General features: G+C 37.8%; 4 protein-coding genes and 1 long non-coding RNA gene across 17 annotated transcripts; 2 read left to right on the plus strand and 3 right to left on the minus strand.

The window, feature by feature from the left end:
* The first annotated feature begins 1,426 nt into the window (after positions 1 to 1,426).
* Positions 1,427 to 8,906, plus strand: LOC103715389 (putative uridine nucleosidase 1). 6 transcript variants are annotated; one of them, XM_026807799.4, is made up of 10 exons: positions 1,470 to 1,705; positions 3,734 to 3,830; positions 3,947 to 4,062; positions 4,232 to 4,291; positions 6,086 to 6,268; positions 6,461 to 6,565; positions 7,949 to 8,045; positions 8,141 to 8,248; positions 8,337 to 8,472; positions 8,543 to 8,906. In XM_026807799.4, the coding sequence occupies exons 1-10, from the start codon at positions 1,619 to 1,621 to the stop codon at positions 8,649 to 8,651; spliced, it is 1,098 nt and encodes a 365-aa protein (XP_026663600.4). In that variant the 5' UTR covers positions 1,470 to 1,618; the 3' UTR covers positions 8,652 to 8,906. The 6 variants fall into 6 exon arrangements, with proteins under 6 accessions (XP_008801222.4, XP_088564341.2, XP_026663600.4 ...); XM_008803003.6 differs by having other exon boundaries at positions 1,472 to 1,705; positions 3,734 to 3,825; XM_008803000.5 differs by lacking the exon at positions 3,734 to 3,830 and having other exon boundaries at positions 1,427 to 1,705.
* A 2,639-nt stretch (positions 8,907 to 11,545) lies between these two features.
* On the minus strand, positions 11,546 to 22,642 carry HIRA (histone chaperone HIRA-like protein). 5 transcript variants are annotated; one of them, XR_015971831.2, is made up of 10 exons: positions 22,166 to 22,633; positions 21,066 to 21,341; positions 20,667 to 20,918; positions 20,192 to 20,589; positions 19,037 to 20,090; positions 14,317 to 14,527; positions 13,925 to 14,165; positions 13,639 to 13,761; positions 12,418 to 12,679; positions 11,546 to 12,003 (listed from the first exon to the last, which is right to left on the minus strand). XR_015971831.2 is itself a non-coding variant. In XM_008803004.6 (10 exons), exons 1-10 carry the CDS (start codon positions 22,271 to 22,273, stop codon positions 11,833 to 11,835), a joined length of 2,952 nt encoding a protein of 983 aa, XP_008801226.4. In that variant the 5' UTR covers positions 22,274 to 22,642; the 3' UTR covers positions 11,546 to 11,832. The 5 variants fall into 5 exon arrangements, 3 of the variants coding, with proteins under 3 accessions (XP_008801226.4, XP_088564340.1, XP_088564339.1); XR_015971830.2 differs by having other exon boundaries at positions 12,418 to 12,685; XM_008803004.6 differs by having other exon boundaries at positions 12,418 to 12,535; positions 22,166 to 22,642.
* Positions 22,643 to 44,112: 21,470 nt separating this feature from the next.
* On the minus strand, positions 44,113 to 50,061 carry FAR4 (fatty acid reductase 4). 3 transcript variants are annotated; one of them, XR_015971846.2, is made up of 10 exons: positions 49,561 to 49,821; positions 49,343 to 49,446; positions 48,184 to 48,386; positions 47,946 to 48,046; positions 47,420 to 47,612; positions 46,836 to 46,997; positions 46,615 to 46,696; positions 45,232 to 45,555; positions 44,968 to 45,095; positions 44,113 to 44,555 (listed from the first exon to the last, which is right to left on the minus strand). XR_015971846.2 is itself a non-coding variant. In XM_008803005.6 (10 exons), exons 1-10 carry the CDS (start codon positions 49,637 to 49,639, stop codon positions 44,402 to 44,404), a joined length of 1,473 nt encoding a protein of 490 aa, XP_008801227.2. In that variant the 5' UTR covers positions 49,640 to 50,061; the 3' UTR covers positions 44,113 to 44,401. The 3 variants fall into 3 exon arrangements, 2 of the variants coding, with proteins under 2 accessions (XP_008801227.2, XP_088564362.2); XM_008803005.6 differs by having other exon boundaries at positions 45,289 to 45,555; positions 49,561 to 50,061; XM_088708236.2 differs by lacking the exon at positions 45,232 to 45,555.
* A 17,283-nt stretch (positions 50,062 to 67,344) lies between these two features.
* On the minus strand, positions 67,345 to 82,421 carry LOC103715393 (uncharacterized). Of its 2 annotated transcripts, XR_016398067.1 has the most exons (3): positions 82,092 to 82,421; positions 67,693 to 67,793; positions 67,345 to 67,597 (listed from the first exon to the last, which is right to left on the minus strand). It is a non-coding gene; the product is annotated as an uncharacterized LOC103715393 (long non-coding RNA). The 2 variants fall into 2 exon arrangements; XR_605377.6 differs by lacking the exon at positions 82,092 to 82,421 and having other exon boundaries at positions 67,693 to 68,909.
* Positions 82,422 to 83,496: 1,075 nt separating this feature from the next.
* CYP94C1 (cytochrome P450, family 94, subfamily C, polypeptide 1) lies at positions 83,497 to 85,228 on the plus strand. The gene has a single exon (XM_008803007.4). It carries the CDS (start codon positions 83,552 to 83,554, stop codon positions 85,112 to 85,114), a length of 1,563 nt encoding a protein of 520 aa, XP_008801229.4. The 5' UTR covers positions 83,497 to 83,551; the 3' UTR covers positions 85,115 to 85,228.
* Positions 85,229 to 103,998: the final 18,770 nt, after the last annotated feature.

A 103,998-nucleotide genomic window follows, 5' to 3' on the forward strand; every position in this document is an offset into this window, starting at 1 on the left:
TATGACATGAAAGATGCAAACCAGACACAAAATAATGAAATTATTATCTATACTTTTATAATTAAAACTCTCAAGGGTAGGACCCCTATATTTGACTATATATATGATATCAATTGAGTATGGATCCTATCAAGTTCGGGAAGAAGCTTTCACTCCACATGCAAATTTTTATTCTCTGCTTGATGTTATTGTTCATAATCTCAATTTTTCTCTCTGTAATAGAAATACTCTTTGTATGTATTTTTGAGAATTCACTAAATTAGTCCTACTTACTAAAATACCCTTCGAAGAAGTTTAATCCACAAGAATAGAAAAGATGGGGTGCTTGATATAGACAGAATGGTTAGGAGAAATTTCTAAAAGTTACAATAAGATTCTTAATCATGCTTTTAGGAGTCGCAACAAGACAAATTGACCAAGTAGAGCAGCTGTTAGCAACCTTGAGCATAATCTTTCGAAATTAAAAACAAAAACTTCAAAAAAATTTCACAAAGGCATAATTATCCATGTTTCATTTTACATACATAGAATATACCATGAGTTCTAAATCTTTTGCAATATGCATTTTGCACTGTAGAGTATAGTACAAGCTTAAAAAGCTATCATGTCATCCATTTCGGAGATTGATGGGTCTCTTTTTATCTCAAGAAACTTTTTGGTGCTATCCAAGGTACACATGAGATGAAGAATTTGTACACATGAGATGAAGAATCAAGAGAAACTTTTTATCTCGAGATTTATACTAGCCCCAAAAGCACACGATGCAGAGGATCCTGTTCCATATGCTAAATCTTTCTATCTAGTCACTTGTATTTGAGTATTTTCAACGATAGAGGCAATGCCAATCTCAATTTTGAAACCACTTGGTTTAATGTCTAAGAGCAAAACAGACAGCTAGAGGAGTTCCATTCTTGGTAAGCTTTGCATAACTAATATCAAATTAGACCCGGATCGGATATTAATATATGCATATCCATATTCATTTTGCTTGACGAATTTAAATACGGATACGGATATTAGGTGGTTACAAAAATTTATATTCATATTTATTTCAAATGGATACAAATATAAATTAATACCAATATAGATGTAAATCGAATAATTAAACTTTATGATCATAAAATCAAAAATATTATTATGTATATGATAAATCAAATTAATGGCATGTTAATATGGTCATCTATTTTCTTAAAATATTTATTAGTACTATATAAAATTAAATAGGATTATAAATAAAATTAAATATTTGTAATCGAATAGATGTTTAAATTTTTATCTATATTTATGGAAACGAAATTAACGAGTCTACACGTATATCATTCAATCCACTCTGACCCTTTATGCAAAATATGGGCGCATACAATCACGTGCACATGTTCCACGTGAATCCAGGGGAAAAAAAAATAGCTGTCTTTGGTAAAAAAGAGGGGAGGAAACATATTATATTACGTAAAGAAGGAAGAGGGACGGAGGGAGCGAGGTAGCGAGTGGAGAAGAACAGAAACGTGTTTCCTCGGCTCCTCCTTCCTCCTTTCTTTCCTCCTCCCGTAAACCCAAATTTTTTAACCTCCACCAGGGATAAAGAGAGGGAGAAAGAGAGGGATGGAATCGAACGCCAATGCCGGAAAATCGTTGGAGAACAGCAGGAATCACGCGCCCTTTGTTGGACCGGAGAAGGTCATCATCGACACGGATCCAGGGATCGGTATCACTTGTTTTTCTCCCTCTCATTCTGCATTGTTTTGCTTGAAAGCGATTCCTTTGCCTCTTTGATTTGCTGTTTGATGTTCACTTCGGGCATGGTGGTGGAAGTTTTGCATAATTCCAAATGTTTATTTATGTGTTTCTCTTTTCGGAGATTTTATATTTCTGAAATAAAACAAATAGAGAAAAAGCTTATGTTTGATGGATTTTGAGAACAACTTTCTGTCGATAATTTTGATGGGTATGGAAGAGAGAATGTACCAAGATAGAACATTGCTTCCTTCCTTGCGACATTTTTTTTTGGTTGCTTCATACTTGCCTAATTATCGAGTCAGCCAGGTTTATTGGCCTGATTTGGTTGATGTTAGTATTAAATTATAAGAAACACTTGGTTTTCTGGGGTTGTTTTCATAACCTTTTCTGCTCTTTTCTTGATTGATCACCGAAAACAAGGAAGGAACAGGAACTTGACATTGGATTGGATAAGATGGGAAAGGATTAGAGAGGCTGGCATCAACAGTAGGTTTATCCCTTGACTAGGATTTTCTATCAGTTTGCCTCCTGTTCTTTGATGTATTCACATTTAAGTTACCCTTCCTAGTCAGCATAGTCAAATGAGTCCTCTTCGATGTCTAAGTGGGAGCATGTAATTAGCTCAATTGTCACCTAGAGTTTTACAAACCTGAAATTTAATTAATTTTGTCTCAAAAATTATAACTGCTTGACTCGCAATAAATCTACTAATTCCTAAATGACACAATTATATTTGGTTAAAGGAATATAAGTTAGCATGTATTAAACGTTTTTAGTTCCATGTCCATTTCTTTGTCACATTATGGTCGACGGAATCCAAACATTCCAATGCAAGAGTAATACATATTTTACAACTTTCATGTTTGCAATAGATATTATTATATTAGCAATTTTAATAACCTGTTTTATGTATGCACACATCCTACCGTATCTTTATTATATTATTACCTTAATAATTCTATTACTTTGGTGAGACCTCTTGAGAAAGTGCACTTCTTCCTATGCTTCCAATTTGTTAATATCTTACAATAAATGGCCAATTTTCTTCCTAGAATAGTCACAATAACAGAGGGTCCGAATTGGAAAGTGAAAGCAATGGTTGAGGATCTTCATTATCTCAGTAAGAGTACCCTTTATAATAATATAGTGCTGGATTAAATTATATATGATGTGTATCTAGGTGGGCTCTTGAATACCAGACATTCTCTGGATAATCAGTCAGCTACCTAAGCACTCTAGATCACCAATTGCCAAAATATACATTGAGTGCCACTCAGGTGGCAGACCCTTCGTGGACACCTGGGAGGACCTGCCTAGGTGTTTCCTAAGCAGTAGTCATTATAATAGTACTTCTAAATCCATATTCCCCTCAACATTCTCATCTTCATCTTCATCTATTCGCATATGTGGCCTCCAATCTATCCGACTGCATGGTACCTGGCAAAACCGATCATTTCTGGTCTGCTAAATTTTCTCTGCAAATCTCAAAAATCTAGGACAATTCGTAACATATTTTTCGATCATACTATTGCTGTGCTATTATTGGGTTTAAAGAAACAATGAAAGAATTAGTTGTGGCAAAAGTCTCCTAATATTTGAAGACCGAACTACTATTTTGGAGGACAGGTGCAACCTCTGCTCTACATCTACATTTTCAAGACAATGCAGAATACTCCTAACAATATCTCCTAAGCTTCCACCCCGTTGATTTTCTTTGATCCTTCACTTCTCACAATTAATCGATTTATTTCTCAAGTTTTAAGTTCTGACGTTGCCATACTTTAAAAAGTTTTGTGATATGTGATGTGTTGAAGTGACTGTGTTTACCCTTTGCAGAACTTGTAACATATAATATCTATTTGAATCAAGGTTTGCAATCTCAATATCAAGTACTGTATTGGTACCTTATTGATTTGGTGCGATATATCTAGTATGGTACAATACGCACCCTATATTAAAATAGTCCTCTAACTATTTTTCTCACCTTTTATCTCAGTATGCCTCAGTATGGGTCGGTAGACACCTCGGTATGCCTCGATACGGGGCCTATGCTGACTTAAACTTGAGTTTCATATTCGTTCCCATCTGGTACGGTACGGTAGGCTCCGTACTGGGTAGTATGGGGTGGTATGGCAGTCTATTATTTGAATCAATGTAAAAAATGTATCTCTATTAATAACCATTCAGTTTTTCTCCCCCTTGATTACAGATGATAGCATGACTATTATGATGGCATTTCAAACACCAGAAATTGAAGTTTTAGGTTTAACTACAATATTTGGCAATGTTAGTACAGAAGATGCTACTCGCAATGCTTTACTATTGGTACGTATTTTTCCTTGATTCCTATACTGCATGCTAGAGTATGGTTTTTTTGTGTGTCCAGTTTAATCTCACTTGCCTGCTTTTCTTGAATTATTTCTTTGGAGTATTGTTCTGATGTTTTAGAAACACATTCATGATGACATATAACATATAATGTGTAAAAGGATAGTGTGAGATCGCAGGGCATCCAAATGTTCTGGTAGCAGAGGGCAGCGATGAGCCTTTAAAGGTATGACTTCTTGTCATTGATATATGTGTCATCTAAGAATTCCAGTTTATCAGCAAAATTTTCTATTCCTTATTCTATATTGATGACTTTCTTTTTCAGTGCTGAGCATTGGTTTTCATTACTCTGGTTAAGTTTTTCTATGTTGTGAAATCTTTCCCAGCTTTGATTTTTCCTAATGGAGATTGTCATTGGGCTAAATGGGAATGTCTTTACAAACCCCAAGTGTTATTTGACTTATTTTGTATGCTTTTTCTAATAGTCTGAGTCTTTGGGTAACCTGGATGATTAAATATGATGATTGCACACACTTTTATGTAAATTTAGTAAATTTTCCATACTTTTCATACACAACCACAAAAAAAAGTGTTTACACATTTATGAAGTCTCTTATGATTTTGCCAAGCATTCTTGTACTGACAATGCACGAGCATTATATGCTACATGGTAATTATATATAAAATTAGAAAGGCTCATTATATTCATTTGAGTTCAGCTTTATATATCATACTTCATAAATCATTTATGTTGAAGGCCTTAAAAAATTGGTCTTCAGTCCCTTTTTGTTTCCGGGTTTCTTTTTCTTCCTACGTGCCCATTGGAAGGAGCTCTCAGATGATGATGCATCCCTGTCTATGCTTGAGATGTGTTATTGAGGCATTTGATGTGTACTGCACATGGTCAGACCATTTAAAGTTTTTATATATAATGATAGTGAGTGCATACTTATTAATGACTATGAACAATTAGCCACCGAATAGCAAGGTAGTTTCCATTATAAAAGTTTTTATATATAATGATAGTGAGTGCATACTTATTAATGAGTATGAACAATTAGCCACCAAATAGCAAGGTAGTTTCCATTATAAAAGCCATCTAATAATCATTCAACCCCCTAGAGATTCCTTGAACAAACTCTCCTTGACATAATTTCATGTCTATGTGGTGCTATTGCACTTAACAAATCTAATTTTTGTTCACTTCATGTTACTTATGGATATGAATATATTCATTATCTTGTTACACTCTGCTTTGACGATTTTGTGGAATGGTTGGCATCATGAATTTTAGTTCATTTCATCTAAATCAAAAGCTTTAATGGTCCCAAAAAAATCAATTATCATAAAACTTTTGATCCTTCAATTCAGTAAGTATGAAGCGAAGAATTCCCAGCACCACCACTTGTAACGCTGAAATTTATTTCCAAATTTGAGAAAGGTATCTGTTATCTAAATTAAGAAAACTGTCACATAAATGAAACCAAGAAAATGTTTTTCGAGCCATGATAAGAATTGCATGATCAACTATTTGTTGATCTTCTGTTCTACATTTTGTTCTTTTTGTTGCCTTTTTAGTGCATATTGGATGTACCGCACTAGCAAATTAGAAGTTCAAGATTTTGTATTACTTTAAAAACTCTTCATTAGGCAGGAAAACAATACACTTAGAACCCCTGATTAAAAAAAAAATCACTTGTAATGTCATATATTATTATTATGATATGGATGTATATTAGAGAGTTGTCTAGATTACCTCATTTTTGAGATTCTTGTTTGAGTCCAACCTCTCTTATCTAAATGTTAATGAAATGAACAAATTGCATGGTTCATTTTTACTTTTCTGCTAGTGGTAATCATAACAGCAGCTTGTAAACCTTTAAGCTGCAATGTCCTTTTGCCTGGGTGCTTTTGTTGCAGTATCCTGTCACATATTCTATTCAAGAGAACATAAGTTCTGTGTTAACTTGCAATGACTTTCTATGGTTATTGAACAGAGAAAGTTACCTCATTTTTGTAGGGAGGAAAGCCACGTGTTGCTGACTTTGTACATGGATCTGATGGCCTTGGGAATATATTTCATCCACCACCTGCAGGGAAAAAATCTGAGAAAAGTGCATCTGAGTTTTTGGTTGAGAAGGTTTCTCAGTATCCTGGTGATGTATCAATACTTGCATTGGGACCATTAACAAATTTAGCATTGGTAAGACGATTGTTCCATCTTCTATTTGATTTTTCTGCAACAGATGCTTATGTCTCCTACTGAAATTTATGATAGAACCTTAAACTGGGAAAGTTCACTTTAATTAGTTGGACGATGGTTTGTGTCTTTTACGTTAGTTTCTTTGCCATCATTATGATTTTGATTTTCTTGACCTGAATGTTACTTGCTTAGGCCATCAAAAGGGACTCATCCTTTGCAAGAAAGGTGAAGAGGGTGGTTATACTTGGCGGGGCTTTCTTTGCATCTGGAAATGTTAATCCTGCTGCTGAAGCAAATGTAAAAGAATGGGCCCATCATTCTTTCCATGATATTTTATGGTTTTCTTATCTTCTTTTACATATTTATGGAAAAGCATGCATTTGACTAGGATTTTAGCCATCTTTTTACTAAAACAATTCGATATGTTCTCTATCACTTTATTTGTTTATCTTTCTCTAGTTATTGGTCTTCAAAAGTTGTCTTGTACCATGTAAAAGCTTCTTACTGCAGCATAAATACTTTTGCTATTATAATCAGTACAATTTATTGAAAGAAAGGAATTGCCTTAATTGATCCATGAGGGGTCAATCGAAGTAGCACTTTAGCACAAAAAAAAAGTACTCGTTTTCTAACACCAGGAACAGAATATGCTAACCTAGTGGCCTCTCATAGAGCATGTTATGGAATAGTTTCTTCTATGTGCTACTTGAGCAATGAAATTATTTGAATTATTACGAAATCCTCCAATTATTCCCAACTTAATTTATGATTCTTATCTTTCCATGCGAACCTAAGTATTCTTGGTTACATTAGCAGAGAACACATGACTACATGAATTTCTTCACATATTGTTCTTAACTTTGTTATAAAGTACACTAACTACTGGTCTATCTTAATTCTTCTGAGCTTCTAACAAATTTGCAAATCGCCCCTGATTACTTGAGCATGGATTTTGTCTACGCTGATTTTTTGTTGATTCTTAACATTGTGATGGGTGCTTCCTCGATCGAAACTGGCAAACTTATAACTGTGACAATATTATAAATATCTTTTGAGATGTAATATACTTTCCCTGGCCCATGAAATTGTTTAGCTTGCATCACCTTGTATGATAATTTTATTATCAGAATTAAAGCTTGCTTCTCATGTGGTATCAACAAGGCAGGGCCCTTTGTTATATTTAAAGTATTCATTTCAGTAGGCCTTGATGCCACCAAAAGTATTGCACCCATATCATCCTTCACAATACAAGGTCTCAAGAATCAGTATATGAGTACCAAGGCGAGGAGTTTGCTACTTTGGTTTCAGGCCCATATCCATGTCTATTGTCTCACAATATCACTTCTCCATTGATGTGTTCCCTATACTTTGGCTTCAGACCTGTATTAGGATTTTGCATGTCAAACCAAGTTTCAGTTTCTTGTTTTCCTAACCAAAAGGTCTCCCCCCTGGATGGTGAATGTGGCGGGTAACAGTATATTAGACACCATTTAAGATCTAACTCTTGGCTCCCTCTCTTGAACAATCTCTTTGAACCTTCTTTCTAACTTTTCAGTACTTCCTTTGGGTTTGTTTCATTGGTTCATGAGAAGTGCTGATTTAAATATTTTCAAGCCATCATTGTAGTGTTAAGTAATAGAGTTGAGAAAATTCTAAAGATTTTCACTCCTCACTTTGCAGATCTATGGGGATCCAGAAGCTGCTGACATTGTGTTTACTTGTGGAGCAGATATTGTTGTTGTTGGCATAAACATCACCACTCAAGTCAGATTTACAGGTTCTAGTCCCGGGATTTAAGTTCTCAAGTTGGTTTTCGTAGTTGCTTTGTTATTTTCGACTCTCACTCATTATGTGTGCAATCTGTGATTGCAGATGAAGACCTCTCAGAACTAAGAAATTCAAAAGGAAGGCACACACAATTCATATGTAACATGTGCAAGTTCTACAGAGACTGGCGTGTAAAATCTGATGGTGTCTATGGTATATTTACATTTCTTCCCCATCTTTCCTCATTCTTACTTGCAACCACCTTTGTAATGGTTTGACTTAGACAAGTTTTATAATTCAGGGATTTTCCTCCATGACCCAGTCAGCTTTGCAGCACTAGTCCGATCAGATCTCTTTACATTCAGAAAAGGGGTTGTGAGGGTGGAGACACAGGGCATCTGTGTAGGACATACATTAATGGACCAAGGATTAAAAAAGTAGGACTGTAAGTGGGTTTCCTATTGCTTATTCTTGGTACCTATTGATTTTACCAAACTTTTGGTGCAGGTGGAACACAATGAACCCTTGGTCAGGCTATTCACCAATTTCAGTTGCATGGACAGTTGATGTGCCTGGAGTTCTTGCATTTATCAAAGAACTGCTTATGAAACCATGAAAACAGAAATCAGTCTCAGCTACCAACATGATTTGTGCTATGGATCTGATATGGAGGTGTTAGCTATCTGTTTATTTGGAACCTGCTTCTCTCTTCTTCTTTACGACTGTAAATGTTGGATTTGAAAGCTTAACTTGTCACATTGAGTCACCAAATATTTTGGTGAAAAGCATCCTTTCGTGAAATTTCTACATGACGGATGTTATATATTTTATTAAGTGAATATACAATTTCTATTCCATGGTTGAAACATCATCATCTGTCTATCTATTCATATGAGAACTGCTCGAACTATCATGTTTTGCTGTCTTGATTGCCTTGTGGTTGGGATCCTACAAAGAGACTGGTTTAATAGCATGTGGCCTGAAACCTTGATCTGTGTTCAATGAAGCACAACTTTGCTTTCAGTTTACTGTCCATGAAAGATACCATAGGGCTGTGTCTTTGAGGGCATATAAATTTTACTCCTATACAAATAGAGGTGAAATTGGAAGGAAAAATAAAAAGGCAAACTGCTCGTAGCATGCTGGTTAAAAGAACCTAGAGGACCCTAATGAATTTTTATATCATTAAAGAAGCTGGGAGAAAAAAAATTCCAGCTTCATGATAATGTTCCTGCTTATCTCTGTTCACTCCAGAAAGCAAGCTTCTCTAATAATATGATATGGCTATCCTTGTCAACCATCCAGCTGCTGCCTTAATTATAACCAGCCATTGTTCATCATGCCGCAGAGATTTCTTTAAGCATTGAATTTTCATTGTCATTCAAAGAACAACTCCTTGAAGAACTTGCCCATCCCCTCTCTCTCTCTCTCTCATTATTTTATTTTAGGGTTTTTGGTGTATTAGTCATCCTTTATCATCCCTTATCATCCCAATTTCAACATAAAGACATTTACGACCTAACTCACGTATAACTTAACCAAAATAGTCCCTATTGTCCAATCGATAATCAACTTTCTTAATTCTTTTTATTTGAATGGTAATTATAATCTTAATCTATTCTACTAGTATAATCCGAGAGTGGAGATGCAAATCATTAGAGTTTATATTCCTACAACAAAAAAATCATCATTGGTCAGTCGCAGTTGTCTTTATGATGGACCTGTTGGAATTGGGTTGAATAAAAGAGACTGGTCTAAAAATCCTTTCAAGTAAAGGTGAAACCCATCAAAAGTATAAAGGAAATGAATGACCACAAAGTAAAAACAGACCCAACAGCAGGGTCAACAAATGAATAAAACTAAAATTAGACAAAGTGGGGATTTGGGGTGGTGTTCACAAGGATTCCAGGAAACTCTTCATTCCTCAACAAGAATAAAACAGCATAGCACTGCAAGAGATGTTTTGATTGTGGAGTTTTTATTGATCAACATAAAATCTCTCTAAATAATCCCATAATACCTATGCTAGTTAATTATCTCTTCCTATCAAGAGTAGAGTGATGACATGAGGCTTTTACCTCATCAATGAAGTTGGTGGTCAACAATTCTCTTCTATCTTGTCGTCTGGATTTAACTTTTTCCACTTACTGCTTCATCAATTTGTCTTGGCCAGATGTTACATGAAAGCCCTCGTAAGAATTGGCTATAGAAAAATATACTCTTTTAGTATTTCAAATTGTATTTATACTATATCAAAAATAACATTGTGGGTCTTTGGATCTGTAAATTAGCCAATGAATGGAATATTATTTGACTCACATACAAAACTTTATTTCATAACAATCATTAGCATTGGTAATTTTGGAAACAAAAATGTGATAGCTCACATGCATCCTCTTTCCTACATCCAAACCCACTGGCCCTAAATTCCTCACTATTTATCCTAACAAACTTTTCCAACAACCTTATCCATCTTAAATCTCTCTCTCCCACTTTTCTTTTTAATTTTTTGTATTTATCTAATATTTTTGATCATCTATTTTCTGATTAACTTTCCTTATTAAACGTACAGTGCATGTACATGTATGCTAGTCTATATAGAATCTCATAACCTATAAACTTTACATATGATTTATAATTTCATAGTTCAGCAAAAAAAAGTCGTTTGGTATCAAGTAAAGTATGATTCTTAAAAAAATGAAAAAGAAAAAAAAGTCGGTCAAGGCACATTCACTTTCCACCTTTTTTCAGTTCCTACATCTTAATCATAAATATTCCAGAAAATGCTTTCACATACATGTTCAAAAATTTTCCCCTCTTTCTTCCTTTCATTTTCAAGACTCAAAAACTATGATTTTTTTTTAATTGAACTCTTTGATTTCAGCATCCAAAAATTAGTACTGCAAAGGGTTTTTGATATGATTCGCTATTATAACTAAATCTCTTTTCATGCCTAAGAGTTGCTCCCCGGGATTGGTGCTGTGTCCACCTATGTTTCCATACGTTCTCCGTACATGTTGATCTCTCCAAAATTCTGAGCTCAGATCCTCAATGTCTAAACCTGTATCAGTTTTCTACTTTACACCATCTGTCTAAAAGAGTGCTTTTATGAACTTCAACAATTTTGCGTAATGGAATAAATACCAGCTCCGGCAATTATTCATCAGCAATCCCCACAAGGAACTTGAGTGAAAGAAACATATGCATAGAGAGACAGCAGTAACATTGCCAATTCAACCAGTTGACACGCTGATAACCAATTCGGAGTTTTTTTCATGGTCTCAAGCCACCCTGAAACTTTGGACTTTGGGAGGAAAAGAAGCTATACAAGAACTAGATAAGATAACTATAAATTTCAAACATATGAGAGACATAAATTCGATAAAAGAACCTTTGTTAGAGGGGCCTGTTGCAGCTGCTAGATAACACAGTCAATAAGTGGAAAAACTCAAATAAAACTGCCAACAACCAATAACCATATAGCACCAATTCTATAACGAAGTTGAGGAATATAGGAAAGTATGAGATTGGACTGGTAGTATTTCCCTAGATTTCATGTTGCATACATTATCCCCTTGTTGCACAGTCAACTGTTACATCATGGCATTAGAGAGACAACACTGGTAAAAAGTGAAGTCGTGAGGCTATTCCATGGCATAAGCTAGATGTTGACAGACAGAGATGATGGCAAAATGTACCATCTCATTCTCTCTTTCAGTGCGTTCCTTACATCAACACAAACAGGTGACTAATACTCATGTGTCAAGGCAAAGGCACCACTGACATAAGCCAAACTACTAGCTGGCATCAATTGTAGGTGGGGCCACATCCATTTGATCTGCATTTGTTTCAGCAGCTTCATATTCAGAAAGGAGATCCATGAACTCGTTTAACAACCGCTGGACTTTCCGATTTGATGCCATGGCTGGAAGGATGTCTTCCCTGAGGAGTTTGTGCTTTTTCATTCCCTGCAATAACACAAAGATTTTATAACTTGGGAGGGAAATTAAATGGCCATTACAAAGTAACATGAAAAAAAAAGGGGAAGGCAACTGAAGCATAGGAATTATAGAAAGCTTACTAATATTCAATTGTCTTAGAAGGTTTGAGTAACCCAAGAAAAAAAAAAAGCAATGATGTTAGCAGAAATAATTACTGGACAATTCTAACCAGCAATGCAAGACATCTTAATTGGCATGCAGAACAGCATGCATTACTTATATTCAGTTTACTTTCCCCAGATAGGATCAATCTACTTAAGAGTCAGCTCGTGGATTGTGATGGCAAAGACATTGATCAAATTGAAAGAACAACAGAAAATATATTTAGTGATAAAGATGAATATAAAAACATATGACAAGCACAGGTTGAGAGAGCCTCACAAGCACGTAAGGATCCCATGCTCGGTTCTTTGCATCAGCAGATGCAGCCTCGGCCATTCCAGTGGGAGGGCCAAGAAAGCTCTCGCAGACTTCACGTAGGCGGGATTCATCAGCTTCTCTGTAACATAACAAAAGAAATTTTGCTCTACTCCCTTCAAACTGAATTTAGATGCAGGTAATTGGGGCTTGCTTACAACCACTGTGCCTACACCTTGAGAGTGCAGATGAAGCACATTTTATGGTTGTTTGCAGCCACAAAAACCTGCAGCTAGATTCAGTTATGGGAGAGTAGAACAGACCCAAATAAATGGATTATCAGCATAACATCTAGAATTACAACTTTTCAATGTCAAACATTAATTACAAAATAAATTGGATGGCTCGGCATATTTACATATGACCAATTCCTATGCACCCGTAATAGGCTGCATCCCAACAAAGCTGTACACAATTTTTATAAGCCCTTTAGTAGGAATGTAAGTTCAGCTGGCACATGGGATCAGAAATTCTAGTCAATCTATAAGCGAGGTCTAATGTAATGAATGTAAGCAAGCTATAAAACAGAATTCAGAAATTTTCTGGTAGCCCAAAAGGGCTTAACTGCTCCAATAATGAAGTTGTTACATCAAGTATGATAAGTAACTCCCATGAGAGAGTAGATTTTGAAACGCGCACACACACACTGGACAAGCTCAGATCAAATGGTTATAGTAGAAATACAAAGTTAACTATGTTTTCAACTTTAAGTTTCAAAATTTACAAGTCTGTATACTGCTTTCAGGAAATTTTTATCATTTGGTCTTATCAAATGTCTATTATCAATAATTCATTGTTCTGAATCATTAAAGGAAAAAAAATTTTTTGACAAGTTTGTATCTTGCTTTCTGCGAATTTAACTTCATCAAATATCCTGTTACCCAGCAGTATTACAATAAGTCAGGAATGTTGCCTAAATTGATAAATATTCTATGAAGAATCCAATCTTCTAGTTTACCTGTTTTCTTTTTTTCTTTTTTTTTTTTAAGTAAACAAAATGCAGCGAAACAAGATACCGTTATATGAGTTCATCACACAACATGCATCCTTGAAAGTTGGCTGAAAATTAATTCTCGCTCAATTTTAAAGATGAAAAGTTAAAAACATAAGCAGCAAATTAAAATAATTCTAACAATTTGAAGAATTATTAAAGCATCTATAATAGATAAATGTAAACACACTAACCTGGCCAAAAACCGTATATAGGAGAGTAAGCACTGGCGATATTCATTAGGTGACCTCAAAGCAAGTGTCGATGCCAGCTGTGTCTCCAGATGAGCACGTGTCTGCACCCCATCATCTGTTACCCTGCAGCATAAGGCCACAGTAGAATTCCTGATGAATTGGTGCTTATATGAAGATTTAGAAAATGCTAGCATCTGACACTAAAGGAACAGCAAGATGATGGAATGACTTTTTATGGCTGCTCTGTAGTTCTTAAAATCGCCAACAATGTAAAAGATGCACAAACCTGCTCCAGCTTGGCCTTCTTGCAATGAATTTGCCCACATCAACTTGCAATTTGCCTAATTCGCCACTCTGAATAGAACTCAAGTTAAAAGAGCTTGCATAATTGGAAGCTGGAAAGCAATCATCAGCTATCCTTAGCCAGCACATCAGGTTCATGTCAAAAAGAAATGCATGACGAGTTGCAAGAACGACCAAGGGTGAGCCAGACCTCGAGAACCTTGCAGATATAACTCTAATTGTGCCTGCCATGGAACCAAATGCAGATTACATAAATATAATATACCTAGAATGACCATTTTCAGCAATCAAGGTGCAGTATAAGCATTATTAGCCTAAAATCTGAAATGTTTAGACTTTTTTATACCAAAAGCATAAATTTTTGAAAATTCATACCGGCATCTTTTGCTGATGGATCCTCTCTTGAAGTGACCAAAGAAGCTAAAGAGTCATGCAGAACACATGTCCTGTTAAAAAGATCCCACACATATAACAATCCCCTCTTTGTGACAAGTAGTAACTTCCAGCACTCATCACAATCTATAAAAACTGCTGCAGATCCCATCATCATGGCTGGCATTGCTCGTCTTCCACACTTCGTGTATATCTTATCAAATGGAAGGAAAAGATCTTTTCATTATGCTATATAACTATGAACTGCTATGGCAAAATACAAAGTAATGAGGAATTTGCATGTGAGTCAGAACAGTTCACACTGATCCAACACAAAACCAGATAGTTTAGTACCATAATGCTAGATAGTATTGGCACACAAATTCTAATAGATGCCTAAAACATTTTTCATAATAACCATAGTCATATTGTACTTGAATGTTCCATAAGAGGTATCAGATGCTGTTTCCTTACATCGATAATCAGATTGGACATGTTTGTACTACGACGGCATCAAGCTATGGGCAATTGCTGACTTGAGTTATTGATGTAGTTGGAACTAATAGACAAAAGATTATCCAAATAAGTCTTTCACAAATCCAAAACAGGCTGAGTGATGGGGAAATTTACCCTTAGAAAATTTTGCAAGTCCAAGACACCAAACAATTGATGCACAATATAAGACTATAAATGACTTCCCCATGTATATATGTACTCAAGAAATCCTTAAAAAATACAAAAGCAGCTTATGTTTTCCCAATTTTCGAAGCCAAATATAACAACAATTAGATTTCTCTTTAAAAAGCTTAAAACAAGGTAGACTTCTATAGAAGAAGCAAGATACGCCATCTCGGTACTAGGTCCCATACCGGTGTTATCCTATCATTGTGTCGGTAAGGTACGGGGCCGCCTCGTCATACCGAATTTTCGCACACTACTGGTACCAAACCGTATGGTACGGTACGCCCCGTATCGTTCAATTCGGTATGATGCAGCAAACCCTGAGAAGAAGACTCTAAAAACTTCTAAAAAAGATATCTTTTATATAGATTCTAAGACCTTTCAAGAAAGAATTTCAATGTTTTCAGAATTTAAATTTTAGTTAAAATATCTCAAGTCTACAATCTTTTGCAAGTGCATGCATCAGCACATATGTTAAAACAAGTGTGTATGCATGCACGAATATATGTAAGTATACACATACATCTATGTATGAAAACTAATTGCATAGCACATGCAGAAATTCCCATGGACCTACTCATTCTAATTAAAGAAAATTGTAAATATAGACTGATAACAATATCTTAATTTAGATCAACACGTGACATCTAGAACGAATTAAAAAATGCTAAATTGATGCTTCTTTTGCTACTAATTCCATGCAAATAATGTGAATGCAAAAAAAACACAGCTTCCTATAAGATCATGAGACTTAACAGTTAAGGTGAAAATGAAGTAATAATTAATTCATTATGAGGAGAGTGACAAGATGTTGAGTGTTAAATTAGTTTTCCTTTCTAAACTAAGAGATACATTTAGCCAAGTTAGACTAACAAGAATATCACAAGAAACTAAAACAAGGGCCACAAATTGCTAGAAGCAAAAAAAATGTATTTAATTTTATTTCAGATACCATTTCATTGCATCAATGTATGTTAAGTTCTTAAAGCTTGTTCAAGTCTATAGAGTAAAGGTCATATCTATAGCTTAAATGGTTGAACATGATAGACTTTTGACCAAGGCCTTGAGGTCTGGAATCATATTGTAGGCTTAGCACTGTGCGATTTCATTCACTATGCTGGCCTTCATGTACACCACCAACATCACCAGATTGGCTCATTCCAATGTGTTCTCATGTCATCCATGGAAATAGATAGTGGGATGCCAAGATAGATTAGCGGTCAAGTTCATCATGAGATAAATTTTATTACCGAGTGAAGGGGGAGTTGTTTCGGCACCTTATGAACATCATTTTAGCATGGGTTACCAAAAGGGAATATGACATAGTAAGGAGACAGAGAGATTGACCAGTTTGATCACTTGATATTTAGCATATCATCTCGAGACTGTAAGGCTGTGTATTTCCAATATCTAAGCCATTAGATCAAATAAGCAGGAATTAAGCATGGGATTTGATGGCCATTGGCTTGTAATACAGGGTTCATGCATGGATTGGATCCAATATGGAGATAATATCCATATTTGATGTGAATAATCCAAATAAATGTGAAAGAGAGTAAATATTTGGTATCTGTCAAGAGAGTGGAGAGGAGTTATCTCGCGATATAAGTATAAAGTCTGGAAAGTTTGGGTCCCAATGGAGAAGAGAAAAACCTTTAACGAGGCTCAAACAAATCAAATAGGAAGGCAATAGGGTAACAAATTGGGAAGTAGAAAAGCAACTGACTCTGACTGCATGTAGAGAAATCTACAAGAAATTCCTACAAGAATTCGAATCCACTGGAGGTATTGCTTTTGGGTAATTTACATAAATTATGAATTTCCTTAATATTCCTAGTGGAGTAAATTTGCAAACTTTCAAGGAAACCAAAAGAGATTAACTAGGAACTCTGAACATATTATGTGCAAGCAAATATGAGGACGATGAGCAGAATGTGTGACAAAAACATATCAAAGGTACCATAAGAATTACAATAATAGAAAAAAGAAGGTGTCCAGTTCAGACAAGACAATCTCAGCAAATAGGTTATTTGACATTCAGGTCAAAGGGAGCAAAAAAAAGGAACTGAAAGCACAAAATTAACTTGGATGCCATTAATGAAAAAAGGCATGAAAAAACTTTTCACTTAGAGGTAAGCATCAAGAATAACAATCAATATAGTGCAAGTCACAATACATGGTATGACTTGTCATTATTGAAGCACATTTTTGTAGAAGAACATCATGGTAACCATTATTACACTATTGGTCTACAAGAGATCAATGTAGGTTATTGCTACTTTTATCTAACGATTTTAAGCATGGTAAATATGCCAAGCAATTGGGCTTTAAGAGAATGTCAACTAATTGGCAAACATGAAATGAGATTTGTTAGTGTAGGTAGCTTAGTGAAATCTAACTACAAAATTGATGGAATAAATCTCCATATAGCAATTTTTGAAATTCAAAGAGCAAGGTAAGCAGATAATCAATTATGAGCTTTAGTTAAGTTTATAGGAAGTCTACTAAAACTTTATAATGAGCATGAGTTATAAATGTCAACTATATTAACTCATCAAGAAATTAGATATGATTGCATGAGTGCCTAGATGTCATTAAAAAACTATAATTGCACTTTGGATCATAGTTTTACCCCTTCATGAAGTCGGTAATTTAATCATACCTCTCTGGTTCATTGGTTCATTTGTTCAGTTACAAATTTTAATCAAATCTGCTTGGATATCATGCAGATAATCTTTTTTGTTCATCTGAAATACTAGTCCACAGGCACATGCAAAAAACATAATGAAACAAAAGATATGAAATTATGAATAATCCTGAATAGAAGTCCACATGTCATGGATATTATCAAAACATCCAAGCAACTCCAGTAAGAGAGGGCTTGAAAAGAGATATGATCCGTAAAAGATAAAAACGGAAAAAGTAATTAAGCAACAATATATAGCTTTTCTCATATTTACACTAAGGCACAGCAGTCTCCTTTATCTGTAGAAGAAAGAGAATGCATTTATCTGCAAATGTTGCACATGGGCATATTCCTGTTACTAGCTTAAAATCTTACAGTATATAGCATGAAAACTTCTGATCCTGACAATGTGCAGTCAGTATGGGTTTCATCATGTCACATGCTTGGCACATGAGTGGAGCCGGACATGGAGACTTTTACATCGTTTACTAACATGATGCAAATTCTATGGCCCTACCAGTTTTCCACTCTCCCCACCTCTAACAGTCACTCTCAGGTTTAAGAAATTATCTCACTTATTTCAGTTTTCACTAAGGCAGAAAACAAGATTGTTTTAAAAATATGCCGTTATGACTGCTAATAGTGGTCACTATAGTGGGTGTAGCCTTAAACACTATGCTAAGCATCATAGTGGTGCTATATCACGCTTGAGTATGAAGTAGCCGAAAAATCGGGCAAAAGCCTACTACAGCAGCCACTATGCTAAAGGTTCTAAGCAGGGAACTATTTCATTGCAGGATGGACCATTTTCCAGTTGAGCTGATCCACAAATCAGCCGGTTCAATAGACTCAGTAAAGCAAGGGCCAGTTTAATTATTTCATTCCCTAATAGAATGGGACACTTCATATCTCTAATCTTATTGTTCATTCGCTAAATCAAAACATCGGATGGAATTGCATATTTCCACTGCTAATAGTTTCCATATACAAACTTATATTGGACACATACTTCTTGGTAATACCTAAGTTTCACCACCTACAACCACTTGGGCAATTTGACTGCCTTTGGTATCAAAACTGTTTCAAGAGGATATTTGTCCCATTAAACTTGACCAAGAAGAATATAATCATATTATATGCCTATAAGTCCAAATTGTCTTAATGCACTTCATGTGAAAGTATTCTCATGCCATCAAGAAACATCCATCCTGCACTTTTCCTGTTATTCGGTAAATTATAGTTAAAATAATCATTGCCAAATAAGTGCTACTTAAAGCATAAACCATATATTGAGAGTTTAAGAGGCTGTATAACTTCAATAACATTCCATTCACAGCATAAGGATTCCTAAAGTACCTGCAGGCAGCCATCTTCGCAACCAACAGCCCAAAAATTGGCATTCCCAGCCAAGACAGTTACTTTTCCGGATACACGATCAGACCAAAGAATTTGAGTTCCAATTGTGCAGGTTATTTCAGTTTCCTTCGTAAAAAAGGCATTTCCAACACCAATTATGTCATGCACAGATCTTTCTATGGGCTTAGCTTCCAAGCAAAGCGGTAAGCTGTCATCATTATCTCTCTTATTAAATACCCGAATAGAAAGAGCATTGCAAGAAGCTAGAGCACTTGGCATACATATTGACCCTGAATATTCTATATTCATCCCTCCATCATTGCTAGCAGAGGCTGGTGCCTTCTCAATAACAAGACTTTCATTAATGTTAGCCCTTGCAGTAACACCAGAACGCTCCTTTGACCCGCAAGTGTTGCACTTGCCAGGATCAGAGCTTCCACTTAAAAGTCTCTTAAAGGAAGCTTCCTTTATTCCTCCATCAGCAAGAGGCACTCCACAATCATCCTTCTGCTGACCCAAGGCTAAGGAAGAGAAATCCACCTGCTGAGCCTGGGCCACACCAGAGATATTTTCCTGATGGGCAGGAACTCCAAGTGCTTCTGGAATTATTCGTTTTCGTCCATCAGGACGCCGGTATTCTCTCTGTTTCACAGGACTAGTAACCCTAGCAGATGCAATTTTATTTAAACCATCACCACTGGCTATTCCATTTTTCTTTCCATCTTCCAGTTGGGTTTCGGGAGCCTTTGGAATAGACTGACTGATGATTGGGTTCGCAATATCGGCAGAGGACTTACCAGGAATCTGATTTTGTTGAATATTGGAGGCACCTTTCTTGTTAGCTGATTTCTTTGCAGACACTGCCTCTAGCAATAGCTGTGCTGGGCTTTCAGCTAAGTTTGCTTGCCTTCCTCTGACATCACCATATCGACTTCTCTTCAACTCATCCAGTTCAGCATCGGTTAACCTATGTCCCAGCTCCTTCACTTCAAATTGGAAAGTAGCCACTGTTCCATCCAAGGAGCAGGCAAAAAGTGCATACCCATCTGGACTCCTGTTTCAGAAAAGGTAAATTTTAGGATTAAGGGCAATAATTGGATACATAAGAAGTCAAAAATGCAGTATCACAATTTTTAACTAGATAGAGACATGTACCATGATAAATCAACAACACTCTGTGTAAAAAAATGTTTGGCAACAAATAGAGGACGGGCACTTGCTGTTGTCCATACAGTTATAGTGCGATCCTGACTTCCAATAGCAATGACATTGTATGGTTGTAGCTCTTTTGCTGTAGTCTTAGAGGCTCCATTGGTCCATCCAGTAGGTGCAGCCTTGGACTCCTGACTGCTGGAGAAATGCTTCCGAAACATAGAATGGTTGAATTTTACTACAATAACAGGTGCATTATGGCCTAGAAAGTCGAAGGTAGCAGACCATTCACCTCTTTCTAGCACAGGTGCTGAGTGTCTAGGTTTTTGAAACCCATGGGTGGTAGTGATAAAATGGCCACAAGGTGACCACCCAAGTCGCCTGAAAAATGTCGAACCAAGCTGAAAAGTGCCAATTTTATGTAAGTATCTGATTATATCAGAAAAAGTAATAAACAAGTATATATTTCAACACGTACAGATTTTGCCCAGTGCCCTTCTGTCCTGTGAGCAAGACTCCAGTCGCTAGTGCGCCATATGATGACAGTCTTGTCATCTGACTGACTCGCTATAAACGAACCAATAGGATCCCAAGCAACCCCTTTAACCAAGCTAGAGTGCCCTCTCAAGACAGCAGTGCACATGCCATTGGTCATGTTCCAGATGTGAACAGTGTTATCCAAACTGCCGCTAGCTAATGTCAAGTCATCTGGAGACCAATTAAGATCCACCTACTTCAGGCATTGAGCAAAATAAAAACTCCTCTGTTAGACATATTCAATCCAAGATTAAAGAAAGAAAAATTTAGAAGTCAATAAGCTTCCTTGGCTGCAGCAAAAACAAAGCTAATATCAAGATAAGTGCAAGCAGGTACTTACCACGTCTGCAGAATGACCTCTTAATGTCATGATGACTTTCCAATTCTCTACATCTGGAGGCTCTCCACTGCCAAATTCAGTCGTTCCTGACCCAGGTTTTCTCTCATGAATAAGAATAACCTGATCATCAGACCCAGAAGCAAGATGACGGCCATGCTTAGCCCACCTAACACAATTTACTGATCCGAAGTGATCACGAAGAGTTGCCAATAATCTTTGGGTGGAATGATCATTGTCTGAATCCTTCCCCACTGATTTCATGTTCCATATTCGAACCTACATCAAGAATATGCCATCAGATGAACAACATATAAATGTTCTAACATATGATGCAAAAAAAAGTACGATATGTAACATCAGTCCAGCAGCTATTCACTCAATAGGCTATTCAAGATAACCATAAACATGGCCACAAAATCGTTGTTTGTTTACAGACAATATTCCTCAAATATAACTTATTTCAGGTACCAACTAGTGGACAGAAGTGATATACTAACATGGAACGCATGTCGGAAAATGGAAACAGATTTTAGCTAAAAGAGTTAAAAAAATGGTCACTGGCAACTAATATGAAGATATCCATCACATCTTTTGATCTGTCATAATCAAATTACATATTGTTTATGTATGTCATCAAAATGTTAAGAATTCAAATCACAGTCAACTACAAATGCATAGAGGACATACAATTGTCCAAAAGATAATTTTTTTTATATATAACTAGCTGACCTATAAAGTTAACCAAAAATAGAATTTAAAGGCATGTACTAAAGGCAATTGAGTGCAAACTTCCTGAAAACAAGTGCCTACCAAGAATTATATCAAGACTGAAATTTGAACACAATCCGTCAAATTTCATAGATAAATCATCATCTCCTCAGTTTACCAAACTTAATGGAAGACAAAATAGATAGTATTATTACTCTGAAAATCAGCAAATTATTTAAAACAAGAAGACGAATAGCACTCTAGTGCACTCCTGTCAAATCCCTTAACGAGATACTAAAGGGAACTGGAAGAACAACTGAAAGATGACTATAATCGACGATATTACTTCAAGTTGTGAATAATCAAAAATGGATTCGACATAAAAATCTCACCTTGTGATCTCCCCCACCGGTTGCGAACCTGAGACCGCCCGCTTGGACGTCAATGGAGAAGATCTGCACCCCCTCATGACGAATCCAGCTGGGTTTCTCCGTAATCATCTTCTCTTTCTCTTGTTCCCACCGCTTCAATTGGACCTCCAATGCCTCTATCTACCTTCCCCCTCTCAATTCAAGGAAGAAATCGGCAAACCCATCGCCAGAGACCCAAAACCCTAGGCGGACTCCAGAGCAAACCCTAATAAAAGCTCAGAGAAGAGCAGAGACCGAGAAGGTAGCAAAGGGGGCGGTGTGAAGAATCAAAATCCTCGAGGGAAAGGGAAAAGTTCTTGGGTAGGATTGAGAGCGAAATTTGTCTCCGATTTCGTAGCAAGAAAGAAAGAATTCGGTGATCATCTTGGAGAGATTATTGATTTAAAAAATTCGGGTAGAAAATCTTGACTCAAAGCGCCAAACTAAGTTACTAAAGGGGGTTTCTCTCTCCATGCACATAGTTTTATATAAGCTGGACCACGTTAGCCGTCCGATCTGGTAGACAAGTCCAACATTGGCCGTCCGACCACAATAACATTTTTATGATAAATAAATATGTTTCGCAAGCGCTGTTCCTTGTGGGATGGATGCGCAGGGCTGCCGTCTATTGCTCTTCCTCTACTCATTTTTCATTCAAAATAAAAGCCTCAAAGGATTCCATTTTTGACAAGAGAGTATTAGAGTGTAAATAGGTCAAATCAGCTCGGATCTTGAGTGATTCCGATCCGATTCGGATTTTTTTTCGAATCATAATTTTAGACCCAGATCCAATCCATTTGAAAATCGAGTCGGATCCACGGCTACGATTTTTGATCGGATCTTGAGTGATTCCGATCCAATTCGGTTTTTTTTTTCGAATCCTAATTTTAGACCCAGATCCAATCCATTTGAAAATCGAATGGAATCTACGGCTACAATTTTTGACCCAACAAGTCATTCGGTTGAGTCCATATATAATCCAAATCAGACCTAAAAAATTCGGATCTACAGCTTGAAAATGCACACATGCTCTGAACTGGATATCACAAACAGCAAATGTAGTCGCTTCTGTTCACATACAAATGTGGCACCCATTTCTTGGCCTCTATATGCAGTCTCTTCTGTCCAGGTTTAGAATCCTTTGCCTCCTCCCTATCAAGCACAGCCTCACCACTCTGAGGCATTGCAGCCCTGATTCTCTTCCAAACAGAACCAACTTTCTCCCCAATACTCCTTAGACTCATGGCAAGAGAAACAGAGGGTGGGTTAAACAGATGGCATTCGACAAGCACCCCTTGCTTTGCCTATTTGGAGAGCAATGCCAGCACCCAAGGAATGCCCGCCTATGCACACATTGCTATTGCCAAACCTGTCGACCACCGATTTGAGTGCTTCCAATGCTCCTAGTCGGGTTGAGATTCAGTAAATCCAGATCCGATCCGAAAAATGGAATGGATCTAATTTTAGAATCCGACCTGCCCCTACGGATCCTCTAAAATGGATCGGATCAAGACTAATGGATCGGGTCGGATCGAGTCGGTCATGGGTCAACCCGACCCATTTGCAGCCTTAGGGAGTATGTTAAATCCCTATAATTGATATAGCATTAGTTAGGTGTATCTATTGGCTATGCTTTTTTTTAACTATTTCTATTTACATTTCATTATTTTTAACTAGAATTTAAATTAAATATTAAAATATATATAGTATTTTTGAATTTATATATATTATTGGAAAATGATAGTATGACTAGTTTTCTACTCGTCAAATACTTTATACATTCCGCTGCTCCATCATTGTTTCAAACGTTATTCACTAGGATATTATATGATTTATGTTTAAGTAAAATTTTTCTACAAAACTTGCTAATACATATTTATAGAAAAAAAAATTTCTTGATGCATCATCATTACTTAGCATGTACAATGCAGTTTTTGTGGTAGAGCAAAATTAGAGTGTTAGGGCATATAGTGAAGTATCATAGGTTTAAAATAAAAAGATCAATTCTAGATGATTTCTCGCTTGCAAAATGGTTAAAAAAATCAAAGAAACGGAGCCAAAAGAAAATATGGGACAAGAAATGAAACGGAGTCCCTTTTAGAAAAGAAATAAAAGGGAGAGAGAAGTTACAGACTTTCGAGGCACTTGAAAAAGCAAAAAGCATGAAAAAGAGAGAATCAAAATAGAGCCTTGAGAGTGTTGGTGCCTAAACAATACGTTTGAAGAAAAAAATGAAAGACTTCAAAAGATTTTTCACTTGCGACGTGTTTGAGAAAAAAAAAAAAAGAAGAAATAGAGCCAAAAGAAAATGTGGGACCTAAACAAAGCTTGGGGGTGTACCAAACACATCCGAAAGTTCTATTATAGTATTATATAATAATATAGATATGCATATGTATTCTCCTTTTATTTTTTAAAATTATCATTAAATAAGTGCTTCCCACTTTTATTCCTATTATCTTCTTATAATTTATTTTTATGCTGGTCATAATTACTAAAGCTATGTAATATGATAAAACTTTCCCATCTTTTAAAAGATAGTAGTAGTAACATAGTTTTTAAAATATTTTAGTTTACAAGGAAAAATACGCCAATGTGGTCATTCAGCTGACAACAGTTTTCTAGATGGATGGGATAAGGTATTAATATATCTGACACATAATTATATATGATAATAATTTGTCCTCTAGAAAGAAAAATATTGAATGAATAGATGTAAACCAAATTATGAGATTTTAGTAATTTTTCACAATACTAATCATAACAAGAATGAAATTTTCACAATGACCGCAAAACTTTCCAATATCATCTGAAACAAATTCTAAAATAGATTTGGTAAAAATCAATTGTTGTTTTGCCTAATAAGTTCTAGATGAATTGACAATTCTAATTTGATTTGAATACTTCAATATATTCTGCATATATTTATATTCCACAATAATACATTTATATTTCTACTTCATGAATATTTCATTTTCTAGGCATTTCTAATAATATCAAGTTTATTCCTATCTTGACATTTGTAAGGTCAAGAGTTTTAGCTCCAGTTACTGTAGGACCAATGAAGTTTTTGAGTTCAAGCAAAGAAAACTTTAGTAATTTTTACTAAACTAACCGTAACAAGAATGAAATTTCCACAATGACCGCAAAACTCTCCAATATCATCTAAAACAAACTCTAAAATAGATTTGGTAAAAATCAATTGTTGTTTTGCCTAATAAGTTCTAGATGAATTGACAATTCTAATTTGATTTGAATACTTCAATATATTCCGCATATATTTATATTCCACAATAATACATTTATGTTTCTACTTCATGAATATTTCATTTTCTAGGCATTTCTTATAATATCAAGTTTATTCCTATCTTGACATTTGTAATGTCGAGAGTTTTAGCCATTAAAGTCATTATTTTGCATACAACTTAGATAACATAGAATTGAATATATTAGATGAGACTACGTAATGAGAGGCATGTGTTGGATGCATATTTGACATATGTGTTGAATTTTAAATTAAAATAATAAATTAATATATATTATGTCAATTTATTAATTTATTTTATGTCTTGTTCTAATGAAAACAATTTTATGCAATTGAGTTTGCTTATTGGAAGTCTTGCAAATTTCTATTAAATAAATAAAAGTAATAAAATTATCACATTTAATTATATTAAAAAGTCTGATCAATTGGACTAGTGGTGGAGCTAGGTTTTGTTTGAGTTGGGCAATTATGACAACCATCAACCAACTGCCACATCATGTTTCTATCAAAATAAAGTTTTATATCTAATAATTTTTCAATAAATTATTTATTATACATTTATTATTATAAACTATGTGTAGGAGAATGATTGAAGCTAATTCTCGAAAATTGAAATTTCTAATGATATCAAATGGATAGGCTAAGTGTGGGTTGGATCATTAATCTGATTAGAGAGAAGCAAAATTTTGCTCAACCTGCTCAACTTAAACCTCCCAAAAGAAAATTAAAAAAAATAAAAAAGGGACAAAAGTAGGGTTTATGTTTTTTTTCTTTCATTGATGACCATAAACTAAGATATATTTTCATATTTACAAAAGTGAGGTTCATCATTGCACGAGTCGAATCAGATTCTTCTTCTAGTTCTAATAAAACTACTTTTCTAAAATAGATTTTACTAGTAGAAATAAACTTGAAAAGTTAAAATTCTATAGAAGATTGATCTCGATTTCTATATCAATTTTACCTTTTGTTATCCTACTTAATTCTTCTCAAATTAGGAGATATGCCCAATCAAAATCTTTTCAAAAAAAAATCTTTCAATTGAGCAACTTGCTTCCAAGTCCAAATTATGTAATTCAAATTTGATTGCTAGCAATGTAGTCCCCTTTAGAAGGCATGCAACATCATAAATATCGAAAATTTATCCGATTTCAAAAAAATAGATCATCTTAATCGAGCATCATATAACTAAGTTATGAACTTCAAAAGTTTGCCATGTGTTTCGGCTTTTTGACATGGTGGATCTTATTTCTAGACCCTATCAAGTCCTACCCATAGTGGCCAAAGTAATCCATATCATATCTAATGATCCTTCTGGATCAATTGTGAACATTCATCAATTACTCAAAATGCAAGTTTTATTGAATAGATTAGATGAAAAATATTTTTGAAGTCTGAAATAAAATATAGAGAAAAGAAGATTGGACCATAAAAAAAATAACAGAGTTACATATCTATCACTTAGGCCCTGTTTGGCAAAGCTTTTGGTAGGCCATAAAGTATTTTCTGATTCTTCAATAGTACTTTTGAATGGAATAGAGGTGTTTGGTAAAAAAATTAAAAAGTTGTTTTAACTTTACCAGAAAGTTGAAAATATCTACTTGGAAGAAGCTCCAAAATGGGGCTTCTTCGAAAAAGTACTTTTAGCACGCGTCAGAAAACTATTTTAGATGTATAATTTTTTTTAGAGTAAATATTTATGATAAAATCATTTAATTATAGAAAGTGTCTCTTTACATCATAATGTATGAAGAAAGAAATTTATAGGAGCCCCAACAAACAAAAAATTCTAATTAGCCTTGGCTTTCTCCCTTGTCATGTGATCGAGGTATTATTTCTTTTCTTCATTTATTTATCAATCGTTTTGAACAAGAAAAGCATTTAAAAGAAAAAAAATCATAAGATCTCACTTTTGCAAGTATGATTGTGTGCCTCTATATTTTTTTTTCTAAAAATTAGTTTCTAAAAATATTATATTTAATAAAATATTAATATATAATGATAATAATTATAGTAAATATATCAAAATACATTAATATGTTACGTTATACAATATCAAATTATGTTATAGTATATAATATTATATTAACTATATTAGAATAATATTATATTACATTACAATAATATTATACTATATCATATATTTATGCATTAATATATATTATATTTTATTATGCTCTATTGTATAATACTATGCAATATTTTTTATGATCATTTTGTAATACTAAAAATACTTTTTTAGTTTGTTTGCCAAACACATATTAAAGTTCTACAATACTTTAGAAATATAGTTACCAAATAACAAATAGTTTTGTATAAAAGTTCTACTTCAAAATACTCTACTTCAAAAAGTTCTACTTCTAAAAGCTCTACTGCCAACAGCTCTGCCAAACAGAGCCTTAGATTGTAAGAAAGATTGAAACTTCTTGATCCTATTATTTGCTAATCTAAACTTCTTCATGTCTTGTTACAAAATGAATTAGTTAACCACAAACATCCAAATGACTATGGATGGTTATTGAATTATAATGCCATTATATATAAGAGATACCTTGTATGTACTCAATGAAAAATGAAGTGTATATCACCAAGGTTATAAAATGCCAAATTAGTGAATACCTATGATAGCCCTCCTTCTGGAGACAAACTCCTTGATTATGGGCAAACACCTTTTTTTACTAACAAACTACTAGATTAGAGGGGGTAAACTTGCCAAATCACAAAATACTAGGCTATATTTGGAAGATAAACCTAAAATTGGGTTTGGGGGGTGAAGGAAATTCCTCCCTCTCACTTGGCTCCACCATTGTTGATAACAAATGTTGATTATTGATAAGTCATCCAAACCACGAAAGAATTTAAACTATTTTGTTTATCATATACAGATATCATATGAAAGGTAACTCCATCATATTTAGATTGATATTATTAAAAAAATTCTTATATCTTCTTCAATACTTTCTTTATATGTAATGAAGATATTTTTTTTAAGAAAACAACATATTTATAAAAAAAAGAAGCAACTTTTCAAAGAAATGCTTGCTTGGACATGCTTCTTTATGCATGGATTACACATTGATGTCACCATTTGCAAGATGAAAGTTTCATATAGCCATATCAATGAGTAAAGAAGCTTCATAGGCTAAAAAGTGCATATTTATAGAAATAGTTTATTCATAAGAGTATGAATTCAATATATAAACTTTCCATCTTAGGATATGCACAACTTAAAGGGGCAAGTTTACTATTTTATAATTATCTATATTTTTTATTATACATATATTTTGCACTCTAAATTAATCAAATTTTACATTAAAAATAAAAAGGAACATCTATAGTCAACCATGTATTATAGCCAAAGAGAGAATGATGGCATCAACTGAGGTGGTTGCCTCCCATCCCTCACGATGAAAGTAGGCTATGTCATACAGTAATATAATTGTTGCCAACTATTTGTTTCTACTATGAAATGACAAACTCTAATGGTCAGGACTGATGTCGACATAATTCCTAATAGCTATCTATCAGGACAACTGAAGCCTAATATGGGCTAGAGTATCGACCTGATGTTGACTGAAGCATCATCAATTGCATGTTTGGTTAGATCCTATGGTCTTGCATTTACTTGTAGAGTGGTCTCTCCTTCATCTCGGTCTTTAGATCTTGAGGACTCACTAGTGCGATATTCAGCTTTGCCCTTCTCATAAGTTATGAGTTTTTGAAGGTCAGGCTTCTCAAGAAGATTGATGCTTTCATACTGAAGAGATTGAGTGGTAGATTTATCCATCATAGGTGTATGATTGGCTAGGTTTATCATAGGAGACATTGGAGTATGTTGTGGCACTTTATACTTACCCAAAGTTACAGATATAAGCCTTTGAACTTGCTATGCAGACTGAGGATGCCTTGTTCTGCTCCATAAATGGCCGCAATATAATGGCCATCTAGTAACTGCTTCTAGAAAGTCTCACCGACTCTTGTCTATATAGAATTTGAACTACGAGACCATGACTTGCTAAGGATTGACTAACAAATGAATCATTTTCGCTCGAGAAACATGGCTTTCAAAGTTCGGATCTTGAGGAGGAGTAGAATCAGGTAATTACTAAGAGCTTCAATTCTTTATTGAGCCTAAGAACCTTGTGTAAGAACCCATATTTTTTTAAAAGAGTAGGGCTTGGGCCAGCTACTAGGCCGCATCATGTGCTTGGCATGTGTGGTAGGTGGGAAGACTCTCGATAGGAGTCTTCCTGTTCCCCATTTCTAATGGACACTAGAAACCCTAGGGCCACCGGATTTGAGCGAAGCCCTAAGGCTCATCTATAAAAGAATGTCATCCTTTTCTTCTGAGGCATCCCACCTTCAATGCCATCCTCCATCGTGGCTAATTTTGAGAGATTTTTTTAGGTTTTTCGTAGAGGAACTCTTGGGGATCTCACTATCGATCTACCTGTTAGAGCTCGCGGAAGGTGAGATATAGTTATCAAGCCTTCTTTCCTATCTTTTCTGATCTTTGGGCCACCATTTCCATCTTGAATCTGATCGGTGAGTCGCTGAATTGATGATAAATAGGGTTTCCCTTATTTTATGCTGTTATCTTTATTTTGATCAGTTGCCGCCAGGTGCGGCTCGCCGCTGTAGGCTTGCCACCAGGTGCAGCTCATCATCGTAGGCTTGCCGCCGGACGCAACTAAGGGACGTTGTCCACCGGCAACTGCCGCCGCATAAGGCGGCCTTCCTTTGTGTGCGAAGAAGAGAGAGAGAGAGAGCCCAGAGTTCTTCTCTCCGTCACAGGTTAAAAATGTGATACTTATTGATTGCTTTGTCATGAAAGAAAACATGATCTTGGTTAGTCTAATGCGAGAAATAAAAAAAAAATTAATGTATGGATGTGAACTTGATTGAATGAATAAGAACTCTGGGTTGATCTCTTTATTATTGATTATATCATCATAGGCTAAAAATGTGGCGCTATTGATTGTTTGTCACAGGTGAAAAACGTGATACCTATTGATTTCTCCATCATGGGCGGAAAATGTAACCGAAATTTAACTCAAAGTCAAAAAGATAATTAATCTTGGATTCAGATCGAGTTAAAATGAAATAGAATGAAAAGCTGCATTAAAATACTATTGAAGATTTATGAAATACCATATGATTTATCACTCTTTAATGATCAAATTTCTATTGATATTTGATGTACATATGTATACTATTTATTTTGAGCATTATTGATAGCCGGTTTATGATTTTATGATGTGTGTAATGATTTTTTGTTATTTTCAAACTTATATTATTATGTTGGTGTGGATGTATGGCGATTCTTATTGGATAGTAAAGCTCACACCATCTTTTTTCTTTTTCTTTAGTGTGGCATCTAGAGATTCTCATGTACGTTTGAGCTTGTGGGTGATATTGGAGCTACTTTCCTACCTAACCCTGAGCTTAAGAGTATTTGCCTACACATGTACATGTAACTATTGCTCAGTGCAAAATATGGCAAACTTAAGGGTCAACAGCAAACTTTTGATGTTTTTTCCTAGGCTTTTCTATTAGATATAGCTATTTTTCAGATGCTTGCATATAAATTTATGTTTGGTGGTATAGATAAACCATTTGAATTGCCCTTCAAGCCATGTATGACTATTGTTGTTGATCATCAATTTTCTCCGATGAGAAGCTCGATCAATGAAGATCGCAGTTTTAGAGCCAAGTTAGAAATTCATGTTTGCTTAGCTTAAAGATATTCTTGTGAATTCCTATGCCTCAGAACCCCCCTCTTTTTGTTGACAATTTACTATTACTGTTGCCTCCTTAAAAAAGAAGAAGAAAGAAATGAAGAGCTTGAGGAGCTATACCTCTATATAGATGTGCGGCAGGAGGGTACAGTTTGTGGCAAGAGGGTAGAGTTTTCTTAATCATTTAGAACAAAGATTAACATAAATTAAAACTAATGTTGGATGTAAAGCATTATGTAAGTCTTTTCTATATATATGCAATGTATGATCTATTATGTATATTTGTGAATAAATTTTTGGTTATTATATATTTCATTTCTTGCAATTTGAATGCAGTTGTCGTACATCATGTCTTCTAGTGGGACTATTGAAGATGCAAATAGTAAATAAGTTGAGCCTAAAAATCAAATAGATGGGCAAGAAAAAAGAAAAAAAGCTAGTATCTAAAATTTGGAATGATTTTGCAAAGTATGAAGTCGAAAATGAAGTATGCGGGAAAATTATAAAAAGAGAAGAAGCAAGATGTAATCATTGCAAAAGAACATTTAATGGAACCAGCAGTTTAGGGACAACACATTTGAAAAATCATCTCGCTAGTTGTCATCGATTTTTGAAGAATATTGATGCTAAAGGCCAACAAATATTGCAAACATTTTTTACACGAGAGGATGGTACTCGTTCTTTGGACACATATAAATATGATAAAGACGTTAGCCAAAGAAGCTTATACGGATGTTTGTTATGTATGAATATCCGTCTTCTATGGTTGAACATGAAAAATTTATAGATTTTATTAAATCTTTGTGGCCATCTTTTGAATTAAAGAGTCGCATAACTCTTAGAAAGAGGATTATGGAGACATGTTTAGAGGAGAAAAAAGGTCCGATATGTTTGGTCTACTTTCTTCCTAGATAAGTACAACTATGGATTTATGGACTTATAGACAAAATAAGTCTTATTTGTGTGACAGCACATTTTATTGACAATGATTGGATTTTGAAAAAGAAAATAATTAATTTTATGCATATAGGAGGAAGACTCATGGGACTCAATTTGTGCAATACATTTATCAAAAATATGATTGATTGGAACATTGATTGTAAGTTATTTGTATTAGCCTTGGACACAATGATCGTGCCAATGATGCTTGTGTTAGAGAAATTGTGGAAAGACTTCAAAAAACACTTGTATGCAATAGCCAATTCTTTCATGTGAGATGTGTTACACACATTATTAATTTAGTTGTGCAAGATGGACTAAAAAAAATTAATGTGCCAATTAAAAATATCTAAAAAATGGTGAAGATCATTCGAAGCTCTCCACTATAGTTTGAGGAGTTTGAGGAATATAATTTGGAGATATGCAGAGGTTTATCCCTTGATGTCCCTATATGGTGCAACTCTATATATATAATGCTTAGAGATGCTTGTCACTACAAGAAGGCCTTTAAGAGATTACAGTGCTTTGATCCTTATAAATTCGATATGTGTCCAACAAATGATCAATAGAAAGAGGCAAAAATATTTTGTCAATCTTTGAAAAATTTCTATAACATCATCGAGCTCCTTTCAGGCACAACATACCCAACTACAATTCTCTTTTTTCAAGAATTTTGTGAAATCCAGTTGCAAATTGTTGAATGGTGCACAAATCCCAAGGATCAACTTTTTCATTCTATGACATTATCTATGAAGAAGTTTAATAAATATTGGCAGTAATCTAATCTTGTGCTAGCAGTGGTTCATTCTTAGATCCTCGCTATAAAATAAAGATGGTGGAATTTTATTATCATAGATCTATCCTTTGAATGGTGAAAAATGTTGGAAAAATTAATGCGCATGTCTTGGGCGCGCGCGCGCCTGCTAGGCCATTCGCAAATTAAACGCGGGCTGGCCACGTTCGCATTCCGCGGACGCGTGCTAGCACCTGCTGGCCGTGAAATGACTGCGAGTGCATTCGCGGAAGGCGCGGATGCGTCCACAAAAAGATCAAAATGCCCCTGCCCAAGAATCCTATAAATACCTCCTATTTTCTCATATTCGAAACATGAAAAGTAGAGAAAAATACTGAAAAAATTCTGGAGAAATTTTTTTTCTTCTTTTAGCCACTTCTGATTTTTATTTTTGCATTTTTATTCAGCATATTTTATTTTATTCTTTTAATTTCGTTCTTTGCTGGATCTGCAAGTTCGATCGAATTTGTTTTTGTTTCTTCCGAGGCGTACCAAAGAAGAACTTTTGGGGTCGACGTATCTCTGAGGAGGATTGTCGAGAGACCCGTATGTGGAGGCAAACATTTCTTTGGAACAGCATCTACGTGCTTCGACCTACCTTCAATCAGGCTGTTTCTTCTTACTTTTATTTCAAACTTAATATTAGTAGATCCGTAGTATTTGCAATTTTATAATTTAAATTTATTAAATGAATAGATTTATTTTGTGCTAGAATAGATTTCTTTTGTGCTAAAATAGATTTATTTTGATGCCGAATAATATATATATTATTCCTTTTAAGATTTTTTATTAATTGTAATTATAGATATTTGCTTATTTAGGTGATATATTGTTAACAATCCAAAGAAGTCTTTGTTTATTTTTTTTTTGTTAGTAATATATAATTTATTAAATCCTTTATTACAATTGTGACATATTAGATTTTAATTACAATAATTGTTTAGCTAGCACAAAATTAGTAATAAATTATTCTAAAAAAAGTAATAATTTGCTTAACCTTCAAGAGGTTTATTATACCTCCATTTGGACTTCTCAAGAAGTAATTTTCAGATCCCATTCAAATAGAAAATTTGAAAATTGGTAAATACATAATAACTAATTCATTGAATTGATAAACTAGATCTCAATTACAATAATTGTTTTGCTAGCATAAAATTAGTAATCAATTATTCTAATAGGACAATAAATTATTCTAATATATAATTCATTTAATTGACATATTAGATCTCAATTACAATAATTATTTTGCTAGCACAAAATTAGTAATCAATTATTCTAATAAGGTAATAAATTATTCTAATATATAATTCATTGAATTGACATATTAGATCTCAATTATAATAATTATTTTGCTAGCACTAAATTAGTAATAAATAATTACTAATTCGAAAAATTCAAACGAAAAATTCGAAAATTGGTTAATCCGTAATAACAAATTTAAGTTTGCACTTAGGCTTTTGTAAAAATTGAATTTGTATGATTTCTAATGATTATATCTACTAGCTAATAGTGTCAAAGAAAAGCTTGTCAAAAAGACATACGTGCCTAAGAAAGGCTGGTACTCAAGTGAGCCTAGTGCTCCACCACCGATCTGAAGCTGATCTGGCTATTATTTTTTTGGATATATCAACTAGACATTCAAAATTCAATGCAAATTTTAGTGCGATCTTTTGGCATAAACTTTTTGCCTTCATTCAGATTTCCGTCTCTTTTCTATAACCTTGAACCTATGGCCTTTAACACTAGTGACTAGCTTAGTGCCAAACTTGAAAAATTTGATGGCCATAACTTTAGGAGGTGGCAGAACTAAATGCGGTTCTGGCTCACCACATTAGGATTGATCTCAGCCATAGGTATTGAAGTTGATAATGGGTCCAACCCAACTACTTCACAACCTGCTACTCACCAAACTTCAAACCGAAGTTCATCTTCCTTCCATACTGAACCTTCTGTCTCCACCAGCACATCCTCTAGGACACCTGATGAGATAGACTATCATTGCACCCATAGAATCCTAAGTATCCTTTCTGAGAGATTGTATAATATTTATTACACAACCAAGAGTGCCAAAAAATTCTGGAACACCCTAGATAGTAAATATGGTCTTGATAATGCTGGGATAAAGAGGTTCAAGGCCTCCGACTTCAATAACTTTAAGATGGTGGACTCAAAGCCTATGAATAACCAAATCCATAATTTTGAAATTCTGATCCACCAGCTTAGGGCTAATGGAACCAATTTGGATGAATCATTTCACGTAGCCTGTCGATGAATAAACTATCTAATTCCTGGTCTGATTTTGCTAAAACTCTGAGCTATACCCAAGAAGGTCTCATCCTAACCCAAGTTTTGAACTCCATTAGAATTGAAGAGCAGCATAGGCTCAGGAGTAAAATCTCTACTGGATACAAAGATAATGTTTATAATGTAGAGGCCCCACCTAGAAAAAATCAGAATCGACCCTTCAAAAATAAGCATTACAAAAAGAAACCCTACAACCTTAGAAACCCTAACCACCATAATGGAAAACTTATCCAATCCCAGGAGCAGAAGAAGAAGAAAGATGAAGGTGGTGTTCATTTCTATTATGTGTGTGGTCGGACCAACCATTTGTTTCCCCAGTGCTTCTATAAGAAGACTGCACCTTTTCAATCCAAGAAGAAAGGTCCACACACAACCAGTGCTCAAGTTAACATGGTGACTTCCGGCGCTGGCTCCTCTGAGATTGCTTTCAGGTCTGTTTCTTTCACTCCTAAAGTTAACATGACTTTATAAGCACTTGATTGGTGCATTGATACCGAAGCTGATATTCATATTTGTTCGGATCGCTCCTGGTTTTCTTCTTACCAGGTCTCAAGTGAAGGAGCTGTAATTATGGCAAACAGCTTGGAGGCGCATGTGCTAGGAGTGGGACGTGTGGACTTAAAGCTTACCTCTGAAAAAATTCTGTCCTTGCATGGCGTCCAACATGTTCTGGTCGTTAGGAGAAACCTAATTAGTAGTTCCTTGCTTGTCCAACAAGGCTTTTGTCTTATTTTTGATTCCAATAAAGTTGTAATTTCTCATCGTGTAATGTTTATTGTAAAAGAATTTCTAAGTGAAGGAATGTTTGAGTTGAATCTAATAATTCCTTCAATAAATAAAAATCCTTTGATCATGAATATAGAACCTCCTTCTATTTGGCATGGTAGATTAGGTCATGTAAATTATAATACAATTAAGCAACTTATGAACCTAAACTTAATACCAAAAAGTGATCTTAAGAACCATAAGAAATGTGAAATTTGTGTAGAAGCCAAACTTCCTAGAAAGCCTTTTAAATCTGTTAATAGGGATCAGATCTATTAGAGTTGATTCATAGTGATGTTTGTAACTCTGGTAGAACTTCTGAGAAAGGTAACAGATACTTTGTGACCTTCATAGATGATCTATCCAAGTTCTGTTACATCTACCTAATTAAAACAAAGAATGAGGTGCTCAGCAAATTTAAGATTTTTAAGATTGAAGTTGAGAACCAACAGGAGAAAAAAATTAAAATTCTTAGATCAGATCAGGGAGGTGAATATACATCTAATGACATAACTCAATTTTGTGAAGATCATGGAATCATTCATGAAGTAACTGCTCCCTATTCTTCCCAATCAAATAGAGTAGCAGAAAGGAAGAATAGAATTTTAATGGATATGGTTAACTCCATGCTTATAAGCTCAAGAGTACCAAAAAATTTGTGAGGGGAAGCTCTAGTTTCAGCCTGTTATATCCTCAATAGGATTTCCTATAAAAATAATGATCTAATCCTATACGAAGTTTGAAAACATAGAAAACCTAATCTTAGCTATTTGAAAGTATGGGGGTGCTTGGTAAAGTAAAAATACCTGATTTTAAAAGAAAAAAATAGGACCTAAAACAATGGATGCCATTTTCATAGGAGATGCAGCCAATAGTATGCTAATAGATTTCTAGTAATTAATTCAGAAAAAAAATAATATTAGTAACAACACCATCATAGAAGCAGAGATACAACATATTTTGAAGACACCTTTTCACTTAGGACTAGAGTAGATAGCGGTATAGTTAATAGCTCTAATAGAATAAGGACAAGAGAAATAGAAGTAGAAGTAGAACCTAGGAGAAGTAAGAGATCTAGAGTAAAGAAAATATTTGGAGATGACTTCTATACCTTTCTTATAGAAGACTCTTCAACTACCTTTGAGGATGCAATGAAATCCTTGGATTCACCTTTTTGGAGAGAAGCTATGGAGATGCAGTCAATTATCCAAAATCAAACTTGAAAATTGACTGATCTTCCTTTTGGCTGTAAAACTATAGGGTGCAAATGGATCTTTAAGAAGAAACTTAGGCCTGATGGCTCTATAGATAAATATAAAGCTAGATTAGTTGCCAAGGATTTTACTCAAAGATCTGTAATAGATTTCTTTGATGTCTATGCACCTATAGCTAGGATTACAACTATTAGGGTCCTTATAGCATTAGCTTCCATCCATAGATTAGTAATTCATCAGATGAATGTCAAAACAGCTTTTCTAAATGGAGACTTAAATGAAAAAATCTATATGAACCAACCAGAGGGATTTATAATCTCAAGCCAAAAAAATAAAGTTTGCAGACTAGTCAAATATCTCTATAGTCTTAAACAAGCACCTAAGCAATTGCACTTAAAATTTGATGAAACCATACTGACATTTGGATTTGAAATCAATAGTACAGATGAATGTGTATACCAAAAAAGTTGGAAATAAATATGTGATCTTGTGCTTTTATGTAGATGGCATACTGATCTTTAGGACAGATCTTCAGATAGTTGATGAGTAAGGTAAATCTTAAGTTATAAGTTTGATATGAAAGACTTGAGACAAGCTGACTTAATTTTAAATACCAAGATAATTAGAAATGCAAATAGAATTGAGTTATCTCAAAGTCATTATGTAGACAAGATTCTCAATAAATTTAATTATATCAATTGTCAGCATGTTTCTACTCCATTTGATCTCTCTACACACCTTAAGAAGAATCTAGAAATTCCTACCCTTCAAAGCTTATATGCTTAAATCATAGGCTTACTAGGATTCCTAGTAAACTACACCAGACCAGATATAGCATATGCTATAAATAGACTTAGTAGATACACTACTAATCCAAATAGAGATCACTGGATAGCATTAGAAAGGCTCCTTAGGTATCTTAAGGGTACCAAATCCTATAGTTTGCACTTTAGTGGATTTTCTGTTGTCCAAAAAAGTTATAGTGATGCCAACTGGATCAACGATACCTTAGATGTTAAATCCACCATAGAATATGTCTTTCTCCTAGGAGGTATTGTCGTGTCTTGAAAATCCACCAAACAAACCTTGATATCTAGAAGTACCATGGAGTCTGAACTGATAGCTTTAGACACCACTAGCACTGAGGCTGAGTGGCTCAAAGATCTACTTATAGACCTTCTTGTAGATGAGTCGCCTTTACCACCTATCTCATTATATTGTGACTATAAATCTATAATAGATAAGTGCAACCAAGAAAATGCCAATATAAAAATAAACAGGCACTTAAAAATGCATCATAAATCATTAAGATATAAATTAAAAAATAACATTATAGTTTTGAATTTTATAAAATCATAAAATTATTTGGCTGATAAGCTTATAAAAAGTTTATCTAGAACAGTAGTTCTAGAGTCGTCGAAGGGGATGTGATTAACCCATAAAGATAGATCACCATAGTAGAAATCCAACCATAAAAGGTTCAATGGGTAAAAACAAACCGGAGTGTAACTAAGAGGAGCACTAATTCATGTTTTCTTTATCCCTATGGCGCTAGTGCTTATAAAAGCAAGCGGTAGGATGAGTTCGTTTGTATAACTCTTAATGAGTCCGAGATCCGAGAGGCAAAAGCTTCCTTGCTAGCTTCCTTATTAGGACTTACCTATATGTGTAGTCGTAAGGCCGCAATTATGGAAAATGGGTGATTTCCTAAAAAGCACATGAAAGATACCTGCGCATGACCATATTAGCGCAACCCGTTTAGAACCCAGATCGGGCTATATTATGTGTGCTGTTGATTTAATCTGAGCTATTGACCGCAGTTCAAGGTTAAGACTACCTTGGCTCCACAGATATAATCAATTGTCACTAAGTGAAGGTTTAAATCAAAAGGTACCTACACCTATTACATAATATAAGATATCCAATATTTTGTTTTGACTTTAAAATTATTTAAAAAATTAATTTTTATGGGGGATTGTTCAAAATTAATGCGCACGCGGCTCGAAATGTGTGTCTCAGGCGCGCGCGCGCCTGCTAGCCCTCAATGGGGTGTTACACGTCTCGGGGGCGCGCACGCCTGCTGGCGCCCACTGGGGCATTTGCGAATTGCCCGCTGGGGCGTTCGCGAAATAAACGCGGGCTAGCTGCATCCGCATTTCGCAGATGCGTACCAGCGCCCGCTGGCCATGGAATGACCGCGGGCGCATCCGCAAAAAGACCAAAATGCCCCTGTCCAATAATCCTATAAATACCTCCTATTTTTTTCTATTCGGAACACCAAAAAATAGAGAAAAATGCCGAAATTTTTTGAAGAAAAGTTCTTCCTCCTTTTAGCCACTTCTGATTTTTATTTTTGTATTTTTATTCAGCATATTTTATTTTATTTTTTTTATTTCGTTCTTTGCTGGATCTGCAAGTCCGATCGGATTCGTTTTGGTTTCTTTCGAGACGTACTGAAGAAGAACCTTTTGGGTCATTGTATCTCTGAGGAAGATTGCCGAAAGACCCATACGTGGGGGTAAATATTTTTTTGGGACAATATCTACGCGCTTCGATCTGTCTTCAATCAGGCTTTTTCTTCTTACTTTTATTTCAAACTTAATATTAGTAGATCCGTAATATTTGCAATTTTATGATTTAAATTTATTAAATGAATATATTTATTTTGTGCTAGAATAGATTTCTTTTGTGCTAAAATAGATTTATTTTGATGCCGATTAATATATATATATATATTATTCCTTTTAAGATTTTCTTTTAATTATATATATATATATATATATATATATATATATATATATATTTATATATATATGGCCATATATTGGAGGTAACATCTTTGATATTTTAGCCTAGTAGAAATCTAATGGCCCAAAGTACCCTATCTAAGCTCGAATTGCAATAGATATTTTGGCAATTCCAATATCAACAGTAGCATCGGAATTAGCATTTAGCACAGGTGGACAAGTGATAGATGCATTCCAAGGTTCATTAGATCCTGATATTATTGAAGTTGTGATTTGTCTTCAAGATTGGCTAAGATCGAAAAAAAATTAATTTGTTGTATTTTACATAATATTTGTGTAAAAGTTAACTTATCTATAGTACTTTACCAGTAAAATTTTTATTTTGTTTTAGGTACTATTGCTTCTATTATTCATGTTCTTAATTCTCCTGTTGTGTCGGATAGCTATTTTATTTTCGTTGAAGACTCAAATAAATGAACATCAATTCATATACTATGATAAGGTAAATGAATATGATATATAGTTTTAAAAAAATAGTTATTATTTTTGCTTATATATGTTGAAACTTTTATACTAAAATCATCATTTTTATTGTAGGGTGATTGGAGCATTGAAGATTGTTGCATGATGTAATTCCATTAAATAGAACTATTCTACTTATTAGTTTATGAATCTTTGCTAAGGATATTTTTGTTGGGATGTATTTGAAGTTTATCTTTGAATAAGATTAAACTTTTTCCTTAAACCTTGTTAAACTTTTGGTGATGAGTATGTTGTAAGTTATCAAGTGATGATATGAAACTTGTTTACGATGACATTGAGTTTTTTTTTTTTGCTTGATAGTCTCATTTAGCAAGATTTTGCAAATTATCGTGCTTAGATTGATATCTACCTGGTGTTATGTTACTATCTTAAATATGTTATTATTTTCCAGACATATGGGTTTTTGCCTTGCATTCTTCCTTCTAACTTGCACTTGTTGTATATTTGTGGGTTGAAGTTCTATACATGTACTGAGGCTCCGTTTCATAATGATTGAACGGTTGCCTTATCTTAATGTGCAAGAGCAATATGTAGATCCACTTTAAAATGAACTCATTCTTTCTACATACCTCAAGTTATTATTTTTCCCCCCTAACATTTTTCAAGGCTGAATACTAACTTTCAAAGAATGTGCTTGAAACTACAGGACAAAGCTTTGTCATTTTAGTAGTGCTAAGATATACCTTAGAAAGGGCATCATATTTGTTCAATCTAACTCCCAGGTAAGAATATTTAGATTTTGTAAGATAAAAGAGCTGTGATATCAAAACACAATTATATATAATTTTGTGTTGACACCAATGGATATGTTTACTTTTAGGTCTTTCTTTTGGCCAACTCAAAATGCAAGCGCTACTTCTACAACTGTCTGAAGCCTGCGAAGGTTACCTGGATAGCTATGTACAGCAATACAGGAAGCAACACAAGAAGGTACTTTTATCACTTGGATCTTTGTACTTTGATTATAGGCATGGGTTAACAAAGATATCATAGGTATGGGTTTACTAAAATTGCAATTTTTAAATCAAATTTATCTTTTCTGAATATATCATTATATTTTTTATTTTTGAATTCTTGCTTTCATTAAAATTTTGCTTCTTGCTTTTGATGAATGATTGCTGAAATTATTATTTTTTATTAAATATATCCTTTATGATTATATCATTATTATTAGTTTTTATTATTGATGAATGCTTGTTAAAACTAAATTTTCTTAATTAAATCTTTTCTTTATGATCAAATCTTTGTTGCTAGTTTTCTTCATTGAATTTTGCTCAAAATTTGATTAATATTCAAAAAAATATCTAATTTATATCCGTATTTAGATAAAAAAATATGAATATGTTTATCCAATTCGTATCCGTATCCGTTTATAACAAATATGGATATGCTTAATATCCTATTCGTATCCGTATCCGTTTAGAATAAACATGGATATCAATTTTGATATCCGTTTAATATCTATATTTGTATCCATATTTTTCAAATATTGATACAAATATAGAAATATTAATATCCGATCCGTATCCATTGCATTTTCAGCTCTATTTTCTACCATATCCAAGCACTAGCTATTACTTTCTAGGCTCATCTATGGTTGATTGTTTTGGTTCAAAGCTTCAAGCTACCTCAAGGCTTACCTATTCCAAGGAACGTTCACGAGATCGACCCCATGGGCCTGTAATTTGAGCTCAAGTCTCGCCTACATGTTGACCATATTTTGTTGCTGCTGCTACTACTGCTGCTATTCTTATTAGATAATTATTACTATTATTATTTATTATTATTATTATTATTATTATTATTATAATATTAGTTTTTATTATTTAGTATCCGAGCCCATCAAGAAAATCTCTAGGATTACTTGGGGTTAAAATCTTGAGGGATAACATCACTTAAGATTTGAATTCCTGATCTTTGCTTCCAAGAGAGTGGGTGGAAAATTTATGATGGATTAAATGTTAGGGTTTATCAGGTTTGCACATGAACATCTTGGTGGTTGAGGTTTGCATCTCTTCTACACTGTTGTTGTCACTAAGATAGTGACTAAGAAATTATATCCTAAACGGCGTGTATTACTTGGCTTTGCATGCTGCAAATTACAATCACTCATTTTGTAGGTCTCATTCATCAAATGCTCATCTCGGTGCACCACCACTTATTCTTGATTAGTCAATAGTAGGACAGCCATGTAGTGCACGCCGAGTCGGAATTTTTTTCTCTCTATCAACATCCTGATAAATATTTTCTCCATTACATCTAGCTTTACAGTTATTTTTTAAACTTCATCGACCCGATATCTTCCCTCTTAATAGTCTTCACTCATGTTCTTGATATCATCGACAATAGACATACCATCACTATATGGTGTTAATGGTCGATGGGTATGTGAAGGCTGGTCACACAGCCATGTCATTTCCTCTGTGACTTGCATTGTCTTAATAATGGTGATGAAGACCCCGAGGAGTCTCTCTCTCTCTCTCTCTCTCTCTCTCTCTCTCTCTCTCTCTCTCTCTCTCTCTCCTTTAATTTTAATTTTAATTTTTGGTACAAGCTGAGTCGCTGTTCAATCGTGGCTGCAAGCGGACCATAATGAGCCGGTAGAGACTTGCAAAAAGAGAAAAAGTCCTCAAATATCTTTCCGCTTACCCAATTTAATCAACTACCGCACCGAGGTGGTCATTGGAACCCCCGCCACAATTTTTTTTTTGTTATTTTTTTTAGGCCAAAAAGCAGGAGCACCAACGTAGCAGCTCTCACTGTTCAATACGAATTGCAAGTTTTCGCGTGCCCTTTCCGACCCGTGAGCTTCTTCCACTGAGATCAACACTCACGTGTGAATATATCACTCCACCACTGAGGCTATCAGCAGGCCAATAAGCCCTCTCATTTTATATGTCCGAACAAAAAGCATCCGGTCACCTCAATTTAACCCTTGCCTGCGCAGTCCAGCTCCACTGAGTTACCAGTGGCCCACAACTTTTACATGCACCCACTCCCAACAACTCAAGACTAAAACATCTTCCACCCTCCCATCAACTCCTCTCCCAACCACCAAAGCAAGCTTCAAACCCACCCCGAACTCCCATGCATCAACTCCTCCCATCAACTACTTAAATAACCATTCTCACCAACTAAGCAAGCAATGTGCATTGTTCTTCTTCCCATGAGTCATGGCTGGTTCTCTCTCGGCAACATGGGTGGCAGGCGAGAAGGTCTCTTGGTACTGCACTCTGTTCTTGGCGCTCCTGCTACTTATGGGCTGCTGTGATCCAGGTGAAGAAGACCCACCAGTATGGAGATATCAGAAGATACATGACCGGCCTTGCGATGAGATTTACGTGGTTAGCGAAGGAGAGACCCTGCACACTATTAGCGACAAATGTGGCGATCCTTTTATATTGGAAGAGAATCCCCACATCGAAGACCCCGATGATGTTTTTCCCGGTCTCATCATCAAAATCACTGCAATGTCAAGTGAATAATTCCGGAGTCCTTAAAGCCATTTTACAAGCTTCTTTGCTCTTTATGTTCCATGCCAGTTACCTCAAATCTTAGACTTTAAGCTGCCAACCAACACTGTCAATTCCATGGAAGCTAGTACATATGTATGCATGTATATGTCAAACTTTATGAATCCTTCTTCATTTATTCACTTCATATTTCTGCCCATGGCGAATTATCAGTTAACACATTGTCTACAAATATCGTGCACACCTTCAAATGGCTTGGCATGTACCACAAAACAACAATATAACAGCATCTTCTTCTCTGGTCGGAGTGGAGAAGATGATTTACAAACATTTCTACGACATCAACGTTTACTGTTACAATTGATAACAAGGGAGAAAAGGAAAGATCGAAGACATAGAGCTTCACGTTCCATGTAATTTTGTATTTTCATGGTAGTTTACTTGCACACATACTTTAGCACCCCGGGGATGTGAACCCTATAGAAGTAGTCCTTCCAGTCGATGCTCTTGGGATCGAAATTGAACAAAGTAGCGTCGACGTTGTCCTTCATCATGGTCATCCTCAGCCTTTCCAAGTTAATGTCATCGAAGCTTCACCAACAAACAAAGTGCAGATATATCAGTTCAAGCTATCGGTTACATAAATAATCATGAGACTATATAAGTATTGATGTTGGAGAATAGCACGGTCATGTTGATTAATACTGTGATGGTCGGAGATTTAACGTTTTCGCGAAACCATTTCTCGATTTGCACTTGCAGTTTCTCACTCTCTCTTGAAAAGATAATTACTATTCATTAGGGGGTCCAATGATTCTCTCTTCTGTCTTCTCTCTCCATAAAAAAAAAAGAGAAAAAAATGGAAGTATTGCAGACATTGCAAAACGAAACACATTATACCCAGAAAAAGATTAACTGTGTAAATATTCTGATTGAAGCATTATACGCAATTAAAAGAAAGTGTATAAAAAGAAGAAGAAAAGTTGGGAGCCACCGAGCATACCATCCCTTGAAGAAGGCATATGGAGAATAAAGATAAACAAGATGCATCATAAACTTAAACTTCCGGCTTAGCTCCTTGTAACGACGGTCGAACAACCGGCAAAATATCAGATTAACCAGGTGCAGTACCTAATCAGGAGAAGCCAAAAGTACATGAGGATATTGACATTAGAGTTTACTATGAATCAAGTACTAAGAGATTATGATGCCACTTCAAATTGAATCTAAAGAATAGGTTGAATAGCAATAATTCAAAAACCACAACCTGCGAACAGAATGCAAAACAAATTGATGCAAAATCCTAAAGATATCATGTACTGACTTCCAATGGCAGCCTGTATCGTAGGGTCACGTATGCATGGAAGGCGGACATTGTTCTGAAGACAGACATCCTGTTTGTCTTAATGGTTTTTCCATCTTTTCCTACCCGAGGGTTCTCGAGGAAGTAACGGAACCCACATTGCTCTAGAATGGCGTATGTGACTGGATTTCTCACCCCGGAGCTCATATGGTAGATGAATTTCGATCGCTGATTTAGGTGAGATGCCATGGTCACAATCATAGCGTTCACCACCATGTCTCCAGGGACCTGCATTACAATCCAGTGCTCTACATTTAGTATTGCATCCTTGCTTACAGTTGATTGGCATGCAGAATACAAACTGCAGTGCTAGGCTTTTTTATTCTTGGTGTGTGTGTGTGTGTTAGAGAGAGAGAGAGAGAGAGAGGAAATAGGCTTAAGTCCAAATTCAATGAGAAATGTTACATCCTCTTGGAGGGGGGAAGGGACAGAAGCAAGGAGGAAGAAGAAAATGGAAGGACACACTAAGGTGTCAAGAACCAAATATTACAGCTGAGTGACCTTGAAGAAAACCCATAACAGCTTATCTCGAGCTCTCCGTGAAACAAGGGACGTCGAGTCCTTCAAAAGATGGTCTTCGTGTGAAGTCCTTCCAAACTCTTAGCCTTGTCTTTGAAGAACCAGCCATTTTATTCCGAGCAGTGTTAGTATTTTATTCTCTTGTAATTATAATTTGCCCTGGAAGCTTAGAGAATACAAGCCCTATCCCATATTTCCTTCCTTTCTTCTTGTCACGGAGCAAGCAGTTTCCCATCTAGATGGATGGGATTCCAATCTCAATTGATGTTAATCCTTTGAAAGAGGAATATGTGGGAAAAAAATATTGGAAAGAATTTTTTCTACCTACCTCAGGAGGTAGTTATCATGTATATTTATAGTTGAGAATGTGTAAGAGATTACAACTAGGATGATACAAAGATAGAACGAAATAACAAATGGATTCCTAAGATCAATCCTAAATTTATATTTAAAATTTAAAATTTAAAATTCAAAATTCAGAATTTAAAATTTAAAATTTAAAATTTAAAATTTAAAATTTAAAATTAAAAATTTAAAATTTAAAATTTTTAGAATGAATTATTAATATGTGGCCTGATATGGGGCTGAGATGAAGATATTGCGAATACTTTGTAAATTGGTGTCCAATAATAGGCAAAGATGGTTTAGGGTGAGAGATTAAGTTTGGCAGAAAGAAAAGATTACAAGGTTTAAATGAAATTAGATTCCTCTTTAGGCCAAGAACTAGAAGCTAGATAAGCATAAGGAGAAACATAATTTGGAACCTACCACATCCATTACCAATTCAGGTTCTCCAAAAAAGCATGAGAGCTTTCCCTTTGCGTAACCAATGATCAGGCTATCAATGGTCCTGCATCAAAATTTAAAATGTTATATAGATCAATCCTATTCTATTGTTGCACTCTGTGGTCAGATTATAATTATGAGGATACGATAATCTCAATGCACGGTCCAATCATGTCCTCTCCATGTATATAAAATATGTCTACCTTGTTCCTTCTATCCAGCCAGGCAGGGGTTCCTTGTAAATGCTTGTTATCATAGTTGGGCGCAGTATAACAAGTGGCAAGTCTCCTCTCAAGTGCCCAAGCAACATCTCCCCCATTGCCTTTGTGTAGACATAGGTGTTTGGCCATCCAAAAAACTCTGCCCTGTAAGATAAGAATGAAGAAATGAGAAAAGATTAGAACCTTTTCCAATAAAGTACAACAGGAGAATAAAGAGGAGGATTTCTTTACTCTTCTCGATCCAAAAGATTTTTCTTTTTTCGGTTTTTTGAGAAAGATGGGAATACCTAAACAATTTGTTTTACAAAAGTAAAGTATGGATTTAAGATATCTTAGAGTGAGGGCTTTTGTGCAATCTGATGGGAAGATTACTCCATTATGGCTTGGATGTTATAAATTCTATACATGGAAATAGTCTCTTCGCATGCGGTGGTAAGATTGTATACGTTTTACCCTCCCTAGATCTTAAAGTGCCGGAAGTCTCATACACTGTAGTGCCTTTTTTTTTTTTATGGATTTAAGGTATCTAAGAAAGTATTAGCTGGATTGAGGATGAGTTACAGAACCTCTTCATGCCCATTTCCTTAAGGGCTGTATCTTCGGCATCCTCCATTGATTTGTTGGCATGGAGTTTCCTCTTTTTTTCTTCTACTAATTGTAGCTCTGCTTCGATATCCAAGTAGGAGTTCTCTTTGAGTGTTTGACCCATATGGAATGGCTTCTCTAATATTAGTCCTTCTTTCATACCAGATACAAAAGCTGAAAGCAAACAAGACAGTGGTGAGGCTGACAACATTTGAGCTGGTTCTTAGAAATTGACATCATAGTGATTTTGTGGTATATGTTATGTAATGCACACACATATATGCCACAAATGTGTAGTATTCTGTTAAGTATCCTTTTATTTTGGTTAGGATTTTTATTTGTACATTTTGTTTGTGCATAGATGCATTCTTGGCACGATATCATATCATTTGATGTAAATATATCCAATCTTTTTATATTGGTTATCCATAATAAATTATCAAGCTAAAATTTATTCAACCTTCAATACCAACTATGCTTTGCTTCTAATTTGTTGGTAAGACATACCGGAGGAAACATGGAGGAGCATTTCAAGTTTTACACATTTCTTTGCAAATTCCAAAACATGCTTAGCTCCAAAGACGTTGACATCCAAAGCCACATCATATCTGCGAGAGATTCAGGTTAACATAATTATACACTCGCAAGTAATCTTTGGTGCTCCAACCATAAATAAAGTCAAATTCATGAGATCTAATGTGTGCTGTCTTTCGTTAGTTTAAGTAAACAAAATGAATTTTTTAACCTCTCGTCAAAGTTGGTGGTTGCAGCAACGTTTACGACAATGTCAATTTTCTTCCAGAGTTCTTCCATGAGATCAGAGTCCCTTATCCCTAGGTTCTCATGAATGATGTCTCCTGCTATTGGAAACAGCTTCTCTGCAATAAACGAATGAAAACCATTTCCATGGCTTTCTTTCAAAATCTTAAATAACTCCTTCCCTATCACCTGGAGAATGAAGCAGATGAGATTAATGACCTTTAGGACAATAATGCATGAGCAATACTTAATTATTTGGTGCATTCCTTTTGATTATTTTGCATCATGACATAAAAACAGATATCTGATTCTCACATGTTCTTTTGAAAATAATATATTTCTGTGTTAGAAGAGGAAGGTCCATAGACCCTGGATTTATTAAGAAGATGAAATCAAGTGAGAAGAGTTCATTCTTAAAATGGAAGCAAGATTTAAAAAAGACATATAACCTAATCCAAATTGAGCAACATCATGCCAATAGTTTTTCTGTTGAACTTCTAGAGCATCATATAAACTTCTCCTAGGATACCCTGACCACTATATAAACCTTTAGAAGCACATACAAACACAAAATCCCCACTTATGGTTCCTTTTATTTTACTCCAACTACAAATTTGAACATGCAGCAGGAGTTTTGAAACTTATCTAATATTAAAGTTGCAGCCTACTCTCCAGCAATAACTGCGTTTCTATCTCTGTTAGTACGTTCCTTCTTGTTTTGCTCCCATTTTATCTATATCTTTACCTGTATGACTGTGATTGAACAATAAAACTAGATACATACCTTTAAGTTATTATTTTTCTCTAGGCAATTGTTAATGTTGAACAGAAAGGATTTCTAAGTGATTACCATACACAACTCATCCCTACCGACAGACACCTGAGTAGATGAGATGTCACAGTCTAGGGCCCGCTATGTCACAAATGAATATATTAACTTCTGCTGGAGTTTATGCTATAACCGGATCATATAAATAAATTCACCTGCGTTGAAGTGTACTAGTAAAACTTAATCACACAGACTGTGACAGTTGCTTGCAAGACCAAAAATTATATGACGAGACAGTGAAAAACTAGCGAAACCTAAAGCAACTTCTATGAGTAGAGCTGGAGGAGGAGGAGGAGGAGGAGGAGGAGGGGTTCACCTCAGTCTGCACACGACGCATGGCTGACGTGTTATCCACGGCTCTCACTAATAGGAAGAGCTTCTTAACATTGGGTTGAACCCTAAGCACCTTCTCCACAAAAACTTCAATCATAGAACAAGAGAAAAGAAATATTATAGAGCTCCATAAAAGTCATGACCATGCAAGGAACTTACTCAAAATCGCCATGAGAGGAATAACAAAGTTTAAATCCTTACTCTTTGCTAAGAAACCAGTAGACCCAGTAACCAGGATGTTCTTATCCTTCAAACACTCTGGAATTCCCCCAGCTTCCATATTAGAGAGTGTTGAGCTAGGTTTTGTGTTGTGCGTATGCGTCTGTGTTGAGAGAGAGAGAGAGAGGGAGAGAGAGAGCAAGGATTCTGATACTAGAGGAATGCTTCGTGTGAGTATATATGGAGCTGATAAGGCGCGCGAAAGAAGAGAGCTGGCGTGCACGAAAGAAGGTAGTCATATTCAAAGGGAGGGGTCAAGGGTGGCTATAAATATAGAGAAGCTGGTAGGTTTATTGAATTGGTTGCCACGTGTTCCTTTCTACGGTGAATGCTGGCCTGCTCTCAGCCGTTTGCAAGCTCGCTCTTCTACTAGTGTCGGTGCAACTTTGCCATTCTTCTGCTCGCTTTGCTTCTCCTACCTATTTTATCTTCTCTATGATTTTATTAGCTCTACTGCAAAGCAGTAAAATTTTTCTTTACGTTGATTGCAGTAAAGTTCAACCTAAATTTATAATAACGCCAGCCTGACTGGAATCATTTATGATGGGTGGTTGTCTTGTCTATATGTTCATCAAATGCCGCCTATATGTTCATCAAATGCCGAAGCCACCAAGGTGGTAGCCTAGTGGTACTGGGCGGGGATTCTAACCTCATGGTCCCAAGTTCGAGTCGCTGCGGCGACGATTAAAATGTGGCTTCGGGCTCTTGGGCCGCTAGTAGCCGGGGTGGTGCCAGATGTGACGTACTCACACTTGGGACTTGAGCCAGAGCCCAGAAAGGTAGTTGAGCCTAGCCCATGGGTGGAGAAGGCATGAGTAAAACCGGTCGGGGTACTCAACACACGGTCATTTCTGCCCGCATCGAACTTTCTCCTGGTGGGGCGGGGACCCAGTGGGGGCTGCTACGCGGGGGTGGGCTTGTCCCTTCCTCCCCCTACCCCTTTTTATTACCAAAAAAAAAAAAAGTATATCATTGCATCATATATATCAGAATCACAACACTTGGTTGTATCATGTTATATTCTTTGGAGTCTAAATAAATTATAAACATTAAAACATTGGATTGCGTGACTTGCTATTGACTAGTTTTAATCAAATATAGCTGTTATCTCTTTATTTATCATGATCCACCTGTACAAGTCACTATCCCCTCAACATCATTATAAAGATTTTCTCGATTAAATTAACTTAGCTTCACAATTTCTTTCTGAACTTCATCGACACCGATACACAATGATGAAGATTTTCGCCGATGCCCATCTGGTAACAATCCTACAAACATGAACCGAAAGTAATTAAAATTCTTGTTTATTTTGAGTGCATAATTGGGTAGGTCACTTAGAGCCGGAGGTGATAGAGGTGATCATTGGTTAAACTCATGATCTAGAAAATTTAGCCCATTTTGCTCTAGTAATTGTTTGGGTTGACTGAAACCAGTGTCAGACCCTAACCATTTCAAGATGGTTGCGGTTATCTTTGTCGATGCAGCGGACAAAAAAAGAGATGAAGGTCTTTTTCTGCTGAATCTTTTTCTTACGTTTTGCAAAATGCTTTTAGATTTTGTAGGTATGCGGATCTTGCAAAGATCAGACAAGGTTTGGATTGGCTAATATTAACTTTTAGGTATTAGTTGATGATTGTGACAAATAGCTGTGGCTATGTACATATAATGGAAGTGGATTAGCTGTGACCATGTAAGTATGTAAATTACGGTAAGGAAAAATTTACGGCCGTGGATTCGGCAGCATAAAAGAAAATTTCATGGCATAACTCTAGGACATGTAATGCTTTGTGAATTTAGTTTGGCTATAAAAGGTTTATGCCACTTTGACGAAATCATTTTCTTCTTATGTGTATTAGGTCCTCGATAATTTAGTTTCTTCGTTTTATTTAGTACATCTGAACTAAGTGCAGCTGGGCACAATTCTTGAAGGGAATTATCATGGTATAGTAATAGAATTTAATTGTGTTTAAATAATTATAATACTTTGGTTTATTTATATAATATTTTCTTGTAATTCAACATCTAAACATGCAATTTTGGTTTTCTCCTACAGAGTTTGGGTAGGAGTGGCACTTATAGCTTGGGTCCTTGTGCCAGATTTATTTGAGATAAGCTTTAGTACATTTCAAAAACAAAAGATAAAAAAAATTAAAAAGAAAAACCCGACCTATACAATAATTAAAAAGTTCACGGCTAGATGTGTCTTGACTATTTATTGGTATCAACAAATTAGCTGCAAGTTAACGATTAGCTGTGGGTCTGGCTTGAGTAAACAATCCATGACTTGCCGCAATTTAAAGCAGGATCGAGTTAAGAGCATGCTCACAAGATGAGCTTTGTTTGGTCCTCATAACTTCAAGGAACTGGATGGTGGTACCCAAGAAATAAACACAGCACTGTTCCTAGTGTCGGCACTCTGGTCCATGTTAAATACTTTATGGAATGCGTTTTTGATACTTTGATAATTTCTATTTGTATGGGATTCGTAGATTTGGGTAAAATGCTTACTGAGTAAATGGTTTGCAATGTAGATAGATATCTTATCATTTTCTTCCTCAATTAATCCCTACTAGTATCTTGCACCAGCTTGGGAGAGATTGAGTGAGAGATTCAGTTGGTTGGGATTTTTTTTTAAGTAGCTGGAGATTACTTAAAGAGAGAAGATATCATATGTAAGAAGAGGTACCATGGGAATTCTTTAAGAAAAGGAAAAAAAAATGATGTATTTGTTGGACCAAGGAAATAGATTTGTGCACAAAATCTATCTTCTAGTGGATTTCTAGCATTGAGACTCCAAAAATTTTGACCACCACGAGATGCTCCAGTAGTAATTGAAGAAAAGTTAATTTTAAAGTTCAACTACTCAGAAAAGGTCCAGTTACAACTTTGAATCCGGCTATAAAACCTCCCGAACTAAAATAGTAGATATTAGGTCAAAGCCTTATCTTTGTGCTACTCTAATTAATTTCAATGGCAATGGAAAACAAGGGAGTTAGAAAGAGGCTAAGATAAGGATGATAAAATCTCATTTCTTTATACTTTTATTATACTTTCAAATATATCAGTTGGTTGGGACTCTTTCTTAGTAGCTGGAGATTACTTTAAAAGAGAAGATATCATATGTAAGAGAGAGGTACCGTGGGAATTCTTTAAGAAAAAGGAAAAAAAAATGTATTTGTTGGACCAAGGAAATAGATTTGTGCACAAAGTTTATCTTCTAGTGGTTTTCTAGTATTGAGACTCCAAAAATTTTGACTACCACAAGACGCTCCAGTAATAATTGAAGAAAAGTTAATTTTAAAGTTCAACTACTCAGAAAAGCTCCAGTTACAACTTTGAATCCGGCTACAAAACCTCCTGTCACTAAAATAGTAGATATTAGGTCATGCCTTATCTTTGTGCTACTCTAATTAATTTCAATTGCAATGGAAAACAAGGGAGTTAGAAAGAGGCTAATATAAGGATGATAATATCTCATTTCTTTATACTTTTATTATACTTTCAAATATATCAGTTGGTTGGGACTCTTTCTTAGTAGCTGGAGATTACTTTAAAAGAGAAGATATCATATGTAAGAGAGAGGTACCGTGGGAATTCTTTAAGAAAAAGGAAAAAAAAATGTATTTGTTGGACCAAGGAAATAGATTTGTGCACAAAGTTTATCTTCTAGTGGTTTTCTAGTATTGAGACTCCAAAAATTTTGACTACCACAAGACGCTCCAGTAATAATTGAAGAAAAGTTAATTTTAAAGTTCAACTACTCAGAAAAGGTCCAGTTACAACTTTGAATCCGGCTACAAAACCTCCTATCACTAAAATAGTAGATATTAGGTCATGCCTTATCTTTGTGCTGCTCTAATTAATTTCAATTGCAATGGAAAACAAGGGAGTTAGAAAGAGGCTAACATAAGGATGATAAAATCTCATTTCTTTATACTTTTATTATACTTTCAAATATATCAGTTGGTTGGGACTCTTTCTTAGTAGCCGGAGATTACTTTAAAAGAGAAGATATCATATGTAAGATAGAGGTACCGTGGGAATTCTTTAAGAAAAAGGAAAAAAAAATTTGTATTTGTTGGACCAAGGAAATAGATTTGTGCACAAAGTTTATCTTCTAGTAGTTTTCTAGTATTGAGACTCCAAAAATTTTGACTACCACAAGACGCTCCAGTAATAATTGAAGAAAAGTTAATTTTAAAGTTCAACTACTCAGAAAAGGTTCAGTTACAACTTTGAATCCGGTTACAAAACCTCCTATCACTAAAATAGTAGATATTAGGTCATGCCTTATCTTTGTGCTACTCTAAATAATTTCAATTGCAATGGAAAACAAGGGAGTTAGAAAGAGGCTAACATAAAGATGATAAAATCTCATTTCTTTATACTTTTATTATACTTTCAAATATATCAGTTGGTTGGGACTTTTTTTTAGTAGCTGGAGATTACTTTAAAAGAGAAGATATCATATGTAAGAGAGAGGTACCATGGAAATTCTTTAAGAAAAAGAGAAAAAATGATGTATTTGTTGGACCAAGGAAATAGATTTGTACACAAAGTCCACTCTGAAAATTTTGACTACCAACATATGCTCTAGTAGTAGTTGAAGAAAAATTAATTTTAAAGTTCAACTACTCAAAAAAGGACTAGCTACAACTTTGAATCAGGCCACAAAACCTCCTGTCACTAAAATAGTAGATATTAGGTCAAGCCTTATCTTTGTGCTACTCTAATTTATTTCAATTGCAATGGAAAAGAAAGGAGTTAGAAAGAGAATAAATATATCTAGTGTATTGTACACTCCGCCATTTAATGGGAGGAGGCTAATAGAGAACCAAAGACAAGTGACACATACATGTCTATCGTAAGGATTATAAAATCTTATTTCTTTATACATTTATTATATTTTCAAATATCGTAATCCATCTCTTGGATGACAATAGACAAAACATTCAGTGTGATGGCACTTGCAACCTCCACAAATCTTACAGCTAGCGCCATTATTTAAGATATTCTTGCTTCTCTTAATTTCAGGGTTAGATTTTTTTTATATATATAAAAGAGAGAGACCCAGCCATACTATAACTCTCAGAAGTCCGGATTCACGAGGCTGCACCATTGAATCCAAATCCTCTATTGCTAAGTAGAAAGGCTTTACCACTAAGGCAAGCCCCAGTTCACAGACTACCAAGCCATGGTTTAGATTTAGCCTTTGTGATCTGATATCGTATATAGGTATCTATGACTGTTGATACGTCATCTAGTTTTTGGTGGACTATTCAGCAATATACTTGTTTGGTTGAGTCATTTAATTATTGTTGTTGTTGGAGTTATAGCTACATAATTGAATGGTGCCATTGGATAAATATTATCATTTCATATTTACTTGGATACTTATACGAAAGTGTTTGAATTTGTTTATTTGTATGGTTGATCAGGTTTTGCACGTTTATAATTTAGCTTTCTTTAATTGATATGGTTGAGCTATGATTTAGAATTTGCCACCATAAAATATGTTTGACGAGGTTGTCAGCAATTGCCTTGTGCAGAGAAACTTCGTGCATACAATAGTTTGACATCATGCATATTAGCAAGTATAAGTTTATAGATCTTTATTTGTATGTAGTTGTATTTAAGGCTTTAATCAATTGTATTTGATTTTGAATCTGCTAGGCTTGGGATCGCCGTCGCCTGTGCGATGAGATCTAGCAAGCATGTTGGCATCACAAATTTTTACAAGGGAGGGGAAGAGACTTGGGGGAGGTATGACATAGGGGAGACAGGGCTGCGGATTGAGTGGCCTCGTATGTGGCCAATCACTTCAGAGGAAGGCTGTGGGTTGGAAAGAAGGAGTTGCTAGAGTGCTTCGAGACATGCTGTTTTTTGACTTTTTTGGATATATCCGTACTAGAATTGTAGGAACCATCCATTTAGCGAAAAAAAAAACAGAAAATGTAGAATGGCTCTGGTTGATCACCAAATTTTGGCGAGGAGAAAGGGGGGAACAGACAATTGTCTAGAGGGAGGATAGAAGTGGGTGGAAGATTGGTGGTTGGCTGCTGATGGAGGAAAATCAAAGGAAAATTGAGAAATAAATAAAGAGAAGGGGGTGAGTGTTCCAGCCATTTCGTTATCGTGTGCTGGCAAGTTCACGGACTGTGGCTAACCTGGGATCTTCCTGGAGATAATTTGAAGGCGTTACACCCATTTTGGTGGGGGCTTTGGCCTCTCAAGCTGGTCGTGAAATCCTTATGTTCGGCCTACTTCCGAATGACTCCATGCTGGCGAGTCCTATGAGTTAACTCACCTGACTCAATCAAGTCGAAGTCGAGTCAAGGGCTGAGGGGACACACACCAAACATTCCATGCACTAGATCATATTAGTTGTAGACCAACAAAATGAATGGTCGCTTTGTTCAAGCCCAAAACATCTCATTGATGTTCATTCAAGTGATGCATCTCTCTTGCAACTTTTGGCAATTGCTCTGATGTGGCTTATCCAAATGGAACAAATGCTTCAAACCTAAAATAGCTTTCCAAGGTGTTTCACCCTATTTGGAGTTTTAAGCATGAATGGAGCAAATCTTTTTCGAAAAAGGAAACAAAAATAGTGTATGGAGTTAGGCTTCAGTTGGAATTGGTGTTAAGCTAGAAACCTACTGTGAGGATCTGTGCGGGCATGTGTTTAGTCCCACATCAGTTATTCGCTGGGTAGATCTTGGATAGTTATACAGGATCAAGGAACCCAAATAATACCTTTCGGCTAGCCATTTTGGGTGAGGTCCTGGGTTGTTACAACTGGTATCAGAGCGGACTTAGCCCATAATCTATGTGAACTAGGAGATACTGCAACACGAATCTTTAGGGCTGACCACGGGCCGATCATGATGTTTGTGGTTAGATTTGAATGGATTTGAATGCTTAGCCTAACGAGGACGTCAGGGCTTGAACGTGGAGAGTATGTGAGGATCTGTGCGGGCATGTATTTAGTCCTACATTGGTTATTTGCTGGGTAGATCTTGGGTACTTATACAGGATCAAGAAATCTAAATAATATCTTCTAGTTAGCCATTTTGGGTGAGGTACTAGGCTATGACAAATGGTATCAGAGCGGACCCAGTACATAACCTATGTAGACAAGGGGATACTGCAACACATTTCATATGGCCATTAGAAGAGGATTAGACTCCCAACCAAATCAACCCACGCCCCATCTCAGTTGGATGAATTGGGGCATGCATAAGGCAAAGAAAAGGAGGGGCTACACCTCTCCTAATCTTGATAAGGCTGATGGCGTGGCCCTTCCTAGTTTTTAGGAAGAGCCACGCCTAGGGTTTTTAAAAGGGTGGGCATGTGGCATGAAAGGGGTGGCTGCACCATATAAAAGGAAAAGCATAAGGTGCCAGCCCCCTATGGGTTCTTTTCTTAGTGTTGGCGGCCTCCATCCTTCTCTTGTCCTTCTTCCATCCGCAAGGGAAAAGAAAGGAGCAGCAAGATTGGATCTTCACCCTCCCCTTCTAATCCTTCTTCTTCCATGAAAAGGAAGGAAAGAAAATGTTTCTTTCTTCTCCTCTTCCTCCTCTTGGAAGCAATCAAGAGTTGATTGCTTAGAGGAGTTCCAACTATCAAAAGGATCTCTATAAGGGAGCTAGCACTCCAGTGAGATCATGACCTTAATCGATCTAGATCTTCATGTGGATATCCGTAGAGGCTGGACACTTGTGCGGCTTCAAGCAAACCTGATTTTCACGATCATCAGATAGCGGTGAAGATCTACCCGCTTAAAGGTAAAGATTTGATATTTACAATTTATAATTGTAGATATGAAATTAATCAAGTAATTAATTTTAATCTTTTCTTAGATTTCATAATTTTCTGAGTTAGAGAACTCAGAATTTTTTTGAAATCTACATTCCCTAGGACATTCATATGATGAACAACCCCGCGTGTGTATTTCCGACAGGTGTATTTGCATATCCTGCGTCCATAAGATAATATTTGCCTCTTGGTGCATAAAAATTATTTTCCAAAGCTGATTCTAGGACCCTTGCATCTAAAGCCAAACCTTCCAAATGGATGGTCAAGATCACATGCTAACATGATATTTTGGGATAAAGTTGTTTTCCAATTTCAATATGGAGGTGCATCTTTCTCTGATATGGGAACAAGTACATGGCACCAATGCAATCCTATAGTAAAAATAATAAGAAAAAAATAATATAATAATTAAAAATATAAAAGAGTTATAATTTTATTATAATATTATTATGAAAGTTGGTGGAAGAGTGACATAATCATATATGAGTTCTACAATTGTATTAAGAACTGCTTGAAAGTGTCGATGAATTGTCTTATCAGTATGTTGAAAATGTTCTTGCAACTTTGGATTACTCATATTTCTTGAAAGTGTATAAATGAAGATTGCAAGTTGCTCTTCCACTATCACACTTCTAGTATCCCTTAAAAGATTCCTTTGTCATAAAAGGTTTACAAGTGTTTAGAAAATAAATGGATCCATACGAAATTCAAATTCGCAACGATCTTCATTCCTTTCAACAATTTCTTTGATCCACAAAGCACCAGTAAGAATAAAAAAATGGCATGGCTTTTTTTCATAATGTTGCCAAGAGAGCAACCCAAGAGGAGAGAGGACGATGAATTGAGTTGCTAAAAATTTTCGGCAAATTAAACTTATCTAAGTGAGTGCAGTTTGTTTCAGTGAATCAGAAAAGTAAGAGCAGTAAATGAAAATAGTAAATATAACAACATATAATAAAAGATATAGAAAGAGAAGGCGCATTGAATTTTATAATGGTTTGGAGCAAATCGACTCTTACGTCCGCTCCTCAACGATCCCCTTTTAGGAATTTTCACTATGTAGTTTCCTTGATTATAACTAGCTAACTTTCGGGTATTAGCCAAGCCTTTTACAAGAGTTTCCTCCCTGAATCCCTCAACCAGCTAACTTCTCGAGTGTTGGCAAGACCTTCACACGAGTTTCTCACCCCGAAATTCACAATCAGATCACTTCCAGATCTTTGAATAGAAGCAAATAGAGTAGAACCTCTTTCAAGTTTGAATACAATAGGTGTAGCACTCAATAATGAACATTAAAAATACGAGGGAACCCTAGATCTGTAGTCAATGCTTGTTTCCCTCTTAGTTCGTCATGGACTATGGACTTTTTGTGTTTGTTCTTACAAGCTCCTTGTCTTTTTCGTTCAAGTTTGTTCTCTTGTTGTTCTCTTGTTCTTTAAGTACCATACCATAGAAGCTTCTCTTATATAGCCGATGAGTTAATGTAGAAGCTTCTCTTATATAGCAGATGAGTTAATGTAGAAGCTTCTCTTATATAGCAGATGAGTTAATGTAGCCGTTCCTAGCGATTAGAGTCTCCAGTCGTCACATTGAATGCCACAATTGTGCTCAGACGCTGCAGTCGACTAGCCATTACCATGTTAGTTTGCTGTAGAGGAGACCAACTTTTGGAACCTGAGAGATGGCTCCTGTTAGACGGATGCCTTTAAGGATGGCTCCGTACCTAAGGAGACAACTCTTGCATTTCAGTCTTTTCGTCCCGTCTCCTGGAGATGACGCTTGGTCTTTCTGCATTAACCCGCTCCTAATTAGCATGAAACAACTCTTTGAATCTCGAGATAACTCCTAGACTGACTTGTTTTCGTTCAGTTCCTGGGAGACGGCTCCTTTCTAGAGACAGCTCCATGAATAATCGGAGTCGACTCTTGTGTTCTATATTTTTTGGAGATGACTCCGATCAAGTTGGAGATGACTCTTGCCTGCTCAACGTTTTTCTTCTATTCTAAGAGACAACTCCATTTGAGTTGGAGATGGCTCCTTGCCTATGAATCTTTACTAAGATTATTGGAAGATAGCTCCTTACTGAGCTTTCCTGCATTGTTGTTCTTTTTTTACTAAGACATTTTCAAACATGTTAGTAACTTCACAAATGTTTTGCTGCCATCAAAATCAATTTTTGGGGATCAACACATGGGCAACATAAAAATATGCTGCTGATTGGAATAACATCATTCAATCATTTTCATCTCTCTTCTTGTTAACATGCTATTGTTCTTCATTAGAGTCTATTATGCAGAGTAACCAAAAAAAAAAATTCGATACAAAAAAATAAAGACAAAAGCTATAAAAAAAAAAAACAAACTAATGATACTATGTTGGTTAGTCATACATAGAGCTGATGATCATGGGCCGGGTCTCGGGCCTAAACTCTATTAATTTTTAATCAGGCTTTGGGTCAAATCTATAAAAAATTTGATACTTTCTATGCCCAAGTTCCGCCCATGATTAGCAATGGTCATACATGGTATATGCCTTATTCTTATCATCATAAGGTTAAAAAAATAAAATAACAATATCTTAGTTCTTAGCTTGTGGAGGGTACGTAATTTAAAAAAAGAAGCGGAAGACCAAACTTAAAAGAATAGTTTAAAATTGCAGACCTTTTTTTAATTAAGTCAAACAATCTTAAAGACTTCTAACAATTAAAAAATTAAATTTTATTTCCTCTATAACTCCTATCTTTCACCCATCAAGCCGAGTTATTATCTATTTTTAATTATCGGAACATTCAAAGAGGTAAATGAAAGGGTAGAGAGAGAGAGAGAGAGAGGAGAGAGAAAGTCAAAGGAGGAAAGAGAGAGAAAATTTTAGTTTATTATCCAAATATAGAATAAGATTATTTATATAAAAAAAATTTCACAATAAGATTTCATATATAATTCGAAATGAATTTTATCTTAAGTTTATAAATCCCAAGCATCCAAACAGATCCTAAAACCAGACAACTAACGCATCTTAAACTGAATCCGATGTGCTCCATCCACACCATCTCCTCATCTGCATTTCTTTTTTATTCTTGTAAAATGATTTTTTACGAAAAATCCATGCATCCACACGGGGGATCGAGTGACGCCCACTCTAGTTTCATGGGGTTCACCCATCACCCCATACATGACGAATTGATGTGATATTCATCCTACCCCTCCCATGCACAATTATTTCCTCCCCGTTGCACCTACTCCATCACTTCATACATGACAAATTGATGTGATATTCATCCGCCCCCTCCCATTCGCAATTATGTCCTCCTCCTTGTTCATCTGCGCAACTCGGCTTTCAGGAATCCATGGATTTATCTGTCTTAGGCTTGCCAGCTTACTCAATATTCAGGCCAACATGTCTTTATTCTTGTCCCTGAAGAAAAATTCCAATTTTCCTAGCCATCATTGAGGGGAAGATTGTGAGAACCGGCTGAGCCGGCCTCAGGTAGGGCCGGTCCGATTGGACCCTACCCAATCTTAAGGACATCTAACCTCTATATTTACCACTAGGCCGGAAATTGGTGCCCTACCCATTTCTATTCCTAATAGAACTTGGGGCTCTCTCTCACCCCATGTTGAACCCACCGAGGGTCATCAGCCACAGCACTCTTTCATCACCCACAACACTCTTTCTCTTTCCCCTATTATTTTCTAATCAGGGCCAATTTAATTGTGTGTAGGTGGTCAGCCATCCAGACCTGGAGGAGACTAACCTAAGGTCCCTCAATTCGCTAAATAAGGTAACCTCTACTGCCTGATTTCATTAATTTATTTATTGAGAAGATATTATGGTTGCAAACTTAGATTTTTGGAAATTAGAAGAATTAGAAAATTAGCAACTAATTAATTATATTAGTGAAAGGGTCGATTTTCAGAATTTATTCAGGCATTAACTTTAGGTCAGCTAGGTGCATTAGATGTGCCTATGGATCAAGCTTAGCATGTTAATTGACTGCACTATTAGTTGAGGTAAGAGTCCTTGTACACAATCACTCACATGGTTATTGATTTTACATATGTTGACTAGTATGATATATTTCACCTCTACATAATTCTTTGTTATGCATTACTTATGAATGCATGCCATGAATAAATAATTTATAAAGAAACTATGACTAAAATAGGGTGGGGGTGTTGGACTTGCTACAATGAGGGTTTACTAGTCACAAGCTATAGCATAACACTCTTATGCTTGCCAATCACAGGCTGAAATGTGACAACCAACCATAAGCTAAAGTGTGGCACAAGTGATGTGAGGACTCACCTAATGAGTGCTGGAGCATGTGGTCATGGTTAAGTCCAATGCAAAAACATAATATTAAGATAATTATGATATAATAATGAGAGGGGGAAAGGAGAGCATTTGGATTTGCCGACAATGAGGGTTGTTAGTCATGGTTTGGAGTGTGGCACTTTGATTTTGATTGCTAGTCACAAGCTGAAATGTGTCACTTTGCTTGCCACACAGGCTTAAGTGTGGTATGAGTGATGTAGAGTTTTTACCTGCCATGGGGTGGAACACGGCCGTGGCTAGTCTAGATGCCAGAAATAAGATGTCGGATCTAGCTTGCTATAATCAGATAATAATAAATAATCTAATTGAGATTGCTGCTGGATGGAGTTGCTGATTTGGTGACACATGAGATCTTTATAAAATAAGGAAATGCTACCTTGGTTATGTTGAACATTTTCTGGACTTGGTAAATATATATTATATTATGAAATTGTCGGCATATGAATCTCATAATAGCTATACTTTGATATTATTTTGGCATTTACATATCTATTAAGAAATTGTTATCTTATTCCTGCCTGTGTGTATGCATGTGTGGGATTCTTATATATTGAGCAGTTAGCTCATATTATTTTTATCTTTTTTTAGAGCTGCAAGAGACTCAGCTTCACTAGGTCAATACTGGATTTTGGAGTGAGAATATTAGTTAGATTTTGTCACTGGTACTAGATGTAACTGAACCCTGTATTTTGCATACTTTTTATGAAATGTCTTGTTTATCTTAATTTCTAACTGCTATCATTAAGTAATTGGTTCGGATCTACAGGCCTTGCGTACTCTTTAGGGGTATATACCCTAGGGAGCATGCAACTGTGTTACGTGCCAAGCCTGGGTGGTGGTTTTGGGGTGACAAAGATCACATTGTGAAAGTTTTGTCAACATAAAAGCAAAAATCTTTCAATATTTATTGAGAAGGTAATAAAGATTTTCAAGTTGCTTCTCTTATTTGTTTTTAAACTTTCGCTAAAACTTTTATGCTTTATTGTTATTTATATTTTTTCCCAATCTATATAAAAATAATTTAGCAATATGAGTGAAATATAATTGCATTATGCAAATTAAATAATGTCATGTCAAAACTTTAACAATGTTTTACAGGAAGATTGCTACAATAATAGAGAACAAACAATTTGACTCGAACTAACTGCCAAGTTATGTAATTTAATGATTTTATCATAGAAAATATGAAATTTATTCCTAAATTATTGATAATCATACTCAGTTGTATTACTATTCGCTAAGGTGCTGCGAGAATAATAATCTCAACTTGATTATGCATTAGGAACTGATTTATTACTAAATTGATTTTTCAGATTCCTAGTGCTCCTGTTTTTTGATTGCTTTTAATCTTGCTACTTGATTGATCTTCTTTTATAGCGTGCTTTTTTCTGCATGATTACTTCTCATTGACTTCCAACATTTGCTAACTACTCATATCAACTATTAGCTCAGATCAATGGACGGGAAACAAAACATTCATATGCTTTCTTTTCCTGATGTATCTAGAAAAGGATTCTGCAAGGGGCAACAGAGCTGAATGGAAAGAGCATTGCTTGTTGGCCCTTTTATTTCCTCGCCTACAAAGCTTGTAGAGTTTGATAATAGATTCTTACTTGCAATTTTAGTCAGAAAAAGCAAAAGATGTCAAGAGATATCCAACAAAATCAACAATATATGCGTTCAAACTTAGAGCGTATTTGGGACCATTTTTTTAAAAAAAATTAGGAACATAGAGTCTGATGCAAAAAAGTTGTTTGGTTATCTTATTTCTATTTTTTTAAGTAACATTCATTATTAAAAATAAAAAAATATGGAAGAAATTTTTTTTCACTTCCACTTTTTCTAAAGTGACCATTTATTGCTCGTTTGGTTCGCGGGAAGCATTTTCCTTCCTAGAAATATGATTTCTGGGAAACAAATTCCTAGGAAGAGGATGCCTAGGAAAGTACTTTTGGTATGTTTGGTTGACCATGGGAAAGTGACAAATTTCCAAGGTGCTTATGTTTGGTTGGTCATCCACTTTTCTAGAAAAATTATATATAATTTCTATTATGCCCTTAGGCTTCCTTTTGTGCATCCAAACTCCCTTTGGCATCTCAACTTCCTCTGGCGTCCCAACTCCATTTATTTTGCTTCTATCTCAAACTCTTTCTGACTACTCCAGCTACCTTCCGTCCCACCATCGTTTTGCTCTTTACTCCTTTGGTGCCACTCTCTTCATCACCCTACGCATTTTTATCAACTATCTCCTCACTTCACGCATTCCCCTCTCTGCTGTTACCGGCCTCTTTGTCCTCAATGCCTACTTCATCTCCAACACCTCCATCGAGACCCTCATTGCCTGTGTCCTCTGCTCCCTCTCCTGCTCCTCCCCTATCCCAATCCGCGCCTTCTCCAACTAGCCCCATGCAATGGTTGCCAGCTTCACCAAGTCTGAGCGCATCCTCAAGTGCCTATTCCTCTACCATCTCCACCTGTAGCATCCTTTTTCTTAGTTCTATTGTTAAGAAATGATAAAGACTACCAAATATGTTTCCCTTATCAAAAATATGAAAAACATAGAAACAAAATTTTTGTTTCTATTTTTTTTCTTAAAAAGAATAGTGATAGTGATGCCAAACGCAACCTTAGCATTTACGGAGTTGCATGTTGAATTCATAACTCGAATTGGTATGCGAAAGATCACTTCTAAACCATGCTTTTTAAATATTTGACTACACTTCAGCAACTGGAGTTTAATGAAGTGTTTTAGAACTAATGAGAGAATTGAAGAAATGGAAAGCACTAAAGGACTTGTTTGGCAACATGGTCATTTTTGTTTTTTTTGTTTCTTTACAAATTAGTGAAATATCATATGAAAATTGATGCTAAAGATAGCATTTGCACATAACTTCTGTTATGCCTGCCTTTATTTTCACTCTTTTCTAAAAGCAAGAAATATTAGCTATTAAATGCTTTATAAATATTTTACAAATAATATGAAGATCAGAAGGGCCTTATCACACATGATGTTGCTCAGCCTAGTTCATTTTTCTTCTTGGGAAGAGGAGGATGCAGAATTTTTTGTGAGATAGATGATGAAGGTCATTTAACCAATATCTTTTGGTTTGACATTGTATTGACTGTCAAATTTTGGGTGGTGTGGTAGTCTTTGAAAGCCCCTACTGAAGAAATAGTTATTCCATGCCCTTCATCCCATTCATTGGAGTGAATCATCATCGAAGTACCAATTTATTTGATTGCGGGTATAATTCAGTTAAGTCTGTTTCAATGGTTGCTATCTGTATTTTTTTTTTTTGGGGTATATATGGGGGTCTTGAAGAACCAAAGCAAAAAAAAGAACAGGGAAAAGGCAATGCACTAGAAGTCCCCTAATTCTGTCATTACTGATAGCGATCATATTATGCGCAAAGCAATTAAAAGATTGCTGCTTGAGAAAACTCCTCATTTGTGCACTTGGGATATTGAGAAAAATATGGAAGCTACATGAAGGGATTTGTTATAGAACAATTCCAGTCTTCCGTGTTCTATATATTAACACCAAGTGGATCCAAAAAGGCCAATATTATAACTCCAGATCTTACCACCTTTAATTGATTTTGATTTTGCCAATGATACAAGAAGAAGATTTGTTATGCCAATGGAGGCTGTAAGTTAAATAAAGAAGCAAGGAGGTAGTTATTGATGATGGAAATGGGATGTACATAATGAACACAGAAAAGTTGTCCTAAGTAATAGAACCACTACCTAATTCTTGAATTTCGGAGATTAAGAGGAACTTCGTCTCTTTTTGAATCAATTGATCACGTTATCAAAGAGTTGTCGATGCTATTTTACTGACCAGCTACTCAAATGATTTAGTACATGATGTTAATTTTCATGGAGAAGTTAAATCATTTTAGAGTAATAACAGCAGTGAAACCAAAATTTGCATTAGCTCTTATAGTCTATCTACATGTCCATGTATACTTGCCAACGGATTCAGATAATTCCTGGATTTGGTTGTATGTATTGCATCATGATGATAATCATGATGGATTAAAATATTGCTTCTAATAAATCTTTCATCATTGAATTGAAAGTAAACCCATGACAACATGTTTTTTGTATTCCTTCCACGTTGTACTTGTGGAGGTTTATCTGCACCTTAAAATATGTATGCTAATCAAGAGGATGCCTTTGGTTTTCCTTCATTTCTCCTGCAAATGTGTTAATAGTATGTCTAGATTTTGCTTTGCTGGAAGATAAGTGGTTGCAGAGTGTAAGGACCCGTGCGGGCGTGTGTTTAGTCCTACATCGGTTATTCGCTGGGTAGATCTTGGGTACTTATACAGGATCAAGGAACCCAAATAATAACTTCCGGCTAGCCATTTTGGGTGAGGTCCTGGGTTGTTACAAATGGTATTAGAGCGGACCCGGCCCATAACCTATGTGGACTAGGGGACACTGCAGCACGGATCTATTGGGGCTGACCACGGGCCAATCGTGGTGTTTGTGATTAGATTTGAATAGATATGAACCCTTAGCCTGACGAGGACGTCAGGGCTTGAACGGGGGGAGTATGTAAGGACCCGTGCGGGCGTGTGCTTAGTCCTACATCGGTTATTCGCTGGATAGATATTGGGTACTTATACAGGATCAAGGAACCCAAATAATACCTTCTGGCTAGCCATTTTGAATGAGGTTCTAGATTGTTACAAATGGTATCAAAGCAAACTCGGCCCATAGCCTATGTGGACTAAGAGATACTGCAGCACAGGTTAATAAACATTGACCACATGTCTATCATGGTGTATGTGATTAGATTTGAATGGATATAAACCCTTAGTCTGATAAGCACGTCAGAACTTAAACGGGGGGAGTATGTGAGAACCCGCGCGGTCGTATGTTTAGTCCCACATCGGTTATATGCCGAGAAGATCTTGGGAACTTATACAGGACTAAGGAACCCAAATAATAACTTCCGGCTAGCCATTTTGGGTGAGGTTCTGGGTTGTTACAAATGGTATCAGAGCGGACCCGGCCCATAACTTATGTGGACTAGGAGACACTGCAGCACGGATCCATTAGGGTTGACCACGGACGGATCGTGGTGTTTGTGATTAGATTTGAATGGATTTGAACCCTTAGCCTGACGAGGACGTCAGGGCTTGAACGAGGGGAGTATGTGAGGATCCGTGCGGGCGTGTGTTTAGTCCCACATCGGTTATTCGCTGGGTAGATCTTGGGTACTTATACAGGATCAAGGAATTCAAACAATACCTTCTGGCTAGCCATTTTGGATGAGGTCCTGGGTTGTTACAAATGGTATCAGAGCGGACCCGGCCCATAACTTATGTGGACTAGGAGACACTGCAGCACGGATCCATTGGGGTTGACCACGGACCGATCGTGGTGTTTGGGATTAGATTTGAATGGATTTGATCCCTTAGCCTGACGAGGACGTCAGGGCTTGAACGGGGGGAGTATATGAGGACCCGTGCCGGTATGTGTTTAGTCCCACATCGATTATTCGCTGGGTAGATCTTGGGTACTTATAGAGGATCAAGGAACCCAAACAATACCTTCCGGCTAGTCATTTTGGATGAAGTCCTGGGTTGTTACACAGAGTGAAGTCAAGAGTAATGAGAAAGCATATTATTCACGCTCAATATGGTACTTGAACAGTAATAATCTTCAACATCCATTCTGGATTTAATGTAACAATAGTCTATTTTATCTAGTTTGATACGTTGTATAAAGAGTTACATCAAGGTATGCTATTTTGGTAACACTTCTGTTACGCCCCGAACCCAACATCCAGGTCGATCACGTGACACGGCCGCATAAGCCCTAGACTGATGCCCAAGAGATTATGTAAGGCCTAAGATGAACAAATATCCATTAACAATGGTAATTAGACAAATAATTCAAATAAATAAATCCATCATATTCAAATAATCCATCTAGTTTAATTACATGATCTTCAAAGGTTCATCGGTATCAGAAAATGAACTAACTTATAACTTTGATGCTCGAACTTCATGCCCAACCCATCCAAAACTACGCATCCTATGACTCTGAAAGAAGCAGCAAAGAAGTACTGTGAGCTTTACAACCCTTTAAGAATCCCACATACTCACACTAATATAAATATAATATATTTAAAATAAAGATTAAATATAAACCATATCAAAATAAAGATAAAAATTATAAAATCTCACACCAGCTCCATAAAATCAATGTAAATATGCATCTATAAATATATGTCATCAAACTTATAACCTATTCCAAAAACATGTAAAATATTATCATATAGTAATTTTATATTTTTAATCTTTCATTTTTGTCCAAATTTTCGATCAACTATTATCATTCTAATTTAGACTATTCATGGTCATGCTTCAGCCCGTAACTGGCAAACCATAATTCCATGCTTCGGCCCGTGGTGGCAAACCAAAATATCCGCACTTTGGTTCACAGTGGCAAACCAATGTAACAACATTTATGATTCCTATAGTTAATATACTGTACTCCAAGCTTCACAAAGCTGAAGATCTTCCTAAAAAAAAGATATTGCATTAATTTAATGGATCTTGCTGCACTTTTAGGTTTTATCCAAGAAGCGTCGATAAGTCCTGTGATTGGTTCAACTAGTACTGATAGTATCCTTCGTGAGCTTTTTATAAGTTTTAAAATTTTCAATTTGTTTATGACATTGTTACACTGTTAAACACCATCCATCTCTGTCCTGACGGTGAGTTTTATTCATAGGATATATTCAGGTCAAATAAATAATCAAATCAGGGCATATTAATAAACTGATAATTACAAAGATATTAATACAGTAAAAATTAATTCTACAGATTCTTGATTTTTATGAGTCCTATAGTCGGTATGTTGTATTTTGAACTTCACAATGCTGAAGTTCTTTTATAAAACCAGATATTGCATTAATTCAATAGAACTTACTGCACTTTAGGTTTTATGACAAGCATAATTTGATCAGGTGTTTTCTTTAAATATAGAAGTTGTTTAGGATGCTGAAATGAAATATACTCCAATTTAACATGCCTATTAGGTCAATGACTCATTTAGTCCTGTCCTTCTTAAGGAAAGCAACAATGACTCTAGCAATGAGGGATATTGAAATGTGATTGTTCCTCGGTATGCAAGACTTTTGGATCGAAGACTGTTAATATTGTCACGCCCCGAACCCGTCACCCGGGTCCGGCACGCGACCGGCCGCATGAGCCCTAGAGCAAGGCCCTAAAGATCATGCAAGGCCTAAGATAAACAACAATTCCAATAATTTCATAAATGCCAAAATCAAAGATTGATGTAATTCAATCAAATCCAGCTACAATGTACTGATTTATTACATAATTTCAAATGTCCATAAATAAAAGATAAATTGACTTCTAACTATCTAGCAGTCTGACTCCAGATCGAGCTCACTTCTTATCCCATCCGATAGATTCTACGAATCCAGTGCCTCTGAAAAAAATGGAAGTGTAGTATGAGCTTTTCCAGCCCAGTAAGAATCCCAACAGCCATACACAACAAAATCATAAAATAATCAAGTATCAAAATATATATATCATTTCATCATTTCAAAAGCTCAACAAACAACAAATGTATGTAATCAGTACATATACACAAATCCTTTTTCACATTATGTGATCCATTCCTGTATTACTCAAATTCCAAAGTTTTCAAACTTTTCATTTCTGGCGTTGGACTAACCAAGATCATGTCCCAGTCCAAGACTGCACAAATCCCACGCATAAGCTCGTGGCAGCTATCCCACGCGTAAGCCCGTGGAGGCTATCCTACGCATAAGCTCGTAGAGGCTATCCCACGCGTAAGCCCGTGGAGGCTATCCTACGCATAAGCTCGTAGAGGCTATCCCACGCATAAGCCCGTGGAGGCTATCCCACGCATCAGCTCGTGGCCGCTATCCTACGCATAAGCTTGTAGAGGCTATCTCATGACAAGGTTAGTCCAACCCATATTACATGTCTAGTTTTACATGTTCAATCACATTCCCATCACATCACATATTTTCATAAATTTTCAAAAAATATGTTATTTCTTCCCAAATGAATTTATCTCAATATTTTCATTATAAACAACATGCACGCCTCATAGGTGCCGCATCAACTCATAAACAATAACAACATAATAATGAAAATATGTTGATAAAAATTCGTCTCATATGTATCATATCAACTCACAAGCAATAAACCGGTGCTTGGATCTTACCCGGTGTAAATATACTTCTTTCTATTCCCTTGTCAGCTTTCCGATTTCCATTCCCATGCATTTCTTAGGGCTTTCGGGGCATCAAAACCGTAAATAAATCCAACGATAAATCAATATACGCATAGAAGTGCTCAGATGTAGGGATTCTTACAGAAATTGTAGACTGACTCAAACACAGTCCGAATCGCAACCTACGCGCTGGGGTGCTGAGTCCCCTGATCAAAACCTCCTGGCTCCGCCGACTCTTCCTCTACAACATCAATTATATTTCACAAACTAAATTATTCAATATTTAAATATTCTAAACCATAATTCTCATCTGTTATGGGGTCCATCATCAGGTCCCCAAACATCTCAATCCTCCCAGATCTAGGGCAGTCGGGATAGTCCGACTCCCATCTTGTACCACCGGCCTACGTCGTCGCCAGCCGTGGCCGCTGCCACGCCGGCGATGATGGCCGGTCCCGGTAAAGAGACCAACATAAAGGAATGATTCCTCTCTCTTCATGGTTGGGAGTACATCTCCCTCCATCAAATCTCTTTGGTCTAAGGGTAATAGCCATGGTGGCTGTGCCCTTTCCTTCCCCAACCCGACAACACCACAGCCACCACTAGCCACATCATCGCCGGCCAAGAGAAGGAGGGAAGAAGAGATATCTTCTTCTTCTTCTTCTTATTCCCCCAAGAATCGGCATGCTTTCCTCCCTTCCTCCTCCCCCTTCACCCACGGAAGACCACCCTGAGGGTGGCTCGGCTCCCCCCACCCGCCAGCAACCACCTCACCGTCGTCGCCGGCCGGCAGCCAACCGATGAGAGGAAGAGAAGGGAGATGGGATCACGAGGTAGGAGATCTCGGTCCACCTCTCTCCATCCCCTCTAAAACCCTAGAAATCCCTCTCCGATCCTCACAGCAACCTGACCAACCCCACCGCCATAGATCCCGGCCAATCCCGGTGGCCGGCGGCGGCACAATCCGGAAGAGAGAGGCCGAAACTGGGGTACCCTGTTTCGGGCTCTTCTCCGACGATTCACCGACCAAACACCCCATCAACAAGGCCCTAATCCTAGCAAATGAAGCATAAAGAAGGAAGCCACACTTACCTCGGTCCGACGGCATGCTCCGGCGGCCTTTCCGGCGAGCAATCGGAGGAGGAAATCCGTGAGCACACGCACGGGTCCAAAGCTTTTTCTCCCGTTTGCGGGAGGTCTTCACCGAAGAAAACTTCCTCCGTGGCCGGCCGGATCTCGGTCTCCTCTCCAGCGATCAACCCCTCCGGCGACCAACCTCTCCCCGGACGCTGCCGCCGCCGCTCTCCCCCTTCCCTTTTTTTTTTTGTGTTTCTTCTCCCACGATCGTGCCCTAGGCACGATCGTATATGGTGGATGGGCCCGGTCTTTTCGGGCCGGCCCGTCCACCTCTCTCTTTTTTTTTTCTTTTCTTTTTTTTCCTGGGTATCACATACTCTCCCCCTTAAAAAAAATTTCGTCCTCGAAATTAACTTACTTGAAGCCTCAAACTTTAAAAATATGCATCCGTTATATCATCCCCGAGATCTCAAGTAGTCTCCCTCTCGGAGTACCTACTCACAAGATTTTGACATACAAAAATCATAGCATCTCAAAACTTGATCCTTTCTATTTACCACACGTAGTAAGTTCTTTTGGTATCCTTCAAAAGAATTCCAAACTCCCAACCTTGGATTAAAATGCCATAATTATATCCCAAGAAATTAATTTCTCTTGATTCTACATAGAGATCATAATTGACTTGACAGAAATAGGAGAAATCTTTAGTATCAAATGCTCTTAATATTCTATAAACATTTTTCTTTTCTTTCTCCCACATCATTCCAACAATAAAAGATCCATAGAATCAACAACATTCTCCTGAAACTAACTCAAGTATTTCATCATAATGCCTTTTAGATCAAATATTAATGATCTTAACCAGTGTCAAAATAAGTCAAACCACCACACTTCCGCTGCACTCTCTGATTTAATTTATTTAATTCTCTAAAGTCACAAAATGATTTCTGACTAAAGTATCACTTTGCATTGAGACTAAGAAACTCCAAATTTCAAATTTCCAAGTAGAACTAGAGCAAAACCTCTAGATCTTTTTGTCCTCAATTTATATAGAGTGTACATACCATAACTAACCCCCGATCGTTTAGTCAAGTTTAAGGTCACTATGTGATCTCCACAACCTTTTTAGAATCCAAAATATCTAGGTTTGATTTAAAGGGGGTAATTCTTTGTATTCTCTTTGCAATTTAATTAGAAAATCTACTTTGATTTTCCTTCCGACAGAATTTATTTCAAATTCAATGGGTTAGAAGTCATTGAACCAATACACTATGATTAGAATTTAACTCGATCGATCTCCCGATCTTCCTTCACCAAGATTCTTAACATCCATCAGTAATGCTATATATGATAATTCATGTAAGCATCTCATGACCGAAGTCTCTACTCAATATGACATTTATTAGTGGCTTCATCAATAATGACAAAAGATCCCTGCTCAAATCTTAAACCTAGGCTTGAGTTTTAAATTAACACATCAAATAGTCTGCTACAATTATAAGTAAAATCCAGTAGCCCAATCCAAACATGAGAATTCAAATAATTAGAATTCTCCCATCAATATGCATACTCTATGGCCTCAAAATAATCAAATACATCCATAGGAAATAGACCTATTTGCAATATCCAACATGCCAACACCAGATATAATCCACATACATTTTCAACTTCGAAGAACGTTCCTTTCAATATTATGAAATCTCCTTAGCTTATTCCAATACTAAATCAACGTACAAATCCCACTCTAATAATTAGCAGCAAAACCAAAAGTATGATCACATCAAAACCCACATCAAATTTGAACTTTCAAATCATTTAAATAATATCTGAACATGGTATACTCGATATGCCATTGCTGACCTACACTTATCTTAGGTCAAACCTCTCTTATCATGATCAAAGACAATTTATACTTTCCTTCCGTATGCATCGAAAACCAAACCGATGCATACATTTTATCACAATGCCCAGTGATCTTACACCGTAAGCACTGAATTTAATTATCATGTTTCAAGTAATCATAACCTTAAGCTATGATATATTTCTGTCACAATACCTAATGATCTTAAACATATGCTCAGATTCCAACTGGTCACATTTTCCAACAATCTTAAACCTCAAACTTTAATGCCACTAAGGCCACAGTCCCTAGTGGTCTTAAACCTTAGATTATAATATCATTCTTGTAACAATCTCAAGTGATTATAAACCAAATCTCTGATAGTTTTTCTATCATAATTCTCCACTGATACTCACCTGAACATAAACCCTAGGATACCTTAACCTTAAGCTCTGATACCACTCTGTCACGCCCCGAACCCGTCACCCGGGTCCGGCACGCGACCGGCCGCATGAGCCCTAGAGCAAGGCCCTAAAGATCATGCAAGGCCTAAGATAAACAACAATTCCAATAATTCCATAAATGCCAAAATCAAAGATTGATGTAATTCAATCAAATCCAACTACAATGTACTGATTTATTACATAATTTCAAATGTCCATAAATAAAAGATAAATTGACTTCTAACTATCTAGCAGTATGACTCCAGATCGAGCTCACTTCTTATCCCATCCGACAGATTCTACAAATCCAGTGCCTCTGAAAAAAATGGAAGTGTAGTATGAGCTTTTCCAGCCCAGCCCAGTAAGAATTCCAACAGCCATACACAACAAAATCATAAAATAATCAAGTATCAAAATATATATATCATTTCATCATTTCAAAAGCTCAACAAACAACAAATGTATGTAATCAGTACATATACACAAATCCTTTTTCACATTATGTGATCCATTTCCGTATTACTCAAATTCCAAAGTTTTCAAACTTTTCATTTCTGGCGTTGGACTAACCAAGATCATGTCCCAGTCCAAGACTGCACAAATCCCACGCATAAGCTCGTGGCAGCTATCCCACGCGTAAGCCCGTGGAGGCTATCTTACGCATAAGCTCGTAGAGGCTATCCCACGCGTAAGCCCGTGGAGGCTATCCTACGCATAAGCTCGTAGAGGCTATCCCACGCATAAGCCCGTGGAGGCTATCCCACGCATCAGCTCGTGGCCGCTATCCTACGCATAAGCTCGTAGAGGCTATCTCATGACAAGGTTAGTCCAACCCATATTACATGTCTAGTTTTACATGTTCAATCACATTCCCATCACATCACATATTTTCATAAATTTTCAAAAAATATGTTATTTCTTCCCAAATGAATTTATCTCAATATTTTCATTATAAACAACATGCACGCCTCATAGGTGCCGCATCAACTCATAAACAATAACAACATAATAATGAAAATATGTTGATAAAAATTCGTGTCATATGTATCATATCAACTCACAAGCAATAACATCAAAACCGTAAATAAATCCAACGATAAATCAATATACGCATAGAAGTGCTCAGATGTAGGGATTCTTACAGAAATTGTAGACTGACTCAAACACAGTCCGAATCGCAACCTACGCGCTGGGGTGCTGAGTCCCCTGATCAAAACCTCCTGGCTCCGCCGACTCTTCCTCTACAACATCAATTATATTTCACAAACTAAATTATTCAATATTTAAATATTCTAAACCATAATTCTCATCTGTTATGGGGTCCATCATCAGGTCCCCAAACATCTCAATCCTCCCAGATCTAGGGCAGTCGGGATAGTCCGACTCCCATCTTGTACCACCGGCCTACGTCGTCGCCAGCCGTGGCCGCTGCCACGCCGGCGATGATGGCCGGTCCCGGTAAAGAGACCAACATAAAGGAATGATTCCTCTCTCTTCATGGTTGGGAGTACATCTTCCTCCTTCAAATCTCTTTGGTCTAAGGGTAATAGCCATGGTGGCTGTGCCCTTTCCTTCCCCAACCCGACAACACCACAGCCACCACTAGCCACATCATCGCCGGCCAAGAGAAGGAGGGAAGAAGAGATATCTTCTTCTTCTTCTTCTTATTCCCCCAAGAATCGGCATGCTTTCCTCCCTTCCTCCTCCCCCTTCACCCACGGAAGACCACCCTGAGGGTGGCTCGGCTCCCCCCACCCGCCAGCAACCACCTCACCGTCGTCGTCGGCCGGCAGCCAACCGATGAGAGGAAGAGAAGGGAGATGGGATCACGAGGTAGGAGATCTCGGTCCACCTCTCTCCATCCCCTCTAAAACCCTAGAAATCCCTCTCCGATCCTCACAGCAACCTGACCAACCCCACCGCCATAGATCCCGGCCAATCCCGGTGGCCGGCGGCGGCACAATCCGGAAGAGAGAGGCCGAAACAGGGGTACCCTGTTTCGGGCTCTTCTCCGACGATTCACCGACCAAACACCCCATCAACAAGGCCCTAATCCTAGCAAATGAAGCATAAAGAAGGAAGCCACACTTACCTCGGTCCGACGGCGTGCTCCGGCGGCCTTTCCGGCGAGCAATCGGAGGAGGAAATCCGTGAGCACACGCACGGGTCCAAAGCTTTTTCTCCCGTTTGCGGGAGGTCTTCACCGAAGAAAACTTCCTCCGTGGCCGGCCGGATCTCGGTCTCCTCTCCGGCGATCAACCCCTCCGGCGACCAACCTCTCCCCGGACGCCGCCGCCGCCGCTCTCCCCCTTCCCTTTTTTTTTTGTGTTTCTTCTCCCACGATCGTGCCCTAGGCACGATCGTATATGGTGGATGGGCCCGGTCTTTTCGGGCCGGCCCGTCCACCTCTCTCTTTTTTTTTCTTTTCTTTTTTTTTTTCCTGGGTATCACAAATATCCACTAATGTTTAGAAGAGAACTGATTCCTATCGACCCCTGCAATATCATCAACATTAATTAACTGGTTATATGAAATGAGAATGTAATTAAGCTTTTCACGTGATTGAGCATGAAACAGGCAGACTGATTCTTCAATACATTTACCAACTGAAAACAGGTGGCCTAGCGCACAAGGCTCTCATTATTGCTGGATTTGAGAAAGTTAGATATGTATAGCCTTACCCCTGCATATCGCGAGAATGTTTCTGTAATTCTACTCGTGACTTACAGGTTACAATGGAGTAACTTTATTGTTGCGGGGTTTCACCCCGGCAACAGCCTGCACACCGGCCGAGCAGGAAAAGCACCTGCATCCCTCCCGAGATATTGTCCGCTCTAGAATTGCCGACGGCACGCCAGGGGGGCCGCGGAGGTACTGCCCCTGGACCGTACGGCGCGGGGTCCGCAGAGGTGCTGCCCCTACCCTCACGGTTTTGCCCTTCAAAAGGCGCCTCGTAAAGAAAGATTTTAGGCCTCCTTATTATAAGGCACAGACCTTTCCGCTGATTAGCCGATGTGGGACTAAAGTTCGGAACCCCATCCCACAACACTTATTATTGCACCAAGGCTCACTCTTTATTTACTAATAGTGCACTAGCTATCAAAAATACATATTTTGACTTAATATCTATGTGCCAAACATTGCTACCAGTTCAACCAAATACATGTCCATGTGAAAGCATTCCTTCCAATACTTGTTAAATTTTTCTTGTATCTTTAAGGCCATCATCATCACAACTGCATTTGAACTCCTAGATTCTTCAATCAAGAGCATAAGTATTCTCCAAATTTTATAAAAATACAAATTTGTAGTTGAATTTTTTGTTTGTGAAAAAAATTCAGTTATATGATAGAAAACCTTTAAGAAGTTACAAATAATAATGCCTTGAGACCAATCTCCCTCAGTTAGTGCATCTTCAAAATTAGGATCCTCGGCCATAAGTCGCATAAATACATTCTTGAATTGTATAGTATCATTTAACATAAGATACTTAGAATTCCAATGAGTAGGTACATCTATGCATATCCTTTTCTTACCATTAATCTTGAATTGTTTCACATTTTTTATAAACAATTTCAACCTTGCTTGAGATGATTTTATATATTTAACAGCCTTATGGATCCTATGAATAGCACCTTTCACTATCTTCAACCCATCCTTCACAATCAAATTAAGAATATGTGCACAGCAACGCACATGAAAGAATTTACCATCCAAAAGTAAATCTTTTCTAAATTGTTTTTGAAGTTCTGTTGCTATAAATGTATTTGCTGACAAATTATTAAGGATGATTGAACCCAACCTTCTCTCAATATTCTAAGATAAAATACACCTAATGACTAAGCCAGTATGTGGTGAAGGAACCAACTTAAAATTAATAATATAATTTTTAAGTTTTCGATCATTAGTGATGTAATGTGGAGTGAGACACATATATCCCAATGTCTGATTTGATGTCCAGAATTAGATATTAAGTTGATTCTTCTATAATTCATCTTGAACAAATCTTCAAGTCTTCGTTTTTATTTTTCATATATTTTAAAACAATCAGAAGCCAATGTTATCCTTGAAACAATATGAAATTCTAGTCTAAAGTTCCTAATAAACATCTGAAAAGCTAGATGTTCAACTGTTACAAATGGCAACTCTTGTAGAATTACCATTCTTGCGAGGTCCTTATGGATTCTTTCTTGATCAAATGAATAGGGAGTTAACTCGTTCAATGCAACACTATCTATTGAAGTCACAGTGCCTATTAATATTTTTTTTTTCTATCAAGATATTTTTTTGCCTTACAGTTCTTTGTATGTTTGTGAAGATGACTTGTCCCATTTTTAGGATCGGCTGAAAAATAAAATAGCAATAATTGCATTTAGCCTTGTCTTTTTGGTTTTCTACCTCAATATTCACTACAAATGAATATTTAAAATAAACTAAACCTATGTAATAAAAGCAGGAGAGCAAATGATATGATCCATTTGTAAGCAAGCATACTAAAAAGTCCGCTAGCATCAAATCTCTACCAACTATCAAGTATTGAAAAATAGAAATTTCAGCCACATTATACACTGGTTGTATATAACTTACAGCACCTACTAGTTTTAAGTGTTTCAATTGTGCACTAGTTTATCTTTGTACGAGTTTTCATGGATATATAAAATGTATACACCCTATCGTAACACCTAACTCAAACAGTGCGAGATATTATAAATGTGACTACCAGGCTTTCTTTTTCTGATCATATAGTGCATTAATTAAAAAACTTCTCAAGTTTCAGAGGATCAAAACTCATAATTATCACCAAAATCCTAAGCCAAAGCTGCAAAAACATGGCCAAGTAAAATTCATCTGCACCTTGGATTGCAGAAATGTGACAATTCCTTCACACTATGTTTTCACTTCTCATAAACCAAAATCCAGGAAAATAAATATAAGTTGTCATCTAAAGAGCAATTAATCTAGAGAAGGGGATAAGACCTCCTTAATCAATCTGCACACAACATTTTCTCTACAATTGATGGCAGTCAAACATGCAGTGGCAAATGAGAACACTTCAAGATGATGTTGTCATAGCATGTCCCAAGTTAAACTTCAAACACAGCCAATATTATTGTCACGGAACAATTAACTAATCATGCAAATAGAACAAATTAACTAGAAGGAGATGTCTCATTCTTCCCATAGGAAAAAAAATGCATTCACACAGAAAGTCAGGTGGAAAACAGAGCCAAGATCGGCACCTAGAAGCCCACTTACGCATTTCATCAAATAGTCAAAAATATCTAAAAAAATGCTGAAACCTAGGGTTATACAAGGACCCAAACTGGAGTAATATCTAGAGGAGGAAGACTTAGGGTTTCGAAGAATCGAAGAAGGGAGGAATATCTAGAGGAGGAGGAATCGAAGAAGAGAGAATGAAGGATAATAATGGAGGGCAAGTTGCAGATTTAGGGTTTCGGAGGAGGGAGATACTTTAGGAGAAGGGGCGAAGCACATCGGAGAGACTTGCTAAATCGCTGCAGGCTCTACGGTTTTGGACGAGCATGAAGGGAGAGATCGATCCGGAAAGGAAGGGTTTTCTCTAGGGTTCCTCCGCCTCAGCACTCAGGAGAGAAATGGAGAATCGGGAGTTGGGAAAGAATGGGGTAATGGATGGGCTAACAGAGATTACGAATGGGGCGATGGATCCCCTTCAAAAGAGAGCGAATAGGATTATGGGTCTGGCTAGCCTGGGCTGAAAGCTTAATCAAGCAATGAATGGGTTAAGGGCATGAGGACTCCTCACGGAAGCCGACTGTCTGAGCGATTTTTTCTGTGAGTTGCGGCTGCAGCCTGTGGGCCGCGGGTCTAAATGGGTAATCTGGGTTCAGGTCGGATTGAATCAGGTCATTAGATAAATAATCCAAAATTGACCCAAAAAATGGGTCGGGTCGGGTCCAGGTCGGGTCCAAATTGGGTTGACCCAAATCCGACCAAAAAAATAGAATGGTCCAATTTAGAACCCAACTCAGAGCTACATGCCCTCTAAAACAGATCGGGTTGGATTTCTATCATTAGCCTTGGATTTTTCGTTTCTTTTATTCTTACAACACGTCACATCTATTCATAAAAGGTGTCATGCTTGCACATCGCCTTTTCCCGGGTGCATTATTATGCAGGTGAGGTTGCTTCCAATAAAAAAGTAACACGTATGACAAACAGATATTTCTATCCACATATTAAGCGAAAGACGTTGCCTTTTCGTCACTTGCAACTCTATGTAAATACAAAGATCAAGCTTAATTGAGTTGATCAGTATATATGCTTAAGAGAAAATATTCTCATAATTATTAACAAACTCGTTGCTCAAAGAGAAATTTGGGTCGGCTTGGCTTTTTTGTTTACAAACTATCAACTTTTGTGACGTACAAAACTTGAAACCCCTGTAACATGGCATTTTAATCAAATTTCTTGGAAAACTTACAATAACAATGGAGGTGCTCTCGTGAGGCAGGAAAAGTATCTTAATAATTAAATAAAAAAACACTTAATTTAATTATCCCATCGCCTAGTTATGCTGTGCAAGTGTCCAGTTGAGCGACAGAATCACCATGATGTCACCATTGTTAAGACTTTAAATGCAACATCCCAATCAACACGGGAAGAAAACAAGAGCACATTGGACCCAACATGACTCTCGACCGTCATGGCCATGAAAAGCTAATGGATGAACCCTATGGAACTATTTGTTTCACAGTGTTAATTATATCAAACAGATCGATACTTACAAAACACCCATCCATCACCCTTTCGATAACATGATGGGACTCATACATGCATCCGCAAAAGGTAAACTGCCGACTGCCGCGACCAAAATTCCTTGCGTGCAGCTCTACATCTAGATTCTAGGACCCATTAACAATGCCACATAGATTTTTATGGCGTTGGATGTATTATGTTATATGGTGTACCTTTATATTGGCATTATACTGACATTATATTACGTATGGCAATGTACTAGAAAACATATTACAAAAGCTAACTGGGTGGGTCTCCGGCCAATACCTACTATGCTCACCCCATGATGATTACAATATTCTTTCTCCTATATTCTTTGTTAAAAAGATAGGAGGGCCCAAATTGGTTTTGATTCCCATATTGGACGATAGAATTTTTGTGAGGCCACGTGTTGGTTATTTGCGATAAGAAATTATATCATACACCACATGCATCACATAGAAGCACACGAGAGGACAAGAACTTATAAGATTTGTAGAATCTATAGAATGATAAATGGAGCCCACGGAAATAAAAAACCTGATTGATCTGATGCACTATTGCCATGATGCATAGGTGTAGAATATAATTTTGTGTGTGTGTGTGTGTGTGTGTGTGTGTGTGTGTGTGAGAGAGAGAGAGAGAGAGAGAGAGAGGTCAGTGTGACTCATGCGATGCTACGTCAAACCAAATTACTAGTCCATAATGTTTATCGGGTCATGGCCTGCTGGCATTTTTTAACCTTGTAAGTTCAAAATAACACCCCCCCCTCTTCCAGTTCTAGAAGCTAAGAATAATCCTCCTCCTCCTCCTCCTTCTTCTTCTTCTTCTTTTCTTTTGTTGTTGTTGTTGTTGTTGTTGTTGTTTGTAAAAACGATATTTCATATAAATCTAATGTGAGTACATACCTACCTTATCGCTTTCAACCTTATGTTTTTACTTTTTTTTTGTTTAATAATTTATGGAACCTCTCAATCCCACGTTACCCGTCCTTACTTCCCAACCCTCCCCTTGTTCTAGACCGCCCAACCTTCCCTTCGTTTCATTAAAGATTTAGACCCCTTGACCCATTTTTTCAAATATATTTTTCTAGTCTCTACCATTGGACTGTCACGCCCCGAGCTCGGAGTGTCACGCCCTGAGCTCGGAGCGTGACAGATGCCGCACGCTTCCATGGCGAGTCGTACAGGCGTGCAAGGCAGCTGATTATATCAAAGCGAATACAAATACTTAAAATTGATATAAATAATTAAAATATTCAAAGCAGTCTTATAAAGTTTCAAAATAGCATATGCGAATATAATTCAATGTCCAAGCTAATCTAACTAAAATGCCAATAACTGAAGGAATAATCGAAAAGTCTAGCGCACTCCCCAATCCCGTGCAATCAAGTCTCTGGATTTGAAAAATAGAGAAAATATAATAATGAGCTACGCTAGCCCAGTAAGCAACAAAATACCCCAGAGTGGGGTCAAAGCATATCAGATCAAATACAAAATAATGACTGAGAATAAATCACAAATAACATCGTTTTGCTCTTTTCAAAACTTATTATCATTTTTACCAAAAACTCTGATATCATAATCTCAACATAATAGGCTACAACCACGTAACCCATTGGCATGGGTTGCACAAAGTGCCAAAAACTACTATTGTTCGTCACCGGTGGTAACGGTGTCCAAAAATCACTATTCTAATCACCGGTGGTGCGGTGTCGAAACCGGTTCCTCGACAGGTCCAACGTATAATCCCCATTGGCGGGGCCAGAACAGAACAGAACAGATCATAGCCATGCTGAGAATGCATATATACAAAAATAGATTTCATAAATTGTCCAGTCATATTTTATGGATTTCATAGCATATAACATGATTTTCAAATAAAATTTAACATGCCTGACCCATTTTACTGAATACAAAATATATGTCAAAACTTAATTAGTTTATCAGATAATTTGGAAATCACACTTGAAGTACTAAGTTACTTACCTCTTCTCGCTTAACTCCTACTTCAGGTAGGCGGATCAGGTTCACATCTCCCCCCCCAGGGGCCCAGGTATCATATACGCCCCCAAAATAAAGAGCCTTGAGTACTAGAAGAAAAGCACCTATACCTAACAAAATTAAGTGAATACTCAAAATTGTAGTCATTTTATTTCCATCTTTCCATACATAACCGAAAAATGGAAAAGATTCTTCAAGAGTCTCAGGTCCAAGAAGCGCATGATAAATACCGCCAAAGCCTAAGACTACAGAGGAAATTAAGTGAAGTACTCCAGATACAAAGTATGGAAAGGTGTCTATAACTTCCCCCCCCGGACCTATACATTTAATTAATTTATTTGTTAATTTCAGAGCTAAGAAAAATCAAAAATAATACTATTGGATTTCGGGTTTCGAATTTCGGATTTCGGATTTGGACTGGGCCCAAGTTGGGCCCACACAGGGTACGGCCCAAATAGGGCCCTAATATGGCTGATCTGGGCCCAAATTGGGCCCACAATGGGTATGGCCCAACAAGGCCCAAAGTACTGCTCACGGCCCACAAATGGCCTCTCTTCTTTCTGATTCATCCAAGAACAGGGGAAGAAGGGAACAAGAAGGAAGGAGTAGGGAGCCGGCGAGGTGGCCGGCCTAGGTGGCGGAGGCTGATGCCCGATCGATGGCCAGCCGACCGCAGTGGCGGCCAGCAGCCACTGCGGTGACCGGCATGAAGATCTCGGTTTATGGGGACGAAATAGAAAAAATACGACATGATTAATCTTGGAATCAAAGGCTGGAGGGAGCTTACCGGCGGTGGCAGAGACGGCGGAAGGGAGATCTCGGCCGCGGCTGCTCGATCTGGCAGTTAAGCGGCGGTGGCGGCGCTCGGAACCGAGGGATGGATCACGAAACAGGGGAAGGTCGAGAAGGGGATTCGGACGGCACTCGGCCGGGAGAGCACGCCGGTCACCAGACAAAGGAGGAAGAGAAAGGAAGGAGAGGAAGAGGAGGAGACTGAGGAGAGGGAGGAAGGCTTGGAGGTGGTCTTAGGAGGAAGAAGAAAGGGGCTTTATAGCCTTATGGTAATGGCTCTCCGCCACGTGAATCGCGGTGGCCGAGCGAAATCCACGGCCGTGGATTGGCTAGAGGGGGGTACTGCGGGATGCCCGCGACGTCTTCGCCCCGGTGGCCCCCGAAGGAGTTGGAGAGGATCGTGGTCCTCTGCTTTGGTTCCTTCCAAAAGAAGCATGGGGCTAAAGTCGGCTGGGGATGCCGATTTCAGCCCCGTATATCACAGGACTAAGCCTTTTTGGATTGGTATTGGATAGATAAATAAGAAGGGAGTAATTACTACTATATAAATTACATTATAGAGGATGAGGATTGATTATAGATAGAACACACCTCCCCTCGGTTTCCTAGCTCTTTCCTCTCGTACTCTACAAGCCAAAAAAATCTAGTAGGATATGGAATTGGAAGCTCTCGAGTCCCATTTGTCCCTCTTCCTTTTCTCCTTCACTTCTATCTTTCTAGTCTTTACTCTTCTACTTCAGCTTCTAAGATCCCGGCCATGGTGGTGCAATTGTCCAGTCTGCGAGGCCTACGTGACATCGTCGTGGAGGGCCGATTTCGATAACCTCAGCGACTGGTACACCCACCTCCTCCGCCAATCGCCAACGCGCACCATTCACATCCATGTCCTCCGTAACACCATCACCGCAAACCCCGACAACGTCGAGCACATGCTTAAATCCCGATTCGATAATTATCCCAAGGGGAAGCCCTTCTCTTCGATCCTCGGCGATTTCCTCGGCCGCGGCATCTTCAACGTCGACGGTGACCTCTGGCGCTTCCAGCGCATGCTTGCCTCCGCCGAGCTGGGCTCGATGTCCGTCCGGTCCTTTGCCTTCCGCATCGTCTCCTCCGAGGTCTGCCGCCGCCTCCTCCCTCTCCTCGACTCAGCTGCCGACACCGGTCAGGTTCTCGACTTCCAGAACGTTTTCCGGCGGTTCGCCTTTGATAACATATGCAAGATTTCCTTTGGATTGGACCCAGGCTGCCTCGAGCTGTCGCTGCCCATGTCGGAGTTTGCGGCAGCCTTCGACACGGCCTCGAGGCTGTCGGCACGGCGCGCAGCGGCGACGGTACCCGCGATATGGAAGGCCAAGCGGCTTTTGAATTCGGGGTCGGAGCGGGAGCTCCGGCGAGCAATTCGGGTCCTCGACCTCCTCGCTGAGGAGCTCATCTGCCAAAGAAGGAAGCTTGGGTTCTCATCCTCCCATGACCTCCTCTCCCGCTTCATGGTCTCCGTTGACGACGACCGGTACCTCCGTGACATTGTCGTCAGCTTCATTCTCGCCGGCCGCGACACCGTTTCCTCCGCCTTGACGAGCTTCTTCATGCTGCTCTCACGACACCCGGCGGCCCAGTCCAAAATTCGCAGCGAGATTGAGCAGGTGACGTGGAGCGGCGGCGGCGGCGGCGCAAGCTATGATCAATTGAGAGAGATGCATTATGTGCGTGCAGCGCTCTATGAGAGCATGAGGCTGTACCCGCCGGTGCAGTTTAACTCGAAATTCTCCGTCGATGATGACATCCTGCCGGACGGGACATTCATTAGCAGGGGGACGAGGGTGACCTACCATGCATACGCCATGGGGAGGATGGAGGAGTTGTGGGGGACCGACTGCGGGGAATTCCGGCCGGAGCGGTGGATGAAGAACGGCGTGTTCGCATGCGAAAACCCGTTCAAGTACCCAGTGTTCCAAGGTGGTCTCCGCGTCTGTCTCGGAAAGGAGATGGCGCTGATGGAGATGAAGACTGTGATTGCGTCCGTAGTCCAGGGATTCGACGTCGACGTGATCGACGGGAGCCGGCCGCCAAAATTTTCCCCCGGCCTCACGGCCGGCCTGGAAGGTGGACTACCAGTCCGGGTGCGCCGCAGAAAGTATAAAGAGGGCTCCACTGCCTTGCCGCCAGAATTGCGGCCTAGGGCTTATTACCAATATTCATATGCTGGGACTTGCTGAAATGCACTTCTTTGCTTGGTTAGGGCTAATATTTATTGGCTAATCACATGTACAGAGAAATATTGTTTATTCGAATGTACCGTTATTAGTTATAATAAGTTGTTAGTTTTTCAAGAGTACAAATCTAATTGACTAAAACTTTGCTCTCTTGAATCATAGGGCTATGGTAGTTGTTACCCAGCAATATATTGACAGATTTACTACCCTATATTGATCACTTTGTATTGTATTCTTTATTTTAGTTACTACACAGAGGTAGAGTTCAAAGACAGAGAGCATCTAAAATAGGGAGGGTTTTAGTATTACTATTTTGCATGCTGATGGTAGGATACCATTGCATGCGTTCTGAGTGTGTTATTGTTGGAGTTTTCGTGGAGAGAATTGGATAGAGGGTTCAGAGCGCAAGGAGCATAGTATTCTATAAGTGTTTTCTATATTTCATGTGAAGAATTCCTCCATTTAGAGGTCTGTGGCGTGTTTTCCTGATAGGCAATTAATCAAAAGAGACAGAACATATGTATATTGTGAAATTTAACATATATGCAAATTGTCTTGGAGGTGGTATGAAGGAGAAGCCTTCTCCCAATACAAGGGACAGCTTACCGCTGAAGGAACAAGTTGCACCTTTGTTCGGATTCTATGCCACGTAATCATGTTCCTATTATTTTGGTAAGGTCAAAAGTTATTATCGAGTTTAGATAGGTTCCTTCCCATAAATCTTACCATCCTCACCATGCTAAAAATCCAAATATGATCAAATCGAATCACAAATACTATAATCAATTTATGGTCAACCCTAATGAATTTGTGTTGCAGTGTTCCATAGTCCATATGAGTCATAGACCGGACCCATTTTGATACTATGTATAACAACATAGGATCTCACCGGAAAAAAACTAGTCAGAAGATATTATTTAGATTTCTATATCCTATATATATACTTAAAATCTATCCGGTATACATAGCCGATATGAGACTAAACACACATTCGCACAAATCTTCACATACATGCTTTTGGTAGGTAAGCTTGGAATCAAATAGAAATTTCCTAGTTCCATTGGGATGAATCGTAATCATAAAAACATATCTCATTTTGTCTCTTTATCACTATGGGTAGCACATGCATATATTTGACTTTTTTTTATTTCCGTTAGGCATAATTCATTTTCTTCAAGAGCTATATAACTATATCATGAAAAAAATGTAAACAAAGTACAGAAGGTTGAAGGGTAGTCAAAGAAAAGGTGGAATAATCTTCTCTCAAGCTCAATTTTAATGAATTGTAACTTTAGTAGTTTATCTAATAATGCCTTTAGCTAAGATTTGACACCATCGGCCTTGTTCCATAGATACGTCCCTTTCTCTTCCACTGCCCAAAAGAAAATCATGACAGTTTTCGATAACAATTGATTCTCCACATGTTTTCCCATGAGAAGACATTCACACCACTATTAAGTATTTGGACATTAACATAGTGGAGAGAAGTCACCATCTATGTTCTAATGATGGAAGAAATCAGGGACTGGCAATAAGCTCATGATTATCTATTGCTGTTCAATAGATTTAATCATTTGAGACCACTCATTCTACTAGAGATGAGAGGATAGGTAGCCAACTGGTTTGCCCATGGGCTATGACTTGGCAGCTACTATCCTTCGTTAACGTTTACCTATATATTGGACTACAAAATGGATGTTCTCGCTTGTTGGATCTGTTCCTCAACGTTCATCATAAAATATGAAAATTTTTGTATCAGTTATACATAATTTTTCCAAACGTAGGTAATGTGTTGGATCTGAAGGTGGGTGCACGGTCATCGTATATGCATTCCGGCAGAATTCTATGGCCATATAGAAGTTACTTTGGAATTCAGTATAAAACATATGCATACACACAAATATGCAGTGGACATTGTTGTATAAGTTGGTTTTGCTTAATGTACTAACAAGTGAATTAATTTGTTTAGTCTATCTGATTTCAAAGATTGTTAGGGTTTGGCGTTTCCGAATACAATTTAAAATTTCTAAACAATTGTCAATATATATACTCTAGACAATAGTGCAAAGACCTGATGCATATATTTGAAAGGATTTCATTATGTAAGACCAAAGATCAATCCTGAAAAAGATCATTAAAATTTTTCTTAATTTTGGTTCTTTTCAGACTTCAAAGAACACTTAAAACAAGCACTTCAATTGTGAGATCTATGAGTGCATCGGTTGCAATGTACTAGCATATATAGTCCGCTAAGTACGTTCAAAATTAACTAAATAGAATTAATTTAGTTACAAACAAACAGTTATACATTTTACCATCCTTACAATCCTTTCATGAGTTATTCAATAATTTTTTTGCAACTTATTACTAAACAGGCAAGAATAATTGTATAGTTCTTTTTTGTTGCAGCTGCTTTCTTCACAAAAATACACCTGTTATTCTAAATTTTCTACTTTCTTTTATTATTTTCAATGCTATCCAAGCTTTTGGTGGGCTAATGTTGTTACTCTATTTAACTTGCTATCGCTACCAAATGCTCATCTTCTAAGTCGATCTGTCTGATAATAACTTCAACTAAACGTACATATTTATGGACATATACTATTCATAGGAAAAGTTTCACTCATGTTATAAACTATGGAGTTTAATATATAAGAGATGTGGCTTAGGACCGACTATAGCTCATACAAAAGGCTGGCCAACCAAAGGTTTTCACAAGGCCTCTGAACTACTAATCAGGATCTAGCACGTGGCAAGCCTAGGAGCGTGTGGATGGCTTTTGAAATTTCAAAATTCCTCTTGGCCATGATCTTGGGCGGTTTCCGAAGTCCCACCCACGAGATGTGCAGGCGTGATGCGTGTATGAAATGCTCACGTATAATTCTCGAAATGTGCAGTGGCCTATCAATCATGGTCGAACCTACAATCCACTCTCAGGAAGATCTTTGAGGTAAATGCTCTGGTGTTCTGACAGGTTATTGCACTGTCACTCCCAAAGAACCTCCTTTGTACCTCGAGTATCATCTTGACTTAGGCATTAGAGGGTCTCTTATCAAACACTCTCCAGCTTGAGAACTTCTTCGTTTTTGCTGTTTTAGGTCAAAGCTCGGTCACGAAACAAGATCCTAGGTGCAATCAAAGTTCCTTAAAGCAGCCCAGAACAGACTGTAGCTTTGTACAACCCGAACAACTCACCACTGAGTCCTCTAGCATCCTCATCTGCTCAGCGCTTGGATCAAGCCGGTCCTTAATGGCAACAAGTTGGTACTAGAGGAAGGGTCTATGATCTCGTTATAGGAGGTTTCTTCTTCAGAAAATAAACAGCTTGTAACGCTCGTCAAAGCAGCACCTTATAACACTTGTCAAAGCACACCGAAGGAGTACAATAGCTCTTTGCAAAGCCCTTGGAAAGTTCCAACCTCGCCAGAACCACAGGCAGCACTAGTAGTTTTCCCCAAGCAGATCCAACTACTCATGCAGCAAGTTTAGATACTGAAAACTACCATCCAAAGTCTGTAGCAGCCAGCCACCAATCAGCAGCAGTAGTCTCATGAGCTAAGCTGTCAGGAATCTCGATGCATCCGGGCCATCACTCCCCTCCTCGGAGCAGGGGATGGGCTCAGTAAAGTCAACACACCCATCCTCAAAGCCTTGGAAAGGCCCTGTATAGCCACCACTCCCATCTGTGGAGTCCTGCACGAGATACTTAGCATCGATCTTCTAATTCCCTATCTTGGGAAGAGTCGATATCTAGTTGTTCTTCTTCCTGCCGATCCGAGAGAGCCTTTGGGAGGGGGGCAGATCTCGACTGCAAATTCGAGAAAATGGATCAGAATCTCAAGGCCCTAAGAGCATCAAGTCGAGCAATGGGAGGATGTGGAGTTCACCACCAGGCCCCTATTCTCGGTGAAAATAATGGAGGAATCCATCCCCCTCATTTTAAGATGCTACAGTTGAAAACTTACGACGGTACTATGCACACAGTAAACCACTTGGAGATTTTCAAAGTACTTGTAATGCTCTAGAAAGCCATTGATGCAGTATTGTGTAGAGATCTTTCCGGTATTTTTCAAAAGATAGCCCAATTATGGTACACCGGGCTACAACCAAGCTTCGTTCACTCATTGGAGCAGTTTGGAATGATGTTCGCTGCCCACTTAATAAACAGTAAGAGGCAAAGAAAAGGTTTTGACACCCACTTTGTCATCAAGCAGAGGGAGGACGAGCCCCTACGAGGCTAATCAGCCGCTATAATGCAGTGACATTGGAAATCCATGATTTGAATCACATGATCGCTATGTTAACTATGCAAACTAGACTGAAGACATCCTAATTACTTTTCTCCCTAGAGAAGAGGTTCGCAAGGGATTATGATGACCCAAAGATTGATTCATAGATTGATTTTGATGATCACAAAACCTTGAAGTATAGATACTAATGTTTATGTTGCAAGGAGAAAGATATTTATTTTGCAAGGAACATAGCAAGTTGGAAGAACACAAGAAGGCCTCCAAAGCTCTCAAGTTGGAAGAAAGCTACAATTTATTGGCCCAAGTTTAAAGTTCAAAGGATTCAAATTGGAGGAGTAAAATCAAAAGAAAAATTCAAAAGAACAGTCTTCGAGTCGACTCCAGTAGAATTCGAGTCGACTCCGGAGAAGTATGAGTCGACTCCGGAGAAGTATGAGTCGACTCCTAGGAGTCACAGGCAGAAAAGTCAGAGAGCAGTTTTCGGGTCTGAGATTCGAGTCGACTCCAGTGGAACGCGAGTCGACTCCGATGGTTCGTAGGTCGACTCCAAAGAAAGCAAGAGTCGACTCTCAGCGGAACACAAGGAAAAAGTCAGAGAGCATTTTTGGGACTCTGAGATTCGAGTCGACTCCCGCATTGCACGAGTCGACTCTGAGACTCCGCAACCATCAACAGACAGAAAACTAAGTTACTGCCTCTGAGATTCGAGTCGACTCCCAGACAGCTCGAGTCGACTCCAAGGCAGCGCTACACCAAGATGGCAGAAGGCTGTGTTTCGCAAACTGAGAGCCGAGTCGACTCCAAGGAAGTTCGAGTCGACTCCAAGACTGGACGAGCCAAAAGACAGAGGATCGGGAGTTCGGGTTCTGAGATTCGAGTCGACTCCCAGGATAGTCGAGTCGACTCGAGAGGACAAAATTCAAAATTGGATTCACGGACTTCAGTGGATGAGCCGACTCCGAAATTGCCAAGTCAGCTCCAGAAGTTGGCGAGTCGACTCCAGGTTAAGACGAGTCGACTCCCAGTCGAGGCAAGCACATTAATTCAAATTTGGAACAGTGGCCGAGTCGTCTCCGGTAAAACACGAGCTGACTCCTGCAACAGGCGAGCCGACTCCTAATCGCGCGAGTCGACTCCGATCCCAACGGTAACATTGTCAGGAAGTGCAGACTGTGTCCAACGGCTCTTTTTCTTGTCTCTAACGGCTATATTCTTGTTTCCACGCCATCTAAAGCTATAAAAATAAGAAGAGAGCTAGGGGAGAAATTAATGGAAGTGGGAGAGATCATCTAGGAAAGAGATCTCAAAGAGATTGCAAAGGAAATCTCCCACAGGCACAAAAAGGCCATCCAAAACGAAATAGAGAGAAGAAGAGCATCCAAGTGAATCCGAAAGCTTCCTCTCCATCCGTGTGCTGCCTCGGGGATCCTCTACTTCATGCCAAATCAGAGGAGGATCAAGTAAAGAAGAAGCCGAGCTCCTCCATCTTCAAAACTCGTTTGAGGGCTTCTCTTTACTCTATTTGTTTATATTGTCATATCTGCTTGCTTAAGAAGCTTTGATTTGTTTTTATTCTTTATTTTAATATCTTGTAACTTGATTCAATCAAGGGATTGAATCAAGGGGTGTAAGGTTTGTTGGTAAGCCAAAGGGAAAACCAACGGGATTAAGGTTTGTTGGTGAGCCGAGGGTAAAACCAACGTGTAAGGGTTTGATTGTGAGCCCGGGAAAACAATCGGGGTTGGTTCTAGTCGGTGAGCCTGGGAAAACCGACCGAGTTCGTTGTGCGCTCGTAAAACAACAAGTTGGGTTGTGAGCTTGTAAAACAACCGACTGTAATATGTAGGATTATAGTGAAATTCCCAAGAAGTCTTGGGGAGTGGATGTAGGTGCTGGGGTGCACCGAACCACTATATGTTTGCTGTGTTTGTAATATTTTTTTGTCATTATCTAACTCACACACTTACTCACTTAGATAAATTGCTTGCTTAACTATTATCCGCGAATTCTTTAGTTGCAAGCATACTCAATCAAGTCACATTCTATACATCAAACTGTCGCTAAGTTTAACTTTCACTGCGCATATATACAACTTAGCATAATTAATCAAAAAGTGCTAGAAGTAGCTTAAAAGTTTTAAAAGACCCAATTCACCCTCCCCCCCTCTTGGGTTGTATCTACTGGGCAACAGATTATGTCGAGCTCCTGGCTAGGCCAACAAGTACATCAATGCTTAGGAGGCCATGATGGCTCAGTGTGAGTCAGTCGAGAGCAAACTCAACAAAAGAAAGAATAATAAGCAAGCTTAGGAAGATTCAGAAGAGCCTAGTAAGAAGTTAAGGAAGAATGAAGAAGGTCCTCGTCCATCGAGCAATCCCTCTAGGAGGTTCAAGAGGTATACTCCTCTCAACATCCTGCAAGGATAAATCCTTAGGGAATTTCACAATCGAAGCTATGTGAAGTAGCCCTGAAAGATAAGAGCAACAGCTCACAAGGATATGATTTAATTGTACCAATTTCACCGTGACTACAAGCATGACACCGAGGACTGCATCCAACTAAAGAACAAGATTGAGGCCTTAATTCAACAGGGCTACTTTGGTGCTTACGTTCGCGACCCATGAGACTGAGCAGAGGCTAGTCGGAAGCAGCCTGCCCTCGAGGTGCAAGTTGACAATCAATCGACTGTGGGGGTCATTAACACGATAGCTAGTGGAATGGCTGCTGGCGCTACGAGTTTGTCCGCCTGAAGAGCCTACTTATGAGCTGCCCAAACTGAAAGCTCGACTTTAAAGAGGCAGAGGACAGACGAAGTTACCTCCTTCTCAGATTCTAATGTGGAGGGCGTTCATACCCCCCATGTTAATGCTATTTTAGTTTTCTTTACCGTAACAAACTACGATATAAAAAGAAATCTAGTGGATAATGGAAGCTCAAGAGATGTCTTGTTTTATGAGGGTTTTTGTAGAATAAACCTACCGGTTGATCAATTGAGGAAGATCAGTTCTCCTTTGATCATATTTTTTGGAGATCTAGTTTCAGTGAAGGTGTCATCTTGTAAGCTTATAATGATACCTTGTGATAACCAGGCTTGAACGCTATACATGTTGTCTCCACCTACCACTTGCTAATGAAGTTTCCAACCAGAAATGGTATGCAAAAACTACGAGGCGACTAAGCACTTGCTCGATAGTACTATATCGCCATGCTCAATGGAAAGAAAATGAAGGAGATGTTGCCTATTGAAGGCTTGGATGTTAAAGATGAACAAAGGCAACATCATGGGGATCTAGCCGAAGAACTTCTTTCAGTTCTCTTGGATGAAGGACACCTAGAGCCCATCTCGATGACACCACTAAGGCCCAGCTTGTGGATTTCCTCGGAGCCAATGTTGATATCTTCACCTGGTTGACCTCTGACATGCCAAGCATAAATCCAAATATCCTCATCCATAGGCTGAGTGTGGACCTGATCCACTGGCCAATTCAACAAGAAAAAAGGAGCTTCATCCTAGAAAGACAAAAAGGCCATCAATAAAAAGGTGGACAAGCTTCTCCACATAGGTTTTATCCATGAAGTCGACTATCCTGACCGGTTGGCCAATGTTGTCATGGTTAAGAAGGCCAACAGAAAGTAGTGAGCGTGCATCGACTTTACCGACCTTAAGAAGGCCTGCCTAAAGGATAGTTTTCCATTGTCGAGGATAGACCAGCTAGTCGACGCCACATCGAGATATCAGATGCTTAGCTTTATGGATGTTTTCTTGGGCTATAATTAGATCCAGATGGCACCTGAAGATGAGAAGAAGACCTTATTCATCATGGACAAAGGGCTCTAATGTTATAGGGTCATGCCCTTTGGATTAAAGAATGCAGGAGCCACTTACCAATGTTTCGTCAACAAAATATTCAAGAACTAGATCGGCCATAATATGGAGGTTTATGTTGACAATATGTTGGTAACAAGTCGATAAGCCGAACGCCATATAGCCGACCTAGATGAGATTTTCTAGACCTTAAGAAATTACCATATGAAGTTTAATCAGGTAAGTGTGCATTTGTGGTTTCCTTAAAAAAGTTTTTCGGGTTCATGGTGACTTAGCATAGGATTGAGGTGAATCTAGAAAAGATTCCAGCTACACTAGAAATGGCTCCCCTAAAGACTTAGAAGAAGATTAGACGCCTCACAGGTTGCATTGTGGCATTGAGCAGGTTTGTGGTGAGATCAGCAGAGAGGAGCCTACCCTTCTTCAAGGTTCTGAGGAAACCAAAGAACTTTTGCTAGACAGAAGAATGTCAAGCCACATTCATATAGTTGTGAAGCTACCTTAGCACGCCATTGCTACTCTCCAAGTCGAGCATGGGTGAGATGCTATACCTTTACATAGCTATTTCCCCGCTGGCTATAAGTTTAGTCCTTGTTCGAGAGAAGGGAGGAATCCAAAGACCACTATCCTATGTAATTCGGATCCTCGACCGTATTTTCAGGCTCATTCCATCACTATGCTGACCAACCAATCCTTAAGGCAAGTTTTGTAGAAGCTAGATTCATCAAGGAGGTTAGTCAAATGGGCAGTTAAACTTGAAGAATTTGACATCCACTACCAATCCAGGCCTTCCATTAAGGCACAGAAATTAGCCGACTTTATTATGGAATGCTCAATCCCTGGTGACAGGCAGTCAGTAGACTGCCAAGCAAGAGTGGAGTAGGATTGATCTTAACCAGTTCAGAAGGAGTTGTTGTAGAGTATGCATTATGCTTCATCTTCAAGGCCTCAAATAACGAGGCAAAATATGAAGCCCTCCTTACTAGGTTGAAACTCACTCAGGAGCTTGGGGTTCAACACCTAACGGCTCTTACTGACTCCTAGTTGATCGCTAGAAAAGTCCAAGAAGACTTCGAGGCAAGGTCTCCTATGATGGAATGATACCTGTAGAGGGTTAAAGATGTCTCCTAGATCTTCAAGGAGTTAGAAATTCTACACATCCATGGTCGAAAAATGCTAGGGCTGACCTGTTATCGATGCTTGCCACCTCGGATTGTCCCGACCTTCACAAGATGACCTATTTGGAGGTGCTTGACCAGCCGAGCATAGAAGAAGAACCAACCTCCATGTTGTAGACTAATCTAGACCGAGTTGGATGGACTCGCTCATGGAATACCTTCAAGATAGGAAACTCCCAAAGAACCAGAGGGAAGCCCGAAGGCTAAAGAACCAAATTACGTGCTACATGCTACTGGAGGAAAAGCTATACAGGAGGTCATTCACTTTTTCCCTCCTCCGATGTCTCCTATTGTCTGAAGCCAAATACATTTCTAGAAAGTCCATGAAGGAATACGTAGAATCCATTTGGGAAGCAAAGTGCTAGCCTACAAGGTCCTATAGCAAGGTTACTAGTGGCCGAGCATATAGAGGGATGTTGCCAACTTTTTGAGAAGGTGCTACCAATGCCAAAGATACACAAACATCTAGTGGTAGCCAACGACACCACTTACACCGATTAGCGTGCCATGGTTATTTGCCTAGGGGGGATGGATTTTTTCAGACCATTCTCTTAAGCAACTGAGCAAAGAAAGTTTCTGATAGACGCTATTGACTACTTCACTAAGTGGATCGAAGCTGATCCCTTAGCCTAGATCACCAAGGAAAATACCTAAGACTTTGTATGGACATATACTAATCGCCTCTTCAAACTTTTCCAATCCATCATCATCGACAACAGGAGGCAATTTGACAATGCCCACTTTAGGGAGTTTTGTACCGATTTGCAGATAGAGCACCATCTCACCTCAATCGGGCACCCCCAATTGAATAGAGAAGCTGAAGTTACCAACAAAACCATTCTAGAGGGTTTGAAGACATGACTGGATAGAGAAATGGGACTCTGGGTGCACGAGCTCTACAGTATCCTCTGGGCATATCGAACCATTCATCGGACTACAATGGGAGAAATGCCCTTCGCTATTACCTTCACCATTGAGGTAATGATGCCCATGGAGATTGGGCTGCCCTTGTATTGGGTGGACCTTCTAAATGAGCAGAGGAATCTAGAACATCTTCGAGACAGCCTTGACCTCCTAGAAGAAACTATGGAGCAGGCCTAGATTTGTATAGCTGCCTATCAGCAACGAGTAGCTCGGTATTATAATTCTTGGGTGAAAGCTAAATTTTGTCGACTTGGAGACCTGATACTTAGGACAACTGGTGTCACAACAAGCTGAACATGGCAAGCGCTTACCAAACTGGAAAGCCTCATACAAGGTATCTGGAGTAGTGTGGCCTAGAACCTACCACCTCAAGCATATGAGCGAGAGACCCATACCTCAAGCATGAAACTCTACAAATCTTTAGATATATCATCAGTAGGGCACATTAGTGTACTCTGTAAGTCTGACTCATCAATTAAACTATTTTCTTTTCACAAAAGATTTTGTGTTTCAAGTTGGACATTAAACATATAGTCTAGTGCACCCTATAGTTGTCGCGACCCAAATGCCCTCGAATGCAGCAAGTCGGACAAGCTATTCAATGGTCCCGACCCACAAGCCTTTATGGCTAGGTAGTCTTTGAGAAAATTTTCATTGAAATACTGTCCCTCGCACCAAAGACTTGGTGTGCTAGCCAACCTCTCCAATAGGGATGACCCAAGTAGAGTACCGGCTTTTGTGTCAAAGACTTGGCATGCTGACCACCCTTCCGCATTAGGACGACCCAAGTGGAGTACCAGCCCTTGCGCCAAAGGCTTGGCATGCTAAACGACCTCTCCAGATTGGGTTGGCCCGCGTGGAGTTTGTGCCGAAAGTTTGGCATGCTAACCAACGTCTTTAGGTCGGAATAGCCTAAGTGGAGTACCGACCCTCGCATCGAAGATTTGGTGTGCTAACCGACCACACTAGGTTGGGACAGCTCAAGTGGAGTACCTGCCCTCGCGCTGAAGACTTGGCATTCCAACCAACCTCCTTAGGTCAAGCGGCCCAAGTGGAGGTGCTGGCCTTTGGACTGAGAACTTGGCATATTAACCAACCCCCTTGGGTCGGAACAACCTAAGTGAAGATACCAATCCTTCAGATGGTCGACCTTCATCAAGACTTTAGCAGCCCTTCTGGATGAATGTGCCCCACAGACACTGCAAGCGACCATTAATAATGGGGGTCAAGTCCCTCAATGTTCCTTGATGGCAAGTTAGAGATTCAATCTGAGTCTGAGACTCGACCCCTAGAAAAGGTGACGGCCAACTGCTAATGAGACAAAAGCACTCTGCATTGGGCTCCTTCTTGGAGACAATGCAGTTCACTTCCTAGGTCAACAACATTAGAGACTGGTGGGTCTATAAAATCTTGATTAGTCTCTCGTTAAGGTTAATCAAGTTAGCGGCTTGGCCAGCAAATGGATCAGTTGCTTGAAGCAACACCTATGCTGCAGTCAAAACTCCTAGCATTTTGGAAGACCTAACGAGTCCTCAATCTTAATATCTATTATGTTAAGGAGTTTCCTCTTGCCTCTTTGGGCTTCAGTTGAAACTCTATACATAGATGGTAGCCAAAAGTATCCTAACTGAGTTAGCCGTGAGCTTAGCTTTCAAGTTGGCTACAGAACTAAAGAGTGAACGGCTAGGACTAGTAGAACTTGCAGCAATTCGAGACATAGGATAAGCATTGGTCAATTGATGAGGAAGAGATAAGATCCCCCTTCTTACGCTAGTGTCGAGATTGGTGGCCGAAGAACTGGAAATAGAAGGCATAGCAGGGACAAGAATGAAAGGATCAACCTAGTATAGAATAATACTGCTCGGGGGCTAAATGGAGCTTCTACAATTAGATCAGGCTTGACCATAGTTGCCGGTGCTTCTTGGGATCTCTCAGTCTAGGATGGTTGCACCAAAGGCCGGGGGCAAAATTTTTAAGGTGAAAATGTGTGCATGGGGATCCTCCTTGGGCCGAGGAACCCACATCTTTTTCTTTGGTTGAAGTTGGGTTCTCTACACCCTTAGAGTCATCACCAATCTCTTTGACAATCTGGGATGGAGAGGGCTTAGACAAGCCTTCGAGGAAATCCTTAGCCAGGCCTGAAGTACATTGCTTCTTGCCTTGGGACTGACGCACATATTAATTAATAATTTAAATTAATATCTTGATTTAAAATTAATATGTTAATTATTTAAAATTATATACTTAACTATTTAACATTATGAATAAATCATTTAGAAAATAATAGTACATAGTGTTCACTTAAGATTGGCTTTGTTTTATATATCAATGACTAGCAGTTTATGGATTTGATAAGGATTATGGCATTTGTGGAGTGATTGATTAAAACCCCGTTTGATTTTGATGAGCTCAAAGCATTTGAGTATATCGTGTGATTACTAATGAATTCAATTGAGTGTTTCAGTGAAAATCCTGCTCAAGTGTTTCTAGACATGGTTTACAGTATTTTGGATAAGTTAAGAAGTCTGCTGAACCAATGTCTGAGACTCGAGTCGACTCCCGAGTTTCACGAGTCGACTCCAAGCGTATCAAGGTCACTGGCACGAGCTCGAGTCGACTCCTAATCAGTATGAGTCGACTCCGACTGAAAACAGACAGAAGGATAGAAGAGCAGTCTTTCAGATCTGAGATTCGAGTCGACTCCAGTGGAACGCGAGTCGACTCCCAGCGGTGCACAAAGAAAAAGTCAGAGAGTGTTTTATGGACTCTGAGATTCGAGTCGACTCCAGTGGAACGCGAGTCGACTCCCAGCGGTACACAAAGAAAGAGTCAGAGAGTATTTTATGGACTCTGAGATTCGAGTCGACTCCAGTGGAACGCGAGTCGACTCCCACCGGTGCACAAAGAAAAAGTCAGAGAGTGTTTTATGGACTCTGAGATTCGAGTCGACTCCCGCATTACGCGAGTCGACTCCAAGATTGTGCGACCATCAACAGAGAAAACCATGTTACTGCCACTGAGATTCGAGTCGACTCCCAGACAGCTCGAGTCGACACCAAGACAAGCTTCACGTCAAAAGGCAGAAGACCAACTTTCGGAAACTGAGAGCCGAGTCGACTCCAAGGAAGTTCGAGTCGACTCCAAGACTGGATGAGCCAAAAGACAGAGAATCGGGAGTTCGGGCTCTGAGATTCGAGTCGACTCCCAGGACAGTCGAGTCGACTCGAGAGGGCAAAATTCAAATTTGTATCCACGGTCTACAGAGGAAAAGCCGACTCCAAAATTGCCAGGTCAGCGCCAGAAGTTGGCGAGTCGACTCCGGGCCAAGACGAGTCGACTCCCAGTCGTGACGGCAACTTTAATTCAAACTTGGAACAGTTGCCGAGTCGACTCCTGAAAAGCTTGAGTCGACTCCCGCTACAGCCGAGTCGACTCCTGATCGCGCGAGTCGACTCCAACCCACCAACGGTCACATTGTCAGGCTGCGCAGAGTGTGCAGAACGGCCAGAAAAAGTGGAGTAACGGCTAGTTTCCGTGGGGGTTGGCTTAAATAGCCACAGAAGACTGTAGCAAAATAGAGAACATACATTCCACTCCAAGCATTCAAGTCTTCAAGCTTTGCAAGTGCTCTTCAACGAGAAAAAGGGGAGATCAGCATTTACTGCGCCACCAACTTCTCCCCAGCATTCAAAGCTTCCTCCTCCTACATTCAAGTCGATCACTCATCCAAGAGGAGACCAGAGTCAAGAAGCCATTCCTCTACTTAAGCTTAAAAGCGTTTGAGGGCTTCTAAACTCATCCTTGAATATATTGTTTCATACCTGCTTTTGAGAAGCTTATTTTCTGTTTTCTTTCTACTACGTGTATTTACTTGGTTCAATCGGGGGATTGAATCAAAGGGAAAAAGGTTAGTTGGTGAGCCAGTTTTAAAACCAACGTGTGAAAGGGTTTGATTGTGAGCCCGGGAAAACAATCGGGGTTGGTTCTAGTCGGTGAGCCTGGGAAAACCGACCGAGTTCGTTGTTAGCTCGTAAAACAACAAGTTTGGTTGTGAGCTTGCAAAACAACCGGCTGTAATCCAAGGGGGTTATAGTGTATTCCCAAGAGAAACTTGGGGAGTGGACGTAGGAGCAAGGGATAGCTCCGAACCACTATAAAACTTGTGTTTGTGATTGATTGTCTCTTCCTCTTCTCATTTCATATTGCTCACAGCACATAGTAATTAATTAAATAACTTGGCATAGTTTTTAATTAATCATCCATAACGTTTTAAATTATCCAAATTGTTTTAAAACCCAATTCACCCCCCCCTCTTGGGTTGTCTATCTGGGCAACAGGTGGTATCAGAGCCAAAAACTCTTCCACTCAAGAGTTAAAAGATCAAAATGACAACCCCATTTGGATCTTCTCACATTGAGGGTCAGTCCACCCAAAGACCCCCTTTCTTCAATGGATCCGACTACTCATACTGGAAGGCTAGGATGAAAATATTCATCCAAGCCCAAGACTATGAGATGTGGACCATTGTTGTAAATGGCCCATACATCCCATCCATATATATAGATGGTGTCAAGGTACCCAAACTAGAAACGGATTGGGATGAACATGACATGAGGAAGGCACAATTAAACTCTAAAGCAATGAATGTCTTCTATTGTGCCTTAGACCGTAATGAATTCAATAGGATTTCAACTTGTAATTCAGCAAAAGAAATTTGGGACAGACTTGAAGTGACCCATGAGGGCACGAATCAAGTCAAGGAATCCAAAATAAACATCTTGGTTCATAAATATGAACTATTTAAAATGGATTCAAATGAAACTATCACATCCATGTTCACTAGGTTTACTGATATTGTCAATGGCCTAAAAAGCCTTGGCAAGAACTATACTAACAGTGAGCTTGTCAGGAAAATCCTTCGATGTCTACCGAGGTTGTGGGAAGCTAAAGTGACAGCGATCCAAGAAGCTAAAGACTTGAACAAGCTTCCACTTGAGGAGCTCCTTGGATCCCTGATGACTCACGAACTCACCATGAAACAACACGAGGAAGAGTCTTCCCATAAGAAAAAGGTAATAGCTTTAAAATCTACTTCTTCTAACAAGGACTTATCTTGCAGCAGCAGCAGTGAAGAAGAAGAAGATGAGGAAGATGGTGGTGAGGCTCTTCTTGTGCGCAAATTCAAGAAATTCATCAACCACAAGAAGTCCTATCATCAAAGGAGAGGGCCCTCAAATTTCTACCGGAAGGACAAAGGTAAGGAAAGAGAAAACGAGGGGATTGGATGTTACGAGTGCAAGAAGCCGGGTCACATAAGAGCTGAATGCCCCTTACTGAAGAAGGGGAGTAAGTACAAGAAGAAGAAAGCTCTTGTCACTACACTATCCGACTCCGACTCATCATCCTCCTCTTCTGACGAGGAACAAGAAGAAAAGGCCAATTTCTGCTTCATGGCCAACGAAGACGAGGAGTGTCTTGCAGCCAAGGTCAACAAAAATTGCTGGTATTTGGATAGTGGCTGCTCAAGGCACATGACGGGTGATAAAGACCAATTTTTCACCCTTGAAGCTAAGAAGGGAGGTGTTGTGACGTTTGGAGACAACAACCAAGGTCACATCATTGGCATTGGTAAAGTTCAAATCACCCCTTCTACTTTTATAGATAATGTTAGATATGTTGATGGTCTTAAACATAACTTGTTAAGCATTAGTCAATTATGTGATAAAGGATATGATGTTATGTTTAAACCATCACTATGTATTGTAACAAATCCTAATGATAATAGTTTGGTCTTTAAAGGGATTAGACGTGGAAATGTATATGTTGTAGACCTAGAAGATCTTGCAAAACATAACCAATGTCTAGTTGTAAATGAAACCAAAGAAAATGATGCTAGTTGGTTATGGCACCGTAAGTTAGGTCATGCAAGCATGGACACAATAACTAAACTAGTTAAAAGAGACTCCGTGATAGGTTTGCCAAAATTAAAATTTGAAAAGAACAAAATCTGTGAAGCATGTCAATTTGGCAAACAATCTAGGAATTCTTTTAAATCCATAAAATGTGTCTCTACCTCTAGGCCTCTAGAATTATTACATATGGACTTATTTGGTCCTACTAGAACAACAAGCCTAGGTGGAAATAAATATGGTCTAGTTATAGTAGATGATTACTCTAGGTACACATGGGTCATGTTTCTAGCGCATAAGGATCAAGCATTTTCTATGTTTAAGAAGTTCCACAAGGAAGTAACAAATGCTAGAGAATCCTCAGTTATAGCTATTAGAAGTGACCATGGTACCGAATTCGAAAATCAATTATTTGATGAATTTTGTAGCAAAAAGGGGATAACCCATAATTTCTCAGCACCTAGGACACCACAGCAAAATGGAGTTGTTGAAAGGAAAAATAGAACACTAGAGGAAATGGCTAGAACGATGTTATGTGAAAGTAACCTCCCTAAGTATTTTTGGGGAGAAGCCATTAATACTTCTTGCCATATATTAAATAGAGTTCTATTAAGACCCATCATAAAGAAAACACCATATGAACTGTGGAAAAACAGAAAACCAAAGGTTAACTATTTTCATGTTTTTGGATGTAGGTGTTTTGTACATAATAATGGGAAAGATAATCTAGGGAAATTTGACCCTAAATCTGATGAAGGAATATTCCTAGGTTATTCTACAACTAGTAAAGCCTATAGAATCTTTAATAAAAGAACTCTAGTTATAGAAGAATCCATACATGTTGTTTTTGATGACTCTAGTGACATCTCATCTAGTAAGAAGGTTAATTTTGATGATGATATTGAAATACTTGAAGAAAAGATAGATGAGATGGGATTACGAGATGATAATCAAAAGTTGATTGAAGGAGAATCATCAAACCAAGAGCCTATAGTGGATCATGGGCTAACTAAAGCTTGGAGGTATGCTCACGGGCATCCTAAGGAACTAATTCTAGATGATCCATCACAACCGGTTAGGACTAGAGCATCCCTTAGGAATATGATTAATCATCTAGCCTTTGTTTCACACTTTGAGCCCAAACATATAGAAGAAGCCGAAAATGATGTAAATTGGATAAATGCAATGCAAGAAGAACTAAACCAATTTACTAGAAACAAAGTGTGGGATCTAGTAGAGAGACCTTCTGAATATCCAATTATTGGTACAAAATGGATATATAAAAATAAGCTAGATGAAAATGGAATTGTTATACGGAATAAGGCTAGACTAGTAGCAAAGGGTTATAATCAAGAAGAAGGTATAGACTTTGATGAAACCTTTGCTCCCGTAGCTAGACTTGAGGCTATTAGACTATTATTAGCATATGCATGCTCTAAAGATTTCAAACTATTTCAAATGGATGTAAAGAGTGCATTTTTAAATGGGTATATTAATGAGGAGGTGTATGTAGAACAACCTCCTGGTTTCGAAAATCATCAATACCCTAATCATGTGTATAAACTAAACAAAGCACTTTATGGGTTAAAACAAGCACCTAGAGCATGGTATGAGAGACTTAGTAAATTCCTATTAGAACATGAATTCTCTAGGGGAAATGTAGACACAACATTATTTCTGAAAAGACAAAATAAGGATATGTTGTTAGTACAGATTTATGTTGATGATATCATTTTCGGTGCCACTAACAATCGCCTCTGCGAAGAATTTGCTGATTTGATGCAGAGTGAGTTTGAAATGAGCATGATGGGAGAACTGAACTACTTCCTCGGGCTTCAAATCAAACAATCTGAAGAAGGCATCTTCATCAATCAAGTAAAATATATCAAGGAGATGCTCAAGAAGTTTGATATGGAGGGAAACAAATCAATCAGCACCCCCATGAGCTCATCATGTAAGTTAGACCAAGATGAATCAGGTAAATCCGTCGATCAAAAACTTTATAGAGGTATGATAGGTTCTTTACTGTATCTTACTGCAAGTAGACCTGATATTATGTTTAGTGTGTGCATGTGTGCTAGATATCAGGCTAATCCTAAAGAATCACACCTAGCTGCAGTTAAAAGAATCTTTAAATACTTAATAGGAACTAAGAACATAGGACTGTGGTACTCTAAAGAATCTAGCCTAAACTTAATAGGGTACACAGATTCAGACTTCGCTGGATGTAAACTTGATAGAAAAAGTACCAGCGGGTCTTGTCAATTTCTAGGAGAAAACCTAATCTCATGGTTTAGCAAGAAACAAAACTCGGTTGCATTATCCACTGCAGAAGCTGAATATGTTGCAGCCGGGAGTTGTTGTGCTCAAATCTTATGGATTAAACAACAATTAGAAGATTATGGCATTAAACAAGATGAAATCCCCATTAATTGTGATAACACAAGTGCCATAAATCTAACTAAAAATCCAATTCAACACTCAAGAACTAAACACATTGAGATAAGACATCACTTCATAAGAGATCATGTATTGAATGGTGATGTGTCACTCCACTTTGTGTGTACTGATAATCAATTAGCAGATATTTTCACAAAACCCCTAAGTGAAGAGAGATTTAGTGTGCTTAGAAGGGGATTAGGAGTGATTGATCCATCCTAGTGGGAGTTACCACTAGATTAATTGATTTTGATGATGAGAATGAGGTTAAAAGAGAGTTTCTATTCAATGATCATCATATCAGTCCTTAATTAGGTGATTTTCCCTCATTTGGCGCGATTATAGCAAGAGTTTTAAGTGC

The sequence above is a fragment of the Phoenix dactylifera genome, chromosome 12 (assembly GCF_051530095.1).
Source record: "Phoenix dactylifera cultivar Ajwa chromosome 12, Ajwa_hap1_PhDact_Kaust_v1.1, whole genome shotgun sequence".
NCBI classification, from domain to species: Eukaryota; Viridiplantae; Streptophyta; class Magnoliopsida; order Arecales; family Arecaceae; genus Phoenix; species Phoenix dactylifera.

Bases quoted from the DNA above. Each gene is read 5' to 3' on its own strand.
- HIRA (XM_008803004.6), bottom strand. From the start codon at position 22,273: ATGATTACGGAGAAACCCAGCTGGATTCGTCATGAGGGGGTGCAGATC. The intron at 14,166-14,316 runs GTATGAATTTTC...GTTCCATGGCAG, and splicing joins TCCATCAGCAAAAGATGCCG to GCACAATTAGAGTTATATCT. The intron at 12,004-12,417 runs GTGAGGCTCTCT...GTGTTATTGCAG, and splicing joins CATGGGATCCTTACGTGCTT to GGAATGAAAAAGCACAAACT.
- FAR4 (XM_008803005.6), bottom strand. From the start codon at position 49,639: ATGGAAGCTGGGGGAATTCCAGAGTGTTTGAAGGATAAGAACATCCTG. The intron at 49,447-49,560 runs GTAAGGATTTAA...CTATGATTGAAG, and splicing joins TACTGGTTTCTTAGCAAAGA to TTTTTGTGGAGAAGGTGCTT. The intron at 47,613-47,945 runs GTATGTCTTACC...GTTTGCTTTCAG, and splicing joins GCTCCTCCATGTTTCCTCCG to CTTTTGTATCTGGTATGAAA.
- LOC103715389 (XM_026807799.4), top strand. From the start codon at position 1,619: ATGCCGGAAAATCGTTGGAGAACAGCAGGAATCACGCGCCCTTTGTTG. The intron at 6,269-6,460 runs GTAAGACGATTG...TTACTTGCTTAG, and splicing joins CATTAACAAATTTAGCATTG to GCCATCAAAAGGGACTCATC. The intron at 8,473-8,542 runs GTAGGACTGTAA...CTTTTGGTGCAG, and splicing joins ATGGACCAAGGATTAAAAAA to GTGGAACACAATGAACCCTT.
- CYP94C1 (XM_008803007.4), top strand. From the start codon at position 83,552: ATGGAATTGGAAGCTCTCGAGTCCCATTTGTCCCTCTTCCTTTTCTCC.